Below are 114,863 nucleotides of genomic sequence, written 5' to 3'. Positions count from 1 at the left end.
TACTGAATCTTCATTGTTTTGGTTTTTTTGGTTTTTCTTTTTCTTTTTTTCCTTCATGTTTCTGATAATATCTGCTATATAGTGCCGTTTTATCATTTCTTTATAGCTTTGCATTCGGCCTATTGGCTATTTTTGTCTAATCGCGCGGCCAATTATAGACATTTTGCCCCGGGATTTGCGTACTGAATCCTCAGATTTTGCATTTAGGGCCTACAAAGAAAATAATTAATGCCCCTTTTTTCCTTTATGTTTAATGATTTTTTTTAATGATTATTATTTTGACTATATACTGAAGATAGCAATTACGGCGGGTTTATTTTAGACAAAAGATAATTTCTTGCGTACTGAATCATCATTGTTTTTTTTTGTTTTTTTGTTCATTTTTTCCCTTTATGTTCCTGATAATCTCTGCTATATAAGTGCCGTTTTAAATTTTTGTCAGCTTCTTCATTTTAATATTTCTTTATTGTTTTGTATTCTTCCTATTGGTCTCTTTTTTTTCTTACCCCACGGCCAATTATAGCCGTTTGCCCTGGATGATGCGTACTGAATCATATATTTATCGAATCGAATATATATTTTATTTTTCATGTTTTTTTGCTTTGCTTGCTATCTTCTGAAGATAGCATTCAAACACAACAAACAGGTATTTAGGACGCTATTCACAAGGTACCATAGCGCTGACAACAAATAAATGAATTACAAAGTTCTTAAAATAGAAATGTCTTAAGATTTCCCTTGAAAAGTTCTCAGTAGATCCAGCAGTCCGAAGTTGTCTCGGCAAAGAGTTCCAGAGCCTAAGAAGAAATAATTAATCAGTTTAAAGCCTCTTTTCGTATATTTTTTTTCCATGTTTGATAATATTTTTTTGTCTACTGAAGATAGCAATTACGGTGGGTTTATATAAGACAAAGGATAATTTCTACATTTATCATTTTGATCGGTCAATTAGTATAGCCGCGAGAAGTACTGAATCATCATCTCTTTTTAAAATATCAGTCATGTTGTGCATTTTTGTTTCTTATTTTTTCCTTCATGTTCCTGATAATCTTTGCTATATGCCATTTTAAAATTTTGATAAGCTTCGTCATTTTAGCATTTCTTTATAGCTTTGCATTCGGCCTATTGGCTATTTTTTTTCTCTAAGAGCGCACCCAGCTATAATTAATAACGGGTGTTAGACAATGTTTTTTTGAAATGTTATTATTGTTCAGGTTTTTTGCTTTGCTTGCTATATCTTCTGAAGATAGCATTTAGAACCTACGAAAAAATAAATAATGTTTTCAAAAACCTCTTTTCGTATATTTTGTTTTATGTTTGATGATCTTTATTTCTTTTGACTAGGGCCTATCTACTGAAGATGGTAATTACAACGGGTATAATATAATTTCTACATTTATCAATTTGATCACAAATTATTAATGCAGACCCAATACTTTGTCTTGGGTCTGCATTAATGCAGACCCAATACTTTTCTATAGTATAGGTAGAGCGCCGGATCCCAGGGGCGATTACCGACTGTAATATCACTCTGGGGTACAGGATACAGATCCCCAGTTTGATGGTGAAGGCGAGCGCCACATGGGCACCTTCTTATGTGCCATCCCCTGTACACCGTGTTCAGTTATACTGTCTACAGGAACAGGCAGTGTGGATGCTAACTGGTATTGTGTCTATCTCTTTCATCTTTCTTTTCTTTCTTTCTTTCTCCCAATCATAGAGTATAAGTAGGTTGTTTTAACATCTTGGGATGCAAATAACATCTTGCCACCACTGAGCCCCGGGCGGTGGTAAACAAATCCCGGCCAACTCAGGCAGCTTGAGTGGGGTAGTGGGGACCCCTGATGAAGGAAATGTCAGCTAGAGCCAAATGAGCTATTCTTGGGGAACAGCCAACGGCATCCACAACTGGATCTGGGCAGCAGCAGATTTCAGTAGGAGATACTAGGCAGAAGATGAAGTCAATTGACTGGTCTTACTGGCAGGTTTCTCTAGAGATTGGAGAGCTACTAGCTGGAGTCTAGGGTATGGTCTCCTTTCTACTGCGCAATGGTGGAAGGCAGGGGGCGCTGAGACCTCCTGTCAGTATAACAGCAAGAGCTGACTTCAAGAACTCTTCTTTTCCAACTTGGAGCTCATCCAGCCTCTACCATTTCACCTCGCCAGTGCGGTATGAGTAGGCAGAAGAAAGGGAGACTTTGTTGCAGAGCAATGTCGAAGAAGCAGAGAATGACCTTTGCCCGCACAGGCAACCTTGTTTGTAGAGATGCAGTGTTAATCGTGCTGTATATCTTGTGCTGGTTTTTCCCGTAGGGTGCTTCTTTACAACCTCCTTAAGGGCTGACATCCCTATTTCTGCATAGTTTGTCGCTAAAAGTTATAAGGATAAGCCTCGAAATGGAACGGATTCAACGACGACGAACTCTGGAAACGTCCAACGACTACGATTAAGGAATGTGAATTTATGGCTGTTAAACATCAGAGGTCTAAGATCAAACATTGGACAGCTGCAGGCAAGGATCCAGCTCGCTCCACCTTCTTCAAAGCCAGATCTAATTTTGATTACTGAATCAAAACTTGACAGCTCTGTGCCAGATGATAGCTCACATATCAACATCAATGGCTATTCTCACATGCGTAGAGACAGGAGCGATGACAGTGGTTGGGGCGGTTGTCTTATCTATTACAAAAATGGCTTTCCTATAGTGCGAGAAACCAACCTAGAACCAAAGTTATATGAGCTGATGGTGTTTTCCATACAATCTGAAAGTGGAACTGTGCTACTTTCGTTGGTGTACTGCCCTAAAAATAAAATAAAAGGATCACTTGCATGGTATGATAAAAACCTAGACCGCCTGCTATCCAAAACGAAGGCCAACATCTGCATCCTAGCTGGTGATTTTAACTGTCACCATCAGGAATGGCTTGGCAGCAGATCTCCAACTGATGAAGAAGGCAGGATTGCACTAAATCTGTGTAATTCCCACGGACTGACTCAAATTGTCAATGGACCAACCCACCAACTGGGAAATCGTCTTGACCTCATCATGACTGATGCACCAAACCTATTCACACCAAATGAGATTGAGTGCAACGTGGGTACCTCAGACCACTTCCTTGTCAAAACTGCCTTAGAGGTGTCTCTCTCTCTGAACCATCCCTCCAAGACATGTATGGATGTACAAAAAGCTGATTGGGACAACTTAAGAAATGACCTGGCTGCCGTCCGGTGGAATGAGCTTTTGACAACAGAAGACCCGGAGACTGCTTGCTCTAACATCACAAGTGCCATCCAGACAGCGATGCACAGCAATATCCCACAAAAGACTGTTCGTTCTTTTGTCAATCATCCTGAGTGGTGGAATGAGGAGTGTGATGAGGCTTTAAAGAAGAAAACTGGCAAATGGAGAAGATGGAAGGCGCTTCAAACACCTGAGTCTCGCCTAGAATATAATCAGGCACGAAACACCTACACCTCTATTTCCCGAAAGGCTATATCCTCCCACAAAATACGGGTGCGAGAGAAGGTGACTACTGAACTGAAAACAGGGTCAAAGAGCTGGTGGTGGACAGCACGTAGACTAGCTGGGAAGGGTGGAAAGTCTGAAATTCCAGTACTGAAGGCAAATGGAAATACACACATCTCTTCAGAAGACAAGGCAGAATGTTTATCTTCCCTTTTCTGTGAAAAATCTACCATCCCTGAAGAAGATAACAACAAAAGTATCCCAGAGTTGCACACTAGGACTTCCTCCATCTGCTCGAAGGTCGTGTTCTGGCCCAGCAAAGTTAAGAAAGAGTTACTGAAGCTAGATATCAACAAAGCTTCTGGCCCAGATGATGTTCCTGCTCTTGTCCTGAAGATGGCGGCTCCTGAACTTGCTACTCCACTCGCTCGCCTCTTTCAATTATGTTTTGACAAAGGTTACATGCCAGCTCAGTGGAAGTGTGCGCATGTCATCCCATGCTACAAGAAGGGTGATAAACATACACCTGGAAACTACAGGCCCATCTCACTGCTGTGTATTATGTCAAAAGTGATGGAGAAGCTCGTTAGTAAGAAAATGTGGAAACACCTGGATGAACATCATCTGATCTCCCTCGGCAGTTTGGTTTCAGGGCTGGTCACTCTACATCAGATGCTTTGACTTATGTCTCGCAATGTCTTGCCAACTCACTCAACAACAGAGAAGAAGCACGGGTCGTCTGCCTTGACATCAGCAGAGCTTTTGACCGTGTGTGGCACACTGGTCTGCTTGAGAAACTTTCTGCACTAGGGTTTTCGGGTACTCTTCATGCTTGGCTGACAGACTATCTCACAGACAGATCACTGAAGGTCGTCCTGAATGGGAGGAGTCTGGATCGAAAAAATCAATGCTGGGGTACCCCAGGGCTCCATACTAGGCCCTCTCCTGTTTATCATCTTCATTGACGACATCTCACAAGATCTGAACAATCAGTCCATCTTGTACGCAGATGATGCTACCATTATGTCCTTCATCAAATCCAGAGAAGATAGACTTCCTGCTGCAGCATCTCTCAACCGGGATTTGGCCAAGATCGAAACATGGGCTAAGACATGGAATGTCCTGTTTGGTGCTGCCAAATGTAAAACCACTACCATCTCCAACCGAAGAGATGCTGATGGCAACCATCCACCACTTCACTTTTTGGTGTAACTCTTGAAGAAGCTGAAAGCGTGGACCTTCTAGGTCTTACATTGAATAACAACTTGTCCTGGAACCAAGTAGTCACCAAAATGTCAAAGACAGCCGGTCAGCGACTGGGACTCCTCAGAAGAGCTTCGCCCTATATTCTACCTGCACAGAGAGCCATCATCTACAAGGCCATGATACGATCAAAAATGGAATATGCCAGCAGTGCTTGGACTGGTGCAACTCCCACCTCACTAGCTCAGCTTGACTCCATCCAAAATAGAGCTAAGCGTGTCATTGGTCTGCCAACAAATGAGTATGAAGATCATCGTATTCAGCCATTGAGCCACCGCAGGGCAGTTGGAGCAGCCACCCTCTTCCATCGTATGTTTTACAAGGAGGCCCCTGAGTTGTTATGCCAGCTGATGCCAGACATCCATGTCCATGACCCCAGGTTGCGACGGTCTGTGAGATCCCATGACCTAGCAGTGGAAGTCCCAAGATCAAACCTTGTCAGCCATGAAAGATCATTTCTACCATCTACAGCCCAATTATGGAATTCTCTACCTGCCCAAATTCCAGCCATTAGATCGAGGGCCAGCTTTAGCAGGAGGTTAATCGCTTTCTGGGTGCATCCTCGTCAGCAGCTTCTAAATGATTTATTTGTCTCTGCTGTTAATGCCCAGTTATGCCATGTCAAAAAAAAAAAAAAAAAAGGGTGCATGCCACTAAATCCGCATGTGAAGCGGTTTCCGGTAAAAGTTTATCACGACTATAGTCCCAACTTTGCATAAAAAATGTGCAAAATCGGTACAATATTAACAATTTTAGTGTTGCAAATCGTGTTTTGCTAGAACTTGTGAATGTGATCTCCACTAATTTGAACAGAAAACGCGAAAATTTGAGTGATGTTTACGATGATGAGCGCATGAACACACGAGGTCAAAACGCGGTTAGCAGTCAGACGTAAACACGGGAAAATCGGGTCTTATATAGCGCTATTTTTCTCAAAAAGTAGACCTAAAATATGGTGTCATTTTCAGATATGTTATGCAGAATTTTGTTCTGATTAAAATGATATCAAAATATATATTTCAAAGTAAGACGTAACTCGACTTATAGCCTAAAACGTGACCCCTGTTTTGCACGTAAAGTCTATGGAAAGCTATTTGGTGGCATGTACCCTTAACAAACACAAGACAAAACACAATTAACCTGGACCTACTTTTCGGCGTAGTGGTAAAAGCCTAACAATTCCCGTCGATTACGAGCTGATCAAACTATACTTTATTGCTTTCATGAAAACTAACACGATTCATTCAAATTTGGTATACCCACCCGGGATACCCACGGCACGAGAGGCTGATATATTTTGGTCAGGCGCTATTTTTAACCGGGACTAATAATACATGGTTACACCAAATGCAAAAGGATTTAGTGTTATGCCCCCTTATGATACGCCTGGGGGTGCGTCGGCACCATCGGCACACGCATGCTCGCAAAACAACGTGTTTCGCGTCTTACGCTGTCATGGACGCGACGCGCAAACTAAGCGACCAAAGTGGCTGGGCACATGCACCCAAACAAACAGAGCATAGGGCAGTGGGTCAACAATCATGACAGTTTAACTTCCCTAGCCAGCTATAAAAAATAACCATCACAATGTAGAATTTCTGTCGACAAGAATAGCAACCTAAGCCCCAGCCCCTGTGGGCCATAACGCTATCACAAGCATGGATCATCCACCTGGACCAAGTCAACAGGATCCATCGGGATCAAATCATCGGGGGCTGGGTGCTGTAAAACTACCAAAGCTCCCAACGAAGAAAAACATGGTATCCCCTTGCTCCGAGGACATGTTGCATTTGTACACCGATGACATCGACCACCTGCCTTATTCTGCTGCATCTATCGACGATACCACAGATAATAAACCTTTTCTCAACAGAAAAACAGATAGTGAGGTGTTGATTGATACAACGTTGCTAGGCTCGGTGAAGGAAGAGACTCAACCATCGACATCCTCTTATGATGTACCAACTGTCACTGTGGAGGATGAATCCCAACTATTGGCTTCCCACTCTTATCATGGAAAGACTACGCTGGATGTTGCGACAGGTAAAGAGACAAAGAGGTCAAAATCCATTGAAGGTCGTACGAGAAAGGAGTTGGGTGCTGTAAAACCACCAAAGCTCCCAACGAAGAAAAACATCGTATCCCCTTGCTCCGAGGACATGTTGCATTTGTACACCGATGACATCGACCACCTGCCTTATTCTGCTGCATCTATCGACGATACCACAGATAATAAACCTTTTCTCAACAGAAAAACAGATAGTGAGGTGTTGATTGGTACAACGTTGCTAGGCTCGACATCATCTGATGATGTACCAACTGTCACTGTGGAGGATGAATCCCAACTATTGGCTTCCCAATCTGATCATGGAGAGACTACGCTGGATGTTGAGGCAGATAAAGAGACTGAGTGGTCAAAATCCATTCAAGGTCGTACGAGAAAGGGTTTTGGCACCAAAGAACACAAAGCAAATATTCCACCAGTTGCAGACAGAGATGGAATTCATGAGAAGAAGAGTCGTAGTGGTGAACATGGTGAAGGGTTGACGGAATCGGGTATACTGAAAGATAAAAGCTTCGTCCGGAGACGGATCTGGACCATGTTGTCACCAACAGACAGTAGACTTTCCATGAAGTTGTTTGGAAGCCGAAAGGGAATACAGAAAGAGAAACGAAGATTGAAAGCCGCGGGAAATCTTATAATACATCCATGCAGTAAATTCAGGTGAACATTTAGGCCTTTATAATACTAATAGTTTGATCTAACGATCTTAGTTTTTTCACACGTGTTTGTAGATTTTTTGTATCCTCCATGCGCTCCCATCTGCCATCATTTTAGGCCCCCATTTGTACTGTCTGCCACTCTGCCATCGCGCGAGTAAACGACACAGAGCCACGTGAAAGACTATGAAAGGACGTTATAAATACGGGAAAAAGATGTGTGTTTATTAAAAAGTATAAACAACGATTGAAAACTGCGGGAAATTCGTTCGCTCGCTTCACTTATTAGCCTCACTCATCACTTACTCACCCTCACATTTTGATCACCACCGTTTACATATGCACTCACTCAGTGGTCTTTGAAGAATTTCATGGGAGTAGGCCTAATTGAGGTTGTCAATTAGGGGTCAAAATATTAAATTGGAATCATAAAAGTAATTAACTGGACTCACGTATTCGAGAGGCTACGGTATCGCACCTTATAGCCTGCATCTTCAGGCCTTCTGTTGATCTGGTGGCAATTGGACATCGACTTGCGACAAGGTGGTGCCAGAGGTCGTTGATTTTGAGTCAATCTGCTCAGGAATGTTTTTGATTACAGAATTGTAGGCCCTGTCAAAATATGGCGCAGACCACCTCCCCTGTTTAGTGAAGGTTGTTCTTTCTTTGCAAGTTTGCATAGATCACTTCCTTTGACATAAGGGTCAAAAAGTTTGGGCCTATGGGGGGGTGTTGAGCCCAAAACAACAAAAAATAAATTAAGCTGTAACGACTACTCTGGCTGCATGACTCACATTACTCACTCACTCATTGTTCTCAATCACTCATTGTTCTCACTTTGCTGCAGGTTTTATTGGGATTTGATCATGCTTTTCTTAATCGTATTCAACATCCTCGCTCTACCAGTCGTCATTACCTTCTTCAAACAAGGCGACCTTAGTCTTTCTTGGATCCTTTTCAACTGCTTTATGGATACTCTCTTCATGTCGGACGTCGTCTTCAATTTCCGCACAGGCTTCATGGACAACCAGTCTTCTGAACGTGTCATTTTAACCCCCAAAAAAATTGCCATACATTACTTGAAGACGTGGTTTGTTGTGGATTTCGTCTCGTCCATTCCAATGGACTATATATTTTTGATGTTTGACGACAATTCTCGTAGCAGTCATATCTATGAAGTCTCGACAGCACTTAAATTCCTTCGCTTTATGAAGTTGCTCAGTCTCATACGGTTGTTGAGGTTATCACGTCTGTTGAGATTCGTAGGCCAATATGAGCAGGTAAGACTTGGGGCGCGTAATTTTTACATTTCGTATTGCAACTTAAAATTACATAAAATTGATCAATTTATGGAGGGGAAAGGAAATAAGTCCAGAATATAGCGCGGTGTTTCCCCTTTTTATCTGCAACAATACTATTGCATAATGATCTACTTCAAAATTCTACTATAGGCCTACAGGCCTAACCAGGCCGTTGCAACTCATATACTAGCGCAATACAAAAAGGTGGCGACAGCGTCGGCTTTCCCTGTGTAGGGCCTATTACTGTGCGCCTGCGCTTAAATGGCGTCCGATGGCGTCGCCAACAGGCACCAAATTGATTCATGGGCGGCGCCATATTGGAAAAGTAAAGAAAAATGCTGCTGCCACCACGATAGTACTAAAAGCTACGTAAAAAAAATATGCGTAGTGCTGTGGAGACTTATGCTAATTAAAGCAAAATGCTGCTGCCATCTACGTCCACATGTTGCAAGCGTGACGATCGCTGACTTCACATCGATGAACGGAGTTGCGATTCCATCGCACTTCGTGCTCTATTCTTCTTCCATGGCCTAACAATAATTTTTTTTTCCATTCTGATGAAAAATACTTATTATATTGTTGTTGTTATTGTTGTTGTTTTTGTGTGTGTTTGTGTTTGTTTCTTGGTTGGTATTTGATTGTTTGTTTGTTTTCAATTTTCTCAGGTTTTTAACGTCGCCAGTGCTGTAATTCGAATCTGGAATTTAATCATGATTATGCTTCTTATTGGACATTGGAACGGCTGTCTACAATTTCTCGTTCCTGTTATTCAAGATTTCCCGCCATATTCATGGGTAGCAATTAACAGGCTACAGGTAAGTCATCCGGCCGGCGATGTCCAGTGTTCTTGACGCCAACACGAAGGCCTGAGACCAAATAATATTATTGATCAAAGAGAACTAAGAGAGGGATGAGAGCATTTGGGAAACCCGGGTTTTTTTTTCAGTAAAGGGTGGATTGGAACAAGAATTTTTTTGTAGGATTCTTATTGTAAGAAAATCGGGAACACACATTTTTGAGCGAACGTAAAAAGGGACAGTGGTGTAGCGTGGGTCATGGTTGGGGGGGTACCGACCATGGGGAACAAGGGTCTGATTGGTGGGCACAAGCCGTTTTTCAGCTATTTTCCTTTGGGATTTTCGAAATTTTGCAATCGATTGGGGGGAGGGGATGGGCCCCCTTTCCCCTATGACGCTACGCCACTGAAAAGGGAACGCGCAATTTTTGTTCAAAATCAATATTATTTCCCTGGCATAAATATCGTTGATGACGTAAATTGATGACATGGGCTAAATTATTGAAATTTTGAATTGAATTTGACTTTTAAAGGTCAGTACTTGGAAATTTCACGTAGAAATGTATAACTTGGTAGCTTTTTATTGAAAAAACACTGCCTCAACAAAGTGGATCCACTAGGAATTACAAACGTGTTACTCTTATAAGATATTCCCATAAGCTGAATTTCTGATCTTTTCCATAATTCCTTCACTTGTATTGATTCCCATTTTTAACACAGACTGTATTCTAGTAATAATCGAACATCATTTTGAGAATCATCTATTTCTCATTACTTTTTATTATAGAATGCCCCCTTTTGGGATCAATATTCATGGTCTCTATTCAAAGCGATGTCACACATGCTATGTATCGGGTACGGGCGATTTCCCCCTCAGTGTGTGAGTGATGTATGGCTTACTATGGTTAGTATGATATCTGGAGCTACGTGCTTTGCTCTCTTCATCGGTCACGCTACCAACCTGATTCAATCTATGGATTCGTCTAGTAGACAATACAGAGAAAAGGTAAGCAGATTCTAGTTTGTCAAATGTATTTTTTTTTTATCATTGCATTAAGGGGGTACTACACCCCTGGCCAATTTTGTGCCTGTTTTTGCAGTTTTCTCAAAATTATAGCGCATTGGTGACAAGTAAGATATGTATATTATAGGGGCAAGGACTACAACTACTGCACTGAAAATTCAGCAACTCAAGGCAAGTAGTTATTGATTTATTGATCAAATATTGGTTTCCCTCATTTTTGACTGTAGCTCCACAACTGTTGTCTGTGCTGAAATAAAATTTCCAGTGCAGTAATTGTAGTCCTTGCCCCTATAATATACAAATCTTACTTGTCACTAATGCGCTATAATTTTGAGAAAAATGCAAAAATAGGCACAAAATTGGGCAGGGGTGTAGTACCCCCTTAAGTAAACGAGGTTAATATTCATGTAATTTGCACCACTTTGTGATTTGTAAGTCGCACTGTGTGCATCCTATTGTTGATGTCATATTATTCTGATACTGAATTTTTATCGCTAATGATAGCAATGCTGTGCGTACTTGCTCTTATGTAGATAACAATGATGTACATATAGTTTATCAATGGTGTTATCTTCTGTAGATAGCAATGCTGTATGTCGTTTATCAATGGTGTTATCTTCTGTAGATAGCACTGCTGATGTACGTAGTTTATCAATGGTGTTATCTGCTGAAGATAGCACTGCTGTACGTAGTTTATCAATGGTGTTATCTGCTGAAGATATCACTGCTGTACGTAGTTTATCAATGGTGTTATCTTCTGAAGATAGCACTGCTGTACGTAGTTTATCAATGGTGTTATCTTCTGTAGATAACACTGCTGTACGTAGTTTATCAATGGTGTTATCTTCTGTAGATAGCACTGCTGTACGTAGTTTATCAATGGTGTTATCTTCTGTAGATAGCACTGCTGTACGTAGTTTATCAATGGTGTTATCTTCTGTAGATAGCAGTGCTGTACGTAGTTTATCAATGGTGTTATCTGCTGAAGATAGCACTGCTGTACGTAGTTTATCAATGGTGTTATCTTCTAAAAATAACATTGCCATACGTAGTTTATCAATGGTGTTATCTTCTGTAGATAACACTGCTGTACGTAGTTTATCAATGGTGTTATCTTCTGTAGATTGCACTGCTGTACGTAGTTTATCAATGGTGTTATCTTCTGTAGATTGCACTGCTGTACGTAGTTTATCAATGGTGTTATCTTCTGTAGATAGCAGTGCTGTACGTAGTTTATCAATGGTGTTATCTTCTGTAGATAACACTGCTGTACGTAGTTTATCAATGGTGTTATCTTCTGTAGATAGCACTGATGTACGTAGTTTATCAATGGTGTTATCTTCTGTAGATAGCACTGCTGTACGTAGTTTATCAATGGTGTTATCTTCTGTAGATAGCACTGCTGTACGTAGTTTATCAATGGTGTTATCTGCTGAAGATAGCACTGCTGTACGTAGTTTATCAATGGTGTTATCTTCTATAAATAACATTGCCATACGTAGTTTATCAATGGTGTTATCTTCTGTAGATAACACTGCTGTACGTAGTTTATCAATGGTGTTATCTTCTGTAGATAGCACTGCTGTACGTCGTTTATCAATGGTGTTATCTTCTGTAGATAGCACTGCTGTACGTAGTTTATCAATGGTGTTATCTTCTGTAGATAGCACTGCTGTACTGTTTATCAATGGTGTTATCTGCTGAAGATAGCACTGCTGTACGTAGTTTATCAATGGTGTTATCTTCTAAAAATAACATTGCCATACGTAGTTTATCAATGGTGTTATCTTCTGTAGATAACACTGCTGTACGTAGTTTATCAATGGTGTTATCTTCTGTAGATAGCACTGCTGTACGTAGTTTATCAATGGTGTTATCTTCTGAAGATAGTACTGCTGCATGTCTTTTATCAATGGTGTTATCTTCTGTAGATAAAACGTTATCAATGTCAAACCAGGTCTCTTCGATATGCAGTTCAATAAGCTTCCACCTTCGCAACTTAGCGCGTATCCGAATGTTTCTAGACCAAGCTGCCTGTCAAGATGCAGTTCGAGCCATTATAACATCTAGGCTTGATTATGCCAACTCCCTGCTTTATGGTATTACATCGAAAGACTCAAACAGACTCCAACGTCTACAGAACCGTGCTGCCAAGCTCATCTTCAAGGCAAAAAAGTATGATCATGCCACACCTCTCCTTCGCGAACTCCACTGGTTACCAATACCTAGTCGCATCCATTTCAAACTGTTAACCATTGTCTACAAATGTTTCATGGACTCAACAACATCTCCATCATACATCACTGAACTAATTCAGCTTTACATTCCCAGTAGAAGTGGTTTACGCTCTGCGCAGGACACCAGGCTTCTCATTGTTCCACATACACGCACTCTAACTGGCGATAAAGCCTTCTTTGTTGCAGGACCTTTTCTTTGGAACAAACTCCCTCGCCATATCCGCCACTCTCCAACGCTGGCAAGCTTCCGGTCTAATCTAAAGACTCATTTATTTGATATTTGATTTGTTGTTTGTTCTTGTATGTTTTTTCTTCTTTATTTTCTCTTGTAAAGCGCTGTGATACATGGTTTTCTTTGTAAGAGCGCTATATAAATGCTTGCATAGTATAGTAGTATAGTATTGTTATCTTCTGTAGATAGCACTGCTGTACGTCGTTTATCAATGGTGTTATCTTCTGTAGATAACACTGCTGTACGTAGTTTATCAATGGTGTTATCTTCTGTAGATAGCACTGCTGTACGTAGTTTATCAATGGTGTTATCTTCTGTAGATAGCACTGCTGTACGTCGTTTATCAATGGTGTTATCTTCTGTAGATAACACTGCTGTACGTAGTTTATCAATGTAGTTTATCAATGGTGTTATCTTCTGAAGATAGCACTGCTGTACGTAGTTTATCAATGGTGTTAGGGATGAAATCAAAACTCGACCGGCGGTTGACCGCCGGTTCCGCCCGGTTCCGTCCGGTTACCATTGTTTAGAACAATAGCAACCGGACGGAACCGGACGGAACCGGCTGTCAACCGCCGGTCGAGTTTTGATTTCGTCCCTTATCTTCAGTAGATAGCACTGCTGTACGTCGTTTATCAATGGTGTTATCTTCTGTAGATAGCACTGCTGTGCGTAATTTATGAATGGTGTATAGCATTGCTTTAGGGGCGCAACACTAAATAAGCGTCCCATAGGATAACGTGTGATTTTGGCCTACTTCGAGCGCCATTCCTGGCGTCCCTGCAATACTTGGAAAAATAAATTTGGTATCAAATTAAAGCTCTGTTTCTGTAGATTCCAAAACATTTGTCGGCATATATCGATGACCGTTGACTTTTTTCGCTATTTCGCGGTGCAAAAATATGGCCTAAAAATATACTAAATTCACCACTCACATTTCAAAATCGGAAGTTGTCTTCATCCGCCACAGAGAATTGCTTTTGAGATAAAATGTCCGGTTTTTCTGCATTTTATCATTGAAGACACTTGTCGAATTCATATGAGCTGATATTGAGTGATTTAAAGTGAACATGTCGGTAGATATGGTCGCTACAATCTCATACTCACTATGGACTATATTAGCCGAATTTCGTTCTTACATAAAATGCGTCAGATGATGGTGGATGCGATATCGCTATTTTTGACGTCGCCATTGGATTAACACATAATCATAAAATCTTCACAAACAATTCTAAATTTGTTATGTGGTGTCAAAGCAAAATTATCGGAGTAACTACAGAATACCCCTCTCGGGGGTATAGTTGTGTAGTTATGCCAAATTATCTTACTCTAAAACCGTTGGGGTTCTACAAAGTACCCCACTGCAAGTATGTTAATTGTCCATTTATAATCGCTAACCGTGTATTGTGAATGGGGCTGTCAGCCCTGTATCTTCGCCAGCCTCGTACGTCCGTGTTGCGTGTCCTATGCCGCCTGAAATGCGTAGTGATTTAGTGTTGCGCCCCCTTATAAGGATTTAAAAGTTTTCAAAATCCACCTTTGTCACTTATTAATTAAATTAGAGAAAATTTGTAGCTCAACACCGAAAATTTCATGTCTCTGCGACATTTCGTTCAAGAGAAATGTTGTTTTAAAGATCAGTGCCGAAACACGGAAAATCGCATATTTCGACTTTTCCTCCAATATGCGAGAGTTTGCACAAAACTCACTAAACTAGTGACAGACAACAATTTAAGCACGTCTTTGATCCAAGTTTAATTTCATTTCTAGATTATCTGTCTTGCCATTTTGTTTTGGAAAGCACTTGTTAATGAGTGTGAAGTATAAACACCCCCCCCCCTGTTTCAGTAGTAACAATTATGGTCTTTTTGCATAGGCCTACTGAATATGCAGCAAAACGGCTTCATGCAGATTAACAATGCCTATTAACTTTAAAACCCATTTTTGAGCCTTTTGAAGATTTTTGGATACAATTTCTAGACTTTGCAGGCGCCTGCTCGGCCAATAAAGCATTTTTCCCAATAATAATTCATCAGGGTGACTTTTCGTAATCCTTGTTTATCATCATGATTGAAATAGAACACATTTCATGACGCGCATTTCTTATTTTACGCGAAGAATGTAAAAAGAACGCGTTCATAACGACGGCCTTTACAAGGGGGCGCAACACTAAATAAGCGTATAGGATAACGTGTGATTTTGGCCTACTTCGAGCGCCATACGTAGTTTATCAACGGTGTTGTCTTCTGTAGATAGCAGTGCTGAACGTTGTTCATCAATGGTGTTATCGTCTCTGTAAATAGCAATCAGTCCTGATATAACAATGTTGTACGCAATTGAATGGTGTAATATTCAGTGGAAAGCTTGGGTGTGCGTAGTTTTTCAGTGATCAACGGTATTTTCGTCTATATATACCAATGCTGCACGTAGTTTATCAACGGTGTAGATATCAATGCTCTACATTGGGAAATATCACTGGTGTTATCTTCTGTAGATATCACTAGGTATATCACCTCAAAAATAAGGGCAGCAGAAACACGTTATTTAATGTTTCTACATGAATGACCTTTATTAAAGCAAAAAAAAAAAAAACCGAATTGAAATCGGTCAATGCATTGTGACGTAGTGTCAATTTTAAGATGCTCATAAATGGAATGCAAATCTGCCACAAATTGCTATAATGACAAAATTGGCACATTTCGAGATTTTGAAGGTTTATTTGGACACTTGCTTGAAAAAGCAACGTTAATTTAAGTATCACAGGTTAATTGCCTATCTTTTTAACTTCGTCAAAGAAAACAAAATTAAAAAATCTATCATTGAATAATTATAATAAATTAACCAAATATACTATTTAAGCAATTCCGGTCAATCTGCAGACAAATAAAAGTTGAAAAAATGACTAAGTTCATCTAATTAATATGCAAAATTGATGCCAAAAGAAAACCGTACATGATATCAGGGTGCGGTTTTTTTCACAAACATATGTATACAAAGTTCTTTCAATTGATAACAAAAAATACACAAAAAGTAATCAATTATGCAAATTAGCTTATTACAGCTAATTATGTATTTATGATATTATTATGTAAATTATGCATGAGTAATTTTGGTTTTTTTTCGATGTTTAATGAAAGTCTTTATATTTATCATGAATTTGTCAAGTATGAACCTGTTATGATGTTGAGTAAAGAATGTGCAGTTAATTACTTTAATATAATACAAAAAAAAAAACTTCGACATTTTGACGGCGTCTGGAATAGAATTTTCATTTTTTCTGTAAATATGGTATGTGTCACCATTGCTCAAAGCCAAATCCGAAAAGTAAAAATAAAAATTCATTTGCAATGAGACTTAAAATTAACATTTTGTTATCTGGATTAACATGGGAAGAGAAACGGTAAACGGAACAGCCCCTCTATTATACCGCGTATACAAAAATGGTGTGGCCTTGGACACACACAATGGCTTAGAGCTATTGTGGTTTGGAATATTACTCCCTTTAAACTCACTTAAAAATGTTTTGTTTCAAATCGTTTTTTCCTCAAGTGTGCCATTCGTTGTCGACGGAAATAATTTACATGCTTAGAAAGATTAGTATTTCAGCTAAATGGTGGTAGATCTTGATTTTTCAAAAGGCCTATATTTATTGATTTATGAGGGATCTTCAACAATCCATAAAAATAGGTAGTAGCTCTTAAACGAAGCAGTATTTATTTTAAAAAAACCGATGGTAGTCACAAAAAATTCAAACAATTGTGATAAATAGCACATATGAGGAAATTAATTTTTCTGCATGGATGTTTGCCAAAATTGAACAACTTTCATGCGCGCGCTTTTCAATTTACTGTTATGCTTGCATGCACAGTGTGGCAGAAGTATTGTGCAGCCACTGTGACATGCCTAATATCACTGATACACGTAGTTTATCAATGGTGTTATCTTCTGAAGATAGCATTGCTATGCTCTACGTGGTTTATCAATGGTGTTATCTTCTGTAGATAGCACTGCTGTACGTAGTTTATCAATGGTGTTATCTTCAGTAGATAACACTGCTGTACGTAGTTTATCAATGGTGTTATCTTCTATGGATAGCACTGCTATGCTCTACGTGGTTTATCAATGGTGTTATCTTCTGTAGATAGCACTGCTGTACGTAGTTTATCAATGGTGTTATCTTCTGTAGATAGCACTGCTGTACGTAGTTTATCAATGGTGTTATCTTCTGTAGATATCACTGCTGTACGTAGTTTATCAATGGTGTTATCTTCTGAAGATAGCATTGATATACGTAGTTTATCAATGGTGTTATCTTCTGTAGATAGCACTGCTGTACGTCGTTTATCAATGGTGTTATCTTCTGTAGATAGCACTGCTCTACGTGGTTTATCAATGGTGTTATCGTCTGGAGATAGCACGCTTCTTTTTAGTTTATAACTGCTGTTATCTCATGTGGATCTAGCAATTCTATACGTAGTTTATCAATGGTGATATTAAGAGCTTGCGAAATGACGTTACTTTAACTTTAACTTTAACGTCTAGAAGATTATAGAGGATTATGTATTCAAAACCAAGGTGGTTTTGAATACATAATACTCTATAATCCTCTAGAAGTTAAAGTTAAAGTTAAAGTAACGTCATTTCGCAAGCTCTCTATTATCTGCAGATAGCACTCCTCTACGTAGTTTATCAACTTATTAATGGTGTTATCTTCTGTATAGCACTGTTGTATAATATATCAATAGTTATGTGTATAGATAACATTATTATCATCGGTGCTATCTTTTGTTGATATTTTCAAGTTCAAGAAACTGGTCCTGATGAAACTGTTTCAATACCGGTAGTTGATAATTGGTGCTATATCTTCTGTAGGTAGCATACACAGAGTGCAACTGCTGTATGTATTTTCTTCAATGGTGCTATCTTTTGACAGTAGATAGAGCTATATAATATATACGGTATATAAATTTAAAATTAGCAATGCTGTGCATTGTTTTCTGTTTCATTGATTAAGTTAAGTACGAAAGTGTCTATCTGAGTTAAGTTTTTAATCTGAACTAAAATTTATATCTTTTACAGGTCAAACAAGTTGAAGAATACTTATCTTACCATAAATTACCAAGGGAAATGCGGCTGAAAATAACGGATTACTACGAGTACCGGTACCATGGTAAAATGTTTGACGAAAGCCAAATATTCAATGAAGTTTCACAAAGTATACTTGAGGTAAGTATGATTACCCCGGTGTATTGATACTATAGTAGTTATCACTAGCGTAGCCAGTTTTCCAACAAAATTTACCCCAATCATCATGATCATGGGCCAAAATAGTGTAAAATACCCCATTTTTGCGCGATACGCGAGTACATTGTCCCAATAAAGCACCTTTTTTGGATGCTCGAAGACTTTACAATGTACAGTCTCTATATATGTATATATTCCACCGATAATACCGAGTTAAAATGATGCAAACGGGAATTTTTCGTCGTCTTTGCCCCTAAAACGTTTTATTTTGTCACCCCTGACCAAGAAAGCTGACTACGCCCCTGTCATGCTGGTTAAGTAATACTCGATTCGCTGGCAAACTAATTTACTTGGTTAGCATGGTTAAGCACATACAAGATGATCTCCTGCGACCATGAATTAAGCACAAAACCCAAAAGCAATTGTATCATCACGACGAATGAATAGTGCGAAGAAATTATCTATCATACACTTTATGTATGCAACATAATAGGAAAGATAAAAATATCTACATAACAACGAAATTCTTGTTATTTGATAATAGTTTATATCCTCGCATGTTCATATTATTCATATACTACTCAAGCTTGTTGTTTTTTATTCACCAATGGTTTGATTTTTACCAGGACGTGGCAAACTACAACTGTCGAAGTCTGGTCGCGTCAGTTCCTTTCTTTACAGATGCCGACCCAGCCTTTGTCACCAGAACAGTATCTTTACTCAAATATGAACTTTTTCAACCTGGGGATTACATTCTTCGCGAAGGTACATTTGGAGATCGGATGTTCTTCATCCAGTCTGGTATTGTGGATGTCATTTCGCCCGAGGGGTACATCCAAACTACACTCAGTGACGGCTCGTACTTCGGTGGTATGTAGCATCCAATCATGATTTTGAAAAGTGTGTGTTTAATATACAGTAAGCCAAAAAATTAAGGTACCAGTTATGTTCAACCCTTGTATATCCTAACCAAAGACAGATATGTCAGAATTGGAACCAGCAGCCAATAGCTGGATCTTTTAGCTCGAATTTAAGATCTCATTTGTTGATATTGTTCAAGAAATAAAGACACGACGATCCAAAAACCCAAGGAAGAAGCCAATTTAAAAGTTGCAGTTTGCTCCTTTGAATGCCCTATTGATTTGTACACAACGCGTTCGCGAACAAGTGAACTAGCGCCGTGTTTCCATTGATCAGCACGTTAAAACAAAACTAGCGTCGTGATTTCATTGATTCTTCATTAGGTTTTAGATCACCGTTTCTTTCATTCTCAACCAATTTCAACAAATACGATCTTAAATCAGAGCCGAAGAGTATAGGCATTGGCTTTTTGTTTTATTTTTGATATATTTGTCTTTACTTAGGATATACAGGGTGAACACAACTGTTACCTTAATTCTTTGCCTTACTGTAAATACATATTAGTAGATCTGACTTCTCGGCAGACCACTTTCACAGGGATCGGCTCTGATGGCATACTCGTACATGTCGTAGAAATAGTACTAAACTGATTGTGTATGATATAATTTACCACAAAGTATATTCACCATGTTCAAAACCATTTTATGTGTACATTTTTCTATACGTCTTTATTGTTTACTTAGAAATTTGTCTGCTGACAAAACTTCGCCGTACAGCCAGCGTGAAAGCTTGCTCATACTGCTGTCTCTATTCACTTTCTGTGGACAATTTCTTCAACGTCCTCAAAGAGTACCCTGCAATGCATAAAACAATGCACGAAGTCGCCAAAGTACGACTTGGAAGACTGGGAAAAGAGTCTGAGATAGAAAACTTGGATGATGGACTACGTGCTTCAGCTCAACTGGATCAGACACAAGTGATGTTTAATATTGCTCCGAGTAGAACTGCGGCGTCTAGTGATAGTATTACCAGAAACGCGCATAGGTAAGCATTCCTACACTGTTAAAACACTTTGCAATTATCAACTAGGCTATGAACAACTGTTTGGTAAAAATATTGTATTGAAAGCAACACAAAATATTTTACCCAACCGCAGTGTGTTGGGTTAAAATGTCCCACAGTGGCGGCGCCAGGATTTTTTTTCGGGGGGCATGCTCCTGGAGCAGCTGCTTCTGGAGCATAATTTCGGGCCAAAATCTCACAGAAGCTTTCCTCCCTCATTTTCAACACTGAAGCTCTATCACTACTTTTGGGCTCGCCAATTCCGAGGGCCACAGACAACGACTACATGTACCAATGACGGGCTCACAGACTCAACCCGAGTTCGGTCGTTCAACATGATACGCACGGCCATTAGTAGCCGCAGTCTGTGCGGGAGTCTGTGGTCCTCACGGACTTGGCGAGCCCGAAAGTAGTGATAGGGTTTAATGCCGACGGGATTGCTGATCATGAGGGGGGGGGTGTGCTTAGATGGCTTCTAATATAATAGAGTCGATGCCGGCAAAAACGACAGGAAAGGGTTATTTGTGACTTCTTTTTAACAACGGTAAAATGAAATAGGGATGACAAGGGTGGCTTTTGCAACTTTCTTTAAGGGAGCCACCCGGAAGCCATAGCCGAACACTGCCTTCGCTACACTACAAGCTACTACAGCTGACGATTTGTTTCTTAAAAGTATACCCGTTTTCGAATGCTTTCTTGATTTTACTTCAGAAACGTTGCCAACGTTCCCCACATGCACAAGCAGAGACTCTCAATTTTTGACGACCCAGAGAAGATTTCAAGGGACTCCGAGCGAATGATAAAATTATAAACGTCCAAGACCAGGAAGGACGCCACGGAGAGAGCGACCATCAAGACCAGGAAGGACGCCGCCATACCTTTGGACCTGCATCAACGCCTGACGGAAAAGTTCACCCTAAAAGTTGAAATGACTGATCACATCATATTTGGATTTGTACAAATGTTTGACTTGGAAACCGATTAGCAGTTATTGTATCTGATATGCGAAGTGACTCGCGAAAAGGATTTTTTACTTTCACTTTTTACATTAATCTGATCTGACTGGATAAATATATCGTAATTGATTTTATAGTGTGTAATAGTTTTGCTATTTATACTTTATTTTGTTGTACAACATGTATAGATAGACCACTTATTTCACCGATAATTAAAACAAGTACAAATATAATATTCAACACGTCAGTAAAAGTAATCCATTTTTAAATAAATATCTGTTATCAAAGTTGTCTTATTTGTTTTTGTCTTCGATTTTGTCAATAATGTAACTATTGTGAACACAAACGTGTATTTTGTTCTCATCATGCACCTGAAGAGAAAAGAATCCTTGAAAATTGAAAGAACCCCAAAATGATTTTATGTCCTTATGGTTCTTCTAACCTTTCCAGAACCCTTTTCGGTTCTCCAAGGGTCCATTTAAATGTCTATTTACAAACTTTATTGCAAATATACTACGGTATGGGGAGAACGAATATCTGAATTTAAGTTAAAGATGTATAGCTAAATTCAGACTTACTCCGTAAAACATCCTATTATTCCTGACCGACCCTAATTTTGAAAATCTGGAAAACATTTTTTTATTGTACAAAAGAATACGGTTTCCCTCGAAATCCGCGGCAACGCGGCCGCGCCGTTCCCAGAAAAAAAAATGGAGGTCACAGAAAAAAAATTGGAAAAAAAAAAAAAAAACGATGTTAGGGTTTTGAATCACAATTTCAAAACTGATGGTAAATTTGTTTTTGTAATAGATGCACTATATAGTCCTGCACATTATGACACCACAATGAATCCAATGTGACCTCAAGAAGTAAAGCAATTGAATAGACGAAGGTCCAGTTTTAAAAGTGACAAATTGGCCTATACAAGGCGCAAAAAGATTCCAACAAGCGCAACGAAGAGACTACACAGTTTCTTTAATCAAACTTTATTTAAAGCAGTATTTATTTCAGTTTTTACTTCTCTGTACTTTTCATAACTTGCATTTTATTTGTCAGCTCTTTTGTTTCAGTAATATTTTGTTCCTTTTGTTTTAAAATAAAGGCACACACAAATTTACCACTCTCAATATGTCTAGTCCGTGGAGGTTTGAATAGGCCAGCGTGTCACTTTTAAAACTGGACCTTCGTCTAATCAAATGCTTGTAACTTTGCTTCTTGAAGTCACATTGGATTCAATGGGGTGTCAAAATGTGCCGGATTAGATAGTAAATCTATTAAAAAAACAAATTTACCCCAATATGGTTCAGTTTTGAAATTGTAATTATTTTTTCAAGTGTAAGGATACTTTCTTGGAGCAGTATATTTTATTTTAATTTTACAAATTTGGCTAAAATACATCAAAAAGCAAAGTAAAATTACAAACAAAAGTGAAATAGACCCAATGGGCTAGCCAGGAAGAGTCAGAAGCATCAAGACACTGTCACCAAGAGGTGTGACTCCTCCAACCCATTGGGGGCAATTACAAAATAAGTATATAACATAAGTAGATCATTCAACATTATAATTATAATGCTAGTATAATACTTTTATTATATTCTCAAGGCAATAATTTTATAATAAATATTATCATTATACAATTCCGTTTTTAAAAATAGTAAATATGTATATTCGTACATTATATTTTGGTGTCAAACTGAATTTACACTTTACTTGATCGCTGTGCCAATTTGCAATACATCGCTTTTGAAAAGCGATTTCGACAGCGACAATTAAAAACATTTTTAGAACATCCATTGCTGTCAATAATTATTGTATTGAATTAATTCCCCTCCGAAAGTTAATGAGTGAGAGAGTAAGTTAATTAGCAAAATAATAGATCCAGTTATATATAGGCAACGATCGGTTGAACTGGAACTCGCAAAAGCGACGTCTTTTTTTGCAAAGCGATAGGTTTCGATCGAATGGCTCTATACTCTGAAAACGGAATAAATGCAGAGCATGCGTGAGATTCGCTTTTCTGACATGGCAATAGCTCGTTCTTTTAAGGGGGTACTACACCCCTGCCCAATGTTGTGCCTATTTTTGCATTTTTCTGAAAAATTATAGCGCATTGGGGACAAGTAAGATATGTATATTATAGGGGCAAGGACTGCAACTACTGCACTGGAAATTTTATTTCAGCACAGACAACAGTTGTGGAGTTACAGTCAAAAATGAGGGGAAACCAATATTTGATCAATAAATCAATAACTACTTGCTTTGAGTTGCTGAATTTTCAGTACAGTAGTTGAAGTCCTTGCCCCTATAATATACATGTCTTACTTGTCACCAATGTGCTATAATTTTTGAGAAAAATGCAAAAATAGGCACAAAATTGGTCAGGGTGTAGTACCCCCTTAAGACCTCGGCGCAAAAAAATATTTTTAATGGCAAATCTTACTGTTCAGTGTCCCCTTGAGGAAATTTGCAAGATCTCGCCCACCCGGAGTATGAAGCTGAAGTACACCTCTGGATGAACATAAAAAGCTATATATAGAGGCTTAAAAGCGCTTTTTTTTAAACAAAGAAATGTTCTACTAAGAGGAGCATAATTGTTTGAGGCAATTGATGGTTACCATGACGCCGCCTAAAAGCCAATTGTTGTTGCTTCCTTATTTTGTTTGCTTGTTTCCCTTGTGACATAACATAATGAGGATCGAGGCCGATTTATGACGCCAAAAGTAGTTAGTGTTTAGGCCTAAGTGAATTATAGTTTTCATCTTCCTTGCTTCACACCAATATGTGACCCATGTCGTTAGCGCAAGACACATCACGATAAGGATGAATTTGTCTGTCTGCCCGTGGGGAAACACTTGGGTCCTGATATGAAACAACATTACAAATTGTCACAGCCAACCCACTGTATACTCTTTATTTGCAAAATATTAATATGTTGACACATTTAAATGGGTCAAACAACTAATGTCATCATAAACTGAGCTCAAAAAGAAACTTATAATTTTTCACAAGGTCATATCTTAAAATCCTGTGCATCAAAATGAACCAAAATTACACATATGTTTACATCAGTAATCTACTCTAAACATGCACATGACAGTAACCAAGCAGTTATCCAACTGACACAACAGCAAAATGCACGGACATGGAACAGCTTCCTGGACCACATTCACAGCCCAATAATTGGCACCACAAGAAATCTGTGAGAATGAGTACAAGATCCTTGCACAGATGATAATTCCCAAAGAGTAAGTGGTATAGTGTGGAACAAGACCTGTTTCTTGAAGTAGGTGCGTGAAAAGCAGAAAGCAGCACCGTTTTATCATCTGTGCAAGGATCTTATATGCACTCTCACAGATTTCTTGTGCTGAGTGCCAAATATCGGGCTGTAAAAGTGGTCCAGGAAGCTGTACGGTACAGTCAGTGCATTTTGTTGTTGTGTCAATTGGACAACTGCTTGGTTACTGACATGAAGAGTATTGAAGTAATCCTGTGTGTAATTTTGGTTCATTTTGATGGATATGATTTTAACTTTTAGACATGACCTTGTGATTCACAAGTTGTGAAAAATTATAAGTTTCTTTTGAGCTCAGTTTAATTATAAACCACCTGTTACCGATTGATAGCTACTTTATCATTATCAAATCTAACAGATTACCGTAAAATGGGGTAACTTTGGTCAGTCGAATATATTTTTTAAATGGTCATATTTTCGTACAGCAATTTTGTTTTTAGTCATTATTTGGTTTCAATTTGTTAAGAAATATATTTGGAAGAAATAATACTCACTCATGTAAAATTTCCTCAGGATTTTTGACCAAAAATGAGCATTTTTTTACATTTTTTAAAGAAAAAATTAAAATCGATATTTGTGAGCAAGGATGTTTGCTTGATTAATTTTGCAAGGGTCAAATGTCACAACAACAAAAAACTTGCCCATATACAGCGAAGATCATTTTTTTTTCCTTCGTGGAATGTAATACTCTATCCAAAGTTGCCCCAAATGCGGGGTAACTTTGGTCAGGCTATTTTTAACCCCTAGGGCACCCTTACAAAATTATTTAAAATTTTTTTTCAACTTTAAAGTGAAGAAGGGAGCCCTAATGTCACAAAAAAGAGATAATTAGAAATACAATTGGTTTTGTTTGGAAGCAGTGGTTTAAAAACTCTCAAAAGTGTCCAAAGTTACCCCATTTTACGGTACTATACATTTAATCTGATGTAGATAGAAAAATAATATCAGAAGTAGGATATTTACTTTACCAATATACAAATGATTACTTCATCAATACCAATATTAGAAATATAGCTAATTTGCCGACACCAAAATCAGATGTAATTAAACTTCATTAATGACATATCAAAATTAACTAAATACAGTAATATCAGAGGTATTTACGGCTAAACCCAGCAAACACAAAACGTGTTACAGAAAACGTGTAAATGTCAGGTTATGGTATAAAACGTTTTACAAATATTCAAAAACATTTTGAAAACTCGGTGCAAAACATTCTATCATAATGTTATCTCTAAATGATCTAGACCTACGTTTTGACAACAGTTTTGACAAACTATTTTGAAAAAGGGTTGCCGACCAATATTTTACAATAACATTTTCATTTAAAAAAAATTGTTGCAGTGTTTTTTGAAATAAAAACGTGTCATGATATTTATATAAGCCGACATTTAAATGTTATTGAAGCGTTTTTACCAAAACTTAAACACGATTATAACGCGTTTATATAACGTTTTAAAAATATGTGTGTGTTTACATCAATATCAAGAGTAGATAGTTATTCATCACAGCAATTGATAATTGTATTATCACCAAAACATCAGAAGAACATACCAGTTGCCGATTGCTGACACCCCCATTGACCCATTCTTAAACCCCTTGGCCCACCATGACACCCCTTGACCCACCCGACACCCTTGCTTGACCCACCATGACACCCAGGGTCTGATGACACCCTTGACCTACAAAACACCCCTACCGTGGCACCTGAAAGACAAGGATCCATCCAGGTGGTGGTCGCCGTGCATTCTCTAAATTCAGTAAATTTCCATCGTCAACCGTGTAATTGAATGGGATTATTTTGAAATTTTAAAACGATTGAAATGTCACAAACAAATAGGCCTATGTTAATAAATAATATAAATACAAGCTAAAACATACGGCCGGGCGGTTTCACAAGTTGCCGGCTCTATCATGCCACTCGCCGCCTGGATCCATCATCACTTATACAGAAGTAGTCTAATGCCCAGAGTGCATGTGGTTATCACGGACGACGAGTAGTATAAGGCCACACGTTTTGAACTCGCCACCCAAAAATGGTGGTGTTGTTACGCTTTTCCAAATCGAGACTCGTTCAAATTGTTATATCTCTGCTTAAACAAAAGGTATTGAAGTGTGTTTGGTGTCATTTTGTAGCTATATAAGTGCCCTAACAGACCTCCAAAGGAGAATTGTTTATCAGCTAAGATAGTGGAGTTAGAGTTGTTTGAGTTCAGAATGACCGAGGTGGTGGATGAGGCGGTGGCGGATGAGGCGGTGGCGGTAAGTGCAAAGTCTATGGGAAATAAAGATTTTGTGTGTGTGCGTTGAATCAACTGATCATATCTTTGCATCCATACGGGCTACAGACATGGTTAAGAGCTCTTTTGAAAGATTATTAATTCTGCTAATTGTTTTTAATCATTTTTAACTCTTTATGATTGGTTTAGTCTATAAAATGCAAACTTTTATGTACAAAACTACCCGTTTTCATATTAAACACTGTAGTATAAGCAATGCGGATGTCTTCAAAATCTAAAAGTTGCTGTAAATTTTTAATTACTTATCCTATCACAGTCAAAGTTTACATTTTCTGAGAGGAAATTTGATGAGGAATCTAAATATGGACTTACTTTTTTGTATGGGTTAGGGGTAAAATGTTTCAGTTCAAAATATGTTGAATTTGTAAAAAAAATTTGAACATATTTTGGGACACCCTGTATTCCGAGATTACCAAACAGCTGTGATTTTTTTTCTTCCAGAGTCAGTAGGCTCCCCCTAACCTCTAACCAAATCAATGTTGTTTACTTTCAGTTTATAACTGCAAGTTAGTAATAAGCAATGCATTAAATGACCCATTTTTTATTTGGATTTTTTTATTCCACCCTGTATAACTTCAAGGTCACCCTGTACAGTGAGTTGAAATGTGTATATTTAAATTGCTTTTGCCTTCAGCTTTCAAAAAATGTATACTTTTGCTAGTTTAGGGTTGATAGTTGTGGAGATATTCTAATTTGAAACTTGATTGGTGTAAAAATTCATAATATTTGTGATGTAACGCTAAGGGTGGCGAGTTCAAAACACGTGGCCATAACACCATGACCAGAAACCGGATGTGAAGGAGGCTAATATCCGAAATAGTTTGAAATCAACATCAACATCGACATTATAGATAACTAAAATATATAGCTACATCATAAACCGGGCGGAGGGGAATATACCTCCGTAATTTTGGAGACGTCCCCTTCCCTTAAATCCTGATAGAAGAAAAATAAAGCAATAATTACCCTGTGTATAGGCACAGGCTCCCTTTTGGCGGAAAAACCGGCACACTGTTTTGGGCAAAATAGGGTAAAATTACAAAATTCGTGTGTACTGCCGGGTCCATCAAATACCAAAATTAATTTTGATCAACAACAGTCTGAAATTGAAAAAAAAATTTTTTGTGCGCTTCGTCCCAGTAGTGAAACCACCACAAAATATCACCCCTCCCCATAAAGTTTAATGCCTCAACCGCCACTGTACTTCATTAATAATACCAGCATCGCAGAAGTAGATAGAGGCAAGGTTGTTCAGTTTGTTTGTTGTTGATGTTGTTGTTGTTGTTGTGACCGTAAGTCGGTAAAATCTGCACGGAAGGCAAATGTTTACAATTCCGATTTCTTTGTACAATGTGGTTACGTGTCCATGTGCTGTAACATCATTCATCATGAACATTAATAATTGTTATTTTGTGCATCGACAAAATATAATTCACTATTTATATATACATATATTATTGCTTTTATACTGTATAATGTAAAATACACCGGCTAATGGTCGGCCTAGTCTGTGGACGTAGTGTGGATATCCTCCTCTTTCTCTTTCATAACTTCATCGTTGTCAAACACGGGGTTTTCTCTCCCGCCGCAGTTGCTATTTTCTAGCTGTAAAACAAGAGCAAATGCAATGAGATATCAGTATCAAATTAACAATGACCAACAAGTTAAAGATTGAGAGAGAATTGTTTTGTTTTTCCGTATATTTGCAAGTGTCTCTTATAACCTACGGTATTTTTCTATCATACTCGGAATGTCCTGAATACAATGTACCCTGTTTTTATTCCTACAAGTTTCATTACTCGTTGATGGTCGATAGACGTCCCAATAAATCGGACTTAGTCACCGGTCAGTTCTACAGCATAGATATCCATGGCTAACGATGGTTAACTATGGAAACATGTTAAAGGACATCAAGAAAATTTTCTAAGTTATGTTGAGCTCTTTCGAGACGAGTAATGGATATATTCTGTAGATTTAGGTTTTGTCTGTGACTGCTAATGTGAGGCCGTCGTAGGTCGTACGGGGCTCAAACTCGGTGGGTGGGTGTAGTTCTGTCCTGGCAAGAAAAAGTTTATGTTCGTTAAGTCATCCGACCCCGGGGCCCCCTCTAAGGGGTCATTTGAGGTCAAATGACTAAAAACTGTCATATGGGCATGAAACTAGGTCCTACGGGACTCAAACTTGGTGGGTGGGTGTAGTTCTGTCCTGTCAAGAAGATGTTTATGTTCGTTTTAAAGTCATCTGACACCGGGGTCCGCTCCCAGGGGTCATCTGAGGTCAAATTACTAAAAAGTGTCGTATGGGCATGAAACTTGGTAGGTACAGTCAACATTTAAAACAACATTTTTTGAAGGTCATTTTGTGGTCATCCAAGGTCACCACGGGTCATCTGAGGTCAAATTAGTAAAAACTCATATATGGGCATGAAACTTGGTGGGTACAGTCAACATTTAGAGTTATAAGTTTAGATCATTTTGGGGTCATCCAAGGTCACCCAGGGGTCATCTGAGGTCAAATTACTAAAAACTGTCGTATGGGCATGAAACTTGGTGGGTACAGTTAACATTTAGAGCCAAATTTTGGAAGGTCATTTTGGGGTCGCCAGGGGTCATCTGAGGTCAAATTAGTAAAAACTGTCATATGGGCATGTCACCATCAGCCTGGTAATCGCGCCCAGGCGAGAACCGCCAAATATGGTAACCGCCTAGTCTATTTTAAAACTGATGCATCAATGACTATGTTCATCATGTCATTATTGTATCATTCTCACATACATTAGGAAATGAATTTGGAGAATAGAGGCCTTGCATGTGACATATCATCCCGTAAATATGGCGGACTACTCAAATGCATTCAACAAAAGCATGATTGCAATCAAATAGGTTGATGACAACATTTGATTGAATGGACTGCACTCCGCCATAACTACGGTGAAGAACACTGGCTCAAATCCTTTGTTTGGAGCCAATCGATAATTTCATGCAGGGCCTCTATACTTTCTGTTAATAAAATACTATGCTGACCTCACACTCCAGTAATTTCAGATCATTGAGCTCAGTAATACATCAAAGAATGTCTTCCAATTCATGAAAACAAATAGATAATCTGCATATCGGATTAAAAGCTTGAGGCATTACTTATACACCAACAACAACATCGGCCTACAAGTGTATATAATGTAGCATGTGCACACATTATCATGTTGTGGATGGTGAATCCACAACATGATAATGTGTTGTGGATGGTGAATCAAGCTGCAGTGCCTACCCATTCCCAAATAAATGCAGTGACCAACCGGTGTTCACTCATGATTGACGTACTGATCATTATGTATGATTTAAACTCATAGGTTTTGGCAATTTGGGATGGGGTGGGTTCAAAATGACCCCATAGGATTATACGGGGGTAAAAATTTCAAATATATAAAATTAATTAAATAAATAAATAAATAAATAAATAAATGAAAAAAAAATTGAACAAATTGTAGCGTAGCATTAAAATCATAATAACCATTGCTGGCAGGCGGATTCGAACCAACGATAATGACATTACCAGTCTGATGCTCTAACACTGAGCTATGCCATCATCTAGTAATGAGGGTCGAGTTTTTAGCGTATACAGTGTTTGTCTGTATACAGTGTTTGCCTTGTGAAATAAATAAATATAAAATCTCAATTTTTAATTTAAATTTATTTGATAATTTTCTAACCTATATTTTCTTTAGAGCAGGGACAAATATTTCCCCTTTTATCCAATTTGGCCGCTAAATAAGAATCTACTTCTTTTATTACTGATTTAATTCCGCGATTTGTTCCATTCAGCAATATCAAAGATTAATGTCAAGCATCTCACGACAGATATTTAGTTGGCTTAGTGGTTTTGCACTGTGCTTTTTAACCGGGAGGTACCGAGATCGATTCCCACCTCTGCCTGCATTTTTTTTCAAGACTGGGAAATAATAACCAGACATTCGTACTGCTGAAGCGGAGTTGTAACTTGTTAAACTTTGCTCCTTCCGTAAAAGGGTACATTATTTTGGCACTACATTATTTCTTTTTTCCACATTGCTGGTATTAAATATCAAATGGTCATAATTGGCGGTCACTTCAAATCATCGCCAACTGAACGAGGTTCAGGAATAGACTAGGAATGTCCTCTCATTGTTAATTGTTGGTTAATCCACCACTTGAACAGGATTTAACCAAAGCAAACAAAGACTTAAGCTTTTTTACTAATGCTATACATAAGTATAAGCTTATTATCCTCTTCAACAATAGGATTAAAGATTGGTGCTTGACTGGAATTACGTGCTAGTGTCATTAGTTATTGTTAAAAGGCAATAAGGTGTGTAATTGCAATATTTCCTCTGAATAGGAAAGACTCTCTACATCGAACCATGCTGGTGGTTCGAATTAAGCCCGATCCTGATTCCACTTCGCAGCGGTATGCGATGCTGCGAACTGCTTTTCAAACATCTCAGCATCGCGCGATGAAATTAAAATGTACAGGTGGAGTCAGTATCGGGCTTTAGGAGAATGTATCTTCCAAAACCAATTCGAAATGATGCGCTTGAGAATTCAACAATATAAATAATGGTAGCTCTATTATATTACACATTAATGTTTTAAGCAGATAAAATTCCAAAATATAATACGTTTCCTGCCTTTGCTTGTCACGTGGTAGGCCTATGTTGAAGTTGCGATTATATTTTTAAATAAGTTTCAGATGAATAACAACAAGACAAGTGGACGAGTGGTCTAAGGCGCTAGGCTCATAGAGTTCTAAGCGTTGCGCCGTGAGTTCGAACCCCGCCTCTGCCAAACTTTAAAAGAAGTAAATTAAAATTTGACTTTTTTTTAATTTCATATTTGGGAAATGTGATTGGGAGAATTTATGTATGGTGTGGAGTGGTGTGATAGGGCATGTACTTTAACTGGCCGGCGCGGTCCGGTGACTAAGTCTTTATTGGGCGTTTTATCGGCAGTCAACGAGTAATGTTGCGTGATATGTCTTTCAAATAACAAACTCCTAACCCAAATTGAGGCACCTAATTTTATGGACCATTGTATGTTTGTCAATTTTTGCATGATAACTAAAAGTAAGAACCATAGGAACGTTTTAAACTTGTTTCCTAATAATTAGCATAATTATGTTCTTTAATACAAAAATTCTCGGCCAAATTCAGCAGAGTCAATTCTCAGTTTTTAAGAAACAATTACCTATAGCAAAAACAACAGAACAAGATATAAATTATATCTTGATTGCTTTCATGACGTGCAATGAAATTCCATTTAAAATCCACACTCCACCTGTGGAAAATTTTGGAAATATCTTCCAAACTGGGAGTATGAATTTCAAATGGAATGAACACATTAGCAGCTCCACTTGAAACTCACTCTCCCGCAGGAGAAGATTCGGGTTGGATCTTCTCTCAGAGGGTGTATGAAATTAAAATGGAGCTGTCTAATGTCCATTTGAAATTCATACTCCCCCTGTGCCAGATATTTCCAAAATCTTCCACAGGGGGAGTATCTATTTTAAATGCAATGGCCCAATGCTGGGAGACTCTTAAAAGTTTGTAAATAACCAATTTTTAAATTTTTATAATCAGATTATAAAAATGGGTTATTTATCAAATTTATCAGCTGCACCTGCAGAATTGACAAGATGACTCAGCTATCTACTGAAGACAGCAATGGAGCACATAATATGTTGGCTTGCAAAGTGCACTCTTTCAAATGCTTACAAGTAATTATAAAATTCTATACGTTGTTTTTTCTGGAGTTCGTTTTAGTTGACGAAGCGTACATAAATATGCCAATTATATCAAGGTCGTGTCCGTGGTTCATAATAATGAAAATTTTAAAAGGTTCATTAATACTAACTAGCCTATATACACGTACTAGTATAACTTAACACGTAGGCCTACATTTCATCATTACAGTTATACTTTGTGTTGTTTGCATGTTTATCGAACATGCTTAACGAAGTCTAAATAGGGTGACAGAATGACATCATTCTGGGCAGTGGCGTAGCTGGGATTGTCAGTGGCGGCGCGAGGAATTTTCTCGATGGGAAGGCAAAGTGAATTTTAGGGGGGGGGGCAAAATCAACAAATTTTGCGCAAAAAAGCCGTAAAAGGGGAATTTTTTGTAATTTTGGGATTTTACTGCATGGGGGGGGGGGGGACATTTGGAGGAAATTCACTCTTCGGGGTAACAATTTTACACTTTTGGAGTGCATAAAGAGGGTAGTTCATTGGTAGATCACCAGCGGCGGTCATCTTCGGAGTCTAATTTCACCCTTCTTAAGATGAGCACTCCTGGTGTATATAGTTCTCTCTTGGAAGATGATAAAATTGGAAAAATCACTCTTTTGGTTTACTCTTTTACATTTAGAGAGTAATAGTAAATATGAAGGGTCATTAATTACCTGAGGGGTTACAGGGGGAGACAGTCCATTTGATATAATGCTTGCTCTTTTCTCTCCATTCCTGTGTTTCAATGAAGTGTTTCTATGGGAAGTTGCAGGTGATTTCGTGTTCCAATTATGCTCAATATCGATGCTCACACTGCTATCCATCACAGCGTGCTCATGGTTAGTCAAATGAGCATTGCTCGTACCATGCTCATGGTTATTCAAGTCGCCGTTGTAAATACGCTTGAATAAATTGTTCGGGGAAGCAGCGGACATTCCATTAATTGACATGACACGAGATGATCGGCGTCGCCCGGAAATTTTTAAGAAATCCGGCTGTTTGGCCGCGGCTCTTAGTTCATCTAAAAATGGCGACTCATAACCGCATTTGATTAATTCCTTGGTCATTTCTAATTTTTCTGCGAGTGATAACTGTATAATGCCATGCTCGCATAAATCGGCTCCTAAGATTTCATGCTCCTCGCTGCATCTATAAAAACAGAAAGATAAAACATATGGATTACGGCCTTTGTATCGGAGCACGGAATAACTTGGAATTACCAATTTCTCATTTCTCGACCCAAGGGCTAAGAGTAAAATTGTACAATTGATTGGTTGGGAGTGGTCTTTCTTTTCCCTACTCTTTTTCGTCATGTGTGTAAATCTTTCTTAGATACTGATTGAGAGTGTACAGCTTGGCTCCTGTCTTCCTTGGATTTGATAAATGATATAATGGTAACATTATCAGAAAGCTTGGTACTCATGTTTGCTGAAAATGAAAAACATAGTGGTCCCAGTATGGAGCCCTGAGGTACCCCAGCATTGATTCATAACAGGTTATTTTTCATTTAGGGCGACCTTCAATGATTGATTGACGTCTTCTCAGTCAATATAATTATGTGGACTGATTTGTTTTCATCATGTTCATAGGTTACCATGGTTACGGCGAGTCGGAGTGGTGCCTGAACTAGCGGTGTTCATTTTTTCTTCAAGTATTGAGAAAAATAAAGCCAGCACTCACAGAAAAAAAGGTATGGGTTCAATACGTAAGATCCCAATACTCATTGTAATTGGTTTTATTTTCACCCGTGCGCATGATTCTTCCTATATAGGGGTAAATAACCTAGTATTTTGGCCAAGTATTTGTCAAAACTCAATTATATTTTATGTCCTCTAATTACTATTAAGCTATAACTTAATTCTATTATTGTTTTGACTATGTGATTTTATATTATATCCCAGAGACAAGCACATACCTCAATCCGATAGTTTTCTCAATGACGATTAGCATAATATATGCAAGCACAAGCGTCCATACGGTTATAACTACAGCCATATATATTTGGATACCCAATAATTTCCATCCGCCCCCATAGAAAAGACCTGAGAACAAAAAGCATTTCAGTAAGTTATTCACTGTAAACGAATTGCCCTATCCTACAGGGGCCTAGATGCAGTTGCTGAATTCAATATCCATCATTTTATAACTAATTTAGTTTGGTATCAAATTGTCACCCGTGTTATAAATAGTGTATAGTGAGTAAAATGTGGTTTTTGTTTTTTTGTTTTTGGTGTTTTGGGGTGTTTTTTTTTTGCAATAGTTAGGCCTACATATAGGTACAATTTTTTCTGTAGTTTATCGCCCATTTCATCTCCCGATTTTCATTTTGTTTAAAAGGATTATTTGTTCTTTATATACGATCTGCAAGTTCACAACTACAGCATTTATTTGACTGACTGACCGACCGACCAATCGATCGACCGATTGATATTGATTGATTAATTGATTGATTGATTGATTGATTGATTGACTGCTTGATTGATTACCTGACATAGTTGTAATACCCTCGATGTAATCCGGTTGAGCAAAGAGACCAACAGATATCAATCCCAGTAGGCAGCAAGACAGTGAACACCAACAACGCCAACGGGATCATCGATTTTCAGCCTCTCAAGAACAAGTGGGGTGTATACAGCTATGATACCGCCAATCACGCCGATGACGAGTCCCTCCCATGGTCGACACAGGGCGCATAGAGCTAAAGAAAGGGGCCATTTCATTTACATGTTAGTATTGATAATGAAAACTAACATTTTTGTGAGAGAAATAAACAAATCTATTTTTATGCAGATATCATACAATATTGCTTTCATTAAGGGGGTACTACACCCCTGGCCAATTTTGCGCCTCTTTTTGCATTTTTCTCCAAAATTGTAACACATTTGTGACAAGTAGGCTAAGATATGTATATTATAGGGGCAAGGACTACAACTACTGTACTGAAAATTCAGCACCTCAAATCAAGTAGTTATTGATTTATTGATCAAATATTGGTTTTCCCTCATTTTTGACTGTAACTCCACAACTGTTGTCTGTGCTGAAATAAAATTTCCAGTGCAGTAGTTGTAGTCCTTGCCCTATAATATACATATCTTACTTGTCCCCAATGCGCTATAACTTTTGAAAAAAATCCAAAAATAGGCACCAAATTGGGCAAGGGTGTAGTACCCCTTTAAAGCTTGATTTCAGAAGTTAGAAATAAAGAATTATTCAGATGCTGTTAATGACTATAATAGGCCTATACACGACAATCGGTGAGTCTGAATCATGCACGAAGAGATCAACATAAACAAGCTTAAAGCTAACTGTATTTCAAGCCATGGCATTAAATATGAGGCAAAATCGACTAAAAATGCATGGCGTGATCAGCCGTGATAGTGTGGGTGGCATCTTAACGAATTGATTTTCACCATCAGATCGCATATCTTCCGAACTCAAAACAAAATTGCCATGTAAACTGTTGTTCAAGCACAGTTTAGGGTCATACTCCAAATATCCGACGTAGAATATTCGTTCAACAAGTATTCATTATACAGAGACGGGGGCCGATACAAGCTACCTAGAGTCTTCGACCCTATTTTGGGGTCAAGTGTCCGAAAGGTCGCTGACCTCTAATTTGGGTTGCCAGTCTGCTGATGAAAGTCGAAGTGTCGACTGAAAATTCCAGGTACGCAAACTGTTTGTGTTGAGATCAAAGGATTAAACCACTAAATTATATGTGATGCAATCAAGAAAAATCAGTCGGGTTTCAATGGGGTTTTCTGCAAAATCCAGCTCTGTAAATGATTTTTACTATTCTAATACTATCCTATACTATTACTAAGACACTGAAAAATTAAATATTTCCGAGTTCCGACTGATTTTGCTTGATCGTATCACATATTCGTTATTCAGAGTCAATTCACTTATAGGGAAATGGGCTACGCGAATTTATGTATGGCGTAGGGATGACCGTGGAATGGGAATATAAATAGTGCATCGATAATTCTACGTCGAATAAAAAGTATACGGTCCTTTTAAGGAAGCTGTAGCCTATTGTGTACGTTTAAAGTGATGTAAGTGTCAGAGTGCGCATGCAGAATCTATAGAAATCTGGCTAATGACAAATGTGCTTAATATTGATATCCTTATAAATAAACGCATAACGATGCTTTGAGTTATTAAACCATTTCAAAGCATCGTTATAATTTTATTCATTGTTTATTTCAAACCATGCAAGTATAATCCTCACTATATACGACACATATACAATGCCAAAAACATTACCCCTACAATAGATAGGTAGCATGCACGCCGCCTCTAAATTTGTTCAAACTCCGCGCCCTGGTGGCGCTATTATCTGACGAGAATAGCTAATTTGACGTCCGTAGCCTCGCGAGCAGGCGGCAATTAATAGTTTAAACGTACTCATTTGTATGCATATAACTTCAGTCTCGACCAAAGATGGGCACGTATTATCCCCGAACAAGATGCATAAAAAATATCCATTGACGGGTGGATAGGATTTGACACCGAAAATGTCTATCCGTCCGTGTACGTTTGCGCTTATACGAGTAACGTCAATTTGCAGTCACTTACCTGTATGCGACCAATTGGCATGCTTAAATTTCATCAAAATGACGTCACGTGTACAATTGCGGTGTACACTGACAAAAATATAATCCTACAATTTGCCAATACGACTGACGCCTTACGACGTGAATTCATTTGAAATACAAATCAAGTCGATGTATATAGACTGCTAAAAGAACGGGTAATGTAAATGCTTTTTGCGCTGATCGCCTAATACTCCGGGGCTAATACTTGATCAGCAGTATATAACATCAGCCATTTGACTAATACCCCCGCTAATACCCGAACACTGTTGCAAGTCTTCTGATGCTTTCAGTGCAGGCCAAGTGTACTAGTAAGCGGGCATCAATACATGCATAGGGCCTGCACTTTGGCTCGGCATTTGAAAGGGGCGTGAATTCATTTTTGGATACGCCCCTATTATAATTAGGTAATACTCGACTCACACACATTCCCTATATGTATATACATGTACCACATGTAGTCAATCTGTCTGCTTTATCTGTATTGTGCCGTTCTTAAGCAAATACGGTAGTTAAACACGATTTCATCAAACATTATAACAATAGCTCTTTTACAGTGTGCAATCATCCCGGGCAATAATTGGGCAATAATAGAGGATGTGCGTGAAATTATTGATTGGCTCCATACAAAGGAATTGAACCGGTGTCCGTCACCGTAATCATGGCACAATGCAGTGCATTCAATCAAACGTTGTCGTCGACCTATTTGATCGTATTTGTGCATTTGTTATGTGTGTGAGACGAGCTGTCGCGGTAGATTGCAATAGCTTGTAATCATCCTTTTGTTGAATGAATTTGAGTACTCCGCCATATTTACGGTATGATACGTCATAATCTAGGTGATTATTTGCATTGGATGTCTTGAATACGCTGGCGAGGTTGTGTAATAATCGGATTAATGCTATAACAGTAGGTGAATACAAGTTTTGAATATATCGCGTTGCAAAGCCCCATTCAGTGATCCCAGCGAAAGTGAAAAAAAAATCAAATTGTTACTTTTATAAAAAATTTTAATGAAAAAAATTGGCACAAAACCCAAGAAAACGGCAGTATTGACGAAGTTGAAGCCCCATTCAAATACATGTATCTATTTATATATACTGTCAGTATATAAATTACAGATTCACGTAAATGCATTATTTTTGTCTTAAATAGGCCTACACGTAACGGCTTAGGGCTGAACCACTAGCAGAAGACACCAAGTTGATGTTTTATGACCTTTGACATTCTTTTGTGGCGAGTGACATGGTCAGTTCAATTCACAATTCACGCCGAGTGTCCTTGACAGGTTTAACTCTGCTTCGGTGGTCATGAAAGAATTCAAAAGATAAACTCTGCCCCAACAATCCCAAGCAATTGTCTGAAACTGCTCTTCGGATGATGTATCACATGTGTATCATAAGAACTCAGTCGTCAAATGATGATAGTCATATAATGACCAAAAGATTATTACTGACTATATCATTGAAGACTGAGTTCCGTTTGATGATTTTTACGATCGTCCGGATGAAAAAAAAATCACTGAATGGGCCGTTAGTTCCCTCCTCTCCTTACACTGGCAATATGGATCAAAGAAAATAAAGAAAAAATAAAGAAAACAAGAAAAGGAAAAAAAGACAAAGAAAAGAAACAATAAAAGAAAAACAAATATGAAAAGTTCGAACAATATTTGGTTTATAAAATTAATGTGACCGTGATGAGGCTCGAACTCACCACCTTCCGATTTAAAGTTCGAAGCGCTAGTGTACCAAATTCAGATGCCTTACCAAGTGAGCTGTGCTCCTGAGATACGAAATACAAATAAAATAATACACTGTATACCTGCTTGTGTCGGTAATTGATTTGCTCAAATTCCATAATGGTACAGTGCAACAGAGCAAAAATGCCCAAAATTTAAAAGCTATATAATTTATGACCACTATACACTACACATAAAAATACTAATACAAGGGAATTTCAACGTAAGAATCCAAACAATTAAGTACCAACATGCACAGCTTTGTCCTTATATCACATTTGGGTTTTAACAAAATGTTATCAAACCTCTACTGTGATTGGCAGCTGCACAAGGCATCTCTTTGATAGCTGATCATGGCCATCCATTCAGCAAGTGGCTACTAACTGACCTTGACAGGCTTGAATGAGCACTGTCATCTGCTACAAAACCATCACACTCTAGGACTACACTCTAGGACCTGGTCACTCCATAATGCTACAGGGAGCACAGTACTTTGACAATGGAGTGAAAGACTATTATTATTGATTAGGCGCGGATTTTAAAAGTACAGCTCCTATGCGTGTATAGCAAAAAATTGGAATAGAATGTTTGGAATCATGTAACTAAAGTACTAAATGCATTCTGCAAAATGCGCTCTGACCAATTTATAAAGCATTTCATTAGCTTTAATTTGACATATTGTTTGACATATTTGGAATTATGGTAAATCATTAAATAAAATATTTATTAATTAATCAATTATGTCAATTAATTAAAAATTTAATGCAAATATGCATATTTTCTCTGACAGAATTGTAGGATTTGACAAGAGCCATCTTTCTTGTAAGTTTGATTCTTATAACATACCGGTATCGTATTGCGTCCCGTTATAGTTGCAGAAAAAAAATACGCGTGCAGGACACACATACGCACACACCCCCATACACCCAGAGGATCGTACCGTTTTACAATCGTATAACATTCATTGGCGCTAGTAGTAGTAAATTTCAATTTTCATTCCTTTACCTCACTTGTTCTGCTCAAAATTAAAAGGGGACATATCTGACAGTAAAAGCTTACATTTTATGGAAATTATGTTTAACTATTTTGAAGAAAAAAAAGTTTCCACAGGCTTCGTTGGGATTCGAACCAGCGATTCGAAACTTCCTTCGATTACGCGTCTAGCGCTTTACCGTTCGGCCACGGTGGCAGTTGAGTGGAGGAGTGTAATGATAAATGATAAATCTCATAATGCCATCTTTAGCCTTTTGTTTACTAAAAAAAAAAGACGCGTTTTGTAAAGATAGATTTCCCGTTTTATGCATAAAGAGCACGAACGTTTGGGAAAGGTTTCAAACAAATAATAAAGACACTGATGTGATGATGAAATTGCGTAAGTCGGGGAATACATGCGTCGCAATGTTTTGTTTTGGTTTTAGGAATTTGACCTTAAAATTTACGACTTCATGACATTATCATTCGAAATCAACAAAAGGTATTTCAACAGTATATGGCATCATTCTTTCTCTAGAATGTTTTATACATGTATGTGAAATAGCTTCAACAATGGTTCGCTGCATAAAAATAGCCTTGACCTAAAAAAGGGCGAGAGGTACCATATTTACGGATTCAGGCTAAATTTAAAATTGATATAAAACGTTTGTTTTTTGATCGATTACAAAAATTAATTTTGTCATATAAAGAAATTGTGTCTGGCGTGAATTACACTACAGTTTTTATTCTTAGCGCTCTTTGACTTCTTAAAATGATTTTTTAATGATAGAGTGAATCCCCTGGCCCTCTATAATTACGCACAAAAGATCGAGTCCCCTTAAACAGCAGCAAAACAGATAAAGCAGACAAATTTACTATACATAGGCCTATACATGTATGGTATCTGTATGCCAGGGACTGTTTAAGAATATAACATTAGATTTATGATATTTACTTCGAGGACTGTTATTTATCAAAATGTGAAAAATATCAAATTTTAATAATTTGTCATAAAATTTGTATTATATCGTGAATTTCAAACAATGAAATTTATTTGATATCAGAAAGACATTCTTCGTATTCAGAATGCAATTCGATATGTCTGATGTGCTCTCATGTCCCACAAAAAAATACTATCGAAACGCTCAAAACAGATCCCTTAATTTGGTTAATTTTCTTTTCTTGTTTTCTTTATTTTTCACTTTCGCTGGGATCACTGAATGGGACTTTATAGCGCGGATTATTCAAAACTTGTTTTTACCTACTGCTATGTAGTATTAATCCGATTATTACATAACTTTGCCAGCGTATTCAATACATAGGTTATGTAGGGATAAACTGTACATGGGTATAGAGGCCCTGCATGCTTTTATCGATTGGCTCCAAACAAAGGATTTGAACCGGTGTCCTTCACCGTAATCACGGCGCAGTAGCCTACAGTCCATTCAATCAAATGTTGTCAGTGTGCGAGACGAACGATGTATAAATCTGGAGGTCACATCATCACTTATCAGGCTTATTGTATTGTCAATACAGTCAAGCAAACAGGTATTATATTTTGAAAAGGCCGCTATAGTATATTCACAGGGGTGTCTTGAATGGCCAATCATATGGGACATAATCAAATTGCAGTGACTGCTTCCTTTGTTACCACATGTCAGTCATCTTGTGATTATTGGACCATGTAAACCTGCAAAAAACGAGCCAAAGTGCAGGCCCTATGCAACACTACTTAGGTGTCTGGAGTTACGGGGCCCAGCATCCTGTTAAAAGTCAAACAAACCTCGAAAAGACGGACTAAACGGACAGGACTCACACATGCCCATGCATCAACTACGTGAAACTGATTTTATTATAATTATTAGAGGTGAATATCAGAGGTCTCAGATCAAAGACATTTCAACTGTCCAACCAAGCTGATTAACGAGTTCAAGGCCAGGGGCGTAGCAAGAGCATCAGGGGCCCATGGACAAGGAGCAGTACGGGCCCCTTTAACCAGGACGGGATTTTATGGGGCCCTGGTCCAGCCCAAAATTTGGAGGCCCCGAACTCGCGTACCGAGGAAGGCATGTGCACTCAAATCAATGGCCAAGTTTTGGTTCACGTATAATATAGATGGGGACTGTTCCGAAGTTACTAGGACAGTTGCGCGCAAAGCACGCGTAAAATTCAATTTTGGACTATTTTAGCCCCAGATCAACATGAAATTTGTTATTTGAATATGCGCGAAGTACGGAAAATTTTAACGATTTTGCCCTATTTTGGCCAAACATGCTGTTATTGGGGTTAAAAGAAAAATGCAAAGGGCCATTTTTGGGGCCCTGGACCCGGGCACATCTGGCCCAATGGTAAATCCGGTCCTGCTCTCCATTGTCAACCCTTATTTAATTTTCGCTTTTGTGCTCGGGGCCCCTGAACCCTCGGGGCCCATGGACTTCGTTCACCCTGTCCCCCCGCTTGCTACTCCCCTATGGAAACATTCTTGGACTACACAGTGAAGGATTGGTCGTTTGTGATTTATGGCTCTGTGATTCGTCGATTTAAGTCTATCATGAAATTCTTAGACGTCTAAGATTGATCTTAGACGTCCAAGATTGCATCTTGACGTGTAAGGTTTGGCGTATTTTTAGGCGTCTTTAGAAGGTATCCGCCATCCATAGGATTAGTAAATTGCCGCCTCAGCATATGCCCTCCTCGTGTTTATTGCTCGCCTTAGCATCATATAAAAAAAGACCGTAATACAAAAGAAAGAAGTAAGCCATAAGGCGCAGACGAAATGGCAAATCGTATTCTCTGAAAGCGGATTATAGGCCTATGCTGCGTTTTTTACTGTGCAGTAAAGACTATATGGGAGCATGCATTAAACATGCGCTTTTGGAATTTCATCTAAATCTATTTAAAAACCCGGCATTATTTTGAAAGATTTGTACCTGTATTTGATACAAGTCCGCCCAGAACTCCGTTGATAAGATATCCAATATCAAATTGCCTCTTCTTCGTCAACCAACTACTGGATATGCCGATAATACCGCCACCAATTGACGCAGTGATTGTCGTGCAGGCGGCCCTACGACATAGTTATACAGAATATTTGGATAATATTATTCGCCAGCGAAGTGGTTACATAACTCCCTGGTAACTGGATCACGCATCTTTTGGAATTTGTAGTACATGCCATAGACTTTGTGTAGCGATCATTTCGATCATGGTGCAGACCTCAGCGTGATCCAGTTGACATGGTGATAATCGGATTACACGTAACACTTCGCTGGCGAATACTAATGAATAAAATAAATTATAAACAAACAACGTCACAGGCGCTTACACAGTCAGATTCCTTCTACAATAGTTACATAATATGGGAAATTAAAACCTCGGTCACATTGTACCCCGTGTGGTACACAAGACAAGATATCTACATAATAAGGCGGTTCTCGAACTTTCGCGATCACCTGCTTTCGCCATTGATAACCAGCACTATTATTATACCCTCAGTCTTATTCCATGGGAAAATAATAATATAGCTGCGATGGTGGTTTCTAGTACCACATCACCCTATCCCCCATCCCGACTATCCTACCTCACACGCTACCCCACTATTCCCACCATGCTCTACTCCAACAGCCAACACCCAACCACGTAGCACACTCCACCCAAACTCATCACCATTACCCTAACCACCAACCCGACCCTCTACCCCACCACACCCTAACCTACCATCATACTGTGGAGATATGGTCTGGCGCCCCTCCCGTCCTTGGCGGGTTCTCCCATAATTAGTGGTGCTCCTTGATGAGGAGAGATCGTGGTTGATAATTGGTGTTGATGGAGAAAGTTTGCCTTGGAAATATCACAGTCAAGTGTCTCATCGTTTGCAGCTAATTCAGTTCCCGTGGTAAACCCAAACTAAACGCCACACTACCACCCGGCACTACCATCCCCATCACTCACCCTCATCCACCTCACCACCCTATTCTAACGGCCACACCCTTATATATACAGACACGCACCATAGTGACCACCGAGTCCCTCCATGCCCTCTGTAGTTTAGGCGAGACAATAAACGCTCTAGGTTTCATGAAGCAGCAGAGACAATTTCGCTAATTTGACAGGTTTTGTTTTGACTGATTGATCAGGGTGATTAAGAACATAAACTTTATTTCTTCGCGCTAAAAAGAACTATCGCGCTAAAAGAACTGTAGCCAAAGCAACAATGTGACCCGGGCAATGTGAGCGATTGAACGACTGGAACTCTTTAAGTAACTTTACGAGATTGCTTTCCCATGCAGGTATACATCACCGTGATAATACCCGAATTCGACTCATGTAGAAGGAAATCTGATGTGTAACAATAGAATAAAAACTTATGAAAAGCAAAATCAAACGAAGAAGATAAGAGAGACGGAAAAGGGATGAACTTGTGTCAACAGTCAACGAAAAATTGAACATGAAGTGTGTACATTGCGTAAAAATGGGTTAGTAGCATGATTGTCTAGATGTTAATCATACAATGGTGTTCAAATAAAAACATGAATGTAAGATATACCCAAACATCCACTTATCAAACCCCGTGTAACAGTCATGCGCTTGAATTGATTGAGAGATCTATTAACTTTGAGTATATCTCAAAAAGGAAATATATACTGTGCATAAAACGTGGTCATTATTATCACTTCTTATCACCTGTAATTCCGACTAAGCCCCCTAGCACACCATTATTCAAATATGAAATATCAAATTTGGGTGCACCAGGTACCCTTAAACTGTAGATGAAACTAAGTGTCAGAGCAGTGGTTCCTCCTCCAACTGATGCCGTAAGTGTTGTTACTGCTGCCCTGTTGTATAATAGTGAATTTAACGTTAGTGTTTTTAAGGTCACTATTCCATTTTAATTACAATAAATCGACAAGGCCCAATTATTTAAACAAAATATATAACAGAACATGGTATAGGCCTACTTTATCATGTTTATGGTGAATTTAATGTTAGAAATTGAACAATGCCGATGCCGGTTAGAAATGGAATGAAATTTGTTGACATTAACGGCGCGATGCACAGGCCATGTATTGCCAAATATCCAATAACGTTTCTGGTCATTGATCACAGCCATTTATCCATCGCAGTGGAGTTTTTTTTCGAAATAATTAGAAAATGCAGTAGTAATGGTCAGGGCAATGGTAGGGATAGGTCACTCATGTTGCCAATCGGCAACAGTTTGACCATTAACAAATAAATATTGGGTTATCATTATCACGATGAGTTTAATGCTCATATCATCATGATCGAGGTGACAGTGATCTAAAAGAACCTCATATAATAATTATTTTAATGGAAACTGCATGATTTTTTTTATTATTTTGTTATTAAATTATTATTGACTATACGAACATGTAGGCAGTAGCGTAGCCAGCAGGGGGGCAAGGGGGGCAGAGTGCCACCCCTGACAAAAATGAAAGAAAAAAGTGCCCCTCTGGCTAAAAAGGAAGAGAAAATCTGGAGGGCAAAGGAAAAGAAAAAGGGCAAGGAGCCCCTTTTCCACCAAAATTCAACCAGATCATGGGCCAAAATAGTGTAAAATAAAAATTTTTGCGCGCTGCGCGCGCACATTGTCACAACGTAGCCCCTTTCATCCCAATCATGGGCGAAAATAGTGTCAAATACACAAATTGTGCGCGCTACGCGGGCACAACGTCCCAGTATAGCCTTTTTGGAAGCTCCAAGACATGTCATGTACAGTCTCATACATACCGGTATGTATGATGCAACTGCAATTTATTTTTCGGCTGTGCCCTCGAAATTTTATTTTGCCACCCCTGACCAAGAAAGCTGGCTACGCCCCTGCATGTAGGGCCTAATCATTATTGAATATATGATCCTTACAGCTGATTTAAGCTGAGAAATTAACCATTATACTTTCCTGTTTTCACAGAATCTGTTACATGAAATGACATGCAGCTTCGGTCATTGATCGCTAAGGCGTTTTGTCTCATTCTGTCTATTTCTTAGAGTGTAATTGCCAGTGCGATCGAATTTTCTTAATTACCAAACAAAGGTCAGCTTAGAACACACATTTTGTGTGGGGATAGGGGGTGGGGGTGGTGGTGTTGTGGGTGGGGGTGTGGGTGTGGGTGTGTGTCAACCGTAAGAATAATTCAGAAAAAAAGAGATAGAGGAATGGAGCGAGGGAAGTTATACACTCATCTACAATTCTGATAGTAGTGTGCGTTTTCAAGAGTCAGGCTCTCATCTCAAAAAGAGATTTTACATCTATGAGGGTCATTCAAAAAGTTCCGCCTCGAACATTGTTAGATATGGAAAAGAGCATACCAAATTATACTTGAAAAATGTCTTTTGGTAACTTTATACTGTTTATAATTAGGATGTGTTTGTGCATATGTGTATCAGTTTGCTTGGTTTCATTCAAATTGTTACAAGTTGGGGGCATATGGTCAAAATACGCAAAATAACATTCTCCATGCATCTATCAACTATATACTTTATGTTGTAATTTTAGTTATAGTGTCTTTAAGAAATTGGTCATGTTTTAAGCCTACGGACACTCTTTACTTAGTTGTAGTATAGGTATACCTCAGGGATTTCACGAATGTATCTTATAGAGAGTTGAATTTTTACCGAAAGCTTTCCAAAATGAAATCAAATAAAAAGATAACAATCCAGTCACTTTTGAGCTATATAAAAAATTGTTATGCATCATCTAAAATTATGTTGCGCGGAGTCTTCTAAGAAATTAAATAATATATTTGAAATCATAAAAAGTTGAATGTAAGGTGATCAGTTTGGAAAAAGAAACTTGCTCACAAATCTAAACAAGAAATCTACAAAAGGGCATCCTTACCGTGTAGCGAGCTTCCATTTTCCACCTGATATACCAAAAGTACTACCACAGTTAAACCCCAACCAGCCCCACCATAACATAAACATTCCTAGCAATGCATTGGTTGGGTTGCTCATCTCCATCGGCGCAGGATTTTTACTAAACCTTCCACGTCTTGGTTTGAGTCTAATGGTAGCGACAAAGCCGGTGAGACCACCTACAAGATGCACTGCACCTGAAAGGGAAAATGGAAATAATGCAATGAGTACACCTCATATACATGATACAGGCAGGGTCTTTAAAGGGGAAGCCCCGCCAGAGCAGTTCTTCTGGGGTGAACCAAACCTGTCTGGTTATCAAATTAATCAGTGACAAGGTTATCTCTGAATTTGACAGGTGCTAATTGATGCAATAACATTAAAAAACATCAATTAGCACCTGTCAAATTCAGAGATAACCTTGTCACTGATCAATTTGATAACCAGGCAGGTTTGGTTCACCCCAGAAGAACTGCTCTGACGGGGCTTCCTCTAGTAAAAGTCATCCCTTGAAAGCATTGCAGTACAACTGTACATTGGGATAGGGATAGGGACAATATTGAGGATAAGCTAGGCCGGGTGTAAAGTTAGTCGAGGCATGTCCTCCACAATGAAAACCGTTACACCTGCTAATCAAAGTGGCCATTATTGTCCCTGGCGCTCTCTCGGCATCCAGAAAGCAGACAATTTTATCAATGGCGGCAAATATATATTTTTGTACAGTTAACGTTTTTGGTGGTTTTTTTATTCAATAACAAATTGTCGTATTTGTTTGAGGGGGGTTGTTTGTTTGTCTGTTTGTTTGTTTGTTTGTTTGTTTTTGTTGTTGTTTTTTTGTAACTCATTTCATGCCGTTTTTACACAAACTAACCGCTCTACATTCTGTGTAAAAAAGTTTTGTGAATAAAAATCCCAGAAACGCACTGTAAAACCTGGAAAAAACCCAGAAATATCTTATGAAACGGACAATTATCTGAGTTTATTTTACGGAAAACAATATATAGCGAGCTCAAACATATTTTATTGGTCCAAATTTGACGCAACTGTGACAATTGTCAAGAAAATTGAAAACCTCTACAACCCGACTGTGAAAAATGACAAAAAAGAAAGACGACCTCTTATTGCCCACTCAGTAAAATCACTCCTAAATGAATTCCTTCAAGGTTTGATGTTAACATGCAATCTACGATATAAATCGACCACTGTTTATGTTACGAAGTTCCACCTGAGATTATATGTGTCCCGGGTTCCATCCACGCAGGTGAAAAACTAAATCAAATGTGTACATTCAAAGGCGTGGAAGCGTAAGCAAGAAGTACGTTGGCATGATAATGGGTTCACATTTATTTACATTATAGAAAAAAATAAAGGATGGACTTGCTTAACGGATGTTTCCAGCAGCAAATTACGTGTCATATGGTGTCCATATAGCGGGAAGGAAATGCGCAAAAGCAAGTTTAACGATTTTAGCGAAGGCAATAATCAAGTAATTCGTTTGGAATTCATATCACGCCAAATGTCATTTTCATCCTGTGTTTTGATAGTTTCCGTACTATATTCACGCTAAGTGCACTTAAAGTTGGTTGCCTGGTTGACTGTTTCTCGATATTTTCTTCCGTTATAGGTAAAAAGGTCTTATGTTATATTATGTCACGTCAATATAAACAAGCATTAAACGTATAGGTGCATATCATAGGCTCTCTGTTGCCTTAATTTGTCTGATTAGTTTGTTTAAATGCGTACTATTATACTGCTAAAACAATTATAGGTTACCGTGCATTATACTGGGTTTCGATGTTATGGTTAGTCCTGGGTGTGGGAAACGCAATGCAGCTGCATATTTGAAAATCAAATTTGTTTATGTTTATACATGTATTGTTAGTCCTGGATGTGGAAAACGAACTATATAGCAGCATGTTTGAAAATCAAGCATGTTTGAAAGTCACATTCGTTGATGTTGTTAATCCTAGGTGTGTGCACGGTAGCAGCATGTTTGAAAGTCACATTGTTTATTATGGTTAACCCTGAGTGTGGTAAACGCACGGTATATAGCAGCATGTTTGAAAGTCACATTGTTTATTATGGTTAATCCTGGGTGTGGTAAACGCACGGTAGCAGCATGTTTGAAAGTCACATTGTTTATTATGGTTAACCCTGAGTGTGGTAAACGCACGGTATATAGCAGCATGTTTGAAAGTCACATTGTTTATTATGGTTAATCCTGGGTGTGGTAAACGCACGGTAGCAGCATGTTTGAAAGTCACATTGTTTATTATGGTTAATCCTGGGTGTGGTAAACGCACGGTAGTAGTATGTTTGAAAGTCACATTGTTTATTATGGTTAATCCTGGGTGTGGTAAACGCACGGTAGCAGCATGTTTGAAAGTCACATTGTTTATTATGGTTAATCCTGGGTGTGGTAAACGCACGGTAGCAGCATGTTTGAAAGTCACATTGTTTATTATGGTTAATCCTGGGTGTGGTAAACGCACGGTAGTAGCATGTTTGAAAGTCACATTGTTTATTATGGTTAATCCTGGGTGTGGTAAACGCACGGTAGCAGGACGTTTGAAAGTCACATTATTTATTATGGTTAATCCTGGGTATGGAAAACGCACGGTAGCAGCACGTTTGAAAGTCACATTATTTATTATGGTTAATCCTGAGTGTGGTAAACGCACGGTAGCAGCAAGTTTGAAAGTCACATTGTTTGTTATGGTTCATCCTGGGTGTGGTAAATGCACGGTAGCAGCACGTTTGAAAGTCACATTGTTTCTTATAGTCAATCCTGGGTGTGGTAAACGCACGGTAGCAGCACGTTTGAAAGTCACATTGTTTATTATGGTTAATCCTGGGTGTGGAAAACGCACGGTAGCATCACGTTTGAAAGTCACATTATTTATTATGGTTAATCCTGGGTGTGGTAAACGCACGGTAGCAGCACGTTTGAAAGTCACATTGTTTATTATGGTTAATCCTGGGTGTGGCAAACGCACGGTAGCAGCATGTTTGAAAGCCACATTGTTTATTATGGTTAATCCTGGGTGTGGAAAACGCACGGTAGCAGCACGTTTGAAAGTCATATTGTTTATTATGGTTAATCCTGGGTGTGGTAAACGCACGGTAGCAGCACGTTTGAAAGTCACATTGTTTATTATGGTTAATCCTGGGTGTGGTAAACGCACGGTAGTAGCATGTTTGAAAGTCACATTGTTTATTATGCTAAATCCTGGGTGTGGTAAACGCACGGTAGCAGCAAGTTTGAAAGTCACATTGTTTATTATGATTAATCCTGGGTGTGGAAAACGCACGGTAGCATCACGTTTGAAAGTCACATTATTTATTATGGTTCATCCTGGGTGTGGAAAACGCACGGTAGCAGCACGTTTGAAAGTCACATTGTTTATTATGCTAAATCCTGGGTGTGGTAAACGCACGGTAGCAGCACGTTTGAAAGTCACATTGTTTATTATGGTTAATCCTGGGTGAGGTAAACGCACGGTAGCAGCATGTTTGAAAGTCACATTATTTATTATGGTTCATCCTGGGTGTGGTAAATGCACGGTAGCAGCATGTTTGAAAGTCACATTGTTCATTATGGTTAATACTGGGTGTGGAAAACGCACGGTAGCAGCACGTTTGAAAGTCACATTATTTATTATGGTCAATCCTGGGTATGGTAAACGCACGGTAGCCGCATGCTTGAAAGTCACATTGTTCATTATGGTTAATACTGGGTGTGGAAAACGCACGGTAGCAGCACGTTTGAAAGTCACATTATTTATTATGGTCAATCCTGGGTATGGTAAACGCACGGTAGCCGCATGCTTGAAAGTCACATTGTTCATTATGGTTAACACTGTGTGGTAAACGCACGGTAGCAGCACGTTTGAAAGTCACATTGTTTATTATGGTTCATCCTGGGTATGGTAAACGCACGGTAGCCGCATTCTTGAAAGTCACATTGTTCATTATGGTTAATACTGGGTGTGTAAACGCACGGTAGCAGCACGTTTGAAAGTCACATTGTTTATTATGGTTCATCCTGGGTGTGGTAAACGCACGGTAGCCGCATGCTTGAAAGTCACATTGTTCATTATGGTTAATACTGGGTGTGGTAAACGCACGGTAGCAGCATGTTTGAAAGTCACATTGTTTATTATGCCAAATCCTGGGTGTGGTAAACGCACGGTAGCAGCATGTTTGAAAGTCACATTGTTTATTATGGTTAATCCTGGGTGTGGTAAACGCACGGTAGCAGCATGTTTGAAAGTCACATTGTTTATTATGCTAAATCCTGGGTGTGGTAAACGCACGGTAGCAGCAAGTTTGAAAGTCACATTGTTTATTATGCTAAATCCTGGGTGTGGTAAACGCACGGTAGCAGCATGTTTGAAAGTCACATTGTTTATTATGGTTAATCCTGGGTGTGGTAAACGCACGGTAGCAGCATGTTTGAAAGTCACATTGTTTATTATGGTTAATCCTGGGTGTGGTAAACGCACGGTAGCAACATGTTTGAAAGTCACATTGTTTATTATGGTTAATCCTGGGTGTGGTAAACGCACGGTAGCAGCATGTTTGAAAGTCACATTGTTTATTATGGTTAATCCTGGGTGTGGTAAACGCACGGTAGCAGCACGTTTGAAAGTCACATTGTTTATTATGCTAAATCCTGGGTGTGGTAAACGCACGGTAGCAGCATGTTTGAAAGTCACATTGTTTATTATGCTAAATCCTGGGTGTGGTAAACGCACGGTAGCAGCACGTTTGAAAGTCACATTGTTTATTATGGTTAATCCTGGGTGTGGTGAACGCACGGTAGCAGCATGTTTGAAAGTCACATTGTTTATTATGGTTAATCCTGGGTGTGGTAAACGCACGGTAGTAGTATGTTTGAAAGTCACATTGTTTATTATGGTTAATCCTGGGTGTGGTAAACGCACGGTAGCAGCATGTTTGAAAGTCACATTGTTTATTATGGTTAATCCTGGGTGTGGTAAACGCACGGTAGCAGCATGTTTGAAAGTCACATTGTTTATTATGGTTAATCCTGGGTGTGGTAAACGCACGGTAGTAGCATGTTTGAAAGTCACATTGTTTATTATGGTTAATCCTGGGTGTGGTAAACGCACGGTAGCAGGACGTTTGAAAGTCACATTATTTATTATGGTTAATCCTGGGTATGGAAAACGCACGGTAGCAGCACGTTTGAAAGTCACATTATTTATTATGGTTAATCCTGAGTGTGGTAAACGCACGGTAGCAGCAAGTTTGAAAGTCACATTGTTTGTTATGGTTCATCCTGGGTGTGGTAAATGCACGGTAGCAGCACGTTTGAAAGTCACATTGTTTCTTATAGTCAATCCTGGGTGTGGTAAACGCACGGTAGCAGCACGTTTGAAAGTCACATTGTTTATTATGGTTAATCCTGGGTGTGGAAAACGCACGGTAGCATCACGTTTGAAAGTCACATTATTTATTATGGTTAATCCTGGGTGTGGTAAACGCACGGTAGCAGCACGTTTGAAAGTCACATTGTTTATTATGGTTAATCCTGGGTGTGGCAAACGCACGGTAGCAGCATGTTTGAAAGCCACATTGTTTATTATGGTTAATCCTGGGTGTGGAAAACGCACGGTAGCAGCACGTTTGAAAGTCATATTGTTTATTATGGTTAATCCTGGGTGTGGTAAACGCACGGTAGCAGCACGTTTGAAAGTCACATTGTTTATTATGGTTAATCCTGGGTGTGGTAAACGCACGGTAGTAGCATGTTTGAAAGTCACATTGTTTATTATGCTAAATCCTGGGTGTGGTAAACGCACGGTAGCAGCATGTTTGAAAGTCACATTGTTTATTATGGTTAATCCTGGGTGTGGTAAACGCACGGTAGCAGCATGTTTGAAAGTCACATTGTTTATTATGGTTAATCCTGGGTGTGGTAAACGCACGGTAGTAGCATGTTTGAAAGTCACATTGTTTATTATGGTTAATCCTGGGTGTGGTAAACGCACGGTAGCAGGACGTTTGAAAGTCACATTATTTATTATGGTTAATCCTGGGTATGGAAAACGCACGGTAGCAGCACGTTTGAAAGTCACATTATTTATTATGGTTAATCCTGAGTGTGGTAAACGCACGGTAGCAGCAAGTTTGAAAGTCACATTGTTTGTTATGGTTCATCCTGGGTGTGGTAAATGCACGGTAGCAGCACGTTTGAAAGTCACATTGTTTCTTATAGTCAATCCTGGGTGTGGTAAACGCACGGTAGCAGCACGTTTGAAAGTCACATTGTTTATTATGGTTAATCCTGGGTGTGGAAAACGCACGGTAGCATCACGTTTGAAAGTCACATTATTTATTATGGTTAATCCTGGGTGTGGTAAACGCACGGTAGCAGCACGTTTGAAAGTCACATTGTTTATTATGGTTAATCCTGGGTGTGGCAAACGCACGGTAGCAGCATGTTTGAAAGCCACATTGTTTATTATGGTTAATCCTGGGTGTGGAAAACGCACGGTAGCAGCACGTTTGAAAGTCATATTGTTTATTATGGTTAATCCTGGGTGTGGTAAACGCACGGTAGCAGCACGTTTGAAAGTCACATTGTTTATTATGGTTAATCCTGGGTGTGGTAAACGCACGGTAGTAGCATGTTTGAAAGTCACATTGTTTATTATGCTAAATCCTGGGTGTGGTAAACGCACGGTAGCAGCAAGTTTGAAAGTCACATTGTTTATTATGATTAATCCTGGGTGTGGAAAACGCACGGTAGCATCACGTTTGAAAGTCACATTATTTATTATGGTTCATCCTGGGTGTGGAAAACGCACGGTAGCAGCACGTTTGAAAGTCACATTGTTTATTATGGTTAATCCTGGGTGAGGTAAACGCACGGTAGCAGCATGTTTGAAAGTCACATTATTTATTATGGTTCATCCTGGGTGTGGTAAATGCACGGTAGCAGCATGTTTGAAAGTCACATTGTTCATTATGGTTAATACTGGGTGTGGAAAACGCACGGTAGCAGCACGTTTGAAAGTCACATTATTTATTATGGTCAATCCTGGGTATGGTAAACGCACGGTAGCCGCATGCTTGAAAGTCACATTGTTCATTATGGTTAATACTGGGTGTGGTAAACGCACGGTAGCAGCACGTTTGAAAGTCACATTATTTATTATGGTCAATCCTGGGTATGGTAAACGCACGGTAGCCGCATGCTTGAAAGTCACATTGTTCATTATGGTTAACACTGGGTGTGGTAAACGCACGGTAGCAGCACGTTTGAAAGTCACATTGTTTATTATGGTTCATTATGGGTATGGTAAACGCACGGTAGCCGCATTCTTGAAAGTCACATTGTTCATTATGGTTAATACTGGGTGTGGTAAACGCACGGTAGCAGCACGTTTGAAAGTCACATTGTTTATTATGGTTCATCCTGGGTGTGGTAAACGCACGGTAGCCGCATGCTTGAAAGTCACATTGTTCATTATGGTTAATACTGGGTGTGGTAAACGCACGGTAGCAGCATGTTTGAAAGTCACATTGTTTATTATGCCAAATCCTGGGTGTGGTAAACGCACGGTAGCAGCATGTTTGAAAGTCACATTGTTTATTATGGTTAATCCTGGGTGTGGTAAACGCACGGTAGCAGCATGTTTGAAAGTCACATTGTTTATTATGCTAAATCCTGGGTGTGGTAAACGCACGGTAGCAGCAAGTTTGAAAGTCACATTGTTTATTATGCTAAATCCTGGGTGTGGTAAACGCACGGTAGCAGCATGTTTGAAAGTCACATTGTTTATTATGGTTAATCCTGGGTGTGGTAAACGCACGGTAGCAGCATGTTTGAAAGTCACATTGTTTATTATGGTTAATCCTGGGTGTGGTAAACGCACGGTAGCAACATGTTTGAAAGTCACATTGTTTATTATGGTTAATCCTGGGTGTGGTAAACGCACGGTAGCAGCATGTTTGAAAGTCACATTGTTTATTATGGTTAATCCTGGGTGTGGTAAACGCACGGTAGCAGCACGTTTGAAAGTCACATTGTTTATTATGCTAAATCCTGGGTGTGGTAAACGCACGGTAGCAGCATGTTTGAAAGTCACATTGTTTATTATGCTAAATCCTGGGTGTGGTAAACGCACGGTAGCAGCACGTTTGAAAGTCACATTGTTTATTATGGTTAATCCTGGGTGTGGTGAACGCACGGTAGCAGCATGTTTGAAAGTCACATTGTTTATTATGGTTAATCCTGGGTGTGGTAAACGCACGGTAGCAGCATGTTTGAAAGTCACATTGTTTGTTATGGTTAATCCTGGGTGTGGTAAACGCACGGTAGCAGCAAGTTTGAAAGTCACATTGTTTATTATGCTAAATCCTGGGTGTGGTAAACGCACGGTAGCAGCATGTTTGAAAGTCACATTGTTTATTATGCTAAATCCTGGGTGTGGTAAACGCACGGTAGCAGCATGTTTGAAAGTCACATTGTTTATTATGCTAAATCCTGGGTGTGGTAAACGCACGGTAGCAGCATGTTTGAAGGTCACATTGTTTATTATGGTTAATCCTGGGTGAGGTAAACGCACGGTAGCAGCATGTTTGAAAGTCACATTGTTTATTATGCTAAATCCTGGGTGTGGTAAACGCACGGTAGCAGCATGTTTGAAAGTCACATTGTTTATTATGATTAATCCTGGGTGTGGTAAACGCACGGTAGCAACAAGTTTGAAAGTCACATTGTTTATTATGGTTAATCCTTGGTGTGGTAAACGCACGGTAGCAGCAAGTTTGAAAGTCACATTGTTTATTATGCTAAATCCTGGGTGTGGTAAACGCACGGTAGCAGCACGTTTGAAAGTCACATTGTTTATTATGATTAATCCTGGGTGTGGTAAACGCACGGTAGCAGCACGTTTGAAAGTCACATTGTTTATTATGCTAAATCCTGGGTGTGGTAAACGCACGGTAGCAGCATGTTTGAAAGTCACATTGTTTATTATGCTAAATCCTGGGTGTGGTAAACGCACGGTAGCAGCATGTTTGAAAGTCACATTGTTTATTATGCTAAATCCTGGGTGTGGTAAACGCACGGTAGCAGCATGTTTGAAAGTCACATTGTTTATTATGGTTAATCCTGGGTGAGGTAAACGCACGGTAGCAGCAAGTTTGAAAGTCACATTGTTTATTATGCTAAATCCTGGGTGTGGTAAACGCACGGTAGCAGCATGTTTGAAAGTCACATTGTTTATTATGATTAATCCTGGGTGTGGTAAACGCACGGTAGCAACAAGTTTGAAAGTCACATTGTTTATTATGGTTAATCCTTGGTGTGGTAAACGCACGGTAGCAGCAAGTTTGAAAGTCACATTGTTTATTATGCTAAATCCTGGGTGTGGTAAACGCACGGTAGCAGCACGTTTGAAAGTCACATTGTTTATTATGATTAATCCTGGGTGTGGTAAACGCACGGTAGCAGCACGTTTGAAAGTCACATTGTTTATTATGATTAATCCTGGGTGTGGTAAATGCACGGTAGCAGCACGTTTGAAAGTCACATTGTTTATTATGATTAATCCTGGGTGTGGTAAACGCACGGTAGCAGCAAGTTTGAAAGTCACATTGTTTATTATGGTTAATCCTGGGTGAGGTAAACGCACGGTAGCAGCAAGTTTGAAAGTCACATTGTTTATTATGGTTAATCCTGGGTGTGGTAAACGCACGGTAGCATCATGTTTGAAAGTCACATTGTTTATTATGGTCAATCCTAGGTGTGGTAAACGCACGGTAGCAGCAAGTTTGAAAGTCACATTGTTTATTATGGTTAATTCTGGGTGTGGTAAACGCACGGTAGCAGCAAGTTTGAAAGTCACATTGTTTATTATGGTTAATCCTGGGTGTGGTAAACGCACGGTAGCAGCATGTTTGAAAGTCACATTGTTTATTATGGTCAATTCTAGGTGTGGTAAACGCACGGTAGCAGCAAGTTTGAAAGTCACATTGTTTATTATGGTTAATCCTGTGTGTGGTAAACGCACGGTAGCAGCATGTTTGAAAGTCACATTGTTTATTATGGTTAATCCTGGGTGTGGTAAACGCACGGTAGCAGCACGTTTGAAAGTTACATTGTTTATTATGGTTAATCCTGGGTGAGGTAAACGCACGGTAGCAGCAAGTTTGAAAGTGTCACATTGTTTATTATGGTTAATCCTGGGTGTGGTAAACGCACGGTAGCAGCATGTTTGAAAGTCACATTGTCTATTGTTTATTATGGTTAATCCTGGGTGTGGTAAACGCACGGTAGCAGCACGTTTGAAAGTTACATTGTTTATTATGGTTAATCCTGGGTGTGGTAAACGCACGGTAGCAACAAGTTTGAAAGTCACATTGTTTATTATGGTTAATCCTGGGTGTGGTAAACGCACGGTAGCAGCATGTTTGAAAGTCACATTGTTTATTATGATTAATCCTGGGTGTGGTAAACGCACGGTAGCAACAAGTTTGAAAGTCACATTGTTTATTATGGTTAATCCTGGGTGTGGTAAACGCACGGTAGCAGCATGTTTGAAAGTCACATTGTTTATTATGGTTAATCCTGGGTGTGGTAAACGTACGGTAGCAGCATGTTTGAAAGTCACATTGTTTATTATGGTTAATCCTGGGTGTGGTAAACGCACGGTAGCAGCATGTTTGAAAGTCATATTGTTTATTATGGTCAATCATAGGTGTGGTAAACGCACGGTAGTAGCATGGTTTGAAAGTCACATTGTTTATTATGGTTAATTCTGGGTGTACTTGGTATTTCATATGAACGTAGAGATATCATGGATTTACAGCAAATGGGTTATTCCAGTTGAAATCCATACACCCCAATGGAAGACATGACCTTAATCTTCCACACAGGGAGTGTGAATTTCAAATGGGGTTACCTGAATGATATACTCCATTTGAAATCTACACCACCTGTGTGGGAGATTAAGGTCATGTCTTCCATATAGGGGGTTGATTTCAACTGGAATAGCCGATTAAGATTGCGTACATTTGAAAATAGTCCAATGCCAAGGCTGCACGGACATAAATACACACATATCAAACCACATTCAACCACAGCTACATCTGGGGCAAAGCAAGTAAACAAAAATACAGCATCTTTATTCTGTATATAGCCTAATAACGTTTAAATAACTAGGTTCATTAAACATGAAGCTACTTAATAGCTACAATTGCTCCGCAAACAAATTGTAAGAAAAGGTCGTTCAATTCAAATCACACGAATGTCAACTACTTATTTCATGACATACGTAGCTCATATATTTTGTAACTTCTACGGAATAATTTCACTTTTAATTACTTACATAATCTTAAAAAGAGCAAAATATTTTGATTCAAATAACAATATTCAAATATTTCAAGGGCGTATCCTACGTCAAATATTGTATATTTAGACTATAATAGTGTGTTTTTTGTTAAATTCATTCATAAAAATCGGGACATGTTTTTGATGCAAAATGCTCGAAGCGTTAACACATAAGCATTATTTTCAAAATCAAGAAACAATTTTAACCTTGACTTTCCATCTGTTGGTATGAATATTTCATGACGCATTCTTGAATTCATAATAGATTTGACCAGTCAGGTGTACGGTTTAATAAAACTCACAGAATTAGATCGAATAATTAATTCTATTTGAAATTAATTATTGTCAGGTACATTTTAATATTGTTGTATACTTTGCATGTTCTTGCACCACCTTGCATTTGGGCGTGTAATTGGGCTAGTCCAGTTGAATGGAAGACCTGAACTTAATCTCCCATACAGGGGTGAAGATTTCAAATGGAGTCACCCATTTGAAACTCCCTGTGTGGAAGATTAAGGTCATGTCTTCCATACAGGGGATTTATGGATTTTAAAGAATAAATTAACTGGAGCACAATCGTTGTAACTAACGCTTCCCATGTGCTCCGTTTCACCTCAAGTTGTTTTTAATTGCAAATCCAGCGTCTTTTATTTGGCCGTGTAATATAAATTAAGCACATGGCTAGCAAGTGTACGTCTATACCGTATGTAATTTATTGACTCTAATTTTGGACCATATATTGTTGACATAAGTATAAACTGCTTGTTACGTTTGCATTTTCAACATTGTTAATCATTGCTACGTGTATGTTAACAAATGAAAGTTCTGTAATTTTTTAAATTCTTCAATGCTAAGTATTCTTTTGGATATCATCAAATTGTAAATCTCTAGTCAGATTTTCAGTGTGTTAACAACTATGTATCAAAGACGTTACGTTCATGTACAAAACATTAACGTTCTGATCTTGTAAACATTGTATACCCATAGCTACTTTTATGAAGAATGAATGTTCTGTAATTGTTTTTTTATCCTTCATCTCTATTAGATTTTCAGTGTATTAGCAAGTAGAAGCAATATCATCACTACAATATGCCCCAAAAACAGAACTCCCCACCCCACATAATCGCAAATTGACACGACAGCTTCATTCCAATTCAATTTATTTCATCCAAAACGGTCCTGTGATACACCTTCCCCAATCAAACACATTTGCATTTGATCATCTTCTACTCTTCCCTGAGTAGATCATTATAATATCAAATCTAAACACCATGCCATGAAATTCACCATATCACGTCCAAGCTCATATTGGGCGCCCCATTCCTTTTTTAAAGGAATTTTTATTATAGAGTTGCCTTTGTTTATTGAGCACACATGTAGACTTCCGATGCTTAGGTACGCTTTTCTATAGATTTTTCAGTTTCAGTTTCTCGTATGTAAAATTTGATACATTTTATTATTTTATTATTATTATTATTTTGTATTCGACCGTGTAATATTGGATACATTTGGTAACACTATTATAGTGTAGACCTCCCATGTTCTGGGTCGTCTTTGTATTCAACCATGCTATATTGGATACATTTGGTAACACTAGTAGACTTTCCATAATATGGAAAGTCTACTAGTGTTACCAAATGTATCCAATATAGCATTATTCAGGTATACGTCTTTGTATTTGACTGTGTAATGTTGGACACATTTGCTTAACACTAAACTTGACGTGTTCGGATTCGCCTTTGGATAAGCTGGTTACATTTGACAAATTTTTACGAACTTCATGAGAAAGTGAATATAACAAAAACAGTGTTTAGAAATCGAGGACAGATTGGTGTTTCGAAAGTTAAATGTCTAGCATTTAAACACTTTTTTGTTTAGGTCTTGAATATCTAAACACATAATCACGTTTCTTCAGGATCTAAACATTGAAGGGTTTAAGCTTAAGTGCTAGATATTTAACTTTCTGAACACCAATCTGTCCTCGATGTCTACACTCTTAACACAGCGTGGTCAAATTGACCCCGTAAGTAGTCAATGTACCTTACCCTTAAATTGTGGTCAAATTTTAAGCACAAAATAAGGTTAAAATTTGACCACAATTTAGGGGTATAAGGTGCATAGTTAACTAGTATTCACGACCCACTGTCTTAGGTGTGTGTGTGTGTAAACACTGCTTTTGCAGTGAATATATGGTATGAATTTAATTGCTGTCTATAAGAAATAATTGAGTCAGATATTAATTGATTGATTAATGGATTCTGTTTTACTTTCTTATACGTGTTACAAGGGTATAGTTTACCTATCTGCACAATGCATCGTTTACATAATACAATTTACCATTCGGTTGTCCTAAAAACTTACATCTAGGACTAGGTTAATGGGTTATTCCATTTAAAATCCACACTACCCATGTGAAAGATATAGTTTAAGTCTTCTACAGAGGGAGTATAAGTTTTGAATCAAATAGACAATTTGGTAATTTTCATTTGAAATACTCACTCCAGTCGTGGAAGATATAGGTACAGCCATAATACAGGGGGAGTATGAGTTACAAAATGATAAACTCAGATCAATTACATTTGAAAAACTTACTCCCCTTGTGGAAGATATTTCAAAAATCTTCCACAGGGGAGTGTGAATTTTAAGTGGAATAGCCCATTAGTCCGGAGTAACTGCAATCTACAAAGTGGAATTCAATTCAGGTCATTCAATATTATGCAAGCACAATGGACATGCAGTAATTGTCATATATCTAATGATTGAAATGGCCAGTCCCTTACTAATAATGGTCAAATTATACACAAATGTGGTCGTATAGTGACATAACTTGTATCATAAAATGTCAAATGTCAATGACGAAATTAAAGTGTTTTTAATGATGGAATGGCTCATTTTACAATTTGTATTCACTTGTTTTGATTTTCTACAACTGCCTAAATTTATTGACGAAGGCTTGCCGATTACTTTTCAATTAATATATTTTTATATTATTATTATTAATAATTATTATTATTGATGAGTATTGTACGTCTTGACGTCTGAACCCAGCAAACACAAAAACGTTTTAAAAACGTTTTAAATAAGTTATATTTTGGCTTTTGGTTTAGGTAAAAACATTTTAATAACATTAAGGGGGTTCGAAACGATGTTTCTGGAAAACAGAAACTGAATTTAGAACCATTTGAATAGATTGAATAAGTTAAGCTAAATACACTGAGCAAAATAGTTTTTGTTTGAAGGAAATCGGACATACGGTTGTCAAGATATACATGTTTTTAGTTTCTTTGTATTCTATTGTTTTTGCCAATATATTGATGAAGTTAATGAGGAAAATTGGCATAATGTGCTCATGAATATTCATGTTTGCCAATATTTTCCCAATATCTTATGAATAAACCTTCATACTACTTTTATTTTACATGATTTTGACATGAAACTTTGCCAATGTGTTTCTATGGCCTAAAACATTAACATGTGATTTTCCCGCCCATCTATTTTGCATATTTGCATAATTAATTAGCATTATACTTAAAGCTAATTAATTATGCAAATATGCAAATTAGATGGGCGGGAAAATCACATGTTAAAGGTTTAGGTCATAGAGACACATTGGCAAAGTTTCAGGTCAAAATTATTAAAGGTAAAAGTAGTATGAAGGTTTATTCATAAAATATTGGGAAAATATTGGCAAAAATTAATATTAATGAGCACATTTTGCCAATTTTCCTCATTAACTTCATCAATATATTGGCAAAAACAATAGAATACAAAGAATATTTCAACAGCAATATCTCAAAAACCGTTTGTCCGATTTGGCTCAAATTTTGGAATTAAGATTATTTTGCCTATCTCTCTGCAACAAGTATATTTTAATCTCAATCAGAGAAACTTGATTTTGCCTTTCGTACCACCTTAAAATGTCGGGTTATATAAAGGCCATGATAGCGTTTTAAAACGTTTTGTATGAAAACACACTACAACAATATTTTTAAATGTTTTCAAAAAATGTTATTGTAAACTATTTTTGCAAACATTTTTGCCAAATATTGTGTCAATACTTAAATAACATTATGTTAAAATATTTGAACCCAGCAAACACAGAAATGTTCTTAAAATGGTTTTTCAAAACCTTTTAATAACTATATATATACATTGTAAAGGTCATGAAAACGTTTTTAAAACGTTATTGAAAATATTTTGGGCAAACATTTTTCGCAAAATATTTTTTCAACCCCAAAATAACATTATGTTTACAATGTTTTGTATCAAGTTTTCAAGAATGTTTTTGGAATGTTATTAAAACGTTTTTATACCCTTTATATAAATAACCCGACATTTAAACGTTTTTTTTGTAAAACATTTTTGTTTGCTGAGCAGTAGATTGTCAAAAAATGTTTTTTAAGGTTATGAAAATGTTTTATACTCTTAATATACCCTTTATATAACCCGACATTTAAACGTTTTCTGACAACCTTTTATAACCTTTTGCGAATGATGTCGAAAACGTTTTGTGTTTGCTGGGAAGTGTTTTACAGCGCATTACAACTTCGTACACGCATCAACAATGCACTTTGCTGTTATTATCATTAATGTTTGAAGGATCTATTGTTGCTGTTGTTGTTGTTGTTGTTGTTGTTGTTGTTGTTGTTGTTTAGTTTTTCAGATATACTTATATGAGTAATCCGAGTATAAACATTTTCAGTCATTTTCACCATGAGGCTTGAATATTTGCACACCTCGTATAAGCTATCCAAGTATCCACCTTACCTCAACTATAACGTATAAGGGACCTTAACTTTAAAAAAAATAATACACTAATCTATTTTTGCGGCCTCATTTTTTGAGCATCCAAAAAGGGCTCATTTAACATAATCCTGGGTGTGGACAACGCACGGTAGCAGCATGTTTGAAAGTCACATTGTTTATTATGGTTAATCCTGGGTGTGGTAAACGCACGGTAGCAGCATGTTTGAAAGTCACATTGTTTATTATGGTTAATCCTAGGTGTGGTAAACGCACGGTAGCAGCATGTTTAAAAGTCACATTGTTTATTATGGTTAATCCTGGGTGTGGTAAACGCACGGTAGCAGCATGTTTGAAAGTCACATTGTTTATTATGATTCATCCTGGGTGTGGTAAACGCACGGTAACCGCATGTTTGAAAGTCACATTGTTTATTATGGTTAATCCTGGGTGTGGTAAACGCACGGTAGCAGCATGTTTGAAAGTCACATTGTTTATTATGGTTAATCCTGGGTGTGGTAAACGCACGGTAGCAGCATGTTTGAAAGTCACATTGTTTATTATGGTTAATCCTGGGTGTGGTAAACGCGCGCACGGTAGCAACATGGCTGAAAGTCACATTGTTTATTATGGTTAATCCTGGGTATGGTAAACGCACGGTAGCAGCATGTTTGAAAGTCACATTGTTTATTATGGTTAATCATGGGTGTGGTAAACGCACGGTAGCAGCATGTTTGAAAGTCACATTGTTTATTATGGTTAACCCTGGGTGTGGTAAACGCACGGTAGCAGCACGTTTGAAAGTCACATTGTTTATTATGGTTAATCCTGGGTGTGGTAAACGCACGGTAGCAGCATGTTTGAAAGTCACATTGTTTAGTATGGTTAATCCTGGGTGTGATGATATCAAAGTTTAAATTTCAACCAAAATTATTTGCCTCGTAATCTGCACTTATACGGCATATGAACGTAGAGGTATGCAGGAATAGGCTATTCCAGTTGAAATCCACCCCCCCCCTATATGGAAGACACGACATTAATCTTCCACACAGGGAGTGTGAATTTCAAATGGGGATTACCTGAATGGATAACTGCATTTGAAATCTACACCACCTGTGTGGGAGATTAAGGTCATGTCTTCCATATAGGGGGTGGATTTCAACTGGAATAGCCGATTAAGATTGCATACATTTGAAATAGTCCAATGCAAAGGCTTCATGGACATAAATTAAATACACACATATCAAGCCACATTCAACCACAGCTACATCTGGGGCAAAGCAAGTAAACAAAAATACAGCATCTGTATTCTGTATAGCCTAATAACGTTTAAATAACTAGGTTCATTAAACATGAAGCTACTTAATAGCTACAATTGCACCGCAAACAAATTGTAAGAAAAGGTCGTTCAATTCAAATCACACGAATGTCAACTACTTATTTGATGACATAGTAGCATAAGTAGCTCATATAATTTGTAACTTCTACGGAATAATTTCACTTTTAATTACTTACATAATCTTAAAAAGCGCAAAATTCTGATTCAAATAACAATGTTCAAATATTTCAAGGGCGTTTCCTACGTCAAATATTGTATATCTAGACTATAATAATGTGTTTTTTGTTAAATTTATTCATAAAAATCGGGACATGTTTTTGATGCAAAATGCTCGAAGCGTTAACACATAAGCATTATTTTCAAAATCAAGAAACAATTTTAACCTTGACTTTCCATCTGTTGGTATGAATATTTCATGACGCATTCTTGAATTCATAATAGATTTGACCAGTCAGGTGTACGGTTTAATAAAACTCACAGAATTAGATCGAATAATTAATTCTATTTGAAATTAATTATTGCCAGGTACATTTTAATATTGTTGTATACTTTGCATGTTCTTGCACCACCTTGCATTTGGGCGTGTAATTGGGCTAGTCCAGTTGAATGGAAGACCTGAACTTAATCTCCCATACAGGGGGTGTAGATTTCAAATGGAGTCACCCATGCAGGTAACCCTATTTGAAACTCCCTGTGTTGGCAATTAAGGCCATGTCTTCCATATAGGGGATTTGTGGATTTCAAAGAATAGATTAACTGAAGCACAATCATCGTAACTAACGCTTCCCATGTGCTCCGTTTCACCTCAAGTTGTTTTTAATTGCAAATCCAGCGTCTTTTATTTGGCCGTGTAATATAAATTAAGCACATTGCTAACAAGTGTAATTTATTTTTCCCTAATTTTGGACCATATATTATTGTTGACATAAGTATAAACTGCTTGTTTTTATAGAGTTGCCTTTGTTTATTGAGCACACATGTAGACTTATGATGGTACGCTTTTCTATAGATTTTTCAGTTTCAGTTTCTCCCTTTATGTAAAATTGGATACATTTTATTATTTTATTATTATTTTGTATTCGACCGTGTAATATTGGATACATTTGGTAACACTATGATAGTGTAGACTTCCCATGTTCTGGTTTGTCTTTGTATTCAACCGTGCTATATTGGATACATTTGGTAACACTAATAGACTTTCCATATTCAGGTATACGTCTTTGTATTTGACCGTGTAATGTTGGACACATTTGCTTACACTAAATTTTCCGTGTTCGGATTCGCCTTTGGATATGACCTTGTAATGATGATTACATTTTGACAAATTTTCACGAACTTCATAAGAAAGAGAATATCGAGGACAGAAGTTGACAGATTGGTGTTTAGAAAGTTAAATGTGTAGCATTTAAACACTTTATTGTTTAGATCTTGAATATCTAAACACATAAATCATATTAATGTGTTCAGGATCTAAACATTGAAGAAGTGTTTAAGTGTTATACATTTAAATTTCTAAACATCATCTATATGTATAGACATCGATGTCTATATACTCTTAAAACAGCGGGGTCAAATTGACCCCGTAAGTAGTCAACTATGTACTATACCCCTAAATTACGGTCAAATCTTAAGCACAAAAACGTTAAAATTTGACCACAATTTAGGGGTAAGGTGCATATAGTTAACTACTTACGGGGTCAATTTTCCCCCGCTGTTTTAAAAGTGTGTAAACACTGTTTTTGCAGTGAATTTAATTGCTGTCTAAGAAATAATTGAGTCAGATATTAATTGATTGATTAATGGATTCTGTTTTACTTTCTTATACTTGTTACAAGGGTAAGTTTACATATCGGCACAATGCATCGTTTACATATACAATTTACCATTCGATTGTCGTAAAAACTTACATCTAGGTTAATGGGTTATTCCATTTAAAATCCACACTACCCATGTGAAAGATATAGTTTATGTCTTCTATACAGAGGGAGTATAAGTTTTGAATCAAATAGACAATTTGGTAATTTCCATTTGAAATACTCACTCCAGTTGTGGAATATAGGTAAAGCCATAATACAGCGGGAGTATGAGTTACAAAATGATAAACTCTGACCAATTACATTTGAAACACTTACTCCCCTTGTGGAAGATATTTTCAAAAATCTTCCACAGGGGGAGTGTCAATTTTAAATGAAATGGCCCATTAGTCCGGAATACAAAGTGGAATTCAATTCAGGTGCTTCAATATTATGCAAGCACAATGGACATGCAGTAATTGTCATATATCTAATGATTGAAATGGCCATTCCTTTAATAATGGTCAAATAATTATACACAAATGTGGTCGTATAGTGACATAACTTGTATCGCAAAATGTCAAATGTCAATGACGAAATTAAAGTGTTTTAAATGATGGAATGGCTTATTTACAATTTGTATTCACTTGTTTGATTTTCTACAACTGCCTAAATTTATTGACGAAGGCTTGCCGATTACTTTTCAATTAATATATTTTAATATTATTATTATTAATAATAATTATTATTGATGAGTATTGTACGTCTTGACGTCTGATGTGTTTTACAGCGCATTACAACTTCGTACACGCATCAAAAATGCACTTTGCTGTTATTAGCATTAATGTTTGAAGGATCTATTGTTGCTGTTGTTGTTGTTGTTGTTGTTGTTTAGTTTTTTAGATATACTTATATGAGTAATCCGAGTATAAACATTTTCAGTCATTTTCACCACGAGGCTTGAATATTTGCACACATCGTATAAGATATCCAAGTATCCATATATTGTCCTTACTTCAACTATAAGGAACCTTAACTTTAAAAAAAATAATACACTATAATCTATTTTTGCGGCCTCATTTGTATAAAATAAATAAATACATACATTTTTTGAGCATCCAAAAAGGGCTCATTTAACATAATCCTGGGTGTGGACAACGCACGGTAGCAGCATGTTTGAAAGTCACATTGTTTATTATGGTTAATCCTGGGTGTGGTAAACGCACGGTAGCAGCATGTTTGAAAGTCACATTGTTTATTATGGTTAATCCTGGGTGTGGTAAACGCACGGTAGCAGCATGTTTGAAAGTCACATTGTTTATTATGGTTATGCCTGGGTATGGAAAACGCACGGTAGCAGCACGTTTGAAAGTCACATTGTTTATTATGGTTATGCCTGGGTATGGAAAACGCACAGTAGCAGCATGTTTGAAAGTGAAATTTATTTATTATGGTTAATCCGGGTGTGGAAAACGCACATACTTGAAAGTGAAATTTATTTATTATGGTTAATCCGGGCGTGGAAAACGCACGGTAGCAGCATACTTGAAAGTGAAATTTATTTATTATGGTTAATCCGGGTGTGGAAAACGCACAGTAGCAGCATACTTGAAAGTGAAATTTATTTGTTAGGGTTAATCCGGGTGTGGAAAACGCACGGTAGCAGCATACTTGAAAGTGAAATTTATTTGTTAGGGTTAATCCGGGTGTGGAAAACGCACGGTAGCAGCATACTTGAAAGTGTTATTTATTTATTATGGTTAATCCGTGTGTGGAAAACGCACGGTAGCAGCATACTTGAAAGTGTAATTTATTTATTATGGTTAATCCGGGTGTGGAAAACGTACGGTAGCAGCATACTTGAAAGTGTAATTTATTTATTATGGTTAATCCGGGTGTGGAAAACGAACAGTAGCAGCATACTTGAAAGTGAAATTTATTTGTTAGGGTTAATCCGGGTGTGGAAAACGCACGGTAGCAGCATACTTGAAAGTGAAATTTATTTATTATGGTTAATCCGTGTGTGGAAAACGCACGGTAGCAGCATGCTTGAAAGTGAAATTTATTTATTATGGTTAATTTGGGCGTGGAAAACGCACGGCAGCAGCATACTTGAAAGTCAAATTTATTAACCCAGGTCGTCCGTCTTTTGTGATTCGTAAATGATAGCAATGATGTTTGTGGGGGATCTAATTTTAAAAGAATTGAGGAAAAAAGATAGACCAATATATTTTTGCTGCTATGGTAAAAATAAAATAAAATAAATATATATATTTGTTGAGCATCTAAAAGGGCGCATTTAACAGAATTTTCATTTTCCTTTCCTATTTTATCCTACAATATTGTTCCTATAATAGTTACCCCTAGGTTGCAGTAATTATGTTTGCGACCCCAATTTATATGTTGTTTATGCCTTTTAATAATGCTTATAATGGATTCTGCTGGAAATAAATATCTGATGTTTATTTGCAGTTGTTTTTATCCTTAAGGGGGTACTACACCTCTGGCCAATTTTGTGCCTAGTTTTGCATTTTTATCCAAAATTATAGCACATTGGTGACAATACAGATATGTATATTATAGGGGCAAGGACTACAACTACTGTACTGAAAATTCAGCAACTCAAAGCAAGTACCGTAAAATGGGGTAACTTCGGTTAGCGGGGTAACTTTGGTCGGTCAAATATATTTTTTTAAATGGTCATATTTTCGTACAGCAATATTGCTTTTAGTCATATTTGGTGTAAATTTGTTAAGAAATATGTTTGGTAGAAATAATAGTCGCTCATGTGTAATTTCCTTGAAATTTACGAAAAAAGCGGGATTTTTGATCAAAAAACCAGCATTTTTTTACATTTTTTTCAGAAAAAATAAAAATCGATGTGAGCAAGGATGTGTGTTTGATTAATTTTGCAAGGTGCCAAATGTCACAAAAAACAACAACTTGCCCATATTCAGCGAAGATTAATTTTTTTGATTTTTTTTTCCTTCATGGAATGTAATACTGTGACCAAAGTTGCCCCAAAGGCGGGGTAACTTTGGTCAGGTCATTTTTAACCCATAGGGCACCCTTACAAAATTATTAAAAAATCTTTTTCAACTTCAAGGTGTAGAAGGGAACCCTAATGTCACAAAAAAGAGTTAATTAGAAATATAATTGGTTTTGTTTGGAAGCAGTGGTTTAAAAAACTCTGAAAAGTGCCCAAAGTTACCCCATTTTACGGTAGTTATTGATTTATTGATCAAATATTGGTTTTCCTTCATTTTTGACCGTAACTCCACAACTGTTGTCTGTGCTGAAATAAAATTGCCAGTGCAGTAGTTGTAGTCCTTGCCCCTATAATATACATATCTTACTTTTCCCCTATGCGCTATAATTTTTGAGAAAATGCAAAAATAGGCACTAAATTGGGCAGGGGGTGTAGTACCCCCTTAATGTAATGTGTGTTTATTGCATCCCACTGTTGATTAATGTATTGGAGTGCATGTGGATGGAAGTCTTTAAAAGCAATACCATGATACAGCAAGGATATACAATGTAGACACTTTATTGTAACTGAAAGGGTTTTTTTCTTTTGAAGGACATCAATGGCTTGGAACAAATCTTATCAAGATCATTAAACATTAGTTACACGGTCCCTATGGCAACACGTTCAATCTAAGCTGTTAAATGAAGTATATTTCTATGCGGTGTGTTTTAGGAATTGGGTTTTGATTGGTAAACCTATTTATAATCAAAGATTTTGGTGTCAATTGGAATCTAAATGATACACATAATGAGTTACCGTATATGAATGTTCATGTATAATCATAATAATAGACAAACAGGAAAATTCTTGCTTTTAAATTGATGAATAATAATAGATATAACAATAAAGGTCATGTCACTTAAAAGATATAAAGAAATAATGGATGTCGTGTTCCAAAGTCGCTTAAGGTGGTAGGCTACTACATCTTACAGATTTAAAATTAAATCTTACAGATTTAAAGTTAAATCTTACAGATATAAAATTCAAATCTTTAAGATTAATTTTAAATCTAAAACTGATTACAACCTTAATAATTATTTTTAAATCCTTGTAATTTAGAGTGTATGAAAACATTTGTGAATCATCAAGTACCAGTTGAAGAGAGCATCGGTCTTGTGGCGGGCTTGGTTCAATTCCCGGTGCAGGCAAATATCAAAAATGTTCTCTCAATTACAGCATTTGAACTGTGGGGCATATGCCGTGAATAACAAAGACCACGCGGTCAGTTCCGACCATGACAACGCCTGTGCATCATGGGAGAACAGTGTCTGACATTGTATGATGGAGCCAGGTTAACTAAGAAATTTTAAAAAAAATAGGCCTACATACCTGCTCCAGCTATGTCAACAGCACCAATTTGATAGAAGTATCCATTTTCTGCCCACACCCAGTGAGCCGGGAAGCAGTATATAAGTGTGTTGATTAATGAGAAGACGCAGTATGATTCCAATTTAGTTCTTTCTGCCATCGCACCTGAAAAATATCAAAAAAAAAGGAAAAATTGAAAACTCATTCTCCAAGAGAGAGAGAGAGAAGAGTGAAAATCATTCCATGAGTGTGATCTTTTTTATCTGCATTGATCTACAGAGCTATATGTATCATGAGCTGGATATGAACTAATCTTTCACAGAGGTTCTAGAAATAAATTAAAAGTTATGATCAAAAATTCGATTTTTGTTTTTAACACTCCAAATTGATTCTTTATTGAGCTTTCCAGTACCGTTCGGGATTACCCCCAGATCGCAGGGTAATCCCGAAGGACGCCATTTTCTTTGTTTCATCATAATTATCTTCTAACTAATTAATTAAGGTTTAGTTAATGAGAACGTGCTTATAATTAAAGTATTGCCCACTCTTGATATTGGTATGGTTTATTCTATCTTACGTTGTTTTAATGGGCTTAAATGAAAAGGTGTTCGGGATTACCCCACTCTCTCCCTATAGTGTCCCTTCATTTACTTACGTCATTCAGCCCGCTGCCTTGAAAATCAATTTCGCTTCGAAAGGGGAAGGACCCGTACGAGCCCGCATTTTACCAACACAATTTCTCTTTTTTCAGGAGAAATACGAATAAAAAAATTGCAACGAGTGTCAACTTGTAATGTAATCATTATTGTTTTCCAATAGATATGCCCTTTAAGTCTAAAATAAATCTTGTCAATTTTCTCTTTTTGGCATTTAAACCAGCCAAAGTTGTACCAGACAATGTCAGACATGCACTAGACTTGCAAAAAGGTAAGTTTTGATGGAATACCACTATTTTCAAATGTGAAGTATTCATCTGAGAGTAAATGATTTATTTACATAAAATAATTCGCATTTGTTTCTTCATACATCATTTTATATCAGCGAAAGGAAATGGATTAAGGGATCTAAAATGAGCGTTTATTGCGTTTCGACAGTATTTTTTGTGCGACATGAGAGCACCTCAGACCTATCGAATTGCATTCTGAATACGAAGCATGTCTTTCTGATATCAAATAATTTTCATTTTTGAAAATCACAATATAATACAAATTTTATGACAAATTATAAAAATTTGATATTTTTCAATTTTTGATATATAACAGTCCTCGAAGTGAATTATATAAATCTAATGATATATTCTTAAAGTGTATGTAGCAGGGAGGAAAAGCCGACGGTCAATTGAAAATTTTGACCTTTCATATTGAAGATATGGATTTTTTCCCAAAAGACCTAATTTTTTTGGTGTTTTGGGAAAAAAATCCATATCTTCAATACGAAAGGTCAAAATTTTCAATTGATCGTCGGCTTTTCATCCCACCTACATACACTTTAAGTATAAATCATCAGATTTATAAAGTTCACTTCAAGTACTGTTAAATATCAAAAATATCAATTTTAATGATTTGCCATAAAATGTGTATTAAATTGCGAATTTCAAAAATCAAAATTATTTGATATCAGAATGACATTCTTCGTATTCAGAATGCAATTCGATATGTCTGATGTGCTCTAATGTCCCAAAATAAATACCGTCCAAACGTTCATACCCAGCCCTTAAGGAGGAGCAAACATACTGTCACATAGTCATTATAATTATAATAAAGTACAAATGCATGCATGCAGTCAAAAGTTGCCCGTACTCTTTTGCAAATTTGTCCGGGGTGATAATGTATAAATAATTATGGGTGCGTGTATGGCGCAGAGTATTTAGGAGGTATTTGGGCTGTTTGTATGTTATTGTTTTATTCTTCAAGAAAAGGCAATAATATGAGTGAAAACTAAGCATTGGTATATAATTTTATCTACAAAATATATAACATGTGCCGAACAATATTGCTATATCATTGTCTGTCCTTTGCGTTAGTACGATAGATTATGTATTCAACGTTTTAAAAGCATTAATTTAATCAAATTTAACCCTTGTCATTTTGATAATTGTCATTTATTACGATTGATACCCTATTGTATAAACACGTTGACATTTTCTCTGTGCTCAACAACCATCGATGTAGAAACAAATCTAATATGCACATCAATCATACCCCAAAATTCTAGCAACATGGGAAATGTCACCCGTCCTTGCAACTTCAATTTAAGAAACGATACGTGCAAAACGGGGAGTTTAACTTTAAAATGTAAAATTTATACTATTGGTATATATATGAAAAAAAAAACCACTTCGATAAGTGATCGCATATCTTACGCCATTTCCCATTCTCAAGGAGAATCTTAGTGCATTTCACTTAGGCTACAACCTTGAAGTATTTTTTCCAAGACGTATCTTCTCCTTTTTTCAAAATTCTATATTTTTAAATATTTTTTCTTCAAAATAATAAATTTTGACACTAAAAACTATGTTTTCCCCCAGAGTAGAGCTCAGAGCAATTGCAATTGAAATATCATCCGTTCATTCGGATAAGAAAAGTATAGTTGCTTTCACTTGCAAACTTAAGGGTATATACGATGTATTGTTGGTCGAAGCAGCATCTTGCGAATGGTAGTGAACTTTAGCAAAAAATGCATTGCTCAATTCATAGCGAGCGTGTAGAAGAATTCAAATATCACAGATATACTTTTGTAGGTCCTGTGGTTCTTGAGTTATGTTGTAATGAGGGCTGAAACAACAACACTTTTGTAAAACGTACATAACTCAAATTAAGCAAGTTTTCAAGGTACATGATTTGTAGAATGAACTTTTGCAAAACACCAAAGTGTTATTTTTCAATAATATATTGATTCAGATAATGAAACATTTTTTGGCTGCTTCGACCAACAATACCTCGTATACCCTTAATCTCGCATGTATAGCGGCCATCGGTGTTATTAAATGGTAGCTTTATCCAGTGTTATTTCGTTTTTTATTCATCACCTAATGAAAGTGTAAAATATCCTCTTGTTTCTTGTCTTAAAATTGCGCTAAGGCTATAGGCTATATCGATGTTATTAACTCAAGTCAGTGTACACTTAGTATAATTGAATTTCAACATTTGTCAATTAATATTGCAATTTCTGGGTAAATTAGAAAGTGCTGCTGCTCAATCTTATTCGACCTTGAATTACGCACCATTAGTAGTTGTCAAATTCTGTAGTTGTTTATAATACGCCCTGTTCAGAACGCCCTTTCAAAGGATGGTATTTTTAAATAATCAAGACTACGCACAGATTTTGGGTAGAAAATGTCAAGAAACATAAACGTACACTCTTAAAAATATTTTACTCAACTTGAGTAAAAAGGTCACAACTCAACAAAATGAGTAAAAAATTACTCAAATTGAGTAAAAAATACCCAACATTGAGCTCATATTAATACATAATACCCAACATAAAGGGTAGATCACATTTGATCATGTTTAATACAATCTTAATGAAAATATATTCATAAAGTACAACAAACTTACAAGGTTGTAAAAACCTACAAACTTACATTTTAGAGTTCTTGAACATTTGTGGTATTTTTTAGGATGGAATAATGATGATTTCTTTTGGAAGAAGTATAGCGTATTGAAAATATCCATCAACGCTTTATGTCTTAAATTTGAACCTACAAAATAGCGGTTCAATAGTAGTTATTGGCCCATCGCTGGCGATTTGAGTATGAATACAGGTTTAATCATCATGATGAAGTGAAAATCAATTTCAATCTTCATCTGCATGCCCCCAAGGAGAATTGCCCTTAAGGGTTGTGTTTAGCTATTTCAGGTGGGTAGGGGTAGAAAAAGATTATTGCCATTTTGACCAAAACACGTGAGTATTTATGATTTGCCAAACAGAAACTAACAGAATAATACCTAAAAGTATCACTTTTTAATCATTTTGTCATAAATACGACTTTCCACCATTTACAATTATTTGTACCGGGGTGTGCCTGTTGTCAAGTCGATCAAGATTGTGATGTAACATTCCGTACAGAGGGTAATCAGTACGGCGTGAAAAGTATGGCTTCTATAAGGTTACAATAAGGGAACAAACCAAAAGATCGATGACGTCCAATAAACGTAACTAGTTTCGTTTCTCAGCCGACCCCCTCCCTCCATGCCAGAAACGTAATAATGAAATGTTGGAAATGTTGACATAATAATAATAATGACACATTCTTCAGACCGATGTTTTTGTACAAACGTAATCGAGTATTTTTACCCCCTACCCCTTAAACGAAACTGGTTTCGTTTATAAGACGTTATCGATTTTTTTTTTGTTCCCTAAAACAGGTAATAGGTATGAATGGCCGTGTAATCGATCTAGAGAAACCTGTCTCGCTGTCATCTTAAGCTGCATGGGTGTCCCAGAAAGATCCATACCGGGAAAGTTGAATGTTGTAGGTAGCATTGTTATCAGTCGTATTGTTTTGAGTTCTAAATATTACATATATTTAGCTTTCTTGGTAATTTAAGATTTTAAAGATCGAATGTTTCTAAAATAAATTACAGAATATTGCGTACACTCTTAGAAAAAAAAAAAAAAAGGTTCCAGAGGGGGTTCTTGAAATGACAAATGGTTCTTGTTGGAACATCACATCTCCAAAGAACCTTTTAAGGTTCTTTATGTTCTTGAAAAGGGTTCTAAATAGCAAAATGTGGGTTCTATATGGCTATAGGGTTCTTCCAAGAACCATAATTTTAAGGACAACGGGTTCCAGACTGTCAACACACACCTATGTTGCAATAATATACCTACACATGATAAATGAGTTTTAAATTAAATGTTTTTGTACTTTATCCTTTTGAACAATACTGTCTATAAAAAGTGAGCTTACTAGTTAATTTATTTGATATACCTCTTTCAATGATACACTGGTGAGAATTTCAATTAATTATTCCTGCTGCGTAACGATATGTAGTGTGCAGTAAAGCGGCCATCTAGCAAGTTCACATGTTGACACCATAGAATATATATTCTGCTTTTTAAACTTTTACCCCCAAAATTTCCCCCATTCTTCAAGCCATGCCTTTATCGGAGGCTAATTTATATATCCAATAAATGTACCCAAGATTGCCATCAAAATTACACAATCACAAAGAACACAATCTCATCGTCACTCTTCCCCCAGAAGAAAATCCATAAGTTAACTTGGAATTCTTTCTCCCAATGGAAGGACAGTAAACCAAATTGACCATAAGGTTCTTTCTAGAACCCATTAAAAAAGGTTCCATCAAGAACCTGTAGGGTGCTCCCAGTGGGACAAGCTGCAAGAACCATTAATGGTTCTTGAAAGAACCATTAAGGTGCTTAATAGAACCTGAATGGGTTCTAGATAGAACCCTGTTTCATGGTTCTTTATAGAACCTCCACAAAAGGGTTCTCAAGTAGAACCTTACATGGTGCTCCCCACGGGACAAGCTTTAGCACCTTTTATGGTTCTAAATGGAACCTTTTTTTCTAAGAGTGTACAATGGTGAAGTTTAAGTTTTGACAATACAATCTATTATGAAAATAATGAATAACCGTTCAGCACAAAGTTATTTGGAAAAAGTTTTGCAGCTAATTTTGTTATGATCTATCGATTACTAGCATGCATGGTATAAAGGATTTGTTAAGCTTGATTGACCTAATACTGCATGTGTCGTCTTTGGCGGCAGTTTCGAAAATAATGATTGCGGTGTATGAGTTTCATCATTTGAAATGCCGGCAGAGATTGATTTAGGGGCCTATTATAAAATATTATAGAGAAGATTCGTCCTTGTGCCACAGCATGTATTTATGTCCCTATTGGCAAACACACAACTAGGAAAAGGTGAAGATTACATTTGCAGCAAGTTTTTCTTAAACAAGTTATACCCTCTATAAGAATTACATTTTTGGCGTAAAATTGATCGTAAATTTTTTTTTTAAATTCAGCACAAATATCGGGACTAATATTGAAAACACATGAAGAAGGTCACTTAAATCAATATTAAGAATTATTCAGTGTTTCAAGCTCTACATTTGTGCCAAATTTGGTGTATCTCCTTTGACAACTGAATGATTTCTACACTATATTGCAAAGTACGTCTACGTCTGGGCGATAGTGATAAAGCAGGTCAATGTCTGGTGCTTATGAAGCCTGTGCTGTAAGTTACACACGTGCAATTTTTGTCCAGTTTTAAGAATATCAATATCACGCCAAAACGAATCAAGTTTTTGAAATGAAAGTAACACAATAAGTAGGTGACATTTATGTCATTAGAGCTTGCGAAATGACGTTACTTTAACTTTAACTTTAACGTCTAGAGGATTATAGAGGATTATGTATTCAAAACCAAGGTGGTTTTGAATACATAATCCTCTGTAATCCTCTAGACGTTAAAGTTAAAGTAACGTCATTTCGCAAGCTCTCTATTGTATTCCATGTACCGGTACTAAAATTAAATACACTGTTGATTAATTTTTCAAACACGGTATAGATCATTCTGGAACACCCTGTATCTCAGAACTGTCCTTCAACACAGGTGGTAGTATACGGTTATATTGTTCCGGTCCATTTATGACATAGCCATCCTCATTTTAATACATGATAATACAATAAAACATGAGATCGGTTTGAATGGTTGTGGAATCAAACTAGAGACCTGTTCCTTTGTCACCTTTATAGACCTGATAAATCAAGCGGAACGATTCTTGTCATATCGTTTTACAGAATTGGTCGTATTGCCAGCGCTGCAGTGTTAGTATTAACTTTGGGCTTCTTATGAATTGACTGTCAATATCTTATACTAGGTATACATTAAAACTCAAACGGGAGAAAGAATCGCGCATACGCATGTTAGAACATTTTCAACAATGTTTTAAAATTGTATATTACAATGTATTTACATTAACATTGTACCCTAAATAACATGGACATTTGGGTGATATGTTGATGTAGTTACGGGCCATATTTAGTGCCGATTTGTCCCAATTTGCTTTTGACTTGCTTGGCAACACTCCATAAAATATGGCTAGTCGTGTGAAGACAAAGTTGAAGACCTATAAGGAGTTATATTCGTTCTCAAATGGAATCATTATGAAGATCGTAAGTAAAAGTAATATAATAACATAGCGCTATTAGCTCGCCTATGAACCTTGATATTCGTTAGTTAACCGGATAAATAACTTCGGCAAAACTGACAAACTTGTAGGCCCCCTACCAAAATTGGCGTTAACTCGTTACTGTCGAAAATGTACAAAATATGGCTTCCGTGAATCTGAAAATATTGATATTTCAAAATTGGTTAATTGTATTACCATAAATCGAACACGGACATGCAGGATGGTATCTCCAGAAGTCTTTTTGCCTAAAAAAATGGAATTTTGTTGAATTTAGAGTAACAAAATAACATGCGCCAGACAGTGGTCGACGAGACTGTAAAATCAGGTAGAAGTTTGTATGTTGACGAGCTTCGAACATGCCTTCGTCGCATTCCGAAGTCACAAATATCTATCATAATTCTTATTTCAAGGTCCTGTAAATACCTCAGCAAAAAGATAGGGTCATCGTCCAACACGGACTGCTCGAAAAGAGTTCACCTATAAAAAACTGCGTGGGCTGTTATGCGTCGTTATATGTACAGGCATATTTGAAGAATTTCCTATCAACTAATAATATTAAGATTGCTAAAATATTAATCTAAAGACTTCAATCTTTCATGTGCACCATAAATTTTGCACCTGAGATAGATATTGCTAGGCAAAATTTCACAGCAAACATTGCAGTTTTCTCCCATTTCGGAGATATTTGAGACAATACAGCTCGACCCCTTAACACTGCATAATGTGTTAAGCAATATGTCATGTAACGCCCTATTCGTCCTTCAAATGACTTCTAAATTGACTTTGATATTGCAAAGATGACTTCTAATTTACTTTGATATGGCTGGGTTAAATGACAGGTGTTTTGATTTTGAAAGCAATTTTAGTAATTATTTAATGGAGACCGTATCATCCAACATGTCTATTATTTTTTTTGTTTAAACGGTCGCTCCGTGTGGAAACACACATGGGTCTTGATGGGCCCATGCTAAAAAAATGCTCAAGCCAGGTACAGCCTCAGCCTCTTACACGCCCAACAATCAAGTGAAAAATTTACTGTCAGCCAAGAGAACGGAAATGCTTAATCCAATCTCAACGGCCGCTGAAGGTTACTGATTCGCCTAATTCTATTACGCAATTCTTATTACCTCGGTCAGAATTCTTGCCCCTGTAATGCCCACGTAATAACCCAAAATTACGAAAAGTTCCACTTTTTGCGGCAATTTTGAGCAAAATTTGTTGATTTTCCCCCTCCTGAAATTCCCTTTGAACCCATACCCCAAAATAAATTCTGGTTCCGCCACTGATTCCCATATCTTAATTCAAACGCATCCGCGGGTCCAAAATAATATTATGAGGTAGCATGTATTAAAAAGGTTTTGATTCTGGCGAATGATTACATGTATTCTTATAATTACAAGGACAATTGTGGTGGATAAGAAACCTCTTCTATCAACAAATTTACTTTTATGCTCATCAATAATTTGTATCCAAGTTCGCAAATAATATTTCCATATAAAATGTTATCTGTCTCAATTAAATATTCCAGGCATGATGTGCGCAAATATGAAAACCAAAACCTTCCAGAGCGGATCAGAAAATATCAAATATAAACTTTTCTATTGGACTTCGTCAGATGACATTATCCAAAAATGACAACGATGTCAATTTTGAAAGATGCATCGATTCGTCCCCAAATTACACGAGCCATTTATTCTTTCATATCTAAATCCATGAAATATGTCACCAAGAATATCAAATTTCAAGGTTGATGAGCACAGATAAGTCTTTTTATTTTCTCCTCAATTAAACAATCATTCTCAATCTATTATACAATCTACTACACTGGACGAAGGCCTCTGCCCGAACGAAGCATGATATCTTTCTTTTTCGCGGATATAGAAGTTGAAAAAAGAGAAATTAACAATGGGCGTGTTTGTTAAATTGATGGACATATTTTTGAGGGGAAAACCTGGTTCTGGAAAACGTACACTACCATCAAAATTATACACTATTTTATGCTGTATGCGCCCTCTCTTTTCTCTCCCTCCCCTCCCGCCCTCTCTCCAAATCCTCTCCACCCGCCCCTTTCCTCCTATTTCTTGTCTTTGGAAGAAATTGAAAAGAATTGAGAAAGTATTTAACAATGAGAGAATTTGAGAATCTATAGCATTGTGAAATTTTTTTTGAGAGGAGACCCTGACTCTGGAAAACGTACAATAACATTAAAATTATACACGATTGTACGCATCCTCCTCGTCCCTCTCTTTTTCTCTCCTCTCCCCCCCCCCCCCCTCCCTCTCTCTCTCTCTCTCTCTCTCTCTCTCTCTCTCTCTCTCTCCCTCCTCCCTCCCTCCCTCCCTCCCTCCCTCCCTCCCTCCCTCCCTCCCCTCTCTTTCTTGTCTTGAAAAGAATTGAAAGAGGATTTAACACTGAGAGAGTTTGAGAATCTGTAGCATTGTAAAAATCTTTTTAGAGGAGATCCTGGCTCTGGAAAACGTTCGGCACGATTGTATGTCCTCCTCATCCATCTCTCTCGCTGTCTGTCTCTCGATCTCCTCTCTATCCCCCTTCCCTCTCCCTCCCTTTCTCGTTTCTGGGAAAAATGAAAAGATTGAAAGAGAATTTAACAATGAGACTGTTTGTAAATCTTTAGAATTGTGGAAATCTTTTTGAGAGGGCACTCTGGGCCCGGAAACGGACACTACCATTCAAATTATACAAGATTATTACGCGTCCCTATCGTTCCCTCTCTCTCGCCATCTCTCTGTACTGTATCAGCTCGCAATTAACTTCATAGCTAATGTGTGGAAAAAGAAATTGCGGTCTGTTGCTCAATTTGGTCAATTTTATTAAATGACCAACCAGACTACATATTGAGCCAACCAACCAGACTACATTTTGAGTCAACAAATATGGCGTATATCAATTAATTAAGAACAAGGTTCGATCCATATACATTATTATGTATAATTGAAGACCGAATTAAAAAGACTAATTTGCGTCTGACGTCAGGGCAAAGGTGCAGCATGATTGGTTGCTGACCAGCGCAGTACGGTAACTAGTCTTTTTAATTCGGTCTTCAATAGTGCACCAATTATCCTTACATCATCACTTCGTATGAAAATGTAACAATCAAAGTTATATGTCCTTGGCCAACGGCATTAACTCCGTTACCATTGATCTTTTTAATATCACCGTATAAGTTTAATGGATCATTACTTTGTTGTCATGACAACTTACAATATAAAACTAAGAGCATTAAATTTGTGCATATCAAAGTACAAGTTTTGTTAATGATGAAATTTAAAAGATATAGCAACTTTAATGAATAAAATGTGTACTTAATGCTATGATTGAAAGCTAGGCCAAGGTATTTTTGTTCTCCGTTATGGCCAGGGGATACATTCTACATTATTAATATTATGGACCCAATCTAAAAAGAACGACTTCCCCGTATGAGTATGCACCCATTAAAAGACATGGCAAGAAAATAATTAAGAAAATGAAATTTGATGAATGACATTTATTAATGCATATGTTGGTCAACATCTGAGTTGTGAGCTATTCCTCCTATGTGAACAAAATGTATTTGGACCTAAAATAACAATTGATGTGTTCTATAATAATCAATTAACAAAATAGTAGTTATAACATGTTCTTATTCCATTCTTTTCAACGTATATTTGTTCTAATACACTAGTCAGCAGATAAAGGTTTAAATATGAATTCTGTCTTACACACTTTTTCTTACAATAGACGGACACCTTTGAAAGCAAACTTTTAGGTAAAACCAAATGTGCTCGTAAATTCATTTAACGACAATAGCTATGCGTCTAAAGGCATAAACGGGAAAGACTCCCAATTTCCGTTTTTAAAAATACGTTACACGCTTCTTTCAAAATTTCAAGAAAGTGGCCTTTTCAATCTACAACAATTCTTAATAAAACACGGGTGAAAATCAACAGGAAATTTGTTGCCAGATCGTACATTTAGGAATATCAATCTAAAGATGCACAAATAAGCACAGGACATAATTGGAATTTTGCATACGTAAAAAGGTATAAATATTTCAAAGGAAAGATTCAAAAGATTTACCCGTTTTACAGTGAAAGAAGTTTACTCGTTTTACACTCATAAATCCATTACGGGTGTAAAGCTTAAATTTTGACATGCAAGCCGATTTGGCTTTAATCCTCGTTGATTTGTAAAATAAACTAGATGTTGTATGTATGCTTATTTGGTATATGGGGTAGGCGTGGATCCACTCTTTCCATTGATATCAAAATAAGCACCAACATGCCTCGTATAATGTCACAATAAGTTATCTACAGAAGATAACACCATCGATAAGCAGTGCTATCTACAGAAAGTAACATCATTGATAAACTACGTAAAGCAGTGCTATCTTCAGAAGATAACACCATTGATAAACTACGTACAGCCGTGCTATCTACAGAAGATATAACACAACTGTAAAACTTCAAAAGATAATACCGTTCAAAAGATAATTCCGTTGATAAACTCCGTATAGCAGTGCTATCTACTGTCAGTAGGTAAAACCATTGATAAACTATGTATAGCAATGCTATCTGCAGAAGACAGCACCATTGATAAACTACGTACAGCAGTGCTATCTACAGAAGACAACACCACTAATGCTAATAAACCACGTACAGCAGTGTTATCTACAGAAGAAAACACCATTGATAAACTACGTACAGCAGTGATATCTACAGAAGATAACACCATCGATAACCTATGTACATCAGTGCGCACCATTGGTAAACATCGTACAATGACAGTGTTATCTACAGAAGATAACATCAATGATAAACTATGTACAGCAGTAATATCTACAGAAGATAACACCATTGATAAACTACGTACAGCAGTGCTATCTACAGAAGATAGCACCATTGATAAATTACGTTGAGCAGTGCTATCTACAGAAGATAACATAATTGATCAATTACGTACAGCATTGCTATCTACAGAAGATAACACCATTGGTAAATTACGTAGAGCACTGCTATCTACAGAAGATAACACCACTGATAAACTACGTACAGCAGTGTTATCTACAGAAGATAACACTATTGATTAAACTACGCACAGCAGTGTTATCTACAGAAGATAACACCATTGATAAACTACGTACAGCAGTGTTATCTACAGAAGATAACACCATTGATAAACTACGTACAGCAGTAATATCTACAGAAGATATCACCATTGATAAACTACGTACAGCAGTGCTATCTACATAAGATAACACCATTGATAATGCCCGCTATCTACAGAAGATAACACCACTGATAAATACGTACAATATTGCTATCTACAGAAGATAACTCCATTGATAAATTACGTTGAGCAGTGATATCTACAGAAGATAACACCACTGATAAATACGTACAATATTGCTATCTACAGAAGATAACTCCGTTGATAAATTACGTTGAGCAGTGATATCTACAGAAGATAACACCATTGATAAATTACGTACAGCAGTGTTATCTACAGAAGATAGCACCATTGATAAACTACGTACAGCAGTGCTATCTACAGAAGATAACACCATTAATAATGCCCGCTATCTACAGAAGATAACACCATTGATAAATTACGTTGAGCAGTGCTATCTACAGAAGATAACAGAATTGATAAACTACATACAACAGCGCTATCTATAGAAGGGGACACCATTGATAAACAACGTACAACATTGCTATATACAGAAGATAACACCATTGAAAACTACGTACAGCAGTGGTATCTACGGAAGGTAACACCATTGATAAACTACGTACAGCATTGCTATCTAAAGAAGATAACACCATTGATAAATTACGTACAGCACTGCTATCTACAGAAGATAACACCATTGATAAATTACGTACAGCACTGATATCTACAGAAAATAACACCACTGAAATACTACGTATAGTATTGCTATCTACAGAAGATAACATCATTGATAAACTACGTACAGCAGTGCTATCTACATAAGATAACACCATTGATAAACTACGTACAGCGGTGATATCTACAGAAGATAACACCATTGATAAACTATACGTACAGCAGTGTTATCTACAGAAGATGGCACCATTGATAAACTACGTAAAGAAGTGTTATCTACAGAAGATGGCACCATTGATAAACTACGTACACCATTGCTATCTACAGAAGATAACACCATTGATAAACTACATACAGCATTGCTATCTACAGAAGATAACACCATTGATAAACTACGTACAGTATTGCTATCTACAGAAGATAACACCATTGATAAACTACGTACAGCATTGCTATCTACAGAAGATAACACCATTGATAAACTATATTCAACAGAAGATAACAGCATTGATAAACTACGTACATCAGTGTTATCTACAGAAGATAACATCATTGATAAACTACGTACAGCAGTGTTATCTACTAAAGATAACGCCGTTGATAATTTACTTCATGGGTACATAATAACATAATTATAAAGCAATTATCTATACAATAAAAGTCCAAACTTGTCCACGAATGGCTTCAATTGGACCATCTTTTCGCAAATTTTAGGCTTTTTCAAACTAAAATTTTACACAATAATAGTCAGTGACAAAATGGTCCACCAAATGGCTTCAATAGAGGTTATCCGTGTTCTATAAGTTGCATATCCTATCAGCGACTACTATACCTTGTTTAGGATTTTCACCTGCATGTGCAACAATGAATGTTTCAAAATAGCCCGCCAAAGTCATGCAAATAACTCCGAGGTCGTGCATTGAATTGGTTTGAATGAGGAATACTACAGGAATCAGCGCCTTTCGTTAGCAGTCACACATGAGTAACGTGGATAACCTCTATTGGGTCCACAGAATTAGAGAAGTGATTGGGTCTTCATTTTCCAAAAGTTTCTAACTTCGGAGGGGCGGAGGCGTCAGACACCCCCAGTGTCACGCAAACGCGACGCGATAGCCGTTTCTAAAATTGATCACCCCCCCTCTCTGACTGCTCTAGATCCGCCACTGGTAACCCCTCTTAACACTTTTTTGGTATTCTTTGGTGGGGCGGCAGGGTGAGGCTTTGCCTAGGGCGGCAAAATCCCTATAGGAACGGCCCTGTACAGCAGTGCTATCTACAGAAGATAACAGCATTGATAAACTACGCACAGCAGTGCTATCTACAGAAGATAACACCATTGATAAACTACGTACAGCAGTACTATCTACAGAAGATAACACCACTGATAAATTACGTACAGCATTGCTATCTACAGAAGAAAACACCATTGATAAACTTCGTACAGTATTGTTATCTACAGAAGATAACACCATTGATAAATTACGTATAGCAGTGTTATCTACAGAAGATAACACCATTGATAAACTACGTACAGCAGTGTTATCTACAGAAGATAACACCATTGATAAATTACGAACAGCAGTGTTATCTACAGAAGATAACACCATTGATAAAGTACGTACAGCAGTGGTATCTACAGAAGATAACACAATTGATAAAGTACGTACAGCAGTGCTATCTACAGAAGATAACACAATTGATAAACTACGTACAGCAGTGTTATCTACAGAAGATAACACCATCGATAAATTACGAACAGCAGTGTTATCTACAGAAGATAACACCATTGATAAAGTACGTACAGCAGTGCTATCTACAGAAGATAACACCATTGATAAACTACGTACAGCAGTGCTATCTACAAAAGATAACACAATTGATAAAGTACGAACAGAAGATAACACCATTGATAAAGTACGTACAGCAGTGTTATCTACAGAAGATAACACCATCGATAAAGTACGTACAGCAGTGCTATCTTCAGAAGATAACACCATTGATAAACTACGTACAGCAGTGCTATCTACAGAAGATAACACAATTGATAAAGTACGTACAGCAGTGCTATCTACAGAAGATAACACAATTGATAAACTACGTACAGCAGTGTTATCTACAGAAGATAACACCATCGATAAAGTACGTACAGCAGTGCTATCTACAGAAGATAACACAATTGATAAAGTACGTACAGCAGTGCTATCTACAGAAGATAACACAATTGATAAACTACGTACAGCAGTGTTATCTACAGAAGATAACACCATCGATAAAGTACGTACAGCAGTGCTATCTACAGAAGATAACACAATTGATAAAGTACGTACAGCAGTGCTATCTACAGAAGATAACACAATTGATAAAGTACGTACAGCAGTGCTATCTACAGAAGATAACACAATTGATAAACTACGTACAGCAGTGTTATCTACAGAAGATAACACCATCGATAAATTACGAACAGCAGTGTTATCTACAGAAGATAACACCATTGATAAAGTACGTACAGCAGTGCTATCTACAGAAGATAACACCTTTGATAAATTACGTACAGCAGTGCTATCTACAAAAGGAGCGCAAACGATGGCCCTACAATTCCATAGAATTGTTTGATCACTTCCTTTAAATGTTTTAACAGCGAACGAAATGTTAGGATTGACAACCATGACAACCAAACATGACAAAGGTTTAAAAAGTAAAAAGGCCCTTGTTTTGGAAATAATCCGCCATATGGGCCTGATCTGGAGATCGTAGGTTCAATGCCCGCTGGGATTAAGTGAATTCTTTCCGTTTTGCTGCATTTACATTTTGGGACAGACTAACCCCGCATTGAAGTTTACAGTGTCTGAATAATTGCGAACCCGGCTTATCTATTAAAATTTCATCAGAAATAAACCAAAATTGATATTAATTTCTGTTAGAAAGCAGGGAAATGTCATGGCGAACTCAGTTTGAGCTGAACATATGCGGCAAACACAGCACCTCCGAATTGGTCAATTATGGAGTCACATTAAAGAAAACTAGTTCTACGGGCGGAGTGACCTTTCAAGTAGAGTCGGTCGGTCGGGCTTTTTTTTCTTCTTTTTTTTTGGAAATGACCCAAAAATCACCAAAATCTGTCAATACTTTGCGATTTGGGAAAATACCAAAAAAAAATTTCGAAATTGGGTCGGCATTCATTTGTACAGGAAATGTTTTTCCCAATTTGTTCAAAATCGGGGTCGGACGGGCCCGTAGAACAGGGTTTTCTTTTTTCGTCGCCTTAACGGTTATTAATGCCATCAACTTTTCACCAATATACGCTCTACATCTGCTATAATAATTGTTTCAAATTTTAATATAGTAGGTCTACAACAATTTTCCTCGCAAAAGTCTTCATGTAATCGTTATTTTTTTCTGCTTGATTTAAGTATAGTTATTAAAAACAAAGAAAATTAATTTAAATTCCTGGTCAAATGAAACAGAAATGATTTCATTAAGTTTTCATGACATGATAAAGTGGTCCCTGGAATTTGATTTGACTGTTATTTATGTTATTAACAACAGCAAATAACGTTAACACGGCCACAATTATATATTGTGCTTGTTTCTGATGTCCAAAAACACAAGCCTTTATATAAAATGTCATTCTTATTCTGTGTCATCTACCGATGTTGTAGTTCGATTTAGTATGCATGCATTGTGTTTGTTTCTAGCAGTTTTAATAGTTTTATTTTATTTGACCCTTCTGTATTGTTTTAAACTTAATTTTGACTGATATTACTAAAGATATCATTTCAGGATGAAAAGCCGTGAATATGTATTGAATTGTGTTTAAGATTTCAATTGAACTTATCGAGAAGTGCCACCAACAGCACAACATGAGCAAACTATACAAAGGGCAAAATTGGGTTAGTCTAGATTTGGATGAGATAGTGATAAATTACGTACAGCATTGCTATCTACAGAAAATAACACCATTGATAATTACGTAGAGCATTGCTATCTACAGAAGATAACACAATTGATAAACTACGTATAACAGCGCTATCTATAGAAGATAACACCATTGATAAACTACGTACAGCAGTGTTATCTACAAAATATAACACCATTGATAAACTACGTACAGCAGTGCTATCTACAGAAGATAACGCCATTGATAAACTACGTACAGCAGTGTTATCTACAGAAGATAACACCATTGATAAATTACGTACAGCAGTGTTATCTACAGAAGATAACACCATTGATAAACTACGTACAGTAGCGTGATCTACAGAAGATAACACCATTGATAATGCCCGTTATCTACAGAAGATAACACCACTGATAAACTACGTACAGCATTGCTATCTACAGAAAATAACACCATTGATAAATTACGTAGAGCATTGTTATCTACAGAAGATATCACCATTGATAAACTACGTACAGCAGTGCTATCTACAGGAGATAACACCATTGATAAATTACGTACAGCATTGCTATCTACAGAAAATAACACCATTGATAAATTACGTAGAGCATTGTTATCTACAGAAGATATCACCATTGATAAACTACGTACAGCAGTGCTATCTACAGGAGATAACACCATTGATAAATTACGTACAGCAGTGCTATCTACAGAAGATAACACCATTGATAAACTACGTATAGCAGTGATATCTACAGAAGATAACACCATTGATAAACTACGTATAGCAGTGCTATCTACAGAAGATAACACCATTGATAAACTACGTACAGCAGTGCTATCTACAGAAGATAACACCATTGATAAACTACGCACAGCAGTGTTATCTACAGAAGATAACACCATTGATAAACTACGCACAGCAGTGTTATCTACAGAAGATAACACCATTGATAAACTACGTACAGCAGTGCTATCTACAGAAGATAACACCATTGATAAACTACGCACAGCAGTGTTATCTACAGAAGATAACACCATTGATAAACTACGTACAGCAGTGCTATCTACAGAAGATAACACCACTGATAAACTACGTATGGCAATGCTATCTACAGAAGATAACACCACTGATAAACTACGTATGGCAGTGCTATCTACAGAAGATAACACCATTGATAAACTACGTACAGCAGTGCTATCTACAGAAGATAACACCACTGATAAACTACGTATGGCAGTGCTATCTACAGAAGATAACAGAAAAGCCTTGAATATGTATTGAATTGTGTTTAAGATTTTAATTGAACTTATCGAGAAGTGCCACAAACACAACAGCACAACATGAGCAAACTATAAAAAGTGCAAAATTGGGTTAGTCTAGATTTGGATGAGATAGTGATATAAAGGCTTACAGTTACAAGGATGTAAATGACATTTTCATTTACACAACACTTAAATTAGCATCATCACTTTATGATGGAGCAGTATTTGACATAAATGATTTATATAGGCGATATATCGATATGCTTAATTAACTCGATGTTTCGCAGAATATGTTATGATGATATAACATTAATGTTTTAGGATTCTAATATAAATAAGTAAACACCAGACCGTATCAAATGATGCGGGCAATTGATCAATCTTACATCTTGCGAAACGGATCAAATATAAGCTTTCACTGTGTCCATGAATCGTTGAATTTTATAATTTAATGTTGTAGTTCGGCCGGTCACCATCAGGTATGCAGAAAATAAATCATTAAAGGCCTTTTCAGTGATCCCAGTGAAAGTGCAAAAAAAAAAGTTGTTTATAAATTGTTATAAAGGTTAAGCATTAAAATTGTCATTAGCTATTTTTGAAATGAAAAACATTGAGAAATATGAGGAAAACAGCAGTAATTGTCAAAGTTGAGACCCCAAATAGACCTACATGTAGTTAATTATTGTACTGTCAGTATATAAATTACAGATTTCATGTAAATGCCTTATTTTGTCGTACACGGCTTTTAGCTGAACCACTAGCAGGCTATGTTAGCACATCTATATAACAATGACAAAGGTACCAAAATCTGAATTTTGATGGTCTGGATGAGCAAATCACTGAATTTTAAGGGGCGATTTCAAAAATAATAATAACAAAATAACATTGGCTTACTTACTTTCCGTAAATAAATTGATGTTAGTCATGTTAATCACGGAATTCGGAAAAATAAGTAGAGGTCTAAAAGTAAAATCATGTAACTTCATGATTTCATGATTATATTTTGTTCTTTATATCTATAGATCACTGTATAGATGCCAAATGACCCAACGAAGGTTCACATGAGACTTTTCTTGCCGTATATTTTAACAAAATGTCAACATTCCATAACAAAATCATCAAAACCTGAAATGAAGTTTTTTGGTTACAGAACTTTGGGAATGTTTAGTGATTTTAAAGCAACCTTTGCCCCCCCGGACTGCATTTTGAGGAGAGCGAGAGCAATCACTCTCTACTGCTCTCCTTAAATCTGATACAGGAGAGTGATTTTTAGCTCTCCTTAGTTGACCATTACATCCTCTCCTTACATTTTATTGTAAATGCTCTAAACAGCTCTCCTTGAAGGCTCAATAAGAGCTATTTAATACTCTCCTGTAAATTCCAAAAGACAGTCGCTGCGGCCCCCACCCACCCCCACGAGACGAACATACCTGATACAATAGTAGTTGCTGTAGTAGCAAAGGAAGCCTGGAAAACAAATTTAGCAAACGTCCACCCCATTTCATCTTCGTCTGTGGAATCCGTGAAGAAGTAGCCAATTCCTAGAATGAAAACAAGAAACGTCATTTATAAGAATTATTTTGGTTCATACATTTTCAAAGACTGTTTTTTTTATCAGCATAGGTCTACATGATGATTTGTCAGTGGCTTCGGGGTAGCTTATCCGAAAAAAGTCAAACTTGTTTTCTGTAAAGAACGTTAAAATTCAGCCTTTAAAAAAATTAAAAAAAATTTTTCGTTTAAAACGTTAAACTCATCCCTATTTAGTGTCCACTTTTTAGCCCCAAGCACCCCACAATAAATACTGGATACGGACCGGACCTGACGTTTATTTCAAGGGCAAGGTGGTTTTGCCTTTGATTGCAAAGGCAGGTTTCGCTTATTTCCCCTATATTTGACTATAGAATTTCTTCCGAGTCTTTGATTTGACATAATTTAGTCGAATTCTTGCTCGACTTTTCCTGTATCCTGCTCGACTTTAATTGTAAGCAGAATTATAGGTCGAATAAATAAATGACGTGTGTTAACTCGATTCATGTTTGATAGGCCCTACATGTATTTTTCATATTTTATCGACAAAATATTTATGAAGTGGTGGCACAAACAAGGAGAAAGAGAGTTTGTGTGCGGGGAGGAAAGGGAAGAGAAAGAGAGCAGGGGTGGGGGGTGACTCCATCAAGAGCGGGATCCGCTTAAAACGTTTCAATTTGATCTCCTGGATACGCATTCATAATATAAAGTATCTACGTCCATTGATTGATTGATTGATTGATTGATTGATTGAACGATTGATTGATTGATTGATTGATTGATTGATTGATTGATTGATTGATTGATTGATTGATTGATTGATTGATTGATTGATTGATCGATTGATTGATCGATTGATTGAACGATTGAACGATTGGTTGAACGATTGATTGATTAAACTAACGATGAGAAGACAAATGACGACGGAGAAGAAGACTAGGCCTATATAATAGCAATAGAAATAATAATATACTTATAATTGGCATGACAACATTATTAAAAAGGGAACAGAACAAGAAAGTAAGTGAATTGAGCTCAAATATTGATTAATAATAATAGAGTAAAATTTTAATCAATAGGCCTATTGCGTTCCATTTGACTCATTTTGTTGCTCTGTTCCCTTTTTACTCAACCTCTAGTAATTTGTACTATTTTTTATTTAGTTAGAGTGATAACAATTTTAATACTTGCAGATTTCAAATGCACATAAAATACAACTAAACATACAGTACAACCTACATGTATTTGCATATATTAAAATGTATATACTTGTATCATATACCAGTATACAGCGCGTGTAAATAGCTATATACGGTCAAGTATGTATACGTTTCATAACTGTTCTATAACCAAATAATTGCTGATGAATACAGCTGCACCTCAAGAGACTCGTGTAATGACGACCGTAACGAATATCTTGACACTTATTTTGACAGTACAATGTTTGATGTAAGTCAGTCAATATTGGATCTCAATAATGTTGATTCTTTTTCACGACTGACTGTCGTGATTGAATGTCAACACTTTGTACTCCTGGAGCACAAACTAATATGTAGAGTGGGTATTAGGCCCTACTTACAGTTCCTGTAAACCCTAAACCCACAGTGCCCTAAACCCAAAATTACAGTGTTATTGTGCTCTAGAAGCACAAACTATTTTTTTGCTCCAGGAGCACAAAGTGTTGATGATAACTCAATTTTGCATTATAGGGGTGGCTGGGGGTATTACCAATAGGGTGCAGGGGGTTGTTAGGTGATGTTTATGTGTAATTTGCGGTGGTGAGTTTTGAAATATAAATTTGATACTACCATTACTACATGTATATAGACTACCCAGCAAATACAAAACGTTTTCGACATCATTCGCAAAAGGTTATAAAATGTTGTCAGAAAACGTTTAAATGTCGGGTTAGGGTATAAAAACATTTTAATAACATTCCAAAAATATTTTTGAAAACCTGATACAAAACATTAAAACAGAATGTTATTTTGGGGTTGAAAAAAACATTTTAAGAACATTTCTGTGTTTGCTGGGGGAAAATATTTTAACATAATGTTATTTAAGTGTTGACAAAATATTTGGCAAAAAATGTTTGCAAAAATAGTTCACAATAACATTTTTGAAAACATTTTAGAAATATTGTTGTAGTAATCTTGGATACTGATCCGTCATGGGTTGGTAGAGGCGTCCGGGAAGCGGCTCACATCAGGCAAAACAGAAGCACCCTGAACAGAGACGGCGGCCGGTATCACCTACCAGCAGTGTACACCTCGCTATTGAGACGTCCTGCACCGTCTGACGGTGCTGAGTCTCAATAGCACATCCAACAGCGCCCCCACGTGTTAATTGGGGCTGAAGAAAGTCTAGCGATTTGTAGACAGAAAGCTACCCAAGGTGAGCTAATTTTTACTGCTGTTGAGAAACAAGATTCGTTCAATATTGTTGTAGTGTGTTCATACAAAACGTTTTAAAACGTTTTCATGACCTTTATTTAACCCGACATTTTAATGTTATTCAAACGTTTTTACCTAAACCAAAAGCCAAAATATAACTGATTTAAAACGTTTTTGTGTTTGCAAGTTGTGTTTTTATTTGTAAGCTGGGCATACTTTTAAGCAAAACCGTTACGAGGTAAATCTGGCAAGACCGAAATTAGAAGCTTTTTACAAAGTCATGCCAAATAAGGGGCTCGCCGTAGCTGGCGCCCTAAAACCATATTTTCTTAATTTTAACCATGCACGTTTTCTTCACGTTTATTCCGCCAACCCCTTATGCCGTCCACTTGACATTTAAGTGTTGTAAATTATATTGCATTTATTAACTTATTTTACCAATGTGTCAAATCTAATATAAATCTGGATGTGTAGGTGGATGTGTAACTATAAATTCGTTTGTATTTGCCGCATGCGCGCACAATGATTACCGTTTTTTGCTCATATTCACTAATTTATCCCTTAATGTCTCACTATTATTTCCACTACTTTGATCATGCCAGGCAAAGAAAGAGCTTTAAAATTGTTTCTTTTGGTAAACTATATATAACTTATATGAACATGTTTGCCAATTAATAATAATTTTTGTTTTAGTGAAGAGCCGGGATCTGGAAAACCGTCACACTACCATCGAAATTATAATTGTACGTAATTATAGGCTACATGATGAATTTCTGATATCAAATTTTCTTTTTAAATTACTTTTCATTTCATTTTCATTAGTTTAGTGTGTAAAAGATTCATCTCAAACGAAAAACTGTTCACAAAACCGCCTTGTTTCCTTTTAACCTTTTAACCTCACGCTGTCATACCGACCTTATCAATATCAATTAACGTAAATAATTTTGAAAACTTAAAAAAAAAGCGTTGCGTGTTTTGAAAAAATAGTAATCAAACCATGCTGGCACTTTCTTCTTAGATTTTTCCCCAACTAAAATATTACATACCTATATGTTTATGAATGATAGCGACGTTATTGGTGGAAAAGACAGCAGAGTGGAACTTTCCTAGAATTAATGTTAGGGATCAATAATTGTAGTTCACGCTCGCCAATTTATACGAATTATAAAACAATCAAAGGTCGTAATGGTGGATTTTCGATTATTAATGTTAAGAAGCTTTTAGTATCTGAGTTGGATATATCAACGTGATGGCCGTTTCCATGGAGTTTACGAAGTATCAAATATTTAATGTGTATAATGTTGTTTATTTGGACAAATAATTATTAAAATAAAAGATATATGGTTTTCTCAAACCAGACAACAATTACTAGTTGATGTCGATGGCGACGATGATAACAGCCGAGTAAATAATTCATTGCACTATTGGAATTAAGGCTCTGAATATTTCAAATCAAAGGTCAAATCTTTGCTTTGAGGATGGTCATTTTTTTGGCCACAGAGGGGACAAAAATTAAAAATGCTCCGTTTTCAATGCAAATGGTCTCAAATTGCTCGTCATGTAAGAGCAAGTCAAAGAAGGAATCGTTTGCACTGTCTAAAATGCTTTGTTTTTGACTAAATTGGGCAATAAAGGTCAATCCCCAAAATACAGCCTATATTGACCACAACCTATTTTGTGATGTTTCCTGGGTACACCTATACATGGTTACAACTATTTGACTTGGTTTTTATTCGACGAGTAATTTGAGACCATTCTCGTTAAAATCGGAGCATTTTTAATATTTAGCCCCTGTGTATCCAAAAAAATGACTACCTCCCCCCAGATCAGTGGCGGCATCAGGATTTTTTTCAGGGGTGGGGGGGGCTAAGTGAATTTCAAGGGGGGGGGGCAAAATCGACAAAAAGTCGAAATGTACGTGATTTTGGGAGTTTTGACTCAAAAGTGGGGGGGAAAACTGGAGAAAGAAAAAATATTTAGGGCCCCCTTGCGCTGCCCCCGTAGCGCCGCACTTCCCAAGATTTGACCTTTTTGCTTATAGCTTAAGAACGGTATGTCGCAAGTATGTCAAACTATACTTTTTCTGAATCCTTGAGATGAGAGGAATACTTTTTAAACCAAATTTGAGCCTTTGGGCATTCCCGTGCAATGAAATGAAATTGGAGGAAATGTAGATTGAGGAGATAAAACATGCAAATACATAAAATGACCATGTCGGTACAAGAATTGAAGCAAATTACGTTTACATTTCGTGACCTGTTTCGATCTCAAGTTTGTTAGAGATCAATAAGATGGTCAGCTGCCTGGACGTGAATGAGATGAAATTAACTTATTTTCATAGCTGGTTCTTTTCAACATAACTGTGTCAAGTTGAGGATGATAATGAGACACGTATTTCATCTCACACTTAATTATATTTCGTCATCTTTTTGATAATAAATATATAGAATTTTGCGCATGCAATTTAATATGAATTTTGAAATAATTGCATATGTAACAGGTTTTTTTTTCACCCAATTGACAGCTACGGTAGTTTTTCAGTTTGTACTACGTCATTATTTTGTTTGAATGGTCATGTCCTGGGCTCATGCTCGATGGAAATGGGTCACGTGTTGGAAATATTCATTTGAATTTCATAAATTGTGATTACCAAGATTACAGCATTTGTTTGGTTTATTTTCTATAGATACAAAGTTTATCTTTGATCTTCTTCACTTTCGGAAATTATAGCGTATGCGTCACAGCACATATTGCCAATGTCAACAACTGCATGCAATGATTGCAAATATTTTGAACACATGAACTAAGAACACGATGTCATCAAACGGCTTTAGAAAATAAACTTTTATTCTGATTACCATTTTCGTACATAGTCATTTATGACAAAGGTATTTTCTGTCATAAATAATCAATGGATTTATCCAACCAGAGATGAGGAGAAAGAACAATATCTTACCATATAAAACTATGCCCTATATTAAATTACACTTAAAAGTGCATATATAATTAAATAAGGAGTATTCTTAATGGATAATGTTGTGTCTAAGCTTTTTAACTGAACTAAAACCCGAGCTTTTGAAAAACGACGGGTCAAAAAAAGTCAACAAAAGCCATTGTTATTAATCAAATCAGAGCACTTTCAAGGGATGGGTTATGAATGTTTCGACAGTATTTATTATGTGGGACATTAGAGCACATCAGACATATCGAATTGCATTCTGAATAAGAAGAATGTCCTTCTGATATCAAATAATTTCGATTTTTTGAAATTCGCAATGTAATACACATTTTATGGCAAATCATTAAAAATTGATATTTTTGATATTTAACAGTACCCAAAACACCAAAAAAATTAGGTCGTTTTGGGAAAAAAAATCCATATCTTCAATATGAAAGATCAAAATTTTCAATTGATCGTCGGCTTTTCCTCCCAGCTACATACACTTTAAGAATATATCATTAGATTTATAAAATTTACTTCGAGGACTGTTATATATCAAAAATGTGAAAAATATGAAATTTTAATAATTTGTCATAAAATTTGTATTATATCGTGAATTTCAAAAATGAAAATTATTTGATATCAGAAAGACATTCTTCGTATTCAGAATGCAATTCGATATGTCTGACATGATGTGCTCTCATGTCCCACAAAAAATACTGTCGAAACGCTTAAAACGCTCCGTCCATGCAGATCCCTTAAGAGCAGGACTCGCTTTGGTAAAAAAAAAAAGAACAACCGCTATTACTAATTAATCTCAGAGAAAATATGGCAAAATTCGCATAAATTATTATATTCTTCTTGCCGCACTTTGCGTATATTTGAGACATTTAAAACAAAGAATTATAATACTAGTGTTGCCTAATTATCCACATGTCCTATACCTTCTGCACCACGAATTGGGAGAACATTGCCAGCTGATTGTGGTGATGATGAACACATATTGTGCATTCCAATATTAGACGCTTGGAACCAATTCCAATTGGCCTAAAGTGTTCGATCATTTTTTTTTTTGTTCTGAGATTTATAATAGTGCGGGGTGCTGATGTCCACAAGTAAAAGCCACTTTTGCATAGACACATAAAATAAAATTGTACAGCTTTTGACGTTGTTTGACAAAAAAACCTACCCTTTGCCCAAAAAGCAACTTCTTAGGTGCTACTGCCCAAATAAAAAAATCAGCACCCCAATTTCACTTGGCAGATCATATTTTCCCGTACACTGCAAAAACGTCGGTGTTAAAAGTAACACCGAGGGTGTTAATTTTAACACCGGGTGGTGTTCTGAGAGGTCCACACTTTTCGGTGTTAATGAAACACTGCTAAGTGTTATTTTGACACTACGAAGTGTTATTTTGACACTGTATCCTAGTGCTAATTTGATCCTTTTTCCGGTGTTAATTTCCTATTCAACACCGTTGGGTGTTGATTTGATCCTTTTGCCTGAATTTCCTATATTCAACACCACTGTGGTGTAAATTTAACACCACTGGGTGTTGATGGAACGTACTTAATACTGTGGCGGTGTTCTGAGAGGTCCACACTCTTTGGTGTAGAAGGGACACTGGTACGGGTGTTGAAATTATCATCTTTAATCATGGTTAACATCTTAATCAATGAGCGTGAATTGTTTCTGTTGCTTCTGTTGGTTTCCACCCAAATAAATAATAGATCACTTAGATCTACAAAACAAGTCCACGCAGCGCACATTTAAGATTTTGTATTGACACCTTATGCATGGTGTTGATCAATCAAATCTAACACCGTAAATTAACACCAGAAGCTTCAACACCAGCTCGGTGTTGCATATTCAACACCGGCGTTTTTGCAGAGTATGTATACTTCATCTCATTCATCACAATGATTTCCAGAAACGTGTTCAAAACATGCACCATGCCCCACAGACAAACAGACAAACAAACAATATTGAAATAAACTTACCACAAAATGGGTTAGAACCCGGCTCATTTCCGAAACTAAAAGCGTACCCAAACATCCAATAAGAAAGCCCGCCAAATAAAACATCCACTGCGTTCTTCACCATAATATTTACTTCATTCTTTCTGGAAACTAGTCCGGATTCTAGCAAGCCAAAACCTGAAACATACAACGATATAGGCTAAATATTAATAAATACATTTTCAAACATTGAGGACAAATTTTTCTCTCCTTATAGGCCTATATCACCTTTATAAAACTGATTTTGGTACCTTTTATTATAAAAATATTATCAATTAAAATTAGCGACTTTTCTCTATAATTTTGGCAAGTAGGAAGGTTATTTTGGTACTTGCTCAAGTCTTGATATGATGATATTTACACTGCGCGGCTAACCATCCAAAATGGTACAAATGTGATTGATGTTTTAAAATCTCGGATTGTAATTTGACCTGCCTTTCTGGTTTTGCCTTGATCTCTATAGCTCTGAAGATAACACCACCTTCATTTTACATGTTATAAAAAATAGTGTTATCAACCAGGGTCATCGAATTTCCTCGTTTTCTATCATAGTAATATTGTGTAAGCAAATCTTCTTTTTCCTCCCGTTCATCGTCCTTTTTACAAAAGCCATAAAAAGCCCAAACTATTACACACAATCTTATAAAACACCATATGTGGCCGTACACTACGAATGAGCCGTAAAGTCGGCAAATTGTATTCTGAGTTACAGTGTAAAATGTGCGTGAAGATCGTATTCATAGGTACCTCAATTTGCTGCGACAAGTTTCTCATTTTGATAGTACGAGTCAAACACCGTTTAAAACAATCAATAATCCTATTGCTGAAGAGGATGATAGTCTGCTACCTATTTCTATAGCTCCTTTATAGCTCTAGTCTATGATTGCTTTGCCTAAATCCTGTTTATCTAGGTATGTATAACCAACAATTAACAATGAGAGGACATTCCTGAACCTCGTTGACTTGGGGATGATTTGAAATGACCGCCGATTATGACTGTTTGATATTTATTACCAGCAATTTGGAAAAAGAGACACATGTAGAACCGAAAAAGGTACCATTTTGTTGAAGGAGCAGAGTTCAACAAACCATAACCTTGCTTTTGATATCGTTTGAAGTCAAATGATATACCATTTTAAAGTTTATGATATGTATTTTCTAAACACGAAATAAAACAAAATTACCGGGGCCGACTTTACGGCTGATTCGTGATGTACGGTCTCATATAGTCGTCGATTCAGGTCAAGGTGTTTCACTTTTGCTATATCCATAAAATCTTAAGTATCAAACGTCATTAGGATAGTTAAGGTGTCGTTCCAATAATGGTCGATTTCGTTTGCAGTCTCGTCCAATATATACAGTGTGTCCCATAAAAATTACCGGGTGAATAAAATTGAACGTTAGTCGAGAAGTAGACATCAAAATCAAAAAATTAAAAATGTAACGCATAGCCTATTTTGTTGTACATCACATACAAAAATTTTATTTGATTCGGTTGACTGGTTGTGAAAAAATTAACGATTACATATTAAATGCACACATCAACGCAGTTCATTCCAAGTTTGATCAATACGGTATGTGCTTTTTTCATACTCGCTCATCGCTTCCTAAAGTTTGTGTATCTCATTAAATTTAGTCTACATTATCTATTTATAATCCGACGGTGTTATGTTATTCATGCTTTCACTGAAGATGAATAACAGTTTGTTCGAGAAACTTTGATTTCTGCAAACATTTGAGCCAAGAATGACAATGAACAAGTGCTTACAGCTTTACGTGTGATTTGTGATACCATGCAACATTGATGTTGAAGTTTTAATAGATTTAAACTTTGCATTACAATATCTTGGAAATATTCCAAAACAGTAATGCGTGTGAGAATTTTTTTAAGCCAGCCGGAATTCTTTATGCAATAATTCTTTATGCACCATTTATATCAACATTAACAACAAAAAAAGATATTTACAAGTACTGAGCATGATCTTACATGCAAGCTTTCATTTTCAATATCGTGCAGGTTTTCTAATTTGAACAAAACCTAATTAAATGTTCTGCAAGGAACAGATTGTTTAAAAAGAACGAAAAGGATTTCACTAGTGCGCAATGACTTGAATGATCTTTCTTTCAAACTTGAATGAAGTGAATTAACGCATGCGTTATGTAATCGCTCATTTCTTCGCAATTAGTCAACCGATTCCAGTTGATGTTTAGAATTTTGTATTCCAATGTCTTTCTCGACTTACGTCCAAATTCATTCGCCCGGTAATTTTTTATGGGACACCCTGTCAATGTAATAATATGATTCGCACTAACTGGACGTTTTAGGCTATTTCAAGAAATATCGATCCTTATATAAATTGTTCAATAATAAATTAAGCACTGGTCAATAATTTCTTTACTTAATGATGTTTATTGTGGATGACAAGTTTGAATGGATTGAATCTTACCTATTTTCTTTTGAAATAATTATCCGTGATACTAATTTACATTATCGTAATTACTAGAAAACGATATTTAATGAAGTCCGTTTCAAATTAAGAATTATAAATCAATGCGCTTTGATTGTTGATGTCAGACATTAACATAACATTACATTAAACAATAACCGAATGACTTATTAAAATAATATCATCATCTCAACCAATCCGTCAGTTTGCTAAGGTATGCATATATTTTATTATAGTCATCTCTACATTGTATATAGGCCTGGCTCTCGACCTTTTGAATTTTAAATTGTTGTGGTCAAGAAACCTGCGAGTATAAACCATTTGCAAAATGTCTGTACGTGTATATCTCCATGCATAAACAAATCCTACAATTGATCATAAAGATTTTTGCCATTCACTCTTAGGGGGGAAATGGGCTCTTGGCTTTCCTGTATGTAGCACCCATAAGATAAATGTGTTCTTGATGAAAATGAAAAAAAAAACCAAAGTTCTTTATACAACTATTTAAGGTTCTACATATAGAGTATATTAGTGTGCATTTTCCAGGCCCAGGGTCTCCATTTTAATTCAATTACGTACAAAGCGTATAGGTAAGAGGGGGAGGGGTCAATATTTTGGGCATGTGTACGAAGTAAACTGGCGATTTGTTTGAGTAATAAAAAAAATTATGAAAGTGAAAAATTATGGTATTTTCCAATATTTTATTCATAACTTTGACCTAAGAAAATTCATTGTAACATTTTCTATAGAATGCCAACAGTGATTTTCTCTTTAATTTTGAGTCTAATATGCACTGTCCTATTATACCTTTTACTTTATTTATTAAAAAGCATTTTCTACCCTGCTCTAGGATTATCAATGGCGGCAAAGGCCCTCTTTCCTGAAACTGTATATTGTCGCTGTCGTAACATGAAGCCCATAGTTTAATTGCAAGGACATAAACCAAAGGGATGTCCCCCTGATTTACCCTCTTTTATACCTCAGAGGTAGCTCAGAGTCTGAACATGGCTTAAGTGACATTAAAAGATAACGCTAAATATCAAATATATATAGGCCTACAATAACATATTAAACCGAATATATGAGAGTGCCAGGGAGGGAGGGTTCTTTACCCAAATGACCATACGGGTAGAATATGCTCCCGGAAAAGACCCTTCTTTGGACTGTGCAGCTCCAAAAGACCATGAATTTGACCAAAAACGCTGAAAGAGAATTGATTTTCATAATTTTAGCTCTAAAGGACCCCCAAAATTGCTAATATTGCCATAAATTTGCCTTTGGAAATGATGCACTGGCGAGCTAGATTATTATCAGCCTGGAAAGCAGCCACTCTGATCTTTAAATTTAATCAGTAAGTTTTCCATCATGTACACATAAATTTACATTCATTCATTCATTCATTCATTCATTTATTTCCATATATAAAAATATACAACTACATCAAAAATAAAGAAACACAATATGGCGGAAAAGGCAGGAAGGCCAATAAGGCCTGAGAATTGCCTTTCCTTACGAAAAAAACAAAACAAAGATTATGAAATCAACAAAATAAATAAAATGACTAACAGACATGACAAATTACAGTGCTCGAGAATGGCCTAATTGTACTTAGAGATAAGTTTTTGTTTAATGTGTTTGCGGAAATGTTTTATGGACTTTGAGTCTTTAATTTTTTTATCTAGAGAGTTCCAAAGTATGGGCCCGCTCGTTCGAATGGAATGGTCGGAAAAAACTCTTTTATTTTTTGTTAACTGGAGATCATTATTTCGTCTTGTCTGGTAGTCATGGATGTCAGAACGTTTTGTAAAATACTCATTAAATGAATTGGGTAACTCATGTATGGAATTCTTGTACATAAATACACCAAGTTCAAGAGAATACATATCTTCTATATTTAAAATGTTGTATTTGGCAAATAAAGGTCTGGTATGACTTCTATAATGACTATTAGAAATTGTTCTTATTGCCCATTTTTGGAGTTTGGTCAGTTTATCTAAATAAAGTTTACATGTATTCCCCAGATTAGAATTCCATAATTGAGGTACGGCAAAATAAAAGTACAATATAAGGTATATAATATTCGATCAGGAATAAAGTGTTTTAATTTGTTCATGATACCAATATTTCTCGACAAAGTTTTGGAAACGCAGTCAATATGACATTTCCAGGTGAGGTTTTCATCTATTAAGACACCTAAAAATTTGGTATGTTTCACTCGGTCCAATAGTGTGTTGTTTAGGACGATGTTTAAATCTTGCTGCACTTTGACTGATGTCATATGAGGCGTTCCTAATAACATATAATTTGTTTTGCTTGCATTTACTGATAACTTGTTTGCTCTAAACCAATTGCTTACTTCTTTCAATTCAGCATTCACGACATTTGTTTGATTCTCAATATTTTCATGCGAGTAAAGGATAGTGGTATCATCAGCAAATAGTATAAAATCCAGAATATTAGAGGTACTAGTGATATCATTAACATATAATATAAAAAATAGTGGACCTAATATTGATCCTTGCGGAACACCACATACAATATCTTTAAGTTGTGAGTCACACGTGTTGTAGGATACATATTGCTTTCTATTACTTAGATAATTTGTAAGCCATTCCAATACCACACCACGAAATCCATAATGCTCTAATTTATGAAGAAGTATTTTGTGGTCAATTGTATCAAACGCTTTTGATAAGTCTAAGAAAATTCCAATAGTTGCTTTATTTTTGTCCACTGCTGTATTAATTTTATCCACCAGCTGTAATATAGCCATATAGGTAGAGTGGTTGGATCGAAATCCAAATTGTTTGTCATTAAGGATTTCGTGAGTATCTATGTAGTTAACACATTTATCAAATACAAGTCTTTCTAAAATCTTTGAAAAACATGGTAAAAGTGACACTGGTCTATAATTGGAGAAGACTTCAGCTTCTTGTTTTTTGTATATTGGTATAACCTTAGCTATTTTTAGTTTTTCAGGAACAATACCTGTTGAGATTGACATATTAAATATGCTTGTAAGAGGTTTTACGATTTCCTTAGCTACTCTTTTTATAATGAAATTTCCTATGTTATCATTACATATTCCTACATTATATATAACTTCATCCACATTCTTTGGGCGGCTTTGGGCCAGTCAGATATCGCGCGGCCAGAGAGCCTTACTAAAAATCAGGAATAAATAAATGTAGATATTTATATAGCGCCTTATGCCGTAAACAGCCTCAAAGCGCTTTACATTTATTCAGCCGTCATTAGAATATGTCTGAACCACGTTTGCAGCCTACAAATGGCGTAGGGTTCATCAGTACAACGACTGTGACTACCCCTAACAGCTTCCCATTACACCTGGGTGGGTGAGGCAAGCGAGGCAAAGCGCCTTGCCCAAGGGCACAACACGGTGGCGGGACGGGGACTCGAACCCATGCACGTCGAGCAAGCTCTCATGAGTGCAAGACCGTATCCACTGAGCCACCGTGCCCTACTCAAAATTAATCCGTACTCAAAACTTAAACTGACTCACCCGATTGCATTGTAAATATAACGAATGAACTAGTTAGGATCCAAGTCGCGTCATCCCAACTATTGTTCTGTTGTGTCGACTTTGAAGTTGTCGACGTCGGCTCCTGCGACGTCGGCATTTTTTCCCCAGAAGAATTATTACGAGTTCTGTTGCAATATTCAAAATATTCCTCACAAGAAATGTTTAATGTCGACATCATAATTTCGGTTACTCTTGCCATTATTATATTGTTTTATGAATCAATTAACAGAACTTTGTTTGCATGAGATAAAAACAAAACATGATGTCGCACTGTTCCACGTTATTCCGCATTATTCCACTATATTTATCTATTTCTATGTCATTGAGGTCGGTCAGTTTGTCAGATCTGCGAGAGCTTATATATCAACGCTGCTCCTGGTCAAGATGTGAAGAAATCTTTAATGACCATGATGACGTTTTGCAAAAGAAATTAACAAGAAAAATGTTGGCTAGGACGCCCATAACGTCAGATTTCCTGTAAAAACATTGATTCGTTTAATTCTTGTGTCGGAATCAACTGTGATGTGCGAGCTCAAATGATTGGATGTTTATCCATTATATAAGGACGCCCGTAACGTCTTAAAAATATATTTCCCACTGATTGAAGCCGATAGGTAGTTAGGATATTAGCCTTTGATGCATGAGGTTGTGGGTTCGATTTCCGTCGGTATAGCGTTTGTTGGGACATTGAGTGGGGGGGGACAAAAGTCTAATTTTAATTGATAACATATTTCTGTGGGTTCAATTCACACTTCCATGCACTCTCCCCATGATTCATTTATAGAATTTGATTTAGAATTTCGAAAAAAGACTATGGGGTGTATTCCACCCCCCCCCCCCCCAAAAAACACACCAGCCAAACAAACAAACAAACAACATAGTAAAACGATTGCATGAAGCATTAACCATAAAAGTTAATGAAGAGTATACTGAACCAAGAGTATCCAGGTATGCGGACTTTACCATAATTTTGTCTATGGTGTAGCAATAATTTCAAGGAAACACAGGTCAAAAAATCTAAATGTTTTGTTTGAAATCTAACATAATGACATTTCTTATCACTTTATGTTAATCCAGTGGGCAATACAGGTTGAAGTTCGACGTTGTATCGCCGTTGTATCAACGTCCGATTTCGACGTTGAAATCAGGTTGAAATCACATTGTATATGCAAATGGACATCAACGTTGATACAACGTTGTATCAACGTTGATACAACGTCGAAATCCTAACCTGTGCGGTTTTCATGAATATGTGTGAATTTTTCATGACATTTAGGTATATATTATATTATTTTGTGCACCCTCTTCAATAAATATCATTATTGTAACCATTATTATATATCCATCCAGATTATATCTTGAAATCCCTTTATCTTATTACGGGAACGAAGCCAAAAATGTGCACATCATATGAATTGTTTTATGCTTTATACAGTCCATAAAGTACAAGGTCTCTATATTAGAGGATTTTTTGGACGAGTGAATCACATTTGATCGAGATATTTTGGAAGTATTTTGTAATCATTTTGAAAGAGTTACGCCCTTTGAACATACAAATTTAGCAGTAACACTCCATAATTTCTCCTCTTTTCTCTGTAAAAGCTCCTCTAAACATGCTAAATGAAAAGGTGTTGCTCCTCAGTCCTGTACTAAAAGGATTACAAAATAACCATAGCATAACAAATCTATGGAAACCAGGAACCATTGAGTTTACGCCTATAATTTGTGGTCTGCGGATCACCACGCTATCTATTCAAGCACATCATCTTGACAAACTCGAAACATTCCAAAACTGACCAGATATAATATTTTTCACTTTTTATCTTTAAAGTTCAATATAAATAAGACATATTTTTCGGCTTGATTTTATTTTGTATGTATTAGTTTATTATACGAAGGGCCAGAGTAACCATTAAAAGTAGAAAGTGAGTCTTTGGTATGCATACATTAAAAGTGCTATCTTCAGTAGAAAGCAAGTCTTTGGCATGCATGCATTAAAGGTGCTATCTTCAGTAGAAAGCAAGTCTTTGGCATGCATGCATTAAAGGTGCTATCTTCAGTAGAAAGCAAGTCTTTGGCATGCATGCACTAAAGGTGCTATCTTCAGTAGAAAGCAAGTATTTGGTATGCATGCATTAAAGGTGCTATCTTCAGTAGAAAGCAAGTACCGTATTTGGTATGCATGCGTTAAAGGTGCTATCTTCAGTAGAAAGCAAGTCTTTGGCATTAAAAGTGCTCTCTTCAGTAGAAAGCAAATCTTTGGTATGCATGCATTAAAAGTGTTATCTTCAGTAGAAAGCAATTCTTTGGCATTAAAAGTGCTCTCTTCAGTAGAAAGCAAGTATTTGGTATACATGCATTAAAGTGTTATCTTCAGTAGAAAGCATTAAGTCTTTGACATGCATACATTAGAAGTGCTATCTTCAGTAGAAAGCTAGTCTTTATATGCATGCATTAAAAGTGCTATCTTCAGTAGAAAGCAAGTATTTGGTATGCATGCATTAAAAGTGCTATCTTCAGTAGAAAGCAAGTCTTTTACGTTAAAGTGCTATCGTCAGTAGAAAGCAAATCTTTGATATGCATACATTAAAAGTGCTATCTTCAGTAGAAAGCTAGTCTTTGATATGCATGCATTAAAAATGCTATCTTCAGTAGAAAGCAAGTCTTTTGCTTGCAAAGTGCCCTATTTTAGTTGAAAGCAAGTCTTTAGCATGCATGTTCATGAATATTGTTATCTTCAGTAGAAAGCAAGTCTTTGGCATACATATACATCAAAAGTGTTATCTTCGGCAGAAAGCAAGTCGTTAGCATGTATGCATCAAAAGTGTTACCTTTAGTAGAAAGTAAGTATTTGGCATGAATGCATTAAAAATGTTATCTTCAGTCTGTAATACATGCATTAAAAAGTGATATATCTTTATGCTGTAGAAACCAAGTCTTTGGCATGCATGCATTAAAAATTCCATCTTCAGCAGAGAGCAAGTCTTTAGTATGTATGTACATTAAAAATGTTATCTTCAGTAGAAAGCAAAATTCTTATTCTTAACTTACCTGATTGCATTGTAAATATAACAAATGCACTTGTTAGAATCCATGTCGCGTCATCCCAACTGTTATTGGCTGATTTCGTCGGTGTCGCTTTCGTCGCCGACGTCGACATCATGGAAGAATTGGAAGAATTATAACAAGACTTATTGAAATATTCAAAATACTCCTGGCATGAAATGTTCATTGTCGACATCATTGTCTCTGTTATAGTTGCCATTTTCCTTTGAAGTTGATGTTATAAACGTATTTAAAAGTCTTCACAAAAATTGTACAAATTCCGACATTGTGAAAAAGACAAAACGATCATTTCATTTAATAAAAGTGAAAATTGCAGATGCCATTTAAACGTCAATTCACCCATATTCAAACCAGAGACAATCAGCAGACATATGTATATATAGGCACCAATTATTGGTCACTATTATATTGAGCTCGATCTGGAGCTATTCTGACCGCTGAAAGCGCTATACATAAAAACAGTATAGAACGCCACATCACTGGACAATATTATCGAGTCACGCTTGTCGAGATTGTCGCAAGCTTGTTGAGTTGCAAAAAAGCCTATCGAGCTTTGCATACACTAAGCTACACTAGTCGTGTTTTGCGCATGGTCATTAATTGGGTTATTTTGGGTATAGTCCGTTGTCTGAGGCTGATCCTATATGATCCTATAGACAATGAAACATCCCACATATGTCAAACTATACATTTTCTGAGTCCTACAAAAGAAATACATTGGTATCGCTTTAATCACAATTTGAACAAGTTTGGAGTTCGATCTGTACAAGTTCAATGACCTCTAGAGGAGTTACTGCCAGCGTACCAAAAGTCTATCCTCAACTTTTGGCATGTCATGGTCTAGTGAAGATTTATACTTAGGCTCGAACCAGCGATCTGTTACTTCGTTGTTTTTGAATCCATGCTAGGCCACAGAGGCAGTTGGACAAATTAAGGTCTGATTTTCCCATAGGCCACCCAATGTGCCCTACATTTTAGGACTACAATTGCTCAGTTTATAGAATGTCGCATCTGTTTTTCAAGTGATGGCTTTAACTATGAATTATATTTTAGCAAACATTATATACCTCATAGGTGAGAGTCGAATCCTTGGGTGATCCTTGGGTTATGAAGCATCATACCTCTAGCCTTGATACCCGGGCCTTAATACATAATGACTTTAAAATGGGGTATTAGGTATAAGCTGATTTCAAAAGGGGGCCTATTGACAGGCACATGTAGCGTGCCCTCCCCCGACATAACATTCGCTTCAGAGGTCAACGAATTTTTGCCGCCAGTAAATCAGTCGGCCTGATGATACATCCCTGCAGATATGAAATATTGCCACTCATCAAAAGTAAAGTCCAGATCAGATTGTAATTTCAAATTCATCCTCGTTTATTACTACACCTGAATGAATGACAACATTCACAGTCGGTCCTTTATTTGATTTTATTTCGAGATATTTTTTTACAATGTATATTATTTTCTTTGTCCTGTTCAAATCGTCACACTGGAACATAAAACATGTAATGACCGTGATCTATAGCGACAATATTAAAAATATCTTCTTCTCTTGATTAAAGTCTCCAGATTTTAAATTGTAATAGGCCTACATTTTTATTTCTTTATCATGTTATTGAATGATTTTGATTTCCCTGCTTCAGCCGCAGTACCCAAATATCAAGGCTAATCTTTAAGCATGTAATGGAAAGGGAATAATTCTGTGGGAGAATTAAAACATTTATACTATTAAAGGAGTATTTCGTGATCCTAGCATCCTCTTTTTATGACATTTTTCAGTAGATATCCACGAAAAGGGCTTATTCCCAAAATATAAGTTGATTCCGATTTTGCGTTTGCGAGTTATGCATGTTATGTGTATTACACTGCTCCATAGACAATGTGTTGTAATTTCGTTCTGGTATACCAGAACGAAATTCAAATTTGACGATATCTTTGCTAAACGAATTAATCTGCGAATTTTTTTTGTACATAAACATTATGTAGCCAGAGGTTTCCAGTGATATAAAAATCTCAACTTTTTTGAGAAAAATGGGGATGATGCTGTGGATCACGAAATGCCCTTTTGATATATAACCCGAATCTTGTGTGGAGTCCCGGGTGGAGTCACCAACTTATTGAACCAAATGAGGCGAATAAACAATAATTAGACATCTCTTTGATTTGTACAGCCTGTCTCAAAAAAAAAATTGTGCAAGTGAAAATCGCCCTCTTTGGCAATTAAAAAATACCGTTGTGACATGATGCTTACATCAACATCAAGGGCACAGTATTAGCTCTCAAATGCCGTTTGTTCTTTTCAATTTGCTTTTTTTTCAACCTCGAGATATGTTTAATTAACAACGAAAGGGTATAAAATCGCAATTGTGCCACTTTTACTAGGGAAGAAGGCTGTACATGTATATAAATCAATGATAGCTGATTTGATGCGTCAATTATGCGCCCTCCCCCCTTCGGGGTTCGTGCATTAGACGCATCAACATCATCGTGCGTGCATTATTTTGTCTAATAATTATCTCCCCCAACAAGTGATACGTGTTCATTAACCTATAAGTGTGCAATATTTGTTTGTCTTTTAACATGTCTTGAGTGACAAAGAGAACAGTATTTACCATGATAAAATCATTGACTTGCACATGTATTTAATTTTACAGTAGAATGTGAAATATTTATTTATCTTTTAATCTGTTTTAAGTTGAAAAAGAGAATCATTAGTCTTGTATCATGATAAAACAGTAAAAACATTAAAAACAATTTTGTATTGTTGTGTATTTGATGCATTCTTTTGATTTCACGAAGGAACTCTTGATAAACTTGATGCTATCATTGATTTACATGTGCAGCCCTTTTCCCTATAGTAAAATGGTAAAAGTGGCACAAGTGGGATTTTACCCTTTCGTTGTTAGCTGAACATATCGTGAAATTAATATAACCAAATTGAACAGACCAAACGGCATTTGAGAGCTAAGACTACGGCCTTGACGTTAATGTAAGCATCTTGTCATAACGGCATTTTCTAATTGCCAAAGAGAGCGCTTTTCACTTGCACAATTTTTTTTTAGACAGGCTGTAGATTCTCTATTTTGAGTCTTGGTATCCAAGAAAGGGAGAGTTACGTTTGTGAGGTATTTACCACGACCCCCGTTACCACTTTATTTCAATATTAATGCTTGATATTTGACAAAATAGCCAAATGCCTTGCGAAATAATGGTGTCAACGACTTCGTAAGCTAATTGAAATGAAATTATATAGTTACGACTTTCAATGATGTTATACCGTAATATATTAACAATAGTAAATAAGATTTAACAAATCATTAATTATTATAATTGTTTTGTTAAACCCACACCTATTTCGGAAATGAGGAATTATGTTAACAATCCGATTATAAATTATTATATTTGACACCGTCTTCCAAACTGTCATTATACACGGTCGTTCACATGCCTTGGACTTGGATATTACTAATTTCTTCTTTCTTCCTCTGTCAATCACTATACTTGACATAATTATTAATTTTGATTTAAATTGAATCGATTAAGCCCATATTTATTAGTCGAGCTATGAGTTTTAGCCGAGTCCAATATTTTAAAACTCATAGCTATAGTGAGATCAATAAATATTGGGCGTGATGCGTGAAGCATCCGGTTTATCATTATTATTATGTTTTGGATCCAATATTTTCACATACTTGGGATTCATCAAAACAATAATGACCAGCTAATCTTTGATCCATCCCTTGCTTTCATTTTAGTGAGAACAAGAAAGTTGACCAAGTTGACATATACCTTGCTGCAAGGGCTGCAAGGTGCGGGAGTTCGACGCACCTTCCAGAAATAAAAACAAAAACAAAAAAACAACACGTTGAACTCAGTCCTTTTTTAAGGAAAATTCACACAAGGTCCCATTTTTTCGGTAAAACGTTCAACTAGCCCCAGCAACTAGCTCTTTTTTGGAAGGAAACATTCACAAATGATCCACTTTTAAGCCCCTCGCCAACCCCCAATAAATCCAGGTTTGTGGTTACGGACCTGACCTGCATGGTTGGTTACCCGCGGTTACCTGCTTAGACGACCAAACTTGGAAGATAGGGGCAGAAGGTTGGTGAAACCCATTTATATTATATTCATTTTTATTCTTATAAAACCAGTGGCGTAACTACGGGGGGGGGGCAACATGCCCCGGGCGCCACCCTTAGGGGCGCCAAATTGACCAATTCAGCATCGATTCTGCGCCCCTCCAAGCGATGAAAGACAATATTTTCGCAAAATCAATTGAAAGAACATTTTATAAGACCGATATTCAACTTCTAATAACCAAAATTAATTAGTGCATGGTAGACCTTATTTGTCCAAACTTTCGCGCGCCGCGAGCAATTGTTTCAAGATTTGGGGGTGCCACAACCCCTACCTATACGCCACTGCCCGCGTCTGTTGATATTCTCGGGTGGGGGGGTAGGCGCCAATTTTGTTTCTTGCCCCGGCGCTACCAACCCTAGTTACACCACTGTATAAAACACTTATTTCTAAGTGTTTCTAAGTTCAAACTAGATTTAGATTGCACATTTTTTTCCCATCACCTTCTATTTCTATGATACAATGCATAATATCAAAACAATAATAAAAATTCCCTTTAAAAGGGAAGGCCAGCCTCTGCTCAGTTTATAGAATGTTGAGTCGCATCTGTTTTTTAAGTGATGGCTTTAACTATGAATTATATTTTAGCAAACATTATATATCTCATAGGTGATAGTCGAATCCGTGATCCTTGGGTTATGAAGCACTCTACACCAATCTAGCCTTGATACCCGGGCCTTGATACAAGGCTTCAAAATACATAATGACTTTAAAATGGGGTATTAGGTATAAGCTGATTTCAAAAAGGGGGCCTATTGACAGATACCTGTAGCGTGCAGCCCCCGTCCCTAGATTGGTGTAGAGTGCTTCATAACCCAAGGATCACGGATTCGACTCTCACCTATGAGATATATAATGTTTGCTAAAATATAATTCATAGTTAAAGCCATCACTTAAAAAACAGATGCGACTCAACATTCTATAAACTGAGCAGAGGCTGGCCTTCCCTTTTAAAGGGAATTTTTATTATTGTTTTGATATTATGCATTGTATCATAGAAATAGAAGATAATTGGAAAAAAATGTGCAATCTAAATCTAGTTTGAACTTAGAAACACTTAGAAATAAGTGTTTTATACAGTGGTGTAACTAGGGTTGGTATCGCCTGGGCAAGAAACAAAATTGGCGCCTACCCCCCCACCCGAGAATATCAACAGACGCGGGCAGTGGCGTATAGGTAGGGGTTGTGGCACAATTCAGAAGAGGTCTTGTAAATAGTTTGGGTCACCGTGAAAGGCATTTTTAGGATCACGCTTACATCCATGTTACATGACAGTTCACCAAACCATCAATGGTGAGAACATGCACACTGAAACAGCAAAAAACATTAACTCCTATAACTCCTGTCAACTCTTTAATATTACTCCAAATTGTTCTGTCTTTTTGTCTTTACTGCTTTTTACGCATGCTTATTATTAAAATCAAAAAATACACTGCAGTTGTTAGTTAATTCGCTACCGGTATGTAAACTCAACTTACATGCACATTTTATTTTAAAATGATTTTATATTATTTCGCAATGTATAGTTTACTATAAAGTAGATAGTGGCAAGCACATGATAAAGGACTGATCATTCACTACAATCTTCACTTTTAAACTGTATTTTTGAATGTGTTGATTGTTAGTCCGAAACTCCTGCAAAGCTATGGACATGGCATCTTACCTACTCCATTCTGTAATAGTCTGCATTGTGTGTTTTCTGTTAAAGATAGCAATAATATCATCAATAACATTTTGAGTCAATTTTATCCATAAAACGATACAGGATAGGATAGATAATTACTTTGACTTCAATGTGGTCCATATAATGAAGATTTTGATTCTACAACATTATTAGATCTGTTATCAACATATCAATTATGCACTCACAGGCAACCAAACATCATGCTATGCTCAGTAGTCCACTGATATGACCTTGTTCCAGTGATCATTCCCCGCTAATTACTAATTGTTGACCATGTCATTTTTTGGATATGCTGATTGCTGAACAAGTTTATGTTTATATGTGTAGGCCTAACCTATGATAACTTTTTAAGTCATAATTAATTCAAACATAACTTTGGCATTACTCAATCGTTTTCGTTCGTTGAAACGGCAAAACATACTTTCTTTTCCTTGCAAATCGAATTAGCAGGCATCAAAAACATTTCCACCACAAGAAGTAAAAAAATAATTCATACCAATAGAAGAAGACTATAATCTTAGCTAATCTTTAGTGTACACAAATCCCATCTCAGAATTAGATACCAGCCCTATGGGCTGGCGTGGCGAAAAGGTCCTAGAAAATTAATGAGGTGTCACTGAGCTATAAAAAAAATAATAACAGCTTTATTTCAACGTGAAACAAGACCCAATCATGTGTTTCATTAACCTTTTGACTAATTTAGTTTGATCATCTTAATCTCCATTCAAGGTGTCAGAAATTAATTACCATGAAGTGATTATTCCTTCTTCTCATAGTAAAAGAATTAAAAATAATAATTTGTGATGAAATACTAACTTGTTCAGATATCTATTGGGTGGTAATTGTCACGTTGCCATGGTTGCGGAGAGGTTGGGGTTTCTTATGTCTTGGCGCGTACTCCCGTCTAACTGCTTAAAATGGGGGGGGCACCGTCACTCAGAAGACCGTTACTCAGAAGGCCCGCTATTCAGAAAATCCATCAAATTCTTAAAAGCGGGCTTGTTTTCATTTAAAATGACCCGCTAACCAGAAGACCCACTAATCAGAAATGGTTAATCAGAAGGCTCGCTACTCAGAAATATTGTCTGAGTAGTGAGTATTTTCTGAGTAGCGGGCCTTCTGATTAACGGGCCCTTTGTAGGGTTAGGGTTAGAGTTAGGGTTAGGGTTAGGATTAGGGTTTAGGGTTAGGGTTGGATACAGCCCGCTAGTCAGAAAAAAAAAGCTGAGTAGCGGGACTTTTACATAAAATTTAACAAAAAGCCCACTATTCAGAAAGTCCGTTATTCAAAAGGCCCGCTACTCAGAAAATTCTGACTAGCGGGTGTTTTCATCTAAAATGACCCGCTAACCAGAAGACCCGCTAATCAGAAATCCCGTTAATGGTTAATCAGAAGGCCCGCTACTCAGAAAATATTTTCTGAGTATATAGTGGGCACGGAATTGGGAAAATTGTGGGAATTATGCAAATTGCGAGTCTGGTAGAAGGGAATTAATGACACTCACTGTGGTCGCTCACAGCGGCGTAGCTGGGATATTTTCCAGGAGGGGGCAAGCCCGGGGCGGGGGGCCCAAATCCACCAAATTTCCCTGCACTTGGGGGGGGCGGGGGCCCAAATAGACAATTTTTGCCCCCTCTCCCTCTCTTTTTTCCTCCCCCTCCCCCATTTTTCCGCTTTCTTCCTCCTTTTTCCTCTTTTTTTCCTTGCGCTAGGGGGCGGGGGCCCAAATAGACAATTTTTGCCAGGGGTGGCAATTGCCCCCCTGCCCCCCCCGGCAGCTACGCCACTGGTCGCTCATCTTTAGGCATCCCTTCAGCAAACCTATACGACTCCCTCCTATCAGAGAGGGAGTCAAGTTTACAGCTAAGCAGCGCATCAAGTAATGGGGCCGGGTTGACCTTTAAAACACAATTGAAAAAAAATCGAAGCAAAAAAGACGGTCAAGAAATTGGACATGGGTGTTTGAATTTGTCATTTGAATGAGATAACCCATCCCCATCGGACCGCCCAATCTAAATACATTAGCGGCATATATATAAATGGTGGAATTTGTTCGTCTATACAATCTGTGGTGTTTTTATTTGGTACCTGAATTGTGCGTTATTGCGTTGAAAGCTCAATATGCGTTGGGGATTTCCCAATTTTCCCATGACTCTCTAATTTGCTTGAAATATTGGTTATTTCTGAATAATATTTCATTGCAAAACATACTATTGGTATGAAAATTACATTTTTTAAGACATTTTGTTTACAAATAAATATGATACATACAGTGACTCCATGAAAGGTCATAAATCTGGGGATTTCCCAATCTTCCCATGATTCTCAGTTTTGCCGGGTGTGCAAGTGATATATCCGGGGTGATATATCCATATGAAAATTGCATTTTTAGAACATTTTGAATATGATATCGCATAGGTACTCCATGATGTAATATAAATTGAATATTCAACATATGTTTAGGTTAAATTATCAAAATACTATCGTCATGGGACACGTCATTGTTCATTCAACTTGTACTTTGACCCTATTTTCCGTGATTGTATTCAAGGGCACAGACCACCAAATAAACAAATTTCAATTTTGGATATCTTCAATTCGTGTTTTAATTCTACAATATTCGAACAAAACCGTTTCCGGAACTATAGACGGCTGT

At 36.9% G+C, this 114,863-nt stretch overlaps 2 protein-coding genes across 2 annotated transcripts; one reads left to right on the top strand and one right to left on the bottom strand.

Moving 5' to 3' along the window:
* The first annotated feature begins 6,257 nt into the window (after positions 1-6,257).
* LOC140158881 (potassium/sodium hyperpolarization-activated cyclic nucleotide-gated channel 3-like) lies at positions 6,258-21,820 on the top strand. The gene is made up of 8 exons (XM_072182143.1): positions 6,258-7,455; positions 8,299-8,731; positions 9,418-9,567; positions 10,336-10,554; positions 18,121-18,267; positions 18,912-19,155; positions 19,890-20,190; positions 20,920-21,820. The coding sequence occupies exons 1-8, from the start codon at positions 6,389-6,391 to the stop codon at positions 21,017-21,019; spliced, it is 2,661 nt and encodes an 886-aa protein (XP_072038244.1). The 5' UTR covers positions 6,258-6,388; the 3' UTR covers positions 21,020-21,820.
* A 6,075-nt stretch (positions 21,821-27,895) lies between these two features.
* LOC140158880 (putative ammonium transporter 2) lies at positions 27,896-106,598 on the bottom strand. Its single transcript, XM_072182142.1, is given in 11 exon segments — positions 27,896-28,361; positions 33,189-33,663; positions 34,430-34,556; positions 35,001-35,063; positions 35,066-35,212; positions 44,503-44,654; positions 46,676-46,889; positions 70,293-70,436; positions 89,874-89,984; positions 97,308-97,463; positions 106,368-106,598. Coding segments are annotated over 11 exon segments (1,905 nt in total). The 5' UTR covers positions 106,582-106,598; the 3' UTR covers positions 27,896-28,259.
* Positions 106,599-114,863: the final 8,265 nt, after the last annotated feature.

Source organism: Amphiura filiformis, chromosome 8 (genome assembly GCF_039555335.1).
Source record: "Amphiura filiformis chromosome 8, Afil_fr2py, whole genome shotgun sequence".
NCBI classification, from domain to species: Eukaryota; Metazoa; Echinodermata; class Ophiuroidea; order Amphilepidida; family Amphiuridae; genus Amphiura; species Amphiura filiformis.
The sequence above is the reverse complement of the archived record's forward strand: the minus strand, read 5'-3'. Positions and strand labels throughout refer to the sequence as shown.

Coding starts and splice junctions, on each gene's coding strand:
- LOC140158881 (XM_072182143.1), top strand. CDS start 6,389: ATGGATCATCCACCTGGACCAAGTCAACAGGATCCATCGGGATCAAAT. Junction 8,732..9,417: donor TCGTAGGCCAATATGAGCAG/GTAAGACTTGGG, acceptor CAATTTTCTCAG/GTTTTTAACGTCGCCAGTGC. Junction 10,555..18,120: donor GTAGACAATACAGAGAAAAG/GTAAGCAGATTC, acceptor TATCTTTTACAG/GTCAAACAAGTTGAAGAATA.